Source organism: Notechis scutatus, chromosome 1 (genome assembly GCF_049901735.1).
Source record: "Notechis scutatus isolate UNSWTSFEM ecotype Mainland chromosome 1, rNotScu1.2, whole genome shotgun sequence".
In the NCBI taxonomy this organism is placed as follows: domain Eukaryota; kingdom Metazoa; phylum Chordata; class Lepidosauria; order Squamata; family Elapidae; genus Notechis; species Notechis scutatus.
Genome location: NC_142009.1, coordinates 24,732,803 through 24,856,663, shown reverse-complemented (window position 1 = coordinate 24,856,663; position 123,861 = coordinate 24,732,803). Strand labels below are relative to the sequence as shown.

Sequence of the window (123,861 nt, the reverse complement as noted above, 5' to 3'; positions counted from 1 at the left end):
GCCTGCCTGCCTCTTTAGAGTTGGAGGCAGGCAGGCGTGAATTGAATTAAATAGATAAATTTATATTTCAACTGTGAGATGTATACACATCTATGCAGTTTTCTTGGTACAATATAGGTATTTTGTTTCTTGATATTCAGTTTCAGTCAACAGCCCAGTTGCAGTTCCCTACGCAAGTGCTACACCCTACCAACTCTGTTCAGCTTTCTAGATCAACCATGGCATATTAGTCCCCATTTCAGAGTGTACTGCAGTATTTACTACCAATCTTGGCAAAATGAAGACTTCAATTCCCAGAATTCTCTTCAAGATGCCAAGGTTTAGAAATGCTGGTTTACAGAAATGAACCTGGGAGGAAGTGATTCACTTTTGGTAATGTAGAAAGCTTGAATACTCATAGTTTGTGTCATAAGGAAAAAAGATTTAAGTAGAATTTCCATGTGCTTACAACAAGCAGTAGCTGGTGGGCAACCTGCAAAATTATGCCCATTGTATCAGAAAGAATTAGTAGCAACTGAATGATTTAATAAGAGATGAATTATAGGGAGATTTCACTTTATATCCAAGTGGCTGAAATACTATAACTATTGTCTAGTTATCCATTTCCTTCTACTGCAGAAAATCACCTGGTCACAACTTCTAACTCCTGTATATTATAGCATATTGTGCAAACTCAGAAAAATGGTTAGTTCAATAACCAGTTTATATGTGTTGCATAAGCACAACCAAAATATAGAACTGTTGTGATCTCAGTGCCCACTTTAGGCAAATATGTTATCCTGCAATCAAGAAAGCACTTTTGAGTGATAATACAATTCCATGAATGTTAACTTTTACGTAGAAGACTTGATTTCAAAGTTTCTACTCTATAGCAATTGAATAATATACTAAGATCCAGGTCTTTATATTGGCACCCTTGTCATATAAAGGTCAGGCATAAACATCATCCCTATTATAATTCTTTCATGACAAGACATGCCCCACTGAAAGAGGCAGAAATACCCCTAGATTTCACTTGGCAGATCATACAGTATAAGCAATAGAGGTGAATGCTACTGGCTGGGGTGGAGTGAAGGAAAGGGGAGTAGCCATCTCTCTGCACAGACCACACTATCTGTTGCCAGCATTTGCGATATACACTGCTCAAAAAAATAAAGGGAACACTTAAACAATACAATGTAACTCCAAGCCAATCACACTTCTGTGAAATCAAACTGTCCACTTAGGTATCAACACTGATTGACAATCCATTTCACATGCTGTTGTGCAAATGGAATAGACAACAGGTAGAAAGCATAGGCAGTTAGCAAGACATCCCCAATAAAGGAGTGGTTCTGCAGGTGGTGACCACAGACCACTTCTCAGTTCCTATGCTTTCTGGCTGATGGTTGGGTCACTTTTGAATGCTGGCGGTGCTGTCACTCTAGTGGTAGCATGAGACGGAGTCTACAGCCCACACAAGTGGCTCAGGTAGTGCAGCTCATCCAGGATGGCACATCAATGCGAGCTGTGGCAAGAAGGTTTGCTGTGTCTGTCAGCGTAGTGTCCAGAGCATGTAGGCGCTACCAGGAGACAGGCCACTACATCAGGAGACGTGGAGGAGGGCGTAGGAGGGCAACAACCCAGCATCAGGACCGCTACCTCCGCCTTTGTGCAAGGAGGGACAGGAGGAACACTGCCAGAGCCATGCAAAATGACCTCGTGGGCCACAAATGTGCATGTGGCTGCTCAAACGGTCAGAAACAGACTCCATGAGGGTAGTATGAGGGCCCAGCGTCCGCAGGTGGGGGTTGTGCTTACAGGACGTTTGGCATTTGCCAGAGAACACCAAGACTGGCAAATTCACCACTGGTTCCCTGTGCTCTTCACAGATGAAAGCAGGTTCACACTGAGCACATGTGACAGATGTGACAGGGTCTGGAGACGCCGTGGAGAACGTTCTGCTGCCTGCAACATCCTCCAGCATGACCGGTTTTGCAGTGGGTCAGTAATGGTGTGGGGTGGCATTTCTTTAGTGGGCCCCACAGCCCTCCATGTGCTCGCCAGAGGTAGCCTGACTGCCATTAGGTACCGAGATGAGATCCTCAGACCCCTTGTGAGTCCATATGCTGGTGCAGTTGGCCCTTGGTTCCTCCTAATGCGCAACAATGCCAGACCTCATGTGGCTGGAGTGTGTCAGCAGTTCCTGCAAGACGAAGACATTGATGCTATGGACTGGCCCGCCCATTCCCCAGACCTGAATCCAATTGAGCACATCTGGGACATCATGTCTCACTCCATCCACCAACGCCACATTGCACCAGACTGTCCAGGAGTTGGGGGCTGCTTTAGTCCAGGTGTGGAAGGAGATCCCTCAGGAGACCATCCGCCACCTCATCAGCATGCCCAGGCGTTGTAGGGAGGTCATACAGGCACGTGGAGGCCACACACACTACTGAGCCTCATTTTAACTTGTTTTAAGGACATTACATCAAAGTTGGATCAGCCTGTAGTGTTTTTTTCCACTTTAATTTTGAGTGTAACTCCAAATCTAGACCTCCATGGGTTGCTAAATTTGATTTCCATTGATAATTTTTGTGTGAGTTTGTTGTCAGCACATTCAACTATGTAATGAACAAAGTATTTAATAAGAATATTTCATTCATTCAGATCTAGGATGTCTTATTTTTGTGTTCCCTTTATTTTTTTGAGCAGTGTATTTGTGTTGCAGAAATCACCAGCAAACCTCAGAAAGCATCTGAGATTAGAGCCTAACGCACTGGGACTAGGTCTTCCTTTCTTGCAGTCTTTCAAAGTATTAGTTTCCAAAGAGAGCTAAGAAAATTGGGTGAATATTGGAAACCCTCAGCTGGTCCATCCCATCAAGAAAAGGGTCAAGTCTCAAACAACTTTATAAAAACCACATAGCCACTCCAGAGCCCTGGAGTGGTCTCCATTTTCTGAGGCAAAGTTTTAGAGAAATGTTTCCAAGACAACTTTGTATGCCAAAGGCTTTGTTTGAAAGCATCGGCTTTTGCATATAAAATCTATCTTCAAGCCTATGAAGTCTTCTATTTAAATTCTTGGAGAGCCCCTGCTAATAATACAAAGGTGCTTGTTCATCTGCCAGGGGGGCCATCTAGTCCGGTTTTTAATGCCACCCAGCAACAACCTGACACATACAAGAAACTCTCAAAAGAACTAAAAGGAAGATACCAGTCCTCTTCTCCCGCAGTTAGTGGTTTAAGGGATGGTTCCCTTAATTCACAAGATTACGTATAGATGTAACAGCCTCCCTCTCCTGTACCCCTAATTGCTGTGTTCCATTTTAAAATTATTTTGGGCAGTGACCATATTTTGATGGCCACAATGTTTTTACTGAGTCTGCCACCCTGCATTTGGTTATTTTAATGAATCACTTTTTTAAAACATACTTTAGTTAGAAAATAACTATCATTTCCATAAGTTTATATACCCCTAAAATATCCCTTAATAGCCCCAATTCCCACAATATTTCCTTTAACATATGAGTTTGATTTCCTTTAACCTCCCCCAGCTCCACAATATCCAATTTAGGTAAAGAGGACTGGAATTCAATATTCGGGGCATTTCCATAGATGTATTAGAATCTTATATCAATAGCTTTATTTTTAATTCCTGTTGTAATGATTTTCAAGCCTGGAATTTGACTTTTATATTCAAGCCACACATAGGGTGGGTATTTTCTTTCAACTATCGACCCCAACTTGAAGGCTTCTTTCTGTCCAATTGCTGCCAGCCCAAAACTCACTTATATAAAAAAAAATTGGATTTTTAAAGCCACATGTATAATTTTCATGTTTACACTAAACTGCATGGCCACTTTTGAAGCTACTTCATCTAGAGATCCTTCATGCCTCAAACCAAGTATTTTGCTATAGCTCAGCCCTCTGCAGGGTTTGCCATGTCCACTCTTTCTTTGCTTTGATCTGGCAATTTTAGTAAAGCTTTGCAGACCTGAGCTGATAAAATGAACATAGATAGCCTTCTTTATTTCTACCATGTGTGTGCCTAGGCCTACCTTTGCAGGGGAATTAATAATTTAAGTAATTTAAGCCAGCATTCAAAGACTATAATTCTGTTGCTCAGGATGTAGCAACCGGCATGCAGGAACAGACCAAGTAGACTCCCAACAAAGGAACTGTATTCTGTGGCATGAAGGGGTCTGTCACCTATTCTAGGGCAGTGAATAGACAGCCTGGCCGTAGAGATCAAAGCCATTCAACTCAAGGACAAAGACCAACACCTGCCAAAGGAAGCAAGAAGCCCTTTCAGAGCATGCAGTTTACTGTATGCTTTGTCTGCATTTCTATGTGATCCATCTTTGAATTCATACAACTCTTCATCCAAACTCTGAAGATTGCTTTCCACTTGTGGCACATTTAAAACAATCCTGCATTTATCTTCTGGGCCAAGTCAAGATCAGAAGGAACAGGAATTCAGCTTGATAATCTCTTGAGACTGAGGACCAGAAAATTAAACTTTTAACAGGACAACACTACGTTTTCTAGGAACAATCTTAGTGGCTGCTTGAAAATAATTTGCCATCTGATAAAACTGCCCCGAGAATATTCTGAGTCACATTTGCTTTGTTTTTTCTTTCAAGAGCGGGGCATCAGAATATCATTTTACAGTATGCCATTGTGTATATAGGTAAATGAGAATAATGTTATTTTACCATATTATACCTCTTGCCTGGGAGTCAAAAATATAATGGACACCAGAGGACGGCTTATTTCTAAATATGTACATATAGATGGCCGTGCATCTAAGTCAGGGAAAGAAATCACACAATAAAGATATCTGAGATATCAACCCAGTACAATAAAAAGGGAATGTTAATATGAATTGGCGAAATATTTACATAAGGCATCAAGTGGCAAGAACCCTTGGTTGTGCTGCCCTCTGCTGGACCAACTGGATGAAATATGGACTGATGGCTGGTCTGCTTCTGCAGAAACAAGGCCTCTAAATTCAGAGCCCCCAAAGCAAAAGCAGTCAGAGACTTAAGAGTTATTAGATGTATCTAATCCTGTTTAAGTTGATTCAAAGGGTAGGTGCAGCCAAGTGGAGGCTAAAAGAACCAGAAGGCTCAGCAAAATCCTGGTCAAAATAAATCTTGAAGAATACTTCTCCTTACCCCGATGTTCTACCATTAAGAGTCAAAATGTAGTCAATTCTTCCCCAGGGTCAAGAGTCTGCTTTATCCTCAGCCCAACACTGCACGCTAATAATGTGTTTGAAGCTGGTGCTTGTGGGATCAATGTATCTATTGCTTCATTTCTGGTGGTTCATCCGAGACAAGGAGATGCAGTATCCCGGCTGTCTCTTCTTAGAATGGGGTTTTTGCTACATGGAGTGCTCTAATGTACACACACAGAGTGGCAGTTAAGGTTGTTCTTCTAGTGCAGCAAGTTCTATAGAGCTACTATGGCCCACTATAGGTTTAGGAGAACCTCCCTCATTTAACATATATGCTGGCAATGACATCCCAAAGTAGCTGCTGTCAATTTCAAGATACATGTCCAAATAACTAAAACAAATTAACCTGAATAGTGTTAGCTTCAGCTTTGCCAACTTTAAAAATTCTCCTATCCAGAAATGTGCAACAAGTAAAAAAATGTTCTAGAATAAGACCTTCAACTTTTAAGTCTTCAAGCTAGCAAGTGTATGAGAAGGATCTGAATCTTCAAGCAGGCAGAAAAACAAATTCAGTTTTTGTATTTCCAATTTATTACAAGTACAGCCCTTAGCAGATCCCCCTCCCCCAAACTTTTCATTTTTTAAAAAAAATTTAGTCCAAAAGAGTCCCATTGTGTAGAAGTTGGGAAAATAACAAAATAATAGATGGAGAGAGGAAAGGAGGGGCAGATCACATTGTTCGATGTTGGTAGCAAAAAGGGGTCTTGGGAGACCTGATGATGCTCTTGTGGTAGGAATAATTCAAAAGCGTTAATCCAAAAGATAAGGATATAATGCCAGGCTATGATTATTAGGTATCACATACTCCTCCTCGCTCCAGCAAAGAGAAGCTGGAGAGATAGGATTCATTTCAAAGAATGAAAACTCCCATCTTCTCACAGCCCCACAGCTTCCAATACAAAGCTATAAAAAAAATCGTATGTCTTGAAATGGCAGAAAGCCGAACAGAAATCCTCAGCTGAACAAAATCTTCATGAGGTAGCCCAGGCTTCCAAGGGACCCCCCTTCCACAGATCCCTGTCTCTGGCTGGGCCATTAGTGTGCAAGGTCAGACTCTCTTTCGGCCTGATCTGGAACCCAGCAATGGAAGCCGAAGATGAGACAGGTTAGAGACGATTATGACTATAAAAGGAGAAAAGTCTACAGAGGGCACAATCCTGACGGATTTCCTGGGTCAGCTCCAACTACTTTCTCTAAGAAAAAAACAAGTGAGTTATAGAGGGGAGGAATATAAAGCGAACACATCCTCATATAAACTGTACAATGCACATCAAAGTCAAGGCGACTGTATCTTACATGGTGTTTGTTTTTTTTATACAAGATCACTGCTGGACAGGAGAATCTTTCCTTAACTAGAAAAAAGATTTATAAAGTTAGAACCAGTGTCCTTTCCCCAAAACTCTGGGTTTTATGACACTCTCTTTGTTCTTGCGCACCTGGCGCCAGGAAGTGCTGTGAGGAGGAAGCAACTCTCTCTGCTGCCCACATCGAGAGGCTGGAGTATGATAAGCACCCCAAAAGCTGGCCTGCATAAAGATGCTGGTGAAAGGTGACTGCCTAGGAAAGGTAAGTGCTTGCTCGTTCTAAAAGGGGGCTTCCTCAGTGGGGAGATGGAGAGGGCTTGCAGGGTAGGAGGTTATAAATACACGCGTGGCACTGGCAGCTCATTTCTCCCACTTGCCCTTAGGACAAACGGAGAGGAGGAAGAGGCAGCTCTGGTTCAGAGAAAGTCTGCACCATCCCCAGCTGGAAGTGGTTCCACCCACTCATCCCCACGTCCCTCGCGTCTCCTTAATTTGCACAAACTACTGTGCACAGTTGAGGAATCAGAAATCCAACTTTTCTGTTGACAGCTGGTTGATTAGTTGCTGACAGCAATTAGAACAAGCCCACGGGGAAAGCTGGTGAGAGGAATGGGGTGGGGGAGGACAGTGTGAAGCCAAGCGGCTTCCACCTCTGAACTCCATCAGGGCAGCGGATCCTGCTGAGTGTCCCATCCGGGGCCCTTCATTTCCTCCTCCTGCGCCCCCTTGTGTACTCCAGGGCCTCAGGATCACTGTCCCCATCAGCTTCCCCAAATTCCTGACCAGGCTGGACCAAGGATCGCTTGCGTTTCCGGCGCATGTACGTGTGGCCAGGCAGATGTTTGTGTATCATGTCTATCAAACATTGTTCCGTCTTTTCCAGGCAGGTAAGGACATGGCTGCCATTCTGGTTGTATTGCTCGGCATTGGCAAAGACCTGCTTCATGTCAGAGAGGAAATCCTGCACAGACCGGTAGCTGCCACAGGAGCACTTGCTCTGCATTGTCTGGAAGTCCATGGGGCTGGTGATCACTTCAAAATAATCTTCTGCCTCTTCTGTGGTTACTGGCTCCCTGACAAAACAATGCCAAATGTTAGTTAGGGCATCGTCTACGACAGCCAAGTGCTAGGCTTCTGCTTTTAGTTCCGTCCTTGATTCTGACACTGGCATACTATCCACACATCCCCATCATCTTATGACACTGATAAGGTTTAACACACGATGAACTCCGAAAAGGCTACTATCATCCAGCCAAAATATAATTCCCAACTCTAGAGCAGTGGTAGTCAACCTGGTCCCTACCGCCCACTAGTGGGTCGTTCCAGCTTTCGTGGTGGGCAGTAGGGGTTTTGTCCCCTACTTTATAAATCACCATTACTGAGGAACTGGTGGGCGGTTAGAGAAAATTTTACTACTAACAGAGATACAAAAGTGGGCGGTAGGTATAAAAAGGTTGACTACTCCCTGCTCTAGAGAGTTAAAGAACAGAAGGTAAGCCATACTGTCTACCAAGTTATCTATGTTTGGCTTATGAAAAACTTTTTCTTTATACTACTATATGTGGTGTTAACTATGCGATAAAGTGCTTTCTTTAATCCATTATTCCCACTCAAATTGAATGGATGCAAAGAGGTCCTTCCTGTCTGCCAATACCCACACAAGTGATTATTCTAAACCAAGTATCAAGTCAGGATGCTATAATTCAGAGCAGAGTGTTTTACATTGGTAATTTTAAGATATGTGGATGCTGGTTGGGGTATTTTAGGAATTGAAAGTGTACACATTTTAAAGCTGCCAAGTGTGAAGAACACAGGACTCACTTTCTTGAGTTCGAGGGAGGCCGTTAAGAATGATCTGTGTTTCTTTCAACTGTCCACTAGTACAAAATAGACAGAAGACACAGACCACAAACCGGGGGTGGGGTTGCTCTCTGATGCTCTTTATCCCTGTTTGTGCATACAGGGGCAGGAGTGGGGACCTGCCATTTGTTCCTGAGGCCTCACCTGAAAGGCCAGCTAAACCGGTACTTGACAAGTTTATTTAGGATTTCCTCGCATTTTTGCAGTTCCAGGGCCTGCCGGCGAGACATCTTCTTTGTCTGAAGCACCTGTGTTACAAAGACAGTCAGAAAGGAAAAAAACGAACAGCGCAGATCCAAACCATACAAAAATTGATCTCTTCATGACGTACATCAGAACCCCAACAAAACAAAATGTGTCTGGTGACAAGTACATATTACTGACAATGTGCCCTGGAGCTCCTAGCTGGGGAGAGAGCAATCTGGCTATTGGGAAGGTTGGCAAAGCTTCCTATTAAAAAAGGGGGGGAGGAGGGACGACGGGATGGGACACAGCGGAGAAACAATTTTGTAAGGTCTTTCAAGACTTGCTATCCTACCAGCAATAAGCATGAAACAAACCAGGCAGCTGCTGCAGCTTTGATGGAGCAGCCAAAGAATGCCTCCAACGTAGCTTGAGTTTCAGGTTTGGAGCCCTAATCAGAAAACTAGCAGGATACCTTTGAGGCAAACCAGTGATTCTTTGGGGCAGCAAGCTTCTTCAAAGGGCTTTCAGGAAGTCAAGGAAAGGCACCAGAAAACAAGGCACTGGTGGGTGGGAGCCACAGCTCACTTGTAGCCCATAGCATGCAGCTCAACAGGCAAGCAACCTGAAGAACTGGGATAGTAATGTTCCTGACACCGGGTACCAGTACAGGAAGGACAGGCACAGGAGGCCTTCTCTTAAGTGACACAACTGATGGGACAAAAATTACCTCCTTGGCATCATTGCAGGGGAAATATGTGCAAGAGAGAAGAAGCAAGAGACGGGGTTTATGCTAAACCGTACCTTGGCAAGAACAACTTGCTTTTCTAGATTTCAAATACAAAAGGAGGCAAATATGACCCATACTAGATACCACAAACCACTCTGTACACCATAGTATCTCCTAAGTGGAAGCTGGTAACTCCTCCATTTTTGTGGGGCTAAGTTCTAGTGCCGCAGTTTCAGCCATCCAAGACTTCAGGAGACAGGGATAGGGAAGAGAATAATTCTCAAATGAAGGCCCAAAGCTTTCTTCTTTTAAATGTCAAGTGAAATGTAAGATAGCTGAATTAATTTTTGGCAGGCAGGCTGCACAGGCAACAAATGTCCTTAAGAGTTGCTTTGGAAGTGATGTGGTGTTTTGCATTGCCAGCATACCAATGAGCTTCCATGCCTCATCATTTCCCAGAGACTCACAGCTATTTAAAAGCTTTTAAACACTAATCAAATAAGTAGGGGAGAGAAGTAGGTAGTCTTGAGAGGGAGAAAGAGACGGAAAAGGACACATACACATCAGGTAGATGCTTAACGTCGCACACAGGGAAGAGCTTCTTTGGTAAAGGAAGGCAGGGTGGATACAGAGACACCTGTTTCGCTTTTAACTACTAAAAATGTTATCTAGAGATCCATAGCTCTTACCAGCTCATCAATGTCAGTTTCAGTGACAGGTGCAGCCTGCTGTCGAGATGCTCGAGTGACATGGAGTGTTCGCTTCTTGCCTTGGTGCCTGCCCCGCTTCGGAGGATCTGCTGCTATGCCACCTTGCTTCCCCTTGGCTGCTTTCCTGGGTCTTACTATAAATCACAGAGGGTGTAATGATTTAATACTGGAGGAGTGGCAGAAAGGTAATAGGATGCAATCAGTCATTTGTTCAGGAGATTCCAAGCTATTCCTAAGGCATTACCAGCTATTTCCAGATATTCTTATTACCAGGAATAAGTGTTGCTAATTAATAGGAAACAAATGACCAGTAAAAAAACAACAACAACCATTATAAAAGCCATTTGAGCAATGGTAGGTCATTTTTCTCTCTCATTCTCCCAAGATAGAAACACGTGATCAATTTAAGTTTCTTCAGTCCTGATCCAAAAACAAAATTGAGATCTCTATATCAAGGATTCTTTAAATACACAATTCAATTAAAATTATTACACTGTCTAAAGCAGGGGTATCAAACTCAATTTCATTGAGGACATCAGGATTGTGTTTGACCTCGGAGGGCCAGGGGATGGGTGTGACCATGGCGGGCGGGACTTGTGGTGGGGGCACCAAGTGCTAATGCAGGACTTCCCTGAAACCCTCCCTCACTCTTATTATAATCTTCCTTCCCTCCTTTTCCTTTCTTCTCCCTTCCCCTTTCCTTATTTTTCCTTCTTTGCTCTCTTCCCATCTTCCCTTCTTTTTCTTTCTCTTTCCTCTTTCCCTTCCTCCTTTCCTGTCGCTTCTTGCATGCTCAAATGCAAAAGGGGAAACATTTCTCCTTTTGTTTTGTTTTTAGTTTGTTTTGATAGCCCTCTGCCAACGAAAACGGGTGTGGGAGGCCCCCCCTCCCCCCGATTTCACTGGCAGAGGAACCACAGGCCGGTCCTTTGTTGTTTCCAGGCCAGCCCTGAGGACTGGATCTAAACACCACGTGGGCCAGATCTGGCCCCGGGGCCTTGAGTTGACACCCCTGGTCTGAAGCATCCAACTGTTGGGCTGTCTCTCTACTTCCCTTCCCCTTTTCCATTTCTGCTCATCCTGACTTGACTCAAAAGGGTACACTGTTGACAATGCAAAAGCAGCTCTCTAATTCAGCTGGCTCCTGTGATCAGACCTCAATGCTAGAAGTCAAGAACAGGTTTGCACGATGCCCCAAGGACTCTTCGCTTTCATTTCTCTGCTGATCGTATGTTCACCACAAAAGAGTGATTGGCTGAGCTAAGTATCATTCCAAGCATTCATAAGTGGCCCACACAGTGGGTTAAGGCAGCTGCTAAGCCCCCTCAGCAGCATGCAGCAAGTATTGGATTTCTCCTGCCAGCTGACAAGGAGACAGTTTGAACAATAGAACTTCGTTGCAGCAAATACTCTTGCTGACTATTTTATGTCGAGCAGCGGATGCTGGGGCTTTTTTCTTCCCAGTAATGAAGGAGAATCAACCTTCACAGCAAGTTTTCAATCCACAGCAGAAAAAGACACTCAATAGGGTAAGATTTTCATTCATCACTGTCCAAAACAGCAGTTATTTCTGTTACGGATACCATCTGTTTAAGGGTTGCTTCCCCTTATGTTGAGAGAGCAACATGTGCTAAATATCTGGCAGTCCAACATTCTCTATGAGAATACTTTGGATCAACGCTGTACCAAGGATTAAACGGGACTCTGCCAAAATGAAAGATTTCTCCATCATGACCTTTCCCAATTAAATGCCTCATAAAGCTGTGGCTATGGTGCAGGCTTTATTTTTAGTGACAGTGGCACTCACCTGGGCCTGGCCAGGCCGGCAGGAAGGAGCCTGAACAAACTTCAAAAGCAGATATAAATACTTGGAATAGATGAGCATTCTTTCAAGATTGGAAAAGGCTCCACAAAAATCTAGACAGCCATTATAAACAGAAGCTCACATGCTGACAGTTCTGAATGGGAACCAGGTGCCACCAGAGTAGGAACCGCTCTGAAGGCTGGGCTCACACTGTCCCTCAGACATCAACAGAGTCTGTTTCTTTGGGTCTCTTTCTCCTGGGCTTCATTTTCTAATGAGGAAATAATTATGACCCACCTATGAAACTGTTGCAGGAAACAGTAAGGATTGAACCCCCAGAGTACAAGTCTTCGCAGTGATCAGTATTAAGACTTAAGTGGTTTTCAAACCACGTCAAGATGAATACCCGGGGGTTGGCAACTGACACTTGAAATGTCAGTGAAAGGTTTTCAAAAAGTTGACCAGGTTTGCAACTGGTCAGTTAAATAGGATCATCAGAATCCAAGTGAGGACTGTTTATTGGGGAACTAGATGGATACATGTTATCAGCAAAACCCTTAACTGTAAAAACAACAAGAGGATTTCATTTCTTCTGAAAGGGAACATCTTCTCCAGTGCAAAAGCTTTTTTCACAGGTACTTGGATGTAGTAGACAGTTTTATTTTTTCGTGAGGCACAGCTTTGGCATACTTAGTAAGAGATACATGTTAATATGAAAAGTGATATTCGTTTTGACTTTCAGAGTTCCATGCCAACAAGGAATGACAAAGACCTGACCTGCCCCACCTCTCTCCCTCCCCCCCCCATCTAAGAAAAAATCTGGAATGATTCTGGATCCACAGAATAAGTTCGTTTTGATCAAGGACACTCTGCAACAATCCAATTAAGTTTTCAAAGTTTGGCAATAACGAAATACTGATCATGTGATCCCAGAAATGTGAACCTTGCTTTTTTGCTTTTTAAACTGTTCTAGTTTTAGGTGCCACCATCCAAAAGTTAAGAAGGCTCTACAATTTAATGTCTGGAAAAAGTTGCAACAATTTGTTGTGGTAGATATACTGCAATTACACACTGCCTTAAAGACAAAGTGCCCACTGTTCACTTCTCATTCTCCTCCCTGGAAGCAATACCTATTTTTGGTTACTTTACAAGCAATGTGGAACTATCACAAATCAGAAAACTGACCAAGAAACAGTCAGCAGCACCTTCCTAGCTCAGGACTCTAGTAAGACATTCATTGACTGCAGTTTAGAGAGTGGGAAGCAGGAAAGATCCTTTGTATTAAACTCACAGGATAGGAACCTGTCCAATCCCCCCCAGGGAAGACCTCTTGCCCTTTAATTTCAGTATAACGTACATTTTAATCCAGCAACCTCATAGCCTTCTTCCTCTTCTTCCTCCCCATCATCATCGTCTTCCTCAGATTCAGATTCATCAGTTTCACTCTCCTCTTCAACTGAATCTTCCGCATAGTTTCTAAAGGAAAGATTTGATAGTCAAAATCCTGTTTTCCCCACACAGCCATTCCACAGGACTGTACCATAGTCTCTATCCCAGCAGGCTTCATGTTTGCATTCCATGTTATATCTAGTGAAGACAGGCTGGCATAAGCAGCAGCCAAAACAACAAATGCACTCAACTGACAGAATATATATATATTTTTTGCGATGCCCGTTTATTTTAAAAACAAAAGCTATAATGTCATGTCCAAAATAGCCAGGAATGGCATACAAATCCTGCTACACCCAGTTCAGTGAACCTAATAGAGAGTAAGAGGATAAGGGCAAATACATTCAGATGAACTGCCTTTCTGTTCAAGGCACCTGCAAACCAAAGAAGTCTTACCTGCCCCGAGAGCTCCGCCTGGCCATTGAGGGCTGGCAAGCAGGGCACTGCCATTCTCCTTCTGGGATGTCATAGAGGGCTGGTCTCAGGCAAAACAGGTGGAAAGCTTTGTTGCATTCATCACACAGGATGAGTTTGTCATCCTCACCTGAGAGAACATGGCAAAAATAATTTGGTAATCCAAAGAACAAAGAAGCATGTTGGAGAACAGCCTTTGACAGGATTGCCAACTACAGTAGATGGCTGTAGTTGAATTCTTTGGAAATTTGCCCATCTACTAAGAAAAAAAAAAAGCTGAGATAGTTAAAAGGTATCCTGGGGAACCAAGTGATGGCAGGTAGAAACTCACCAGTTTACTCACTATAGAAGGCATTTTGTATTGCACAATCACACAGAACATGTTTTCAAAACTCCAAGCAGAATCAAAAAAGCTTCCTATCCCAAGGTATAATGTACACTGAGCTCTTTGAGGGACAAAAACATGAGAACCTAAAAAAAATAGAACAGTGGGTACCTATATCTTTCTATGGGAATGGGAATGGGAGGGAAAATCGCTTTATGTATTCACAGGATATCTCCTTTCAAGGTTTTTGACAATATTAAAAGTCTAGCAGTTGATTCAAAGTCTGGAATACCCACCTTTCTTGCGACACACTTTGCATCTGGCATTTTCTGCAGACATGTCCCACTTGATGCAGGCATCCAACATACCAAGCAGCACATGCATACGTGAGAAGGTCTGTGCCTCACGGATTGCCACTTTCCATTTCTCCACAGCTGAAGCAACCTAGGAGTAGAACAAGGACCTTAGGCCCAAAGTCCCAGCAATTGGAAGGCATTTTGTGGTCATTCCCTAGGATTCACAGCAGCTATCTTTTAGGCACTACTAAAAAATTTTCTCCCCCATAGCCTCAGAGGCTCATAATTCTTCACATGGCCAGCTTGAAACCAGCTACATTCTTGACTTTGAAATCTGAACTAAATTCTTGCCCATCAAAGAGAAACAAACAGTAGAACTTTAGCTGTTAACTCTAGGGACAGCTGGGGAGGCGAGGACTTGCTAGGCTGCCCCCTAGTGGAGACCTCAAACATATTGTATGGGACAACATATGTACCAGCACTATAACAACGGGGTAAAACATGGTGAACAAGCAGCACCAGTGGCCACCAGTGTCAAATAAAGAGGCCCAAACACAAGGATCTTCTGAATAACTATGCTCAGGTGCGAATGGCTTTGCAGTTCTATCACAAGCAAAGAACAAATTCAAATAAACTTCCAATTGATGGTTAGTTAAAGGATATGCAGCCCTCTCTACCGATACAAATCTGTTACTGCATTAAATAGAAAAGATAGAATGGGCAAATCTTAAGGCACCTGAATTAATATTCTGCTAGTAAAAGCAACTGAATGTCAGAAGAAATGGCTGAGCTCTGCTGTTAATAGCAGTTCAGAAGCCAAATAAAACCATCTATTTCTGCAGAGTTGCACATTCCCCTCCCACTGAACCCAAGGAAATGCCGAGTAAACTGGACGGCTAAGAACACAAAATTACACACCAGTCTAGAATTCCCTCCTCATTGCTCACTGGGATAGACCTGGATCGAGAAGTAGACAGGATTATAGTCTCCCCTCCCCACCCCAGAATGCTCAGAATGCTTCCTTCTCAGACACATTAGCTTTCCAAAGACCTACTCCTAGAGATTTGGTGCTATCACACTGGGCCAAAGAAAACTTAAAGCTCTTGGCAGCTTTTGCTTCCCCATACTGGAAAAAAGAATCAATGCACTCAGGATGACTCCCCTATAAAGTAAGGGTCAGTGGTATCCCCCTAGGATCTCAGTATCAATCTGAAGGTTTCAGTACCTTAGGCCATAGGTGAGAGAGGAACAAGGAAAGCAAAACTTAGGCGAACAGCCAAAAGGCAAACAAATTCAAAGGTAAGGTAAGGAACCACTTAAAGGTCCAGTGCAAATTCACTAGCCCACAGAGAAGCAATCTATAATGCCCCGTAACCTACTATATGCATCAGACATTAAAGAGGAAAAAAAAAACATTTGCAGCCAAGGAACTACAAATGAAAAGGGGAGTTAAGTTGGTAACATTTTGTTCCTCGGGCCTGGCTGCATTGATTCTTTCTAATCTATAGCATAGCCTCCATTCTCTTGGCAGCAAGACAATGCATTTGGTCATATAAACATCAGTCACAACATTGGCCAAGTAGGGAAGAAGAGAAACAGATGACAACATACAAGCCAGACAACTATACAGTAGCAAACAAGAGCCAAAAAGAAGCAGCTGCTCTCAATGGAGACTTCTAGAAGAATAAAAATAAACAGGAGTCATTTTGAAAGGCAAAAAAAAGTTTGTAAATTTGAAACAAAGATTGTACTTTTCATATGTTGAAGATGATGTCCATTTGTTAAGGAAGTCTCTCCATCAAAAATATAATGAAAATAAATTATCATCTCATGATAGATGGCACCCAGATCTACTCGGAAACACTGATCTTGGACAAGAATGACAGCCTTTCATAAATTATAGGCTTTGAGTCTTTTTGTAGCAGACTCAAAGTACCTGCTCTCCATCTGAATTTTTTTTAAAGTGGGAGGGGAAAATATGCGGCCTCTCTTAAGCCTCACTGTAGAAAGAAAGGCCCTGCCACCAATAACTCAAGCTCAAACAGCCTACATATGCAGCAACAACTTCATGCAATCTGTTCAGGACCCTGTTGCCTTTTCACTCCTGAGATGTTTAGCTTATATCTACAATAATCAAGACCTTGGCTTCTTCTGCTACTCTCTTCTCTTCATCCACTTCCTCAGCCTTGGCAACAGCATCCTCCCCTTGATGTTTTCTCCTCTTCTGTTTGGGAGCCATGAAGCCTTGCAGAAACTTCTTGATGACACTGGCCTGCAGAGCAATCACACACTCCCCAAAATCTTTTAGGCTCTCCAATGAACAGACCTAATTAGAAAAACATTGTTATTATTTACCGTATTTATCGGCGTATAACACGCACAGGCGTATAACACGCATCTTCATTTTAAGAGGGAAATTTCAGGAAAAAAAATTACATTTCTAAATAAAAACTTTGAAGCAAAATAAGGGTAGCTCAGAACTTTTTTTTATTAATATTATTACCACTTATAAGGTAAATCAGTGGTCCCCAACCTTTTTGTACCAGGGACCGGTTTCAAGCAGAAAATTTTTGCAAGGACCGGGGGCGGGGGAGAGAAGAGAAGGAGGCTTCGCTCTCTGCTGCTCCACCATCCAAGGAAGAAACTGCTTCAAAGAAGCGGGGGCTTTTCCTGTCGCCGCAGCTATTCCGAGCGCCCGTTTCACCCCACTCCCACCCGCGGCGCTTCAATCCACAGTGTCCCATTCTGCCTGCCTGCCTGCCTGCCTTAGTTTCTGGTTGTTTGGGAGCAGCTTCGACTGAGAATAATAACTATTCGCCTCTTTTACTCAGCCGAAGCTGTTCCGATTCAACCATTAACGAAGGCAGGCAGGCAGGCAGAACGGAGCACTGCGGGCGGGCGGACGGGGTGGGGAGAAAGCGGGCGCTTCAGGGAAGCTGCGGCGACAGGAAAAGCCCCCCGCTTCTTTGAAGCAGTTTCTTCCTGTGCTGGTGGAGGAGCGAGAGAGCGACTGAGAGAGCTGACCCAGAGAGAAGGACAGGCTTCGGTTGCTTCCTCCCTCCCCTTCTTTCATTTGTGTCCTTGATCCCGATCCCAGCAGCATTCACCGAAGGCTTCTTAACATTATATCGGCGTATAACACGCATACATCATTTGCCCCCTATTTTCAGGGGGAAAAAGTGCGTGTTATACGCCCGATAAATACGGTATTTGTAGCATGTGCAGGAATATCCATTTCTTATCCCTATATTTCTGCTTCCATTCATCAGATGAGAAAATGACCGCATAAGCAAGTAGGGCTACAGTATTCTAGGCAAATCTCTAATAGCAAAACATGTTGAGTAAAAAAATAGCATTTTACAACTTCCAAATGGCACCCAGCACACTTTAGATCATGGGTGCCAAACTCGATCATGTCACGGGATGGATTGCAATGGTTTTTGCCTTTGGGGTGGACGTGCGCGTGATGCATTCAGCTCGCAGGTCGCCAGTTTGACATCCCTGCTTTAGATACTACTCTATTAGTGTTTTATCAATTTTAAACCCAACTTTGCTATTGCAAAGAACATCAACTTTCCACAGAACATGAGTATATTATCTATTTCAAGTGCTATTTCAATCTTCTACTTCCCTGAACGGTCATTCAATGAATAGTTGTAAGGTAAGAACTACCTGTATTTAAAATAAAACATTCCAGAAGAGCTTCAGAGAAAAGTGGCACATTTTAAGGGATGTTCAGAATACAAGATCTGGAGTTAATAAGGCATTCCCCATACTTTAGAACTGGACACTCTGTTCAAATATTTCCCATGTGTGTACTACATCAGTGCTACTACTCACCCTGGCTTCAAATTCTCCCTCACTGATGTATCCCAGACCTCCTTTCTGCAACCGCGTGGCAACTTCAATAAGATCACTGCGCAAGAAGTTTAGCAATTCCTGGCTGCCATCACACGACTTCAGGCCTGGGTTCTGTTTCCGAGCCAGATGAATGGAATGCAGGATATCTTGATACCTGAGAGGAGAAGGTAACTTAGTGGATAACTTCCACCCTCAGGAGCCAAGGTGGAAACAATTAAGAGATATAGATTGTAAGTTGTGCATAATACTATAAGCTGAAAATTTATAGATGATCCAAACTGCAAGCACAGAATAACTAAAGTACTGCTTGGTCCAGAAATCAAATGCTGACTCTTAGGAATTCTAACTGTTTTTGTAGCCCTGCAAAAGGTTATTTTATACTAGTGCTTCAGTTAAATTGTTTATTCAAGCTTGCTAAAAAGTATTAAATGTCTTTTAGAAAGCAGAAGCTAATCCTTTTGTACATTTATGGCTGTTAAAAAAGTTATGGAAAGACTTAATCTATACTTGAAGCATCATTATGAAACTTCTCAAATCTTTTGCTCATAAACAAACATTTGCCCAAATAGTAACAATCAGCTCTCCAGTAAACTATTTCTTCTTCCAAACTGTCATTATATAGGCTGCTGGCATTGAAGTGACAAAGCCATAGAATTTCACAGGTAAGGCAAAAATCATCTATCAAACAATTTAAGAAATTCATTATATTTTCAGTAGCCGTATACAAGTGGCATACAGGTGAAACTCAAAAAATTAGAATATCGTGCAAAAGTTCATTTATTTCAGTAATGCAACTTAAAAGGTAAAATTAATATATGAGATAGACTCATTACATGCAAAGCAAGATAGTTCAAGCCGTGATTTGTCATAATTGTGAGGATGATGGCTTACAGCTCATGAAAACCCCAAATTCACAATTTCAGAAAATTAGAATATTACATGTAACCAATAAAACAAGGATTGTACATAGAACAATATCGGACCTCTGAAAAGTAGAAGCATGCATATGTACTCAGTACTTGGTTTGGGCCCCTTTTGCAACAATTACTGCCTCAATGCAGCATGGCATGGAAGCCATCAGCCTGTGGCACTGCTGAGGTCTTACGGAAGAACAGGATGCTTCAATAGCGGCCTTCAGCTCTTCTGCATGGTTTGGTCTCATGTCTCCCATCTTTCTCTTGGCAATGCCACATAGATTCTCCATGGGGTACAGGTCAGGAGAGTTTGCTGGCCCATCAAGCACAGTAATCCCACGGTCATTGAACCAGGTTTTGGTAGTTTTGGCAGTGTGGGCAAAAGTCCTGCTGGAAACTGAAGTCAGCATCCCCATAAAGCTCGTCTGCGGAAGGAAGCATGAAGTGCTCCAAAATCTCCTGGTAGACAGCTGTGTTGACCCTGGACTTAATGAAGCACAGTGGACCAACACCAGCAGATGACATGGCTCCCCAAATCAACAGACTGTGGAAACTTCACACTGGACTTCAAGCATCTTGCACTGTGTGCATCTCCATTCTTCCTCCAGACTCTGGGTCCTTGGTTTCCAAATGAGATGCAAAAGTTGCTCTCATCAGAAAAGAGGACTTTGGATCACTGAGCAACAGACCAGTTCTGTTTTTCTGTAGCCCAGGTAAGACACTTCTGACGTTTTTGTTCAGGAGCGGCTTGACAAGCCCATGTCCAGGATCCGTTTCTGTGTGTGGTGGCTCTTGATGCACTGACTCCAGCCTCAGTCCACTCCTTATGAAAGTCCCCAACACTTTTGAATGGTCTTTTCCTGACAATCCTCTCCAGGCTGTGGTCATCCCTGCTGCTTGTGCACCTTTTTCTTCCACACTTTTCCCTCCCACATAACTTTCTATTAATGTGCTTTGATACAGCACTTTGGGAACATCCCACTTAGTTTGCAATTACCTTTTGAGGCTTTCCCTCCTTATGGATGGTGTCAATGATGGTTTTCTGCACAACTGTCAGGTCAGCAGTCTTTCTCATGATTGTGATTCCTACTGAACCAGACTGAGAAACCATTTAAAGGCTCAGGAACCCTTTGCAGGTGTTATGGCTTAATTAACTGATTAGAGTGGGACACTTTGAGCCTAGAATATTGAACCTTTTCACAATATTCTAATTTTCTGAGATTGTGGATTGGGGTTTTCATGAGCTGTAAGCCATAATCATCTCAATTATGACACATCACGGCTTGAATTATCTTGCTTTGCATGTAATGAGTCTATCTCATATATTAGGTTCACCTCTTCAGTTGCATTACTGAAATAAATGAACTTTTGCATGATATTTTAATTTTTCGAGTTTCACCTGTATAGTTTTGCAGCAAGTGAAGAGGAAGCCTCACCTGATCTGTAACCGATCTTTCAACTGGCTCTCTCTTATCCCATGGGAATGCAAGCAGGCTAGGAGTTCATCCAACTCTTTCAGACTGTCACAGAGAAACCTGGAGGACAGGATAACTGGTTCAATACTCTCACCGACAGTAACACAAGAAAAGACATCTGGAACTACAAATATTTCAACTATGCCAGATAAATTACTTATCCATCTCACTATTTCAGACTAACTATTTATTTAAGCACTTATGACATTTTCTATATTATCAAAAAAAATCTGCATATTTTAAAGATAAGATGGCTTACACACATGTGAAGTTTTATAATATTAAAGTCTTACAAAATATTACAGTGAATTTAGCTGTGTTGGATTATAGGTAGTCCTTGACTTACAACCATTCATTCAGTGACTGTTCAAAGTTATGACAATGCTAAATGACAACCCATACCCAATGTTATACTTATGCATTGTTATACTCATACCCCCATGGTTATGGGATCAAAATCCTGGCACTTGGCAGCCTGCTTGTACTTATGACCACAGAAGTACTGCAACTCCCCCACTCACCTATCTTTCCCCCATCTATGCCCTTATGACCCCTACTGCCCCATCTAACTTCTTGCTCCCACCCCTGATAAAGCAGACCAGGCCTGGCTACTGGGTCATATGAAGCTGGCTTCCCACAACAAAAAAACCCCAAATAAATGCACAAGACAGCTTAAAGGGGCCAAAGTGCACCAAAATTTCCCTTTGTGCTGTAAAATCCACTTAATGACAACAGAAATTGCCTAGGTTTCAGTCACTAAGTGATGCCATCGTGCAACTTCTCGCTTTATAACTGCAACATTTAGTAAACAAAATTCCAGTCCCAATTATGATAGTAAATTGAGGGCTACACGTACTATTTCAGATATGTAGTTTAGCATTTTAATGACCTTTGGAAGTAAAATTAAGAGTCACATAACTCAGCATTTGGACACCTATTTCACTGTGCAAATTATACTGCTATTTCTGCCCTCTACTGGTAAACAAATACATAGCTCTGGAAAAATGAGGACTTCAAAGAAGAAGCAAAGAACAAAATGTTCTGCAAGCAGGAATGGATCTCTGGCACCTTTCAAAAGAAAAGTGTTGTGGTCTACATTTTGACAAAATTCTGAATCAACAGTTGTTTAAACCAAACTTTCTAAGTAAAGATTTTTAGATTTCAGTTCTATGACTCAGCACACACCAATCAGAATATAGGATAACAGAGTTGGACGGGACCTTGGAGGTTTAGATCCTATACCATTCTGAAAAAACGGGTGTCCAATCTTGTTTTAAAAACCCTCCAGTAATGGAGCACCCACAACATCTGGAGGTGAGCTGTTCCACTGATTAATTGTGCTCACTGACAGGAAATTTCTCTTTAAGTCTAGTTTGAATATTTGTTATGCTTATCTGTTACAAATTCAATGCACAATAAACTGTTTTCAAAATATATCAGTTTTTAAAACAATGAAATGGTAATGGCCAATGAAACTACAGGTAGTTCTTGATTTGCAACCAATCAATTAACAACCATTCGAAATTACAACAGGCCCAGAATGGCTGCTGTACATTCAGTCTGTAAACCATTTCTGTCCACTATAAAATGTTGTGCCACAGACCCCTGGGTCATGTGACTATGACTTTACAACCAGTTGCAGTGCTCTGCGATCACACGACCACAATTTATGCTTTTCTTTTTGCCAGTTTCTGGCAAAAAATATCCATTCAGAAAATACACTATATAGATGGATGTGTGGAGTTCCAGGATGGTTTAGAAGGACAAAACAGTATGGGGAAGTACAGTGAATGGTGTTACTGTTATTCCATTTTCTTGCTTAATTCCTTTGGATTATTAACTTTTACTCTTTTCTATTCTGCATAATGATCCTTACTCCAAAGGGAATAATGTAAGCATGTGTATAGCCATCTAGAACACTCTGGATACTTCTTCAAAATCTAAATACCCGAATTTCAATTATGAATAGATGGTACGAGAAATACATCAAATATTATTTCCCATTTTTTTTTTTTTTTTGTTGATAGGTATGGGGAAAAGTCCATCTCACCAAAGGTTCTGTCCCTGTTTCGGTACTGATGTCTCAACAGGTATTTCTGGAATATGCAGGATCCCTTGTGGGGTGTTCAAAACACTGCCTTCCACCAAGTTTTCCTGTGCGTCTGTAAACATAAGCATAAGTAACAAAACGGTTTTATTTGTGGAGTTTCCACTGCTACTTTAGCATACAAAAAAGCGAAGCCTCATAATACTTCACTAAGCTATTTTGTAACCACCCAGGGAAAGCATAGATCAGTGATGGCTAACCTTTTCGGCACCAAGTGCCCAAAGCATGTGTGCATTCCTCAAATGCAGCATGCACCCCCCCCCCCGTGCATGCACCCCACCCATTTGCGCACAACCCCCATGCCCCCAGTGTGCGCCTTCCCTGCATGCGCATGCGATTCCCACGCATGAGCAGCAGAGACCCAAAGACCAGCTGGCCGATGGGAGGCGCACGCATGTGTGGCAGAGCTGAGCTTGGACTGCTCGCGTGCCCAGAGAAAGGGCTCTGTGTGCCATCTCTGGCACGCATGCCATAGGTTTGCCATCACAGGAATAGATGTTTACATGCACAGCTTTATTAGTGCACTTTTTAACCTTGTATGTCCCTTTAATTGAAATTATAGGAAGGAAGCTACATTTAACACCATCTTTATAAAAATTAAGACATTAAAAATGGCACTACGCACTCCATTATTTTTTTCCAATTTTACTACTTTTGGCCAGTTGAAAAATATATTTTAGCTATCTATAAAGTGTGTAAAATTTAAATGATATGCTTCTTCACTGTGTTTACTAAATGTAAATCAAATTCCAATTGCTGCAATTTCATTCAGAAAATCCACATCATTATACCAATGGCTGAACAGGTAATTCATGGAAAGTAAAAATACTGGAGGTGTGTCCATGCACTTGTGTGGAAAACATGTAAATTAGTATTTTCCTTAAGAAAATGCCTAACTCTAAGCAAAAGGTCAGACAGGAATGGTGCAAAATTGGAAGTCCTATGTATCAGAGACAGTATACCTGCATTTCACAAGATACTGTACTGTGATTTCTACAGAGCAATCTGGCTTGCTTTTTTGGGCAGGAGATAACAGACTGTAACATGATTTACTTCACCATTTTATCTAAAGTCCCTGGATTATAGCATTCTTTTCCATGTAAATCCTACCGTAAAGATAAACTGACTGAACAAAAAGATCTTAATCAAAAGCATTATCTAGAGAAAAAACATTTAGTGATTATTTTAAAGAATATAGCAGTTGTTGTTGAATATTAATGTTAAATATAAATATGCAATATTTGTAACATAAATACAATATGTGTCTATGTAGCTGAATGAAAAGGTTTAATTTCCAATGATACGAACATGGTTCCACCAAATTTGGAATTGACTAATACAAAAAAGAAAAAGAAAAAGAAAAAAGGCAAATCTGGGCCAGTGTCACCAGTTGACTAAAGGGATTTTATATTTGATATTCACAACAACAGTTCAGACATTTATTTCACTTGTTTCACCTATAAGAGATGAGAAGTAATCAAGCTTACCTTGCTGGTAATCTTCCTCCTCCTCTTCCTCCTCTTCCTCCTCCTCCTCACTTGGAGGTGTAAAACTGTAATCTATACCATCATGCACCCATCCCTTCTCTATGAATAAGCCAGGAACTTCATCAGAGAAGAGCCAATACCTAAAATAAAGAGATCACATTAGATGTGAGGGAGCAAAGCAGTTTTCTACATCCAACCCTCAGAAACCGGTCCAATTGCTATACCAGTAAACACTCCTGGCTGCTCAAAGCGGAAATTAAAGTTTAACTATATAACACTCTTAATGAGAAAAAATAGTACTTTAAACTTCCTAGAAAGTCAGTGTGGTGCAGCAGCTAAGATACTGAGCTGGTTCAGGGGGAAGAGGGAAACGGAACAAAAATCAAGCCCAGCTTCAACCATAGAAACTCTGCTCCCACTTCGATTTTTGCTATAGGGCTCTTATTGAAGGAAAAAATGGTGGCACAAGTGCTACTTTGAGCTCTTTGAGGAAAAGTGGGGTATAAGTCTGCTATATTCATGTGTAGCAGTAAGTAATAGACAGATGAAATGCAGCTGAAATGCAGATATAATAAAGAAGAGAGCTTGCAGTAAAGTGACTCAGGATAAAATAAGCAGGAAATGTAAGTAAAAGTAGAAGCATGAGGGAAATGGGGCAACAGGGAAGTGAAGTAATTCGGTAGTTAACAAAATGTTGCCTTGATAGTTGGGAGATGATAAGATTCCCTAAGACTTCCTGAACAGTAAGGAAAGAAACACACACAGTTACAGAGAGTGATACAGTATATGGTGGAGATATCTGAGCAGACAAGCTCTGTGTATTAAGATGTAGCTATCTGTGCACTATAATTGTGATTACACCTGAGTAAATCAGGTCCTTTGTCTACTGTTAATAAAAGTGATATGAGACCGGTAATCGACAGAGGAAGGACTCGTCTAAAACCAGTTCCTGTCGTCTTCAGTTAAGTCCTGATATAGGGAATTTTTCCACAGTCCTCATTATCCACGAAGATATTCCTTCATTCCTACCTGTTGTGATTACGGTCTGTGCCTATCGGTGTCCTGCGCATGACCAGCTTTGCTTTGGCAATACCATCTTGGAAGGCTTTTTCTGCTGCAGCTTTATGCTTGCGAATTCTTTCTTCCTCTGCTTCTTTTTCAAGTTTTACTAGCAGAGCATCAGAAAAAAACCGTATTAATCCTCCACAGCATTTAACTTATTTTTTTCTTAAACCGAATACTTAGTTCTGGCCGTTGCAATGTCCCTGCAGTCACATGATTATCATTTCTGACATTCCGTTGGCTTCCCATAAGCAAAGTCAATGGGAAGCCAGAAGGAAGTTAGAAGTTGGGGTGAAATGAGGTCCTCGCTTAACAATGGTAACTGGGAACTGCCAAAATTGCTGTTGTATGTCAGTACAGTCTTGTGATATTATACTTTATGACGAATTCTGGTTCCAATTGCCACTGCAAGCTAAGGACTACCTGTAGGCAAGGGAAATATAATTTCTCATATTCTGATATTAAAACATGCTATAGAATTTTTCCTAGAAATTAATTTACACATTTATTTGCTAGGTATCCACTGAGATACCAAGCAATACAACTGCTATTGAAAATTTGGCCTAGATGAGTAGCTGTTATATTTATACTGAAGGAAAACAAACAAACAAATGAAAGGCTCTTTCAAATTGCTATTGATTCCCAGTGATTATATAGATGTTCCTGGCAAAAATGCAGACATGCCAGTGCCTTGAATTTTCACAGGCTGGTCTATCTAGGGATTTCCAGGTAGTCTCCCATCTAACTAGCGGTTCCAGTCTGCTCAGGATATGAATTTAGTAACTGCTAAAGAAATTGGCAAAAGATAGCATCAGACTACATAATATTCCATTCCTTCAATATTTTCAGAGAGATGGCATTGAGACTACCCTTCTGAATTGAAATGGATTGATAGCCCCGTAACATTGATATCCAAACTAATTGTTAACTGTATGTTATTCTTGGCCCAGATAGCTTTGGACTCAGATGAATATCTGAATAAATAATTCAGATCTTCCTGTTCCTCTATCAAATTTAGTACAGGTATGCATAAACATAAAAGCAGATGTGTTTATCTGTTAGCAAACATCCTTTCTCTACAGAAGATTGGAGATTAGAATCCTTCGCCTGGCAGTTATAGTTGTTAGTAGCCCAATGGAAACTTTAAATCCTGTCACAACAAAAAAGCTACTCTTTTAATTACCTCGCATTTCCATTTCCTGCTGCTCTTTTTCTTTCTTGGCTTGAATTGCCATTAGCCTCCTGCTTTTGACTGTGCTTATCATATCTTCTGCTTCTATATCCATACATTGCTCTGATTTGACTGTTTTCTCTGGTTCCCCTTTCTTCTTCCCCAAACCATTTTCCTCTTTGCCATTCTCTTTGTTCTTGGCCACCATCTCTTTCCGTTTTTGCTTTTCTGCCCTCTTCTTATCATTCTCCTCTTTCAGCATTGCCAGCCGTTCCTTCCACAATTCAGCTGACATCTGCTGCTTTGCTTCCACGTGATCCTGCACTGAATAGGTCATCAAAATCCGATGGCAAAGAGCTGTGAGGATTTGCAGTTTCTCCTCGGGGGTCAGCTCAAAGAACTCCGTTACCTCCAATTTCTCCAGGAATTCATCCTGTACTTCATTGTCTTCAAAAGCTGCCAAGTCTTTGTTCTCTTCTGCATTCTCCGAAGCTTCGCTTTCCTCCTGTATATCTGACTTGCGCAGACAAAGGCGAACTAATTCAGAAACAGAGTGTAAAGTAAGGGGAATCTCAGACAGTTTCATCCCCAGCTCCAAGTAGTCTTCTGCAATCTCATCTTGCAGCAAAGTCTGGAGAAGAATGACCAAAATTCTGTTCAAGTACAGAAAACCCCCTTTTTCAGCACAAAGAGCATCCATAAGAGAAACGGCAGTGATGGGATACTGAGCATCTGGAAGCAGCAGCCCCGAGTAACAACTCAGAAACTCCACAACCATAGCCACATCCCCAAAGAGGGTATTAGGGAGTCCTTCTGGAGTATCCACCAGCTTAAAAGTAGGCAAGTTGTTGCCTTTGATATCCTGGTCCTCATATCGCTTCTGCTTCTCTAGTCTTTCCATCATTTCCTTTTCCCGACGCTCTTTGGCTTTCTCCTTCAACTTCTCTTTCAGCTTCTCACGTTTCTTCTTCATGTATTCTTTGCGCTGATCCTCTGTCATGGAAGCCCAGTTTTTCCGGTGTTCTAGTAGTTCATAACGCTTTTGCACTATGCCTCGCAGCTCCTCAGGAAGACGAGCACGATCCTCACTGGACAGCAGCCGAGCAGTTTTAGAAATTATGCAGGAAAGGGCACTCTTCTTGTCCTCACGGTCTTTGTTCTCTCTATAATAAGCAATGAGGTGAAGTGCAGCAGGTGGAAGATGTTTCGGAGGTTTATTGGAAGACCTGGGACTTCCAGCTGAACTTCTTGGTGCTCTTGGGACTTTAGAAGTACCTTTTGTCATGTCTAGAAGTGTCATCTGTTTCATTTTCATCTTGGAATCTTTTTTGGGAGATCTAGATTTTCCAGATTTCTGCCCATTCAGCACCTTTTTATTTTTCTGTTTGGGATCCAATGATTTCCCAAGCTTCTTCTTATTGAAAGTGCCAAGTTTTCCAGGCGCCATAATATTCATCATCTCCTCCAGTTCTTCTGTAGACAATTTGGGGGTTTTGAAGTTCTTAAATTTTAGCGGGCAGTCCACAATTGACTTATTTAAATGCACACTGCACCAAAGTGAAGGATTCAGTCCCTGTCCTGTGGAAGAACTATCTGATTTGGGCTTCTTAGGTTTCCTATCAGGTGATGAAGTACTCTTCCTCTTGGTTGAAGGATTGAGAGTCAAATACTGGAATCAAAGTAATGTAAAATGTAAATTATCTGCATTTAAAATGTAACATGGATTTTGCTAGCATTAGGGAAAATCTACCCCAAATGTGCATACGCCAAATACAAAATAAACAGAGAGCTCTTAACTAACTATGCCATTTAACTTCTCTATAAACATTCAATAGCAAAGAAATCTAGCAGTGCTCCAATTGTTTCAGATTTAAGGCCTTGAAATGTTTTATCAAAAGTCCTTTGAAATGTTCGTACATCCTAGTCTCTATTCTTACAAAAAATTAAATATGAATGTTAAATGACATTTTCAGAAATTTCTACAATCTAAAGCTACCCAACAATGCTGCTGTCTTTGATAAAATATTGAGAAGGCCAAATATCAAATCCAGCTTCCCAAGAGCCAAACAGAAATAACAACTGAGGACTAAGCATGTTTATTAGCTGTAAAGTATTTGATGTCAGTTGGGGGGGAAAGCTCCCAAAGATGACTAGAATGAATGGAAGGACCCTTTTTGATCTTCCTGAAGGAGTTGGGCCTCCCACTTATTTTTAACATTAAAAGAGAACAGTCCATTCTGCAGCAAAACATCCAAGCAGTAGCTGCTCAAGACTTGTGGGATGCTACAAAATTCAGACAGAATTTGCTGTTGAATCAGAACATCATTAAGGGGGCATCTCTATAGAAAGAAGAAAATCAAGATTTCTGAATGATGAACGATTTCTCTCTTGCAAGAATATACAAGAACCTCAAACATGGAGCTCATTAGATATAATATACTCAGGCTCCCTAACTTCCTGCCTTAAAACTTTTACTTCAAAATTATGTGGGGAATATACATATTTCAAAATATTACATCAGGTACCAGCAATATTTTTAATTCTTAGAACTCATCAAGACTTCATATTCTTAAAAAGAAAAAAGGGTAACTGTTGCCTACTACATACGTTATTCTGAAACATATCCTAACATTCAACATGAAGTCAAGGATGGAAGGAATTTCTGTGAGCTAAAGGTGATGGATGGCAATAAATGTGAATGGTGCTTGCTGTTCCTTTAGTTTTTTTTTCCTTTCCCCTGCTTTGGTTTGTGGTTCAGAAAACTGGGATATTTAGTAATGGTTTGAAGATTAAAATCAATGTCAGAGAGATGTGAATTTTCAAAATATAAGCTCAACACAATAACTGAAGCTTTGCTTTCCACCTGTATGTTGAATTTAAGCTTTCTTGAACAAAATTAACTTTGTTTTCTCTATGTTTCATTGTTGGATATACAGGTAGTCCTCGACTTACAACCATTCATTTAATGACTGTTCAAAGTTACAACAGTGATGAAAAAAGTGACTTGCAACCAGTCCTACACTTACAACTGTCAGGCATTTGGCAACCAACTTGTACTTACAACAGCTGCAGCATTCTAGAGTCACGTGATCACTATTTGCAACTTTCCCAGGAAGCCTCCAACAAACACAAAGTGAATGAGGGAGGCCAGATTCATTTAATGATCCCAGTAAAAAGGTCATAAATTTATTTAATGATTGCATTGCTTAGCAATGGAAATTCTGCCCCAATTGAGATTGTTGAGGACTGCTGTATCTGTATAGGAGTCATTAGACAATGGACAAGTGCCCAACCCCGCATCCTAACAAATTCTGGCATAACACAGATCTAAGAATAAATATCCATGTGAAAATGACTCCTATTTTTTATCATCACACAACTCAGATAGATCTTGCCTTATTTCTCACTTTATGTGGGTCAAGCAAGAAGTCACTGAACTTGCTGGGAAGGGAATACTTCTTCACCAACTCATCTTCAACTACCCAGGGAGCATTCTCTCCTGTTCCAGCGCGAAGTGCATTATGACGAATGAAATATCGCAGAATCTCTTTGTTTGGTGGCCGTTCTGTTCGAATCAAGCTGTCTGCTGGCACATTGTTGATGATCTTGAAAGATAAAAATAAGTGTTTCAGACAGGGTTTTTAACTGATAGTACAGAAACAATAAATTAGTAGTAGTTTACAGCAGACCTCAATAAGTCACTGAAAATTTATATGCATATAGGTATACTAACTATGTGGATGTGTGTGTGTACGCACTCACACACACACACACACAACGGTATATTTAATTATATTTAAACTATATTTAAATATAGTTTAGGACAGTTATGTTAACTGCTTCTTAAAATGTAAAGACAGGATTGGCTAACCAGCAAACCTAACAATCTACTCACCTTGTCTTCATTCTGCAACTTCACATCATATTTGTGTGGTAAGAATTTTGGAGGAACCCATTTCCTTTCTTCTTTTTTCAGAGACGTGGGAAGCTTTCGAGGAGATCTGCGTGCCCGGTCACCTGCCCAATAAGAAAGCAAAAACATTAGTTCTGTGCTTTAATAGCTTTATATGTGTGCCTGCACTACTGTGTTTCAGAAAACACTTTCACTAATGCTGCTGTAAATGTAAAGATTATTAATATGTTAGATCAGGAGACCCCGATCTCTGGGCTGTGCCCACTAGTGGGCCATGATCAGTTTGCAACCGGGCTGCTGAAATGGCGGGCAAGCACACCCACATCCTCACTTGCATGACCAGAGGGCGAGCACACACGCCCACACTCCATTTACGTGAGTGGCAGGTACGCATGCACGCTGCTCGTGCAAATGGAACTGAGCGCGCTTTCCAGCCGCCCGCACAAAACCATCTCTCCCACAGCCCCTGGTCCACAAAGCCAGAAAGGTTGGAGAACTCTGCATTACATCATTAAACTGTGGTGTGAAAGTGTATCCTGTGTATGCTCTTGAGTGATACTGACACTGAGCTTTGAGATACTGTATGTTTAAAAGTCTTTTCAATGGGACAAACATTTCAAATCTTATTTTACTGACACACAGGCAGCTCAAAAATGTTCAGACAACATGGTGGATAGAAAATTGCCTTTTATGTTCAGAATTCAAACCAAGCACTTTTTCTGTTTCATGCATAATTCTAAACAGATAAAGTTACAGCTTATCATAAACACACATGATCATAAAAAGTACATGCTTAATAGCAAGTAGTAACATATATAATGCTGCTGGATCAGCACACCTTAAATTTATTTATTTATCAGAGTTTTACCCTGCTATTACTTTATAAGTAACTCAAGGCAGCAAACATATATATTTTGACAACAGTGATTCTCTCCAGATCAAGACTGCTTTTAGCAGTCATCTATTGGCCATAGATGTAATTTTGCATTTTACTCCTAAATAAGAAGTAAATCTGGTTCCTTTCACTTCAGTCCATGGCTTACTTACTTAGACTCTCTCTTCTGCCATCATCTTCTTTCAATGCTGGCTCCTTTTGATTTTCCTGTACAACCTGGCTGGTATTCTCTTTGTCACTGGATGGGGAGTCACAGGCTGCATCTGTTTTCTTCTCAGTAGCCTCCTCTTCTGCTACTTTCTCCAATGGATGTATTTTTACCACCTTGACACGTAGTGCTTTCTCTTTTCCAACCTGAAAAAAAAAAAAACAAATTAGAACGAGGCAGAAAATTTCCCACATTTAGTAATAATTTGTGAAATGATTACTGAGAGGTGGGAGTGTCATGTCTGAAGGTAGATTATCTTTAGCAACACCAAGCTTGCTGCTTAAGACACAGCTGCACTTTGGGACTTATAGACCTTAGGTGATGTGATTGGTTATATAAGAGAAACCCTTTGAACGATCTCTAATCCTTAAGTATTTGATTTTCAATGTATTCAGTTTCATCTAAGTTATATTCATAGATTTCATAGAAATCCTGGGTAAGCAATACACAAAACAGTGCACCAGATCGTGTCTCCACACTGAGTCAGTGTTAACCATCTTTACTGGGGGGAAATGAATTTCTAGGAGAGTCCAATGAAAATCAGATATCAATCTGATGGGTTTTCAATAGTCACCAATGCAGCCTGTCTATAATGATACAGGTTTATGAAGTAAAACATCTCTTCTTCATTATGTGTCTCCTAAAATGATTGTGAAGCTGGAAAAAGCTATAAAACCAATGCCTAATCATAACTCTTCCTGAAAAATGATAAAAATAACCACAAATTTTTAAGAGGATTAAACTTTTGTAATCTTAAGGCATCCATTTTAATCCTTAAATGCACTGCCTGTTAAATGTGCCAAAATGTTTGCCTCAGGATTCTAAGAGACTCTAAAGGCCACAAAAGGATGCTTAGAGTTCTAGGGCAAGATTGGTCACAGGTTCATCTAATGTTTATCCCATCAGGAATTCACCATACCCTCCATTTTTTTTTTTTACAAAAAGAAGACCGTCATGTCTAAAATGGAAATCAGCTATCTTAGGGATAGAGCAACTATCACATTTCTGATGTAGCATCATTTCCACAACTGTTTCTGAGAGATGAATTTTACTGGGTCCTTACCTCAAAATCGCACTCTTCATCAACAGCAAATTTTGTCATAATCTCCAGCCAGGAAGTGTCCACTAGTTTTTCTAAAGAGATTGTATTATGGTGAACCATTTCCAGAACAAGTTTTTCATACCAGACAGGAAATTCCTCTTTCAAACTGAAAAGATAAAAAGAAAACGATATAGCATAATTATGACAAAATAGCAACTTAAAGAATCAACTTCAACCAGAGAAATTGCAACATTCAAGAGACAATTCACAGAAACTGCTACTATGACTTGCCTACCAATACGATTGTAACAATAGTCTTACCTTAATCCCCCTTTAGTTTTAAGCAAGCATGACCCTCTGCACTGACTATGTAAGGATAGAACATTGCAGACTGTTGGAAAATTGGGAAGATATTTCTGCACATTGGCAAAATGATAGACAGATGAAAATTGTGTAACAAAATATGTTTACCATCAAGGAGAGCCAATTTGATCTAGTGGTTAAGGTACTAGATTAGAAACCAAGAACATTGTAAATTCTAGTTAGACATGAAATCAATTGAGTCACTTTAGGTCAGTCACTTTCTCTCAGTGCAATCATCTCACAAGATTTATGGGGAAATAGGAGGAAGAAGTATAAGATATCTTCACCACTTTGAATTCCTTCTGTATTGAATTTCTGGTCTGTCTTTACAACTGCAAATATGTGAAATTACAGATAATAAGGCCATCCCGTATTTAATTTTTCTCTACATAATTTTTGAGGAGGGCAACATTCCTACTACATACCAGCAATATGATTTATATTCAACATGTCATCAAAGCACACTAATAATTTTTGCCTGATTCTCAATGGAAAAATGCCTTAAGCAAATATACAACTGTAGTATACTAAAAATGCTCCGGTTAGCATGAATGCAGAAAGTTTTTGGATTTTATACATATAATGGATTATACTCTGTATTTTTATGCAGCACATCTATATTTGTTTTCAATTATGCTATTTAATTAGACCAGAGGTTGTTTTTTTTTGAGAAAGGCCAGTGAGAACTGCAATATACAAAGTGTATGAGGAAAAAAAATATCAGAGAGTCAGGCAATACCTAATCAGAAATATTTTCTTTAGAGTTTAGATATCCTTGCTTATGTGGCTGAAGAAAAGCTTTCTCTTTTCTTGAGACATGACTCATTCCAAGTATTTCCACAGGAAGATCACTATTTGTCAAAATCAAACACCCACCCACCCCAAATTCTTTAGGTTCTGTTTCTAAAAGCAAAAGCATTTGTACTGCTACTTACAGCTCAGCAACTTCCTGTTCCTCTTCCCAGGCCTCTTTGTGTGTCAGCTGACTACTCCCGGTACTTTTGCAGGTCCATATTCGTTGATTATATTTCTCTAGCCGTGCTTCATACTCTCTGAAGGAGCAACAGCTCAGGAAAACAAGGTGCACTTAGTTTTTAAAGTATTAGGATTAAATCAGCATTTTTTGTCACTTACACATAGTGACACATTTGACACATTGTGATAAACAGTTACTAAATCAAGGTTTTATCATTATTAATATTTTAACATCTGAATAATATAACTATAATCCTTGGATTGGATGTCATGCAATTTTCCCCTTAGTACTATTTTTTGTTTCATAATGTAAAAGGGGCTGCACGTATAGTATAGTTCATCTTATTCATATTCAGGTTTATGAAGGCAGGATTTCATTGTCATGAGAAAACAGTCTCAGTAGCATAAATTGTGTATTTTAATATGTATTTACTTACTGATATTTTCTAATACATTTTAAAACTCAGTTTATATAACAATAAATACTACCCCAAATCAGATATCATAGTCAAACAATCTTTTAAATTCCATTTTCAGAAAATGGAACCACATTATCAGTGGCAAACTGCTACTCTTTGTTCAGTAGTAGCATAATGATATGACAGAGGAGAGCAATTTTTGCCTCATCTCCTCCCTGCATTACAGAAAAGTTTAAAGTTGCCTAGCTAAAGTACACTTACCCATTGGCAATATGATTTGGGAACACTAAATAATATATAATTGAGAATGTATTGGTTTAGTCATTGGGCTAAAAACTGGAGGACTATGTCTAGTTCCAACCTTAGGTACAAAGCCAATTGGGTGATCTTGGGCCAGTCACTCTCTTTCAGCCTCAGGAAGCAGGCAATAGCAAACCACTTCCCAAATCTTGCCAAGAGAACTATAGGGGCTAATCCAAGCAATTCCCAGGAATCAACATTGATATGCAGAAGAAAAGGGGAGAAATATGCAGCCAGTTAGCAGGTTGCTTCACATCCAGTTCACACCACAGAATGTTGTCTTTTAATTATTTATTTTCTTCATAGATTTTAATGTATTTGGTCATTTAAATCATAAAGGCATTTAAATAGTTGTTGACCATTGAACAAAACTGAAACCATATTTTAATAGATATTTCCAACTATATTTTAAAATTAAACAGTAGAAGCCATAGCAATTCCAACTTGGCCATCACAAAAAACTATTATCTTAAATTTGAAAATGGAAAATCTTAATACACAATACATAATCTCTTTCTAAAAATTATCTATGGTATACAGGTATCAAATCAACATCACACGCATCACTCTTCTGTCTCATATCCTTCAACCATGTTATGCACCTTCCAAAAATGCCTGGTGATCAGAAATGAGCCAAGGCTGTTCTGACAGATGGGGTAGAGGGAGAAAAGGTTTTGTTAAGAGGAAGAGGCTCTCTTGGGTACAAAACAAAGAAGAAACGCTGAAGGGAAAAACAAAGCATTGCCCTTTAAGGATGCTAAATGTAATTGCTTAGGCCTACACAAAAACTAGCTCCTTGAGGTTTTTAAAAGATAAAATATAAATTTATTTGCAAAGAAATACCAGCAGTCTATCCTGAAAATAAAGCAGTCTCAGATAAATTATGTAAGGAAAGAAACTGGTATCCACTAGACCTAATAAAAGATATTTCAAATGCAGCCCACCTCCCTGATTATGTCACTTGCTTACAGACCATGAACATCTTCAGTCTACCACATACAAAATGAGGTAAATACCAAAAGTACTAACATCCCGAATCACAGAATATTAAACACAATATTAAAATGCTTGCTAATCAATTTTTATTCCAGAAAAGTTGCTATATGGTGTGTAAACTGTCTAACCAGTAAGTCTTAGATATTCAGGGTAAATCTATTTTAAAACAGCCATTGCAAAAAGCCTGTTAGAAATGGGAAAACTATGCAATAAAAGCTGTACTTATTCATCAGACAAATCAAGATTCTGTAAACAAACACTATAAACAAACTTTTTACAAACTTTGTAAACTGCACTATGTAAAGCCCAGCTCTTGGCTTCCTCATTCTCCTTCAGCCAGGTTCTTGAATACATACAGGGTTGAAAAATATGTTGGAACATCAACAAGACAGGTCTTCCTTAGGCATCAGAAAATATGGCAAGATTATACTGACAGCTGAAGTGGCCATATATAACAACTGCTTATGAAACATACTATAGTATCACTTCATTTAATTATAAACAAACTTCCATTTAATCTTTAAATCACATGCTACAGTGAACACGGAATATGAAAGCAGTATTAACCTTCCCTTATCATCCAGAACTCCAAAACTATAGATATGCAAACCTTTGGATATTGGATGCAAGAGGGGCTATTTTATCATCCGGATAAAGTTGCTGTGTAGAGCCATCAAAGACAGGGACATCAATGCCTGCTGTGATGGTAAGTTAATTTATGCATGTAACTCATACAAAATATTAACAAGCACTATAGTCATTCTTGAAGTGTCTTTCAATCAAACAAATTCTAGGTTTTAATTATGGATAGTTTTCTGGTAAGCCCTCAAGTAAGACAAGTTAGAAATACAGGAAGTCCTTGACTTATGACCATAATTGAGCCCAAAATTTCTGTTAAGTTAGACATTTGTTAAGTGAGTTTCGCCCAATTTTATGACCTTTCTTGCCTCATTTAAGTGAATCACTGCAATTGATAAATTAGCAACCTGGTTGTTAAGTGAATCTGGCTTCCCCATTGACTTTGCTTGTCGGAAGGTAGCAAAAAGCGATCATGTGACCAGCAATGGTCATAAATATGAACCAGTTGCCAAGCATCTGAATTCTGATCCCATGATCATGGAGATGCTGCAATAGTCATAAGCGTGAAAAGTGGTCATAAGTCACTTTTTCCAGTGCCATTGTAACTTTGAACGGTCACTAAACAAACTGTTGTAAGTCGAGGGCTACCTGTATACATAGTAAAAGTTTCTGTCCTATTTGAGCCAGTCGATCAATTTAGTGTTAAGCACACTAGAAAGTCATAAGAGGCGCCATGGTACTGAACCTTCGCTGACTTGATCCTTTTACTCCTATGATTCAGAGACAGATCCTGTGCAGTGGAACATTCTACTTTTAGCAGCCATTAAGAGGCATCTACAAAACAGTCTTGCCCTGCTGAGGACCAAGACGCCTCCCTAATTGTTTGCTACCGGGCCAGCCCAATGCCTCAAGCTTTACCAGAAAGTGAAAATCTTCCCTCTGCCTTCGAAGTTAACAGCTTCCCAACAGGCAAGCATCCAGTCCAAACTTACGCAGCTAATGAGAATAACTTAGCACCTTTTCAGACCAAAAAAAAAAAAATTTCCCCTCCCCCTCCTTCTTCCCAATCCGACAGTTACTGACATCCACAGATAACTCCTCTGCCGGCCCCGCTGCACTCTCTGCATAGAGAGCGAAGTCGTCTTGCCCTGCTCCATCTTGCGTCCGAGAAGAAAAAAGATGCCGAGGGGGAGGGGGAGGGGAAAATAACGAGAAAAAGGGAACAAAGAGACCGGGGAGTCAAGAAAACAAACGAAGGCCTTCGGCCGTCCGACGTTTCCGATCCGAACTTCAGTCGGCGGGACAAGAGAAGAAAAGAGAGCAACTCCTGCGCTGCCTCCCAACCCACCCCCCCTCACACGGCGCCGTGACTGAAAAACAAAAGTCCCCCCTCCCTCCCCTCCGCCGCGCGCGCATAGTTCTCGCCACCGTCCAAATCGGATACTCGCTGGAGCGGAAGGCCTCCTGCGTGTGGGCAATGACGAAGCGCTCCCCGGCGGCTCCCCGGCGGCAGCGGCTTCGCCAGAGGAAAAGGCTTGCGGCCCAGCAGCGGCGCCATCACCTAAGACGAGGAAAAAGTCGGTCCACAGGAGCAGCGCTGGAAAAATGGCGGGAGAATCCCCTCCTTGCTTGCTCGCAGGAGCGCGGGAGGGCGAAGCCGGCAAGCCCCTCAGCCTCTTTCGCTCGCCCCCTCCCTTCTTCACGCTCTCTGTGCGCGCGCAAATCAACTCCCCCCCACACACCTCCGATATATGTATGTTTCTTTTTTAACGCTGCCCACTTTTTTTCGGTCCCCGTCTCTTCCCGCGTGCTGTGATTGGTTGATTGTTGAACATCGCACAACTTTATTGGCTAGCGAGGGCGGCGCTCAAACAAGCGATTTTTTTTTTAAAGGTTAGGTTGCGCCGCGCTCGCGGGTAAGAAAATAGAAAGGTCGCGTTATGTAAGCGCAAGAAAGGAGCGCGGCCGTCCCGCCGCCATTTTTGGTCGCCGTTATTATGTCCCGCCTTCCTCGGCCAATAGGGGCTTATCGCTTCGTCCGGGAATTAGCGAGAGGGAGGGGGAGGGGGAAGCCCTCTCCGAAGGCTTTTGTCTGGACGACTGAAACGCTGCCTCGCCTTAAAGGAGCAGCGCCTTTAGATTCCCGAGGAATCATGGGGAATGCATCGGATTACTGTATTGTTTTCCGCACTCTGGAAGGGGTGTATTCTTCGATGCAAACTCAGTTTGGCTTTTTTTTTCATTGGTTGAAGCCCAGATCCCAAATGTTAATTAAAACAAACAGTATTTTTCAGAATCTGAACCCAGAACCTCGTCGTGGTCAGCCATTCAGTCGTGTCCCACCCTCGGTCACTCTGGATCAGCACTCTCCATATTCAGATCCGCCATGGCCATCCCGATATCATCCTTTATTGCGTCCAGCTCCTTCTCCTTTTTCCTCTGATCATTCCCAGCACGAACTGGAGTAGGTCCCTTTTTCCAGGCCAGAGTCGTGCTGGCCAGCGTAATAGGCTTATATCGTTCACCCCCATCACCGCTATGGTGAGGTTCTGTTGGCTTTGGGGTGTTGGAAGTTAAAACCCACCCCTCTCCTAGGAAAATGAAATATTTTTGGATATACTAAAAAGACAGAATATTTCCCCTAAAAAGAAAAGTAGAAACTCAGAGGCAGAAACTCAGCCTCTGACCTTTGCTAACGGACCATTACTCTGGCCTGGGTCAGTCTATTTTACATAACAAAGATCTACTACAGGTAGAGCTATCATAGGAATTGCCCAAAGCCCTTTCATTACATCATCATCCAGCAACCAGTTCTGGAGGTGTGTCCTAATTTGTGGATGTGGCTTGGTGGTCATGTGACTGGCTGGGCATGGCATGTATGTAAATATTATAAATATTTATATAAATATTGATTTTTTCCAATAAAAAAGAGCAACTTTTACCCAAAATCAGGCAAAGCAGGCAGGCAGATTGAGTTAGTCATAGAATCACAGATTCATTCAGAAATCTATCTGCCATTGGCTAGCTCAGTCTGTTACATAAAATTTGCTGGCAAGCAAACTCACAAAATTAACTCACAACACACCATGTATGTAAATAATGAATTTGTTATTTTAAAAAAGAGCAACTTTTACCCAAAATCAGGCAAAGCAGGCAGGCAGATTGAGTTGCTCACAGAATTATTCAATGATCTATCTGCCATGGGCTAACTCAATCTCTCAAATTTGCTTGCTGTGAGTCTGCACAGCCGAAGATCTAAATCCAACCATTTCCTGCTTCCTAGCTAATCTAAATCTCCCGGCACAGCAGAACAGATGATGATCGGAAAAAGGAAAAATAGCAATTTAGCAGGCAAGTTTGCTGGGCAAGGAGTGAGTGGACGGGGAGGGTTCCCGCAGGCCATGTGTGCGGTGCAGCTTTTGTGTTTCTGCACAGCCTGGATTAATGGCTTTGGGGGGGTGTGCTCTGGGGATGAGATTTCTCTGCGGCCCACCAAAACTTTCTCATGGCCCACCAGTGGGCTGCGGCCCACCAGTTGCCAACCACTGGTCTAGAAGGCATCCAAGATCCCTTCTACTTTTGTTACTGGTATTCTTTTATTTTTCCTCCCTACATTTTAGCCTAATGTTATTTGTAAAAATACAAAGTAATGGGTAGCTACATTACAGTACAATAATGAATGTTAATATGGAGCTGTGCCTTTTGCCAACATTTGTGGCATCCACCAGCAAACCTGTCTTATCTTTTATGCCATACTTTTATATTTAAACTCCAAGAATTCCCCAGTCAACCATACTGACTGGGGAATTCTGGGAGTTGAAGTCCATACATCTTAAAAGTTGCCAAGTGTGGGAAGAAATATCCATCTGGTTCAGTTCCAAGCTGGGAGAAAGGCACTGGAACAAAATGGAGGCTGGAGGCTGATTGGAAAGAGTGTCCATTTGAGAGGTGGTATTCAGCAGGTTCCGACCAGTTCTGGAGAACTGGTAGCAGAAATTTTGAGTAGTTCGGAGAAGTGGCAAATACCACCTCTGACTGGAGATTTTACAGTATCCTTCCCCTGCCACGCCCACCAAGCCACGCCTGCAGAACCAGTAGTAAAAAAAATTGAATCCCACCACTGGTCCATTTATTGATGAAACAGAACCACCAAGCACATGGTTCTGGGTAGCTGACCACATGGAATTGATTGAGGGATTTTATACCTTCTTTTGGGCTTTGAACTTGAGCTTCTTGTTCCTGTGCAAGAACATGTATTCATGTATTCTATTGGCTGTTGTCAGACTCCCATGGGGCTGGCTATGCAGGGGTCATAGCTGGCCCTTTAGGTTGTCTGAGAAGTTTGGTTGAAGTTTCTGAGGGTGATGCAATGTCCTTAGGAGATTGTGCAATGTGGTGAGCTCTGTGTTTTAGTAGTCTTCAAAAGAAAGCAATACAGTCCGAACTTAATGAGCAGATAGAGGTGAAATAAAAAACCAAACAAATTACAATGAAATTTCCATAACGGACCAAGATAAGTAATGATCAAATTCAAGGAGATAACAAGGCACAGTCTGTTGGAAAGATGCCAACCAAGATAACTTCAGCCCAAAATAAAACATGCTTTGCTTCTGGCAATGCTGTCTTTTAACCGTCTCTCTTATATATTGCTGCCACCCAGCTGCCACCAACGAAGGGGATCATGGCCGCTTCCTCTCTCCTAAGCCAAGTTGTTTCCTTCTCTGTTCCTCTCTGCGTGTCCTAGAATGCAGAGGGGATGGGCCTGGTTCTTCCTCTGACTGCCCAGCCGGCCTCTGCCCTTCCCCAGCTTCCACCACAACCTCTGGAGCCACACCTCCACTCTCTGTCGGCTGTTCTTTCTCAGAGTCCAACTCTACCAAGGGCATGACAGCAACCATCATAAATGTGAGTCAGTTGTCAAGCATCTAACTGTAAATCACATGGCCTTGGGGATGCTACAACGGTCGTAAATGGCCATAAGTCACTTTTTTTCAATGATGTTGTAACTTTGAATGGTCACTGAATGGACTACTATAAATCGAGGACTACCTATTCCAGGCACTTCATCAAAACAATTATTTTTAACTTTCTTTGGCAAGGAATTAGCAATACCAATGTGCTAACCACTAGATGGCAGCAAAAGGCAGGGGTCTGCTCTGTTGAGGCTGGCTGAATTACCAGAGAAGATTCTCACCTCATCCCACCACCAGGGCTAAAAATCTTGGTTTTTAATTTTTAATTTTGCTATTCAATTTTCAAATTTTAAGTGTTTTTTAGCACTTTTAAACTTTTTATTGTATTGTAAGTCACCCACACACTCTGTTAAGCATTGTTAGGGATTCGAACTACCGACCTTTCTGATCAACAAGCTCAGCATCTTAGCCACTGAACCACTGCATTCCTCAAACACTGGTGTGTATAGATATGGGTTTTTTCTGCTGGTGTGTATAAACACATCTATACACACCAGCAAAAGAACATCCAATTAATGTCATTGAAGAGCCAAAGTTGAAGAAAGGCTTTTGGTGCCTGTGGTTGTATCTTGATTCAAAATGCTGTATTTGCCATTCTGTTGGTCCCTTTAAAACAGAATTGTCCTACCGGTCAATGAATACTTCAGCTTCAACCATAACAATACAAGAGCAAACAATAGATACAAACTCAAGGTTAATCGCACCAAACTTGATTGCAAGAAATACCACTTCAGCAACAGAGTGGTTTGGAATACTCTATCTGCCTCTGTGGTTTCTTCCACAAACCCCAAAAACTTTAACCTTAGACTGTCTACTATTGACCTCACCCCTTTCCTAAGAGGCCTGTAGGGGGCGTGCATAAGCGCACCAAAGTGCCTACCGTCCCTGTCCTATTGTTTCTTTTATTTTTCTTATATGTACTCATTTCTTGTATTCATAAATATGTTTATCCTTATACCTATTATCTTGTAAGCGATTGACAAATCAAATAAATAAATAAATAAATAAATAAATAGAATTCCCCAACCTTTCTGGGTTGACAACTTGGAAGGGGGGAGGGGCAGGCGTCTTTACGTGCGCATGCGGCAACGCTGGCCTGAGTGGGGGTGTATGCACATGTGCCAGCCATTCTTGCGGCCCAGTGGCCAACAGGCCACAACCCAGTAATGGGCCACGGCCCACAGGTTGGGGACCCCTGCTTTAAAATGAAGAAAATACAGTGCTGCAGAGGCTGGAGTTCTATCGTCTTTCGCACCCAAAATAATAATGCATAATACTCCCAGAGCCCACCAATCAGACAAAAGGGGGGGGGGCAGTTTCACAGCAAATCTGCTGAGAAAAACTGAGCCAACAGTTCATTGACCCGATCAGGGTTGTTCCAAGGCTCCTTCACTACACCAGATTGTGTCATGGGACATCTTGTGCTGGGATAAGAGGGCAAACATTACTTCAGCACCAGAATATCTAAAATTCACCAGGCTTCCTCAGGGGTAGACTGGTAATCAGAAGGAAATACACATACATACACAAAAATCAGATTGCTTTAAGTAGTGTTGTGTTTGACTGTGCATAAAATTCAAAGCACAATCAGTTCTTCCAAATTATTTTCAAAGTGTCCACAATCCTACCGTGTTTCTCCAACAATACGCCCCCCCCCAATAGGAAGATCCAGCATGTTTTCTAGGCATAAAATGAAATTAAGCCCCTCCCCCCAAATTTAGGCCTAGTTTGAAACATGCAAAATTGGGGGGGGGGGGAGGCGGGGGGAACTTGCCATTAGGAGTGCCCCGCGGGCAGCTATGCCTCACCATCAGTCGCTCCTAACAGCCAATCATGGTGGAGCACAGAGGGCTCCCTTACCCCTCCCTTACCCGGGTCATCAGGTGGGTGGCGTCGGCATGGATGTCCGGCAGCGTTTCAGCCGCTTCTCAGGCCTCCGTAGCTTCCACGGTTCCCACCAGTGCTGGCGCCTCTCTCGCCAGTGCTGTCTCCAACAACAGCGTCTGAGTCGCTCCCGCTTTTCCCCGTCCCCGTAACAACAGGGGAAAAAACATTTTGAGGTACCTGGGTGTGCCACGCGCTGCGTTTTGGTTTAATCCCGTGTTGGCAGGCGTGAAAGAGCGAGTTAGCGTCTCTGCTGCTGCACACCCTTGGTGCTCCAACCTCGGCTCTGTAACTTGTAAAAGTCCCAGTGCGCAGCCCGTTCCTGCATTCAAGCGCCCAGGCCGAGCTGCAGCTGTCCCTTTCGCCAGCGCCGCCAATAACAGCGGCAGCAGCAGCGGGAACCGTGGAAGCATTTCAGCCGCTTCTCGGGTGGGGGGCCACCTCCGTAACTTCCACGGTTCCCGCTGCTGCTGCCGCTGTTATTGGAGACGGCGCTGGCGAGAGGGACAGCTGCAGCTCGGCCTGGGCGCTTGAATGCAGGAACGGGCTGCGCACCGGGACTTTTGCAAATTTGCAGAGCCCGAGGCTGGAGCACCAAGGGTAGCAGCAGCAGAGACGCCGCCGGCTCTTCTCACGCCCACCCCGCCGGGATGAAACCAAAACGCAGCGCATGGCACTCCCAGGTACCTCAAAATCTTTTTTTTCCTGTTGTTATGGGGACGGGGGAAAAGCGGGAGCGACTCAGACGCTGTTGTTGGAGATGGCGCTGGTGCGTGGGGGGGGGAATTAATTCACCCCTGAAAAGACGTCCTAGCCATTTTTTCGGGGCTCAAAAAAAATAAGGCCCGGCCTTATTTTGTGAGAAACACGGTAATATATGTAATAACAATTTTTAGGAGTCTTTGGGGACTAATAGGATAACCTTCCCAGTTAAAGAGTGATATTTACACACACAGTCTGACATGCTGTTGTTTTATTTTTGCAGGACAGTTTAAAATCCAGATGAATTCAGGATCTGAAGAAAAACAAACAAAAGCATCACGTTTTCAGAAATATAACAAAAGCAGTAGCCAAAACCACACTGATGTACTTCACAATTCAGTCAGACTTCGAAGTGTGTATCATACATGGCAAAAGATTTCCCAGGTTCAAAAATTCAGTTTTCTTGCAAACACTAAGAGAATATATGCAATTGGCATGTTGTAAAAATATTTTTGTTTCCATTTTTCAATAATAACCCCAGTAATGTTATTGCAATATAATAGTCCCATATTATCCCAAAACTTCAAACACCCCTTTCCTAAGAGGTCTGTAGGGCGTGCATAAGCGCACCAACGTGCCTACCGTCCCTGTCCTATTGTTTCTCTATTCTTTTATTTTTCTTATATGTACCCATCTCATGTATTCACAACTATGTATGCACTTATACTTATTATCTTGTAAACAATTGACAAATCAAATAAATAAATAAATAAATAATAAATAAATAAATAAAAAACCAGCCATGGTTCACCTGAAGCCCTTTCATAGGCCAATAGCAGATTTGAAAAAAATAATATTTCTAATGAAGTCATTTGTTATAATTACTTCTCACACTAAGAGGAATTAGGTTATCAGAACAGTGTACTGATACAAACTTTGTTTTAAAAGAGGCAAGCTTCCACCCCGTGTATAGAAAGTGTGAACAGAAACAGAGAGAATTTTACTTTTCTAAATTGTCTATATTTGGTGTAGTTGTTTTTAAGGAACCTGTTTAGAAAGTGGGAGATTGCGAGTTCCAGTCCTGCCTTAGGCACAAAAATCAGCTGGATGACCCTGGGCCAGTCACTCTCTCAGCCCCAGGAAGGAGACAATAGCAACCCACTTCTGAAACCTTGCCAAGAAAACTGCAGGGACTAGTCAACTCAAAGGTACCCTTTTCGCCCAAATATCCAGTTTATATAAAGGAGTCTCAGCTGAAAGTAGGGTACATTACTTTCTGAAATTCTTAGACTGTAGCCTATCTAAATATTATTTTCTAATAAATATTACTAATAAGAGCTTTTAGATATTTGTTCTTTGATTTAACTGTTTTCAATGAAGACTTCAAGGAGAAGTCTGACAATGTACCTGTATTTCTCCCTCATTTAAAACTAAGACAACTGTTTTTTTAAAAATAGACTGTGTTGAACAATAGATACTAATTTTAGATTTATGGAATATGTCAAAATGTTGGTATATTGCACCATTTGAGCACTGATTAAAAATGCAAGCATGGTTTTTGTTTAGAATCCAACTTTATTTTTTCCCCAACACCTCGAATAAGTAGTGGGAAAGGGCCTTGCAGACTCTGCTTTGCAGTGGCTCCAGTCCTTCTATCCAAGATATGTCCAGAAGATGATGTAGGGGAACTATTGTTTTGACATCTAGGATATTAACCTATAATGATCCTCAGAGTTCTACCTTTGCTACCTGTGGTATCTAATATTTAACCTATTTATATTAATATAAAAGAAAAGCACTGGAGGAAATCATTAGAATCTTGTTGATGGGAGATTATCAGATGCTGATGAACCATAGCTCTAACTGCTCCTTGCTATCTAATTCCAAGGAAGCTTTAGTAGATTGTTGTCTAATCTGGATGCAGACAAACAAACAAACAAACAAATCCAAACAAACAAATCCAAACAAACAGGAAGACGACACCAGAAAGGAGCAATCTACACAGGTATATGGTAAATTGAACTGAAGGTGGAAATGTACTCCCAGAAAGACCAAAAGGTTTCATGACAACCATTACTGGATTTACAAGTAGTGTTTTTGTCAAGAAACATTTCCTTGCCAGGAACCTCTCATCTTTTTATTGGCTTTTCTTGATTCTCTTTTTCCTAATTCAATATTAACAACATGCAAAAACATTATTGGCAACAAATCTCGCTATATTCCTTTCTTCTCAAAGTCCCTCCTCTCCTATCAACAACTGGAACCTTGAGGCAATTCACTTTTCTGCATCCTTATTTAATATACATGGTCTTAAGTCTCAGAAACATTTAAAAAAAGAACAACCATTTGGGTTAATATTCTGCATATAGGAGACCCCTTACTAAACTCACAAATGTGGTGAATATATTCTCAACAACTATAATGCATGAAAAGGGTACAGTAATTTACTGTAATGATATATGAGAATGATATTGGGAGATAGAAAGAACCACAGACTAGGCAACTATTTTGCAAAAGTATCTGCATAATATCTGTATCTGAACCCCCCAGAAAAAAGAAGGGATGTGGGAAGCATTTCAAAAGGAGCCTTCTTTAGTTTTCCAGGGAGTAAAATTAGTAAAAGAGGGAAGAAATATTGACTTGCAATATTCTGTTAATGTAATAAATAATAATAATTATAATAAATATAGAACTAGTTTTCATGCTGCTTGTCAGGATTACCATACCCAAAGGGTTAACAAAGACAATCCAAATAAATGATCTGAAGCTACGCTTATAACATGTTTTTCTTGACCACAAGGTCAAAAATTATGCACGCTCACCTCAAAGGAAAGCAAGCAGACCTGCAGGGATCATTTCAGGTGGGATCATGCCTTGTTGGTAGAAGTACCATCCTGCAGCAGATGCCATGCCAACGATGCACAAAGTCCCCAAAATACCTCTGATGACGATGACAGTCCAGGAAGAACCTGCAACGGGTAGGGTACCCTTAGTGACCTCCTCCGGCAAACCTGCACAGGAATTCTCTGGTTAACTGAATTGAGCTGATGGTTTTAACTTGACAACATCTACAGAAATGGGTATAGGAGAGCGAAGTTCCAAGTGGGAGGTGGGGTAGGCTGAATGCCAAAAGATGCAAACTGACATGCTAGGAATGAAGCTGGCTTTGATGGAAACAGTGGTTCCCAGATTAGTGAGAGTCCTTATTTACAGTATTCCTTTATTTTGCCTCCCATTTCCCCAGCAAAGCTGGCTGGGGAGTTCCGGGAATTGAAGTCCACCAGGCTTAAAGTTGCCAAGGTTGGAGACCCCTGGCCTATGCTATGGCCGGGGATCACTGTGGTTGCCTGGGACCATCCCAGACCACATCATCCATACTTTGTGGCTGGCTAACCACTGAAAATTAAGCATGCTTTAAAAATAGCAACAAGGAGAATAACATGAGTTAGGTTGCTGATAGGCAATCTTAATTTAAAAGCGAGAAGACAAAAATGCAAGCTCCTCTGCCTCTTCTAGGGACACCATCATGGTTTTACTATCCTATCTCTTGAAGCACTAGGACAGTGGCCCCCAACCTTTTGGACACCAAGGACCGCTTCAGTGGAGAGAGGTTTTTCCACGGAGTGGAGGGGACATAGTTTTGTGTGCTGCCTGCATCCCATGGATGGGGCTTCCCTAGTTTGCACGGCCTGGTTTCTGGCATGCCGTGGACCGGTGCCGGTTCGGTTGGGGACCGCTGCCTTAGGAAACCAAAAATAAAAGCATGGCTATACCCCACCCACTGAGAAAACAAGGAGCCCATTCTTAGTCTAGTCTAGTCTCCCACCTCTGCTCAGGGCTTCCGAAGCACGACAGGCTGCCTTCATGATGGCCAAGTTACCCCGCGGATAACCTGGAAGGTAGACCTCTGCTTCTACCTCCACTTCTTCCAATTCCAATGGCCCTGCCTGATCCTGACTTCCTTTGGCAACCGGCTGCTTGCCCCGTTTCTGTGGCGAAGCCTTTGGGAAGATGCCCCGCAACAGTCGAAGCAGGTGGAGACGGGCTTCCTCAGCCTCCCCTTTCTTGGGTTCCATAATGATTCCCACCAAGGCGCAGGGGGATTTCTGGACGTACTTCTTCACCTGCTGCAAAACTTTCCGCAGTTCGGTCTCCTTGCCCTTTATGCAGGAGGCACGGCACAGAAAGAAGATGAGCTGGCATTGCTTGCCACCAAAGGGACAGGTGACACAAGGCTCTTTCAAAGCATCAGCAGGGTGGACTGAGTGGCAGGAGGAAGAAAATAGGTCCTTAACAAAAGAGGCCATCATCTTATGAATGTCCCTGCCTTCAATGGTCTCCCCAATGAGGAGAACCTCAGGCCTCCCCCCCACCTTCTGCACCAGGATCTGAAAATCCTGTAAGATCTTTTCCCCGGGGCCTGGGAGGCATATTGGTGCAGGCAGCTGCTCCGAGCCCTGCCTCTCCTTGGTCATGTCCTGTTTTCATGGAGTCTCTGTCCAGCTGCCCTTGACTAACCTCTAAAGACCTCAAGGCAAACCCCCTCCCCCCCCCCACATGATGTCACAATGCCCAAGCTCAGCTTGTAAACCTGGACCAGCCTGTCCCAAAGACCACCGATGGCGAAGTTAATTATTTAGCATGGGATGGAAGACAAATTGTTATGTAGCTAGTTGGACCCCAAAAGGATTCTTTCTGGATAAAGCAACACAGTTAGAACTAGCTATACTATCAAGTCTGAGATGGGCTGCAGCCAAGTCATAGAAGACCCCAAAGCCTTGCAACAAAATTCTACAGTCAGGAACCACTTTGTCAGAGGGGTGAACTTTTAGATATTGCCTAAATTGATCTCCAGAAGAAGTAAAAAAAAATGTAAAAGCAAGTGATCGGAAAAAGCAAGAGGCCCAAACCTTGGATAGTTCTATGTAAAGATGAACACATGAGGAATTAAAAATATATATAAAGACTGTCAGTATAAGAAAGCTGTAAAGCTAGAATGGGAGAGAAATCCATACATCCAATTATTTTTTTTACTCATATCAAGATTTAAATTCTACTTTTGCTCTTTTTAACGAAACAGAATCGAACTTGCTGATGAATTCTGGTGAGAGTCATCTTGCAGTTTCTTTCTGAATTTTGAAGACTCAATCACCAAAATCCAATGCGAATTGCAACACTTGACACGCTGTTTGTCCATCACCATCTAAAACCATCACCACCTAGAAAGAAAATCAGCATGTGGAGGGAGAAGGGATAGTTCATATTAGTTTTCTCTTTAATGGACTTGTTTTCTATAGAAAACTTTCACCCCATATGGGGACATGTATACAAATGTTCACTAGCAATCTACAGTGGTACTTTTCAGTTCTGCGGAAAAATGATTTTGCCCTGGATTCCAAATTAACTACCTGTGTGCTTTATGGCTAGTCCTCGAGTTGTGCAGAAAAGGAGCCTGCCATCATAATCGTATCCTGTGATGGTCGTAAATCACGACCCTCACATGACTGACCTGATTTTATGACCTTTTGCGGCAGTCATTAAATGAACACTAAGGCAGTAAAGCAAAGCACATGGTTTGCTATGGATGACAGCAATGCATTTAAGATTGTATTTGATATTATGCACAGTCAGTAGAATCTGGACATCTCTGATCCATAAAATTGTGGATTTAGAGGGTGTACTATATTGAGGAAAAATCCCACCGAATATAGCAGGGCTTTGAACCAACTAAATAGGTTAGTATGCTACAAGAGACAGGGAAAAGGAAATTGGTTGAATTTGTCAAGAAATGCACGCAAAGCGCCTCGATCAAACTGAGTTCTATAGACCCAACGAAGCCCCTCTTGTTTCTTCTATCCATATTCTCCATGGAGTCCTTTCCCGCCCTTAATGGTGAAAAACAAGGTATAGGATGGCGGCCAGAGGCTGCATCTAGCGCACGCCTTGCGGGTGGTGGAACCTGAGAACGAAGCGGAAGGCCGACCTTCCTTCCAACAAAGCGCCCAGTAGGGAGGCGCGCTCGCGTCGGGGCAGCTCTGGGCACGAAAGGCAGCTCGGTCAGGCGGCTTTTCCCCTCACAGGAAAGCCGCGGGGTCACAGGCCGGGACTCCACGCTGCTCCTTACGCCCAGAAGGGGCCGGCAGACGATTGTGACACCCGCGCAAGACGCAGGAGAGGCGCGCGGGAAGCGCCGCCGCCACGGCGAGCGGCTGGACGGACCCGGGCGGGATGGAGCGCAAAGAGCAGCGGGGTGGGAGCTCGGGTGGCGGGCGGCGGACCGGCGGTGGCAGTGGCGGTGGCGGCGTGGCTGGCGGGAGCGAACCCGGGCCGTGCGAGGACGGGACGGTGGTGCAGCGCACGCAGGTGGTGCTGCTAGCCGGCGAGTCGTGGGGCTCCGACGGGGGCCAAACCGTGCTCAGCTCCTTCGCACACCACGTGCTGCCCCCGACGAGCGCCGCCGTCACCGCTGGCGGCCCGGTCGGCTCTGCTGAACCCTGCACCCCCGTTGCTACGCGGCCGTTCCCCGCGCCCAGTTCCCTGCCGTCCACGCCGTCGGGCCAGCTGATCTTCTTCCTGTGCCGGCCGTCGTCCTTGCGGGAGCGGCCCGATCGGTTGCGGGAAGTGTTGCAGGGCGTGCGGGATCAAAGCCGGAACTCCCCGGCTGCCCTGGTGGGGGTGGTCGTGCAGCCGCGGCCCGACGAAGAAAAGCAGGCTCTCTTGCAACTCGAGAAATTGCTCCGTGAGATCTTCCAGTCCGAAGGTGCCGGATCCATGGAGGTGCACACGGCCGTCTTCGCACCCGGGCGACCCGACGGTGCCCTGGAGCTCAAGCGCGTCAAGGACGGGGCATCGGGTGAGGGGTTGTGCAAAGATGGTTAGGCAAAGAGAAGGTTGTCGGGTTACCTACTACTGAGGAAAGGGCATTATGCATTTGTCTATGGAGATTCTCTGTCATCCAGGTCATGGTTGTCCGAAAGGTGCTTTTTCAAGAGGCAACTGGACTTTCTGGTTTTTCTTTGAAGAAGTTCCGCTTCTCATCCAAGAAGCTTCGCTTCTCATCCAAGAAGCTTCTTCAGCTCTGACTGAATTCCCCTCCAATCCTTCCATTCCCCACCATCCAGTCACAGCTGAAGAAGCTTCTTGGTTGAGAAGCGAAACTTCTTCAAAGAAAAATCAGAAAGCCCAGTTGCCTTTTGAAAAAGCATCTTCGGGCCTTCTGCATAGATCCAGAGGCCTTCTTCATGCCGATCATATTCCATTCACCAGGGACTTTGTAGGATTTACATCAACCCTTGCAGGAAGCTACTGCTACCAGATAATCCAGGTGCCTTCACATAACAATAATAACCAGTTCAATCAAAGGCACCCATTGAGGGTTTCCTCAGTCTTAGTCCCATGTTTTAGTCACTCTGCCACAGGAGGGTGGCTGTGTGTTAGGGAGGAAAGGAAAATAATCAGTGATTATTTTCATTATGCAATGGGGCCAGTATCCTTACCTGGTTCCCTTGTTAAACAAGTTTGGGCTCCTTGTGCTACCCTTTGCAATGTCAGGTCAGTCTATCATTGAAAGAAGATTCACCAATTCACCAGGTTCACTGTTTTCTAGAGCATTTACTAGCCAAGCAAATAGCCGACAGAGCAAACACAACAATGGGATGGAAGACCCCCTTTTTGCATGGGCATGACCACATTATAAAAGGGAAGAGCTTTCATCACGAAGACGTAGCCCACATCTTGATATTTGTGACCTGGTGGTCTTCCTTCCAACATTTCCCCCTAAGCCAGATCTATATTTCCAGAAGTAGATCCTGGCAACTGAGTATTGTGCAGATGCACAGAGATTGGAGCTTTTTGACAAAACGATGCCAAATTCACAGAGAATTTGGAAACACTTTTCTCCTCATCGACCTGTCGTAAAAATTATCCTTCAAAATCACTTACTATATGCAGCAGATTTTCCTAGTCTGGCAAACAGTACTGATCAGAGCAACTCCTGGAATTCCTTCCTGATGTGGAAATCTGGAAATTGTAGTCCAGACACACCCAGTTAATTGGGAAAGGCTGGCAATGTGAATTGAACCATTACTTGGATACAAGTGCTCAATTTATGCTTGTTTAACAACAGTTCAAAGTTACAACAGCCTCAGAAAAAGTGCTTTATAACCTGTTCTTGCAACTATTGCATTATCCCACAGTCACATGATCAGAATTCTGTGGCTGGACAAGCAACTCATATTTAACAAATAATCTTTTAAGCAAGCTTTTAAAAAAACATCCATTGGGGCAGCTCAATTCACCTAATGACTGCCACACAAATGGTTATAAAATTGGGTCCAGTCACATGATGACTCAACTTATGACCACACTAGCTTACAACTGACATTCCTGTCCCAATTGTGGTCATAAGTTGAGCACTGTCAATTTCAACCCAAATCTTGCCCATCTTTATTTTATTATCCAATTTATTGATCACCCATCTTACCAATATATATGAAATAAATGTGTCTTCTTTTCTTCTTTCCTCATCTGGCTCTGTCACCCTCTTCATTCTCTGTTGTTTCCTTTGGAATAAGTTTTACTAGAGAGCAGAGATGTGGCCTCTTGTATATCATTTGATATGATCAAGAATAAATAATTTTTCTCTTCCCTTAAAGCCAATTTAGTGCGGTTGAACAAATCAGTGATGCAATTTTTTGGAGCAATGCTGTGGTTTGGAATCGTGGCATATGGAGGCTATTACTTCTACAACTATTCTACAGCATGAAGCTTGCTTCCCTGCCAGCACATCACCCTCCCTACATGATTAAGGTGGGTATAAGATGCGGGAAAATTGTTTTTGTAAAAGCTGAACTAACTGCCTGACTTCTTTTTCCAACTTGATTAGTGGGAAGGTAAAGATGTTGCAGAAATTAATTCACTTTTTATGCAAAAATATCAAGTTTAAAGGGGGCTTAGCCAAAAATGAGGCCCTCATATTTGAAAGCAGTTTGCTTAGTGGCTGGGCAGTATATTCCATTATAACTTAAAGGTAAATTTTAAATTCATATCCTTTTCCTCCTATCTTTTTCCCTTTTTGCTATTGTATAATTTATGACAAGTTATATATGGAATTATAATGGAATTATAAGTATTTTCTGGTTGGTCATGATGAAATACAGGATTCTATTGCATTCTAAGTCAGAAGTGACAGCCTTATGGCAGCAAGGTGCCATGTTTAAAAAGGTGGTTAAGTCTAATTTATTTGATTGTTATCCCAACTTGCTACTCTGAATAGATATGGTAAGATTAGTAGAAACTCTAAAGATTGGAAGAGCCACTAAGTCCAACTTCCTAAATGCAAGAATCTAAATCAGGGGTGTCAAACCCAAGGCCAGCGGGCCGGATGTCGCCTGTGGGGTGCTTAAATCCGGCCCACGGGGCCGATCTGGAAATATGAAAGGACTGGCCTGTGGTGCCTTTGGTGGCTAAAGCAGACTGTGTGCGCCCTCCACGTCTCATTTTCACCTTCCATGGCCTCCTCCAGTACTCTGCCAGCTGAAAAACGGGCCCAAAACAGGCCCAAAACGGGATAAAAAACAGGCCCCAAACCCCAAACAGGCCCAAAGTGGACTGAAAAACAGGCCAGAACAGCCAAAAAATGGGCTGAAAATCGGGCCTAAAACAGGCTGAAAAACAGGCTGATAATGGCCAAAAAAGGGCCCAAAAATGGCCCATGTCCCCCTGCCGTCCTGTCCCCTTGCCAGCCCGCAGACAAGATCTACAATGCTGATCTGGCCCTAGCAGAAATCCAGTTTGACACCCCTGGTCTAAATTGTCCAGTCTCTGCCTGAATAGTGAAAAAAAAAGATAGCATTACTTCTCTTGATAAATGATTCCATAGTAGAGCTGCTCTTCTTAATAAATAAGATGTTTGTTTAACAGTCAACTACAATGTCCTTTCCTGTAAATTCATGAATCTATATCTTGCATTCTGGGACAACAGAGATGATGGCCTTTAGGGTGGGTGCTGACCCTCTTTCAAGTATTAGAGAAACTCTTTAATAGGCCCTTCAGTTGTCCATGGTGTGGCCCTCCTTAGAATATTTTGCATAGTTCTTGTTACCACTTCTCAAGGATACAGTGGAGCTGGAGAATTTGTAGAAGTAGGCAAGCAAGATGATCAAAGCTTGAACAATTTCTTTACGATGACAACATGGAACAGTTGAAACTGTTTAGCTTAGAGAAAAGTTGTTTGTAAGGAAAGAGTGAGGTTCATTGAGATTAAGCAAAGTAAAGAAAATGTAAACATGAATAAGGTAAGAATGACATCATCTCCCATAATACTAGAACTAGAAGTCACCCAATGAAACTGACCAGTAGAAGATTTGAAGCCAATAGGGAGGAAACATTTCTTCACCTAGGGGATAATCAACCTGTAATTTCAACAGGTGGCATATGCTGTGGTGATACCACTAGTTTGGATGACTTTGGAAGAGGGCTAGACAGGTTCCTAGTGGGCAAGTTGATCAGTGGCCTTAAGGATTGGGTCCTGCCTGCAGGCATGGTGGCACAGGCAGTCTGCTTCTGCATACTAAGTTGACAGAAGCAACAATAGGAGAGGCAGGCTGCCTTGATCTCTTGGTGGGCTTCCCAGATTCTGTAATTGCTGTGGGCACAGTATGGAGAGAAGGGCAGGCGGGCAAGCAGACTTTCAGACGGCAGGATAAATGGGTGGGGTAGCACCATATGGAGAGCTGGGCAGGTGGACCCAAAGCCATCTGGCTCCTGCAGCGAATTTCCTATATTGAGATGTCCTGCAACAACATGGCAGCTGTGAGTTGGCAGAGGGACTTGGTAGTGTCGAGGAGCTAGCAGCGCGGAGTTGTCCCATTCCATGGCACCTGCTCTAGGGAACATTCTCCCGTTGGAGATCAGAGTGGCCCCAACACTGTTAGCTTTTGGTAAGGCCCTAAAAACCTGGTTGTGTTCCCAAGCCAGGGATGCTGAATGTGCTAAGGGCTCCGTTTCCTGGATATATTGCAAACCAGCCAAGTATCTTGCTTTTATGTATGTTGAAATGAATGTTTTTACTATTTCTTTTACTGTTTTAATTGCTTTCTTGCTTTAAAAAGTTTTTTAATTTATAATTGTAATATATTTTATGAATTATAAGCTGCCCAGAGTCATTGACTGAAATGGGAGGCCATAGAGATTGAACAAATAAATTTTTTAAAAAGTTGTAAAATAAATATTTATAAAAATAAATATTTTTATTGTAACAATTGGGCACGTGTCTGTGTCAGTGAGCATACATAGTATTTCTATTTCTATTATGTATATAGAGTTTGCCTGACTACTTTTGGTCCTTCTAATAACACACATTTTTTCTAGGTCTCTTATGCATCTGGATTTACAGCTGTCACCCAAAATAAAATTTAAAAAATCAAAAGTTGTTAACCTTGTCCGTGAAGATATGTAAACTTGACATGATTGAATTACCGTAGCTAAAGATTCATCACAGCTCCCCATCTCCTCCCAAGGGGTCTGACCGTGAACTCCATCCATTTCATCGTAGATGTATGCACACATCCTGTCCCATGCTTTAACAAAAAGCTGCTACTATGTGTAGTTTCAAACCAAAAGTCCTCATACAACAGCAAATTATTCTTGATGGTGAAGAAATCTACTTGGATTGTAACAGTCTCCTAAAATATGAACCTAAGTGGACTGAATGGGCAAATAAGAGTTGTTTCAAATAAGTGTGAATAAAGTGATTGCACCGGGAAAGAGACCCCAGCTTTATTATATATAGCAGGTTACATTGAACATGCTGGCCAAACAGGAAATACATGTTAGTTCATGGCTGATAAATCATTGAAAACATAGGCAAACACTGCAAGTTTTGAAAGGTTGAAATAAAAATTCAGTTTTGAATATGAGTTCATCACAAAGTTGGACACAAGATTCTTCCTATAACTGTAGTGAGGAAGGAGGATGTTGTAGAACTGAAAAGGAATTAAAACAGTGAACCAAGATAAATGGGGCTGGAAATACTTCCGTGGTGAGCTAAGCTTTGTTTTCCAAACTAGGACCCCTCCACATGTCTTGGCTTATGGTGCCTAGAACTCCAGCCCAGATTATAAAAATATGAGAGTCATACCCTAGCACATGGAGAGTATATGTGGTTTGGAGGGTTTCATGAGCTGTTATTATCAATTCAGGAAACCAAAAGCACACCAAAAGCTCAGCCAGGATATAAAATTCTGACTACATGTAAATTACTACCACAAGATGCAGTGATAATTTTTTAATCAGTTTTTGTGATTTCAAAAAAGAACTAGAACTTCATATACGACAGGGGTGTCAAACTCAAGGCCTGTGGGCCAGAAGGACCAGCCTACGGTGCCTCTGCCAGCGAAAACAGCTCGGGAGGGCTGCATGTGGCCCTCCTGAATTCTGTTTTCAGCTGTGATGGCCTCCTGCAGCCCTCTGCCAGTGAAAACGGAGCTCTGTTTTCACTGGCAGAAGGCTGCAGGAAGCTGTCGCACATGGGTGGGATCAAATTTTTTTAACAACCAGCTCTGTGGGCATGGCTAAGTTGGTGGACATGGCTTGGTGTTCATGTTATTGGCTGGGCGTGGCCAACTCAATATCACTCACATCGAGGCATGCATCTCCTTGCCTGGCCTCATGACTGTGGGGATGCTGCAACAGTCGTAAGTGTGAAAAATGGTCTAAGTCACTTTTTAAAGTGCCATTGTAACTTTGAATGGTCACTCCTCACAAGCAAAGTACCAGCAAAGGAGTGGAAAAATAACTCCAGAGATGTCCCTGAGACAGGAAGTCTAGTCCTGCCAAGAATGTAATAAGGGTTAACTGAGAGGCAGTTTCTGTAAGCAACACCAGAATGTTTCCTTCCTGCCTTCCTTACAGGATTAGGCCAGTAATTTCTTCTAACAACCAGTTCTCTGAACTTCTTAGAATGTTGACAACCGGTTCTAGCGAATAGGTGCGAACTGGTAGAATCCCACCCCTGCTGTCGCAGCCAAAAACGGAGCCCAGGAGGGCCATGTTTGGATTGCAGGACATCAAGCTGGCTAAGCCCAAGCCAGCCACACCTACTCCCCCCCTCGAGGTCAAACACAGTCCTGATATGGCCCTCAATGAAATCGAGTTTGACACCCCTGATACAGGATAAGGCTATCGAGGGCTACTAATCATGATCGATATATCCAGAGGCAATATACTCAGTACCATTTTCTGGAGAATATAAGTGGGAGATACCATTATTCTTGACACTTGGATAGCCCCTCTGGGAATGAACTATTTTATTTATTTATTTATTTATTTGATTTGATTTGTCAATTGCTTACAAGATAATAGGTATAAGTATATACATAGTTATGAATACATGAAATGGGTACTTAAAAGAAAAATAAAAGAAACAATAGGACAGGGACAGTAGGCACATTGGTGCGCTTATGCACGCGCCCTACAGACCTCTTAGGAAAGGGGTGAGGTCAATAGTAGACAGTCTAAGGTTAAAGTTTTTGGGGTTTGGGGAAGAAACTACAGAGTCAGGTAGAGTATTCCAGACATTGACCACTCTGTTGCTGAAGTCGTATTTCCTGCAATCAAGTTTGGTGCGGTTAACCTTGAGTTTGTATCTATTGTGTGCTCTTGTGTTGTTATGGTTGAAGCTGAAGTATTCATTGACAGGTAGGACATTGCAATGTATGATTTTATCTACCATACTTAGATCAGACCGAAGACAGCGTAATTCAAGGTTTTCTAGGTCTAGAATTTCAAGGTATTCTACAACGAGTAGAGGAGTGGAGAACTCTTCTTGTGAAATATTTCTGGACTTTCTCAACTGTGCTAATATCAGATACATAATGTGGGTTCCAGACCGATGAGCTGTATTTGAGTATTGGTCTAGCAAATGTTTTGTATGCTCTAGTTAGTAGTGTGATATTACCAGAGAAAAAGCTACATAGGATTAGGTTAACAACTCATAATGCCTTTTTGGCTATGTAGTTACAGTGGGCTCTAGCACTTAGATCAGGCTTGTCCAACCCGCGGCCCATGGGCCGCATGTGGCCCAGGTCGCCTCGTAATGCGGCCCAATGCCCACCCCAACCTTCATGAAAGATCCAGCGAGGAGGAGGAGGAGAGGCAGGCGCGAGGCGGGGCGGGCGAGGCGAGCAACAGAAAAGGCGGGCAGCCGCAGCCCAAAAGTCCCGCCCCGCCACTTCCTGCTGTTGCCGCCGCCACCGCTGCTGCTTCTGCCCCCACCGCCGCTGCCGCCGCTGCTTCTGTCCCCCCCGCCGCCACTGCTGCTTCTGCCCCCCACTGCCACTGCTGCTTCTGCCCCCCCGCCGCTGCCGCCGCTGCTGCTTCTGCCCCCGTTGCCACTGCTGCCGCTGCTGCTTCTGCCCCCGCCGCCGCCACCGCCGCTGCTGCTTCTGCCCCCGCCACCGCTGCTGCATTTGCAGGAGGAGAGGTAGGGGTGAGGCGGGCGAGCTTTCTTTCCCCCTCCCCCCACCCCAAAATTTGGCCGGAAAATTAGTAAAAAATAAATAATTTGCAGGAGGAGAGGTAGGCGCGAGGCGGGCGAGCTTTTTCCCCCTCCTCCCCGCAAAATTTGGCCGGAAAATTATAAAATAAAAAATAAATAATTTTAATAAATAATTAATAATAAATAATTTTATTTTATTTTATTATTTTATTAATTTAATTTAATTTAATTTAATTAATTTCATTTCATTTAATTATTTAATTTAATTTAATTTAATTTAATTTAATTTAATTTAATTTAATTTAATTTAATTTAATTTAATTTAATTTAATTTAATTATTTAATTTAATTATGTGCGGCCCAAACCAAATTTTCATCTTCTAATGTGGCCCAGGGAAGGTGAAAGGTTGGACACCCCTGTATTAGATCATTGTAGTTGTCTGTGGTTCGGCTAGGAAATACTGGGCATGATCCATTGCTGTTTACAAATACTGAGCCGAAGAATGTGTTAAAGATGTTGGCTTTAATGGTGTCGTCGTTGCAGTCTTTACCATTAGGTCCTATCAGGGGTGGGATGGACTTTGAGTCTTTTAGTTCGTTGTTTACAAAATTGTAAAAAGCACGGGTGGAATTGGTGCATAGAAGGTTTTCTTCTTGTTTAATGTGATAATTGGTGCATTCAGTCTTTATCTGGTGGCATAAATTTTTGTATTGGCTTTTGAAATTGGCAATGTGACCAGATTTGTTTTTCTGCCAGAGTGATCTCTTTTTGGATTGAAGTTTCCTTATTGTTATGGGTAATCTGGTTTTTTTTTTGTTTTGGGAATTGTTGTTGGTACATATAGTTTGATGACTCTTTTGACTTCAAGTAAAAATATGTTGTAATGGTCTTCAAAAGTATTGCATCCAGTGAATAGAAATTGCCAATCAAGGGATGAGAGATCGTTGTCTATAAGATCATAGTTGCCTTTTTTGAAGTTATAATTGGGGATTACGTCATTGTGATGATTTTTGTGTGGGCGTATGTTGAGACAAAAGTCAATCATATTGTGGTCACTGCTGGAAAAGGGTTCTTTAGTTTGTATTCCGTAAATTAAATTCAAACTATTGCAGAAGATGAGATCGAGGCAGTTGTTTAGTCTAGTGTTGTTGGTTACTTGTTGTTCCAGTCCCAGATTTGTAACAGCATTGTAGAAGATTGCGTGTATGGGTTCAGTTGTACATTCATTTAGGGTCCAGTCAATATGAGGTAGATTGAAGTCACCAAGAAAGATAAAAGCGTGTGGGCAGGATGCTGCCCATGTTAGGAGTGTGTTTAGCTTGTTTACATGTTCGATGTCATAATCAGGTGCTCTGTAACATAATAAGAATCGAAATGTGATATTTAAGGATAGTTCACAGATGATGGTCTCAGGAAGAGCAAGCTCCTGGGTTTAGAGAATTTAGAAACAAGCTTCTAGAGAAGCTTGTTGAGGTAATTCCCCGTTAGGAGAATGAGCGCATACAGGGGGACGTATAGAGAATAGTGTTTGAATAATACACGTGAGCTTTTTATTTCATTCAGGATCCTTCCTTATGCAGAACATAGGAGAAGCTATTTAAATGCCATGGGTGCTTGAAATCAGGATACAAATAATTACCACTGGCAGAAAGGAATCAAGGCAAGATTGGAGATTTTATTCCGGGTAATTTGTCCCTACATTTGGCATCACAAGTCCGCAAGACAGTCCAAGACAACAAAAGGGCTCGTTACTGACATAGCAATAAACTCAAGAAATACCTGACTCCTCCTGATCTATAAATCTTGTATCATTTAGTAGGTGCACTGTATAATAATTACTGTACGCACACAACAGTTTTGCTTCCATGTTATGCAGTATAAGTAAGGATCACCTGACAGAATGGGATTCCAGCATCAGATTCCTTCCTGTGAGATGTTGAAAGCTCCATAGAGAATGTGAAGGTAGCAACTAGGACCAAATTAGCAGAACCTTTGTTGCTAACAACGTCTAGGAATGTTCTAGAAGGGTTGCTAAGAGGTGGCAGTTGGAAGCTATGTCCTCCAAGGGCAGCAGCTCACCGTGAACCATCAAGATGACGTACCCCATCCCAGGGGTCCTAAAGGCAGCCATGGGACATTACTTAACAGAAAGTGCCCGGACAGCACTTGAAGCCATGGAACCTGAAGAGGATGTAATAGAAGTGAGTGGGCAAGGAAAAATGCAGTTGAACTAACTCTCATTATTGCAGTGGGACGGTGTTTCTCAACCTTGGCAACTTTTATGATATGTGGATGCTTCTTAGGGGTGAGTCTGTGACAGGACCAAAGTCACCCAATTGACTTCATGCCTAAGATGGGACTAGAGCTCATGAACTTCTGATTTTTAGCCTGATGCCTTAACCACTACACCAAATTGGCTCTGTGTATAAACTTATGTAGGGCTTATTCCATTTACTAGCTTGGTTCTCCTTTTGGTAAATAGCTCAGACCAGTATTTTTTAACTTCAGAAACTTATAAGATGTATGAACTTCAATACACAGAATTCCCCAGCCAGCATACAGCCAAGAAAATGAGGAAGTTGAGCCAAATGTCTTAAAATCGCCAAGATTGAGAAACTCTGCACTAAGAAGAAAAATTAAATTTTAACATGAGTTTAATAGGAACATCTTTTGGCTGTTTCTGCTAAAGAGGACTCAAAGAAATCTCCAACACTTTAGGGTTGATGACCCCTTTTGAGTGTGTGTGTGTGTGTGTTTTGTGTGTGTAATGGGTGCTGTCACAAAATGCCTGCCACATCACTGACTTTAAGTAAAAGTGACCATTCACTTAAAGATAAGTCAGCGATGTGACCATATACAACTTCTAGTTTATAGGAATATTAATGAAGCCTGTGTGAGGAAGGAGAGGTGATCTGTTTTTTTACATTTTATTGGTAGATTATAACAATTATGATGAAGTACAATTAAAATATAGCATTGCTAATATGATAAAAATATACAAAGCGGTAAATAAATAAGTGATGTTTGAATAAACTAAAGATAAATAATAAAATATCCAAAGCTGTAGAAATTGAATAAATAAATAAAATGCCAGTATAGAACAAGCTCAATCCTTTAATACAGAGGTGTCAAACTCGCATCATCATGGCGTCGTCATGTGATGTATCACGACTTTTCCCCCCTTCGCTAAACGGGCATGGGTGTGGCCAGCGTGTGACACATCCGGCCAGAGGGCCAGGAGTTTGACACCCCTGCTATAATACATTAAATCTAGTCAGATAGACTATTATTCCATCTTCTGGTTTAATGCAGTCTACTTCTGTACAATGATACTGACCTTGTATACTTTGTTTCTAATATTGAGTGGTGTTGTATTGATGCATATTAGATTTTATGTTTATTTCTTTAATCAAAACAACTGAAAATTTTAAAAAAATAGGTGAACCTTGGTGTCTGGCAGAAGCCAAGCAAGGTCTCTGTAAATTCCCCTGAAATATTTATTCATGTAAAAGACATAAATATAGTGGAATTTACTTGGGACTAGGAATTAAAGATTCCCGCCCCCTCCAGACAAATAGGGCCTGTTCAGAAATGTGTAAAAAAAAATAATCAAAATTTATAAAGTCCCAATAGCCAAGTTAATATACGACAAGGAAAAATTGGATTCTCTCTGAGCTTGTTGGAGAAAAGCTGAATGAAATGAAAAAACAAATGCAGTAAATATACAGTTATGTTCTGAAAATATGCGGAGCCTGGAGGCTGTGGAGGCCTGGATGGGGGACAACAGGCTTCAACTGAACTCTGGTGAGATGGAGTGGCTGTGGGTATGCAGAGCTTCAGGATCCAGAGGCTTATCACCTTTAGTTCTGGAAGGGATGGCACTACCCCAGATAGACTCAGTGTGTAACTTGTGCATTCTCCTAGACTGGGGTGTCAAACTCACATCATCATGGTGTCACATGACATATCGGGACTTTTTTCCCCTTCGCTAAACCGGGCGACAGTGTGGCCAGCGCATGACACATCTGGCCCGTGGGCCGCAAGTTTGACAGTCCTGTCCTAGACTCATGACAGTCATGGATAGGAGACTCTTCACACAACTTTGTGTGGTGCGCCAATTGCACTCTTTTCTGGATTGTGAGGCTCTGTTCTTAGCCCTGGACATCTCATACTTGGATTATTGCAATGCATTCTACTGAAGAGTATATTTGGAAGGTACAATTGATCCAGAATGCATTGGTACAGACAGTTTTGAAGTATGACACATGTAACACTATTGTTACACAAACTACATGTCATATAATTGTTGAATGCTTGTGGGTTTTATTTTGATGTAAGCTGCTCAGAGTCACCTGATGGTGGCAAATAAATTCGATAAACAAACTTACACTAACCCTGGCTTGGAAGGGGAGACCAAACCAAGGCCAAAGCTTGTGTTATATTCTTGGAGATCTTAAAATACTGAAGCAAATTACTGCTGAGTTATGTAAAACAGATAATGAATAACATGATTCCTCTATGCTTTTTTTTATTTTCTAGTTGGGTCCTGGAAAACAGATGCCAGTTGTGGGACCCAACCAAATTCTGGACATGCCACTTTTCACCAAGATCCCATTTCTGCCTGGCTCCAATACCATGTTTTACAGAACACACTTGGGTGAAAAGGTGAAGAGAGACTATCTCAGTTCTGCTTTCCATAAAATATGCACACAAAATACAAAAGCATGAACAAAAATAAATTTTTATGGGGCGTGTCGTGTTGTTGTTAAAAATATATATATGAAAGTATCCTGAGAAAGAAATTCAGAAGTAAATGTGGGAAAGAACCCTTAATTCTTCTGATTCCTGGCCCTTTCCTCTCTCTTGAAGCTACATTTCTTGGTAAAAACTAGTGTGGGAATTCATTCTCTCTCCCTCTCCTTCTCCCTCACTCTCTCTCTTCAAGTTTTCCACAATAGGGCAGGAGGCTGCACAATGTGCCTATGCTGCCCCCATGAGGCAGAGGGTGGAGCTGCCCCACATGCCCCGCACCGTCTTACCTGAGATCCATGCAGCCAGGCCATCCATGCCCTGACACCTGCCTTCCCTCCATGCCTCTGTCTCCTCACTGTGAACCTCATGAACCTTGTGGCAGCCCCAAATCCAATTCAAAATGGATGGGGGTGCTGACAGCGGCAGCTTCGGCAACCCCATCCAACAGGAACCTGCGTGGCTGCTGGCCACTTCTGCTTGCTCGTGGCCACAATGGAGCAGGAAAGCCAAGAGATAGTGGGATAGAGTAAGTGGGTGGCTGCGGGAGGCTCATTTTCATGTCTCTTGGCCTGCCCATGTGGTGCAGCGGGATCACCTGTCTTTTTCCCTGCACCTCTGTCTCTGTCTGCTGCTGCGTGAAGATGAGCCTCCCATGGCTGCCTGCCTGCTTTGGCCCACCAACTCTCAGCTTTCTTGCATCCCATGCAGCGTGTCTGGATCGCATGCCTCTTCCCATGCAGCGTGTCTGGATCGCATGCCTCTTCCCCCACTTCTGTCTCTGTCAACTCACCTGTGCAGCGCAGGCTGTGGCTGCTTCTGGACACTGTCGGCCCACAAACCCTCGCCACCTCCAGTGCTGGCCATGCTCACCTTATTGATGAGGATTTAGTTTTGGGGTAGGGTTTATATTAGGAGCACACTAGAAATCAGGTTAGGTCTTATTTTTGGAGTAGGTCTTATTTTCAGGGAAACAGGATGGCTATGTTATCTATCATCTAGCTAGCTATCATCTGTCTGTCTCTGTCTATCTATCTATCTAATTAACACAGTAGCTTCTATTAAATTAACACAGATTCTTGGGGGCATTATGCTGACTCTGTAAAACTGCTTAGAGAGGGTTAAAAAGCACTGTGAAGTGGTATATAAGTCTAAATGCTATTGCTATCTATCATCTAGCATATTTCTAAACCACGCATCTCCCTCAAAGAGGGTTCTTTTATACATACTTTTTTTCACAGACTCTTTCCTAGTGAAATATTTCCTAATATTTCTTTGTATAAGACCTATGAAGTCATTGATAGATCAGGCATGGTGGGTCCCCCCCCCCGGGATTATGTGTGGTTCCCAATAGATTCTGAGGGATGCCATCTTTCTTTATTCTCATCAATCTTTTGTGTTTCTTTCAGCTCTATCAGCCATCAGCTACTTTTGATCTGAGTGACCCATACTGTAAGATCATGGCCCCCAAATACAAAAGTCTTCATGACCCCCACTTGCGTGCTTACTACAAGCGTAAAGACAATCTGCGAAGACTGAAAAAGTCTGGCCTGATCACTGACAAAAACAAAGTAAGTTTGGGTCCATTCTGTCTTCTATTAAAGTTATTAAAGCAACAAACGGTAACATGGTAGAAGAAAAATTAAAATTACTACTGTGAACTAAACAGTAGTAAATATCACAGTTGAACAGTCTTATTTCAAAGTCTATTTGTGACACCGTATTAAATACAAACTTGGAACTTGGAACTGCTACGGTATCAGTGGGTGCCTTCAATGTCTACATATTTTTGGTGGGGCGGATAGACTTTCCCTGTCAAGACTCAAAGACCTCTTTTATTCTTAGGGGTAAATTTTTAAGATATTCCACATTTTCTTTTATCTTCTAACTCTTTGAAAATTCTCAAGGGAGTCCCAAATTGGTAACTAGCTTGGTAAGCTTCTCAATACAAACTGCAATTTTCTCACTTTTTGTTATTTAGGTTGTGTGTACTCTGAAGGAATTTAATGAATACAGACAGTATTTGACCTCCCGCAAGCTGGAGTTTGAAAAGCATTACCTAAAAGAACAAGTAAGTCCTGGAATCCCTTGAAATTTCCTCCTATGCTAACAAGAATACTGTAAATGTAATTTCTTATTTTAGTATCCACTGAATATGTACTATTCAGAAAATCTAGCTGGTATGTTGCTCAGGAAGCACTGCTTGATAAGGCCCAGAGCCCATCTGATCCCACTTTCTAGATACATTGGGAACCTCATCATCTTTGATTGAATGGCAATACTCCTTTTTGACTTCTGCAGTTGTTATCTAGAAAGTAACATATTAAAGCATGCTGCCCATAATTAAAAACTTAATAAACAGCTACCAGTAGGCTTTGAAGGTCTGAGGAATGTTTGTTTTAAAATCACCCAAATTGGCTGTTTTCATCACTCATGCTAGCAGTGATTTCCACAGTTAAACAGTGCATTAGAATTTAGAATAACTTTATTGTCACTTTGAATGTACACTAATCGGCATACATTAAAATGAAATTTCATTGCATACAGCTTTCAAAGGGTCGCTACCTCCAATATACACTGTATAACCACAATAAAATAAATACATACGAAGTTATGCCTATACCCACATATATTATATGACACAGGAAACAGCATAGATGTAAACATGTACATGGTGAGAAAAACGAATCCTGTGAGTTTACCAGACGGATGGCATAGGGAACAAAGCTGTTACAGAATCTGGTAGTCCTGCTAGAAATACTTTGAAACCTCTTCCAGAGGGGAGCAACAGAAACAGACCATAAAATGGGTGTGTGGGGTCTCTGACAATGCTTTGAGCTCTAAGCACATAGCGCTTATAAGCAGTATCCTAAATAACAGGAAGTGAGCTTCCTATAATCTTCTCAGCTGTCCTTACCACTCTCTGTGTGGACTTTCTATCTAAGGCACAGCTGCCACCAAACCAAACATTGATGCAGTTTGTTAAAATGCTCTCAACTGTGCCTCTGTAAAAAGAAAGATGTGCTCTCCTTATCTGATGTAGGAAATTGTAATGAGTCAAATGTAGAGAGAAGGCATGAAACCATTTAGTCCTTTACCAATTTCTCAAAACACTTCATCATAATGGAAGTGAGTGCAGCTGGACCGTAATCATTAAGGCATGTGATGATAGTCTTTTTGGACACTGGCACAATGATTGCAGTCTTAAAACATGACAGAACCAGGGTCTGATGCAACGAGAGCTTGAAGATGTCCATGAGAACAGTAGCCAGCTGGTCAGCACACTCCTTAAGTACTCGCCAGGGGTATTATCAGGACCAGCACCTTTCCTAATATTGAGTTTCCACAGAACCTTCCAAACAGCAGTTGTATCAAACCTGAGTACTGTACCTGTTTATAAGGGAGATGAACAGCCTTCCATGCTGGAACGTTATTTGTGGCCTCAAGCCATAAAAAAAAAAAAAAAAAACATATTTAGCTTGCTTAGAGAATCTGTGTCACCTCATCCTAACCCTAACCCTAACCCTAACCCTATGGGGACTTTCCAGGGGTGGGATTCTACCAGTTCGGACCGGTTCAGGTGAATCGGATATTAAATTTGCATCTGGTTCCCCAAACCGGTATTTAAACCGACATGCTGGCCCCGCCCACCCCTCCCTTCCCCTCCCCACCCAGGAGTCTCCACACGGCCCATTTTTGATGCAGGTAAGTGCAGGGGCCATGCGGAGGCTCTGGGAGGGGGGGAAAACGGGCCTTTGGGAAGTACCGGAAGTCTGGAAATGGGCCTGTTTCCGGTTTCCGGAGGGTCTCCAGAGCCTGGGGGAGGCTGTTTTTGCCCTCCCAGAGGCCTGAGGGAAGCCTCTGGACCCTTGTGAAGGCGAAAAATGGCTCTCCTGGAAGTTCTGGTAGGCCATGCCTACCATGGCCACCCCCACCTAGCAACTGGGCAGCAGACTGTTTGCTGGGATTTTTGAATCCCACCCCTGGGACTTTCTGATTCTAATCTGAAGGCATAGCACCGTAAAGATTCTTTGGCCCTAAGCCAGGCTACTATGTGGCATTATCACAGTGTCCAGATGGGGGCAGTATATAGCACCAGCTCTTAATTCCATCACAAACTTTTTGTTTCCTACTTGATTTCCAGAAAATGCTGGAGAAACAAGTCACCAAGTTGCAAGAGACTCATGGTCTTCCAGAAGCTGTAGAAACCTCAAAATACCGAGACTGGCTGTTGAAAGAAGAAAGACCTACAATACAGGAACAAGAGAACGTAATGAGAAACAGGTGAAGAATGAAAAAGAGAGGATGGACATACAGTTCTCTTTTCTTTCACTTTGCTGGGTTCCCCGAGCAAACGTTGCCGAAGGTCATTGTGTCAATTTGCTTAATGGTAGAGCCAATCCTGGATAATTGCTTAAGATGAACTCGTGCTGGGAATCAGCATTCTGGCATTGCATCTCTTTCCAGGGGCATTATTATTATTTCTTTTTTGTGCAACACCTGACTTTAGGCAGAGAAACTGTATCATGTGTTTTGGTCTGTGTGGGAAAATCCTCACCCCTTTCCCATTTTCCAATGAGGATTAGTCAAAGGGCTGCTGTTTTGTGATACAGCCCTCAATAGGTTATCCACATTCCAATCTACTCTCTTAGGGTGGATATCTGTGGGGTCCTTGGTGCACCGATGATGTTACCTAGTTTGATAGTGATATGAAAACAACTAAGTTCAAAGAGCACCGACGACCTCACAGTCTTATTTAGCTACAGATTTTCTCTTCTGTTGGAGAGTATCTGTCAGCCCTACCAAGTGAGCCAGACCAAGAATCAGACGCCATGTAGATCTGATATTACTTTTATTAAGAGTGAATATAGTAACAAAATCTGGCAAGTATGAATCTGCTTCCCCTTTTCCTTTTGTTATATATCATGTGAATTAGGGATTGCCTGTCTGAGAGGTTTTCGTAACCCTCCATCCTCATACAGGTTTAAAGAATGTTTATCTATTCATTGCCATAGTAACTGATGCATCCTCCCTCAAGGCCATCCTCTAACTCTACCACAGGGATGTCAAACTCAAGGCCCAGGGGCTTAGATCTGGCCTGCGGGGCCACCCTGGAAACAGCAAAGGACAATCCCGTGATGTCTTTGCCAGTGAAAATGGACCTTGGAGGGCCTGTGCATGACCTAACTGGGTTCCATTTTTGGCCGAAACAGCCTCCTGCAACCCTCTGCCAGTGAAAATGGAGGCCCGGGGAGGCCGTTTGCTCCATTTTTTTCTGGCAGAGGACTGCAGGAGGCCGTTGCAGTCAAAAACGGACCCTCGAAGAGTGATGTTGAGCTGGCCATGCCCCCTGGCCATGCCCCCCCCCGGCCCACGCTGATGCGGCCTTCTATGAAATCGAGTTTGACACCCCTGCTCTACCATATCCCAGGGATACATTCCAAAATCCAAGAGAAGGGAAGGTAGTTTGAATCTCAGATGGGCATTTCTAAACTTTTAATTCTTCATATTTCTTTTCTAAAAATAAAGATATTTAGATCTAATTAACCAAGAACTGGAAAAACTTGAAGAGCTTGCTGAAGAGAACCGCCGCCTCAGTTTGGCTCAAGAGGACAAAAAAAAGCAGGGGGCTGAGAAGAGAAAGCAGCTTCTGCTTCGTAAGAAAATGGAAGAGGTAATATGTCTGGGGCAGAAGGGAATAGGAAAAGCTCATATACCAGCCGTACTGAATGTTGGATGTTTTACGGGATTGCATAAGCATTTGATGTTTATTTTTAAGCCTGCTTTCTTTATGACATCCTTATTGACTTATCCAAATTCCTTTCCAATCATTTTTTATTTTTATTGTATAAAATGCAAAAAAAGAAAAGAAAATAGGAAATTAAGGGAAGGAAAGGGAATGGGAAAAGGGAGTGTAAAATACAAGGGGAAGAGAAAAAGAAAGAAAAGTGGGAATTGACTTATTTATTTATTTATTTATTTGATTTGCCAATTGTTTACAAGATAATAAGTATAAATGTATACATAGTTGTGAATACATGAAATGGTTACATATAAGAAAAAAAAAAAAAGAATAAGAGAAACAATAGGACAGGGACGGTAGGCACGTTGGTGCGCTTATGCACGCCCCCTACAGACCTCTTAGGAAAGGGGTGAGGTCAATAGTAGACAGTCTAAGGTTAAAGTTTTTGGGGTTTGGGAAGAAACTACAGAGTCGGGTAGAGTATTCCAGACATTGACCACTCTATTGCTGAAGTCGTATTTCCTACAATCAAGTTTGGTGCGGTTTACTTTGAGTTTGTATCTATTGTGTGCTCTTGTGTTGTTATGGTTGAAGCTGAAGTATTCATTGACAGGTAGGACATTGCAATGTATGATTTTGTATACCATGCTTAAGTCAGACCGAAGACGGCGTAATTCAAGGTTTTCTAGTTCTAGAATTTCAAGTCTGGTGGCATAAGGTATTCTACAGCGTATATTCTATATACTACTACAGTATATTCTATATACTACTTCCAACTCTTCTGAGCACAGTACAAGATAAACACACTCCAACCTCAACTTTTTGCTTTTACATATTAATTTATAACTAGCCATTTCTATAACACCAAACACTATAACACTTGGTATCCAAATTCCAAGGAAATAATTCACCAATGATATAAAGAGAGAGCCATGTTTTCTTTTGGAGCAAAAATTACCTTGAAGAGATTTGTGGAACCCTAATCAGTGTTTTTAAAAGTACTATGGTATACTCTGATGCACAAAAACATTATCTACAAGAACACCCATGCTTAAATTATCGGAGAAAAGGGAATAGTAAAGCTGTTCAATACCACAGACAATACTGCTACCCTTCAAAAAGATCTTGACTATGTATCTGAATGGTCAAACAAATGGCAACTTCAAATCTCAACAAATAAATGCTCTGTCTTACATATTGGCAAAAAAAATCAGAAAATAAAATACAAGCTGAATAGTCAAGAACTTGTTGATGACCCAAGCTCTGTAAAGGACCTTGGAATACTCACCTCTAATGATCTAAGTGCTAGAGCCCACTGCAACTACATAGCCAAAAAGGCATTAAGAGTTGTTAACCTAATCCTACGTAGCTTTTTCTCTGGTAATATCACATTACTAACCAGAGCATACAAAACATTTGCTAGACCAATACTCGAATACAGTTCATCAGTCTGGAACCCTCATTACGTATCTGATATTAGCACAATTGAGAAAGTCCAGAAATATTTCACAAGGAGAGTTCTCCACTCTTCTACTCGTTGTAGAATACCTTATGCCACCAGACTTGAAATTCTAGAACTAGAAAACCTTGAATTACGCCGTCTTCGGTCTGACTTAAACATGGTATATAAAATCATACATTGCAATGTCCTACCTGTCAATGAATACTTCAGCTTCAACCATAACAACACAAGAGCACACAATAGATACAAACTCAAAGTAAACCGCACCAAACTTGATTGCAGGAAATACGACTTCAGCAACAGAGTGGTCAACGTCTGGAATACTCTACCCGACTCTGTAGTCTCTTCCCCAAACCCCAAAAACTTTAACCTTAGACTGTCTACTATTGACCTCACCCCCTTCCTAAGAGGTCTGTAGGGGCGTGCATAAAGCGCACCAACGTGCCTACCGTCCCTGTCCTATTGTTTCTCTTATTCTTTTATTTTTCTTATATGTACCCATTTCATGTATTCACAACTATGTATACGCTTATACTTATTATCTTGTAAACAATTGGCAAATCAAATAAATAAATAAATAAATAAATAAATAAATAAATAAATAAATAAATAAATAGTGGCTCTTTTAAGACTAGCCGCTTTTGTTTTTAAGTGGCTAGTCTTAAAAGAGCCACTATTCACCTTTTTCCCCAGATGATTTAAGCATGGGTGTTCTTGTAAGTAAATCTTCATTTACTTGTCCCTTGCTCCACTCATTGCCTTGGTGTGGGGCAGTGATGGTGACCCTTTCGGGCTTGGCATGTCAAAAATTTGGAAGAATGTTGGCATGTCACATGAAATGTCATGGTATGTCATTGGTTTGCCATCACTGGTGTTGGGCATTGGGAAGAATAGAGAGAACTGAGGTTTTTCTTCCTTGTGGGCATGGATTTTCCTCTATGAAAAGCCTAGTGACATTGGGGATTAACATTAGGACCACATGATTGGTTGCTTGCCAGATTGTCCATCACTTTCACTCTGGATCTGCTAACAATTTTTATTTAAATAACAAACAAACCATAATTCAGAATGTGGCTAATGATGGCCCCTCCTTGGCTTCAGGGCTTCAGTTAAGAGAGCGCTCAATTTTAGGACAATACATATTCTAAAAAAATAGGCAAAAGGAGTAATATGCAAATTTTAAGCAAAAGGAAAATTATGGAGCTATCTTCAAATCTTGCAATATCACTACTTTAAATAGATCATAGCTACCCTAATTGTAATCCTATGCACATTAGAAATTGCTTGTTATTCATTAAGTCCTAGATTTCTAGCCAAAATATGTAGGATTTATAACCCAATAAATCTGATAGGCATTGGTGGATAAGATTATTACTAAACTGTCTGAAAGCATACCAAAAATCAATAACAATAACTATCTTGAAATAGATAGCAAACCTCAGAGAGAGATAGCAACCAATAAGCTCAATCTTTGGTTTTCAGGAATGGAAAAAAAAAGAAATGTCACTTTTAATAAAAATTGGTGATGATGTTAAACGAGAAGCGAGGATTGAAGAACAGCAACGGAAAACCAAGGAAGATAAACTGAAACGGGTAAGTTGCTACAAGGAACAAGAATGTCATAAAATTGAAGTAGCTATGGGGCCTCCTAATAGTCAAATTCTGCTTAGTCTGGGACAGGGTTGTCAAACTCCTGGCCCATGGGCTGGATGTGTCCCGCGAAGGGGAAAAAAGTCCCGATAGTCATGTGACGCTGCCGTGACAAAGTGAGTTATAGGATTGGCTAGTCTAGTGAAGAGAAGGACCAGGGGAGACATGATAGCAGTCTTCCAATATTTGAGGGGCTGCCACACAGAGGAGGGGGTCAAGCTACTTTCTAAAGCACCTGTAGGCCAGACAAGGAATAATGGATGGAAATTGAACAATAAGAGATTTAACCTGGAAATAAGGAGAAACTTTCTGACAGTGAGAACAATCAACCAATGGAACAGAAGTTGCCCTTGGAAGTTGTGGGAGCACCATCAGTTGAGACCTTCAAGAAGAGATTGGACTCCCAGCTGTCAGAAATGGTGTAGGATCTCCCGCTTGGGCGGGGGGATTGGACTAGATGACCTACAATTCTACTCGTTGTAGAATACCTTATGCCACCAGACTTGAAATTCTAGACCTAGAAAACCTTGAATTACGCCGTCTTCGATCTGATCTAAGTATGGTATATAAAATCTTCGATCTGATCTAAGTATGGTATATAAAATCATACATTGCAATGACTTACCTGTCAATGAATACTTCAGCTTCAACCATAACAACACAAGAGCACACAATAGATACAAACTCAAGGTTAGCCGCACCAAACTTGATTGCAGGAAATACGACTTCAGCAACAGAGTGGTCAATGTCTGGAATACTCTACCTGACTCTGTGGTTTCTTCCCCAAACCCCAAAAACTTTAACCTTAGACTGTCTACTATTGACCTCACCCCTTTCCTAAGAGGTCTGTAGGGCGCGTGCATAAGCGCACCAATGTGCCTACCGTCCCTGTCCTATTATTTCTTTTTATTTTTTAATGTCCCTTCCAACTCTGATTATCTGTTATCTATTATCTGCTTTGCCTGAGTGACATCCCTGGTCTGGGATGTATTGCCCAGTTCTTTTACGGTATTCCAGGATATAAATCGAGATCTTCCTTCTGCAAGCTGAATCAAACTAAAACGAGCCTATTAATCCACAGGGACATAAATGTGGACCTTCAACTGTGCGTTCTGGCTCCTAAAAGCCTTGACACCAGTTTGCAATGTTTAAGTCACAATGTTTGCAGGTGACACAAAGCTAGGAAAGATGGGTCCTCGCTTTTAGAGAAGAGGTTTAAAAAGATCTTGACAGGCATGAAAGATTATGTCCACATGTGAACATCCAATTAAACTAATTTAATACTAATCATGCCTATGCACAAGAATCTTCTCAACTAATGGTAATTCAACAGGGGGTGGGACTTAGTTCGCTCGTGACTGTGTCGGAATTCTAGGCTGATCCTAAACCACCCTAACCCTGAACCATCACTCCCTAGGTTCTGCCACTCCTTCTCCTACAGATCTAGACAAACTTGCTCAGTGAGCTGAAATGAATAGGATGGAATTTAACAGAGAAAAATGTAAAGTTCTGCATCTAGTTAGAAAAAATGTATTACTATAGATTTGGGGGAGGGGGAGGATGGACCTGAGTTGGAAAGGTGAGGTAAAGTAATTGATCCTGCCATACGCACCTCTGGGGAGTTGTACATGAGATAAAGCAACAATTTGTTGGTCCTCCGATTCTTAGCAGAGTTAGATTCCTGGCAAATATCAAGGAAATTTAAACCCCATACTATTCCTATTGTATTTCTTTTTGAAAGCCTGGTCATCAAATACAGAAAAGCCACATTTGTGTCTTCAGCCAGCCTGGGTAATCTGTAATGAATCCCACGATATTGCTTCTTGTTCCTCTCTAATTTTTTTTCTAATCCAAATTCTTTCAAGAGGATTTCCATGCTCTTATTCCTGAATTTTCTCGGTGATGCCAGTCACATCAGATTTGTCTTCTGAATTGGATCTCTGGTTCTCCCAGTTCATTTCCATTATTCTAATTTCCCTTACCTTAGCCATTGGGCCTTTTCTTAGAGCTCTTGGGAGAGATTTTGAATAATATTGGGTCCAGGGGTGGGATTCTACCGGTTCTGTCCGGCTCTGTAGAACCGGTAGCTCTGAAGAGCAGCAGACATAGAACCTGTTCCATATCTGCTGCTGTTCTGGCCCACCTGCCCGCCCGGGCTCTTACCTGACCTTTATTTCCTGCTTTTTCAACCTCAGCTGCTGTGCAAGGCACAGCTTCGGTTGAAAAAGTGCTTTTTCAAACGCTGCTTCCCTGCACGCAGCGCTGCTCAGCTGTCCAGGCAGCAAGCTGATGAAGATTTACACGTGCGTGCAGCGTGCAGGGAAGCACATCGTAAATCACCGAACTGGTAGTTAACCCTGTCGGATCCCACCCCTGATTGGGTCCCCTCTTTTGGTCTACTTAGAAACAAGTCATGCTAGAGAAGAAAATGGCACACCACCTGATGAAACTGCAGGAGCGATTCCAAAGAGAGGGCCTATTGCCCTCTTCCAAAATCTTCCCTGTGAACACCCCTGAAAACCAGAGCTTGTCAGATAAAAAAGGTAAGTGAATTTGAATGGCTGCGTATCCTTTTCCTTTATTTGCTTCCATTGATCCATCAGTAAATTGCCACCAATATTGAAAAGAGTTTCAGCTATGAATTTTGGCACTCTTTTTAAATATAATATCCTAATAACATTTCCATCACCCCCTCTTTCCCATCCATACCTGGGTGATCCTCAGATGAAACCTTTGTTCTTTTTTTTTTTTTTAAGTAGTGGTTTCTCCTTAGGCAGCCAGCAGAGTTTGGTTCACCAACCATTCTCCAGGTTGTGTGGTCAGATAACCCCTGGGCCTAGGAGATGTGAGATCAGGCAGTTCCTATCAGCCATTTTGGGTTGACCTGAATACACATTGTCCCTCTACTACCCAGATACTGTTCTCCTGTAGGTCAGTTCAATTATAGGCTCTCCTCCTTAATCCACTGTCCTTTTAATGTTTGAACTGATCCCTAACTCAAAGATGTGGATCAGTTGATCAGCTGTGATGGTGGTGGGGGTTGTGTGCTGAAGTGAGTGAGTGAGAGAATTGGCTGCCTCTCTAGCCAATGATTATAAATTGTTTTTCAACAATAAGTTAGTACTTTTTGGAAATAATTCCAAATCTGTGTACAAAATAAGTCTATCAACTATTAAGTGGCTCCTTTTCATATGAGTATATATGAGTATAGCACTGTTGTGGAAGAGAGCACTGAATGTGTATTAAGCTCTTTTTGAACATAGGTAGAATGCTCTTCAGGAACAGAATTAACCTACTATCCCTGGGTATCAGCTAGTGGTCAGACACACCTATCCAAAACCCTTGCATACCAGTAGAACCAGAAGTCAAAATCCACCTCTCCACTAACCCTAGCCCATATTAAGGAAAGTGAATAATGGACGGTTTCCCACTTGCTGGTAACATTTGGTGGAAGCCTAGACAACCAAGCCAGGATAATCAACTAAACCCTTGATGTGCCCTCTCTGCTACAAATAAGCATAGCAATATTTGCTGCTATTGTAAGTGTGCCATGGTAGTGATTGCCAGTTGAGATAACGAAGTTGTCTGCTGGTTCAAGAGCTGGTTGTAGACATGTCTGATAAGCAACAGATGGATGCTGCTGATAGAACAATGATGGTCATTCTCACCAGTTATCATCACCAGTAGTGGTGTGAGACAAGTAAATATGGAAATCCTATACTAGAGTCCTCTTCTCTGGTATTGCAAATCCCATCAGGAGTTTTTCTTCTTCTTTGATGCATGTATCTTCTATTTCAAATGTTGATCTTTTTTCCTAAGAATCCCCCTTTAAGCGAAGTATAGAAGACATCAGTGATCTTATGGACCTGGAGAATGGATCAATTAGTCTCCCTGGTAAAGAAACACCATTTTTCAAAGGTACTTTTCAGTTCTGTGATGCAAGAAAAGAGATTGGGTTGGAATAGTCAGTCTGGGGTCTGGGGTCTGGAATAAGAACCACTTTTCAGGAGAATCAGTGAAATGAAAAATGTGGGGGGAAATAATTCAAAGCTAAAGATATAACAGATCTTTTACCAAGGGTGAGCAAAGGATCACTGTAGGTCAGAATTTCAGAAAAAGTACATGTATGGGCACATCTTATATTCAAATGATACGACACATCTTATGTCTAAAACTTATCCATACCGCCAACCACCATGTTTTTCAGAAATTTTGTCTATAATCAAATTTAAGAAAGGAGTTGACTGAAGGAGCCTGGGTAGGATGAATTAACTTTCCTAGTTCATCAACTAACAGTATGGATGGCGGCTTTTAAGCTGGCCAAAGAAGCAGTGGAGGAGGCTGCAAATCCAGTGGCTGCCTTCACCTATCTAAAGTTAGAAAGTTTGTGCCTTAGCTTTTATGAACCCAAATTGCTGAGTTAGTTGGTGGTGCAGTATAGTTCTTTGCCAATCCAGAACTGATTTGGTAATCGGATTAAATGCGAGGTGAACATGGCTATTAATCCATAAACCATGACATACCAACAAAATGATTGTTTTCATTAAAATGTGCAAAGCCAAAGTCACTTTTTTCCCCCCACTTCATATGATATGAAACACAGTCATATACATTTGGCATTCCCATTTGTCCACCCAAATCTATCCGTAGCAATCTATTTTTCTCTACTGGATACTCACTCAGCTTCTATTCAGGTAGGGAGAAAAAGAAACCCCTCTCCACCTCATTCAGCACAGACACCATGCAAGCCCTTGAGGAAGCAAAGGGATCTCTGTTCCTACTCTCATCCTTCACTTGGCCTAGAGCACAAAGGCAGAGAATGTGCTGGGAAAAGATTCTGGTTATAGCAGTAATAATACTAGTTTTCTGGAATATCTAGCAAATCTCTCCTTTGGTTAGAACTTCATTGAAGGTTGCATCAGGGTTGTATTTAACCACGGGGGAGAGAGGGGGCATGGCCAAGGTGGGAGTGGTCAGCTTGACGTCACTCTTGTCGGGGGCACCTGTGGTGGCCAAGTGCTAAGGCAGGACTTCCCTCAGACCCTCCCTCACTCTTATTATAATCTTTCTTCCTTCCTTCCCTCCCTCCCTCCTTCCCTCCCTCCCCCCTCTTTTTCCTTCTCTCTTCCTTCTCCTTTCTTCCTTCTCCTCTTTCCTTCTTTTTCCTTCCTTCCTTGTTCCTTCTTTTTATCTTTTCACTTTCCCTTCCTCCTTTCCTGTCCCTTCTTGCATGCTCAAATGCAAAAGGGGAAACATTTCTCCTTTTGTTTTGTTTTACTTTTAGTTCGTTTTGCTAGCCCTTTGCCAGCAAAAACAGAGCTTGGGGGCCTACACGCACTCCTTCCCCTGTGCTCCGTTTTCGCTGGCAGAGGCACGGCGGGCCGGTCCTTTGCTTGATTCCAGGGCAGCCCTGCGGGCCAGATCCAAGGACCATCATGGGCCAGATCCAGCCTGTAGCTCTTGAGTTTGTCACCCCTGGATTAGAAGCACCAGAGCTAAGGATGGGTTTCATAACTCCCAAATTTGATTGCTCAGTTCTGTCTCTTCCTCCCCACATCCCAGGAGACGTGACTGTACCTGGGAGCCAGGTATCACTTTCTAGAGAAAGAAGTGATACAAAATCTACTCGTATACCCAGCTCTGAACTGATCCCAAGAAAATTTGCCAGTGCTACAGAGGTAAGATGGGTCTGACCGAAAGGAAAAGTCTGCACTGCGAAGCCCCTAAAGGGCTGCTTCTATCTTGCCTTGACTTAGAAGAATATCCAGTGTCAATTGGGCTAATCTTTGCCTATAGAGTCCTCAACTTACAACACTTCATTTAGTGACTGTTCAAAGTTACAATGGCCCTGAAAAAAGTGATTTATGACTTTTTCACACTTAATGACCACTGGAGCATCCCCATGGTTCCGTGATCAAAATTCAGATGCTTGGCAAGCTATTCATATCTGATGGTTGCAGTATCCCAAGGCCACGTGATCATCTTTTGCAAGCTTCTGACAAAGTCAATAGGGAAGCTGGATTCATTTAACAACCTGGGGTCCTAACTTAACAATGGCAGTGGCAAGAAAGGTCGTAAAATGGGGGAAACAAATGTCTCACTTAGCAACAAAAAGTTTAGAATTAGAATTAGAATTCTTTATTGGCCACGTGTGATTAGACACACAAGGGATTTGTCTCCGGCCCATAAGCTCTCACTGTACATACAACAATATGTTTGGGCTCAAATGTGGACATAAATCATGGACTGCCTATATATTTTCTGCTCCCAAAAGTGTCTTGTTACTTGAAGCCCTCCTGTTTTGAAAATAATATTATTTAATGAGCTGAAAGTAGAAATAATAAGCAAAGACCAGTCACAGAAGCTCAGCACCAGCAAAGTTGATCTACAAAAGAACCAATGCAATGGTTAAGGTGCTGGTCTAGAAATCAGGAGACTGTGACTTCCAGTCCTGCCTTAGGCACAAAAACTGGATGGGAGACTTTGGACCAGTCATTCTCTCAGCCCAACTCTCCTCACAGAGTTGCTGTGGGGAAACTAGGAGGAGGAAGGATGTTAGGTATGTTTACCGCCTTGAATAACTTATAAAGGAATATAGATAGTCCTCGACGTACGACCATAATTGACCCCAAAATTTCTATTGATAAACAAGGCAGTTGTAAAGTGAGTTTTGCCTCATTTTAAAATCTTTATTGCCACCGTTGTCAAGCGAATCAACTGCAGTTGTTCAATGAATCATGCAGTCATTAAACGAATCTGTTAAACAATTTCCCCCATTGACTTTGCTTATTGGAAGCCAGCTGAGAAGGTTACAAATGGTGATCACGTGACCCCAGGACAGTGCAACTGTCATAAATCCATCCTAATTGCTGAGCGACCAAATTTTGATCACATGATCATGGGTATGCTGCAATGGTCATAAGTGTGAAAAATGACCATTGTCAACTCGTAAATCATTCCTATGCCTGTTTCCGAGTTGACATAAGAAGGAGGATCAAGTGAGGTACTAATACCACTCTATAAAGCCTTAGTAAGACCACACCTGGAATACTGCATCCATCCAATTTTGGTCACCACATTATAAAAAAGACGTTGAGACTCTAGAAACAGTACAGAGAAAAGCAACCAGGATGATTAGGGGACTGGAGGCTAAAACATACAACGAACGGTTGCAGGAACTGGGCTTGGCTAGTCTAGTAAAGAGAAGGACCAGGGGAGACATGATAGCAGTCTTCCAGTATTTGAGAGGCTGCCACAGGGAGGAAGGGGTCAAGCTATTTTCTAAAGCGCCTGTAGGCCAGACAAGGAATAATGGATGGAAACTGAACAAGGAGAGATTCAACCTGGAAATAAGGAGAAACTTTCTGACAGTGAGAACAATCAACCAATGGAACAGAAGTTGCCTTCAGAAGTTGTGGGAGCTTCATCACTGGAAGCTTGCAAGAAGAGATTGGACTGCCATCTGTCAGAAATGGTGTAGGGTCTCCCACTTGAGCAGGGGTGGGGTTGGACTAGATGACCTATAAGGTCTCTTCCAACTCTGATTATCTGTTATCTGAGGAGGGGAAAGGCCTGAGGGAGCAGTGTGGCAGATGAAGACCAGAAGCACATTCCACGCTTATTTTGTGGAGATTGTAGCCTAGGCTACTGGAACTTCTGCTCATGAAAATCCTTCGTTGGAGAGTGTGATTGATGACACCCAGCCCGTGAATGTGTTTCATTGGAGAATCTGATTTATGACACACCTAGGGGATTTGTGGGAAATAGGGTCCTAGGTGATAGTAAATTATGTGTCTCAGCATTGGCTTCATACGACATGTTGCTCCTAATAAATCTTTTGGATTCTTTTGAAGCTTGGCTCGTGGCTCATGATTTAATTAGGGCAATCGTTGGAACCCTGACAACCATATGTCACTTTTCCAGTGCCATTGTAACTACTAACAATCACTAATTGTGCCATCACAATTCATGTTGCTAGACTGGAATGAAATGTGATAGACTAGCTACCCAGAAGGACTCAAGATGATTCAATGAAAACTAGCAGTGGGATGTGATTTGGGGTATGATTTGCAAAAGCTGGGAGTGTGTAGCGGAAATATGTATTCTCATATACAGTAATAGTGGGTGGCTCATACTAATGATGGGGCAAGATGAAAATTTGGATCAGAGAACATTGTAATACAGACATATTTTGCCTACATACTGGCTTAAAAGTTGCCAAGGCTGAGAAATATTGCTGTAATACATAAGAGTGGAGTCATAGTAAATTCAATATTTCTTTCTAAGCTTTTAAGCTTAGATAAGATTGGGGCTGTTAAAAGTCTACTCTGAAGTTGAAATATTCAATTAAATGCTCTCATACCTACTTTTTAAATATATATGTATATTTAATTTTATAGCAAGAAACCCTTGTCGAGGAAGACCTGCACAAAAAGGGAAGCCTTGACCTGGAGCCAGGTAATCAGTGAGCAGTCTCCTTCCCCAAGGCTTAAAATAAATAAGGTGGCACCGATTGCGGAGTTTTCTGCGTCTTTTGTTGCAATAATAGCATACTGTTAAGCGGGGGAGGCTTCAGTTCTTCATAGATGCTAAAATTTGTGCATGGATTAGTTGATTGAGGCCGAACTTCATGAGGTAAGTTAGATAACAATCTGAAACTTGTGGCACCTTGAAAACTAAAAACTATTATGGCATAAATTGTTGTCCACTTCATTGCCTGAATAAGACACATATATGCTAAAAGAAGGATATCTGTGGTTTCTCTGCTTAGAATGAAGAAATAAAATGTAGAAGATAGAAACCCTACAGACATAATTCCCTGGATTGATAAGGGCCTAAGGGCTGCAATTCTCTTTGTGTGTTAAAATGTGGAAATCTGTTGCCTCCCCAAGAGGTTAGCAACTGTCAACAGCCTAATTATTGTCTTTGCTTTAATCAATACATTTCCGTTATTCTTTTATTCCTTTAATTCATTCTTTAACATAACCTTGAGTCTTCAGCAATATTAGGTACGGTATGTATTCATTATTAGGAATGGTCCATGGGAATTAATACGGGGACATATAGTTGGCTCAAAATCCTGCATGCCTGTGCTGCTGACCAGTTCCTTAGCATCTACTAGTCTTCTGGCCTGAGCTAATTTTATTTCTTTTTATTTACAAAAAATGATTGGAAAGCCAGCATACTGCAAAGCAAAATATCACTTGTATTTGCAACAACGCCTCTGAGCCAGACATAGAGCCCAGAGAGGGTTTGCTACCCAACTAATTCTGGAGGCCCTGACCAGAAAGCAATTATTATACAATTATTTCTAAAATATACCAATGATTTTATTGCAGTGTTTATATACCACCTCAGTGCTGTACATAATGTCATCACACACAACGGTATCCCAGAGGGCAGCCTACATTTTTATCACAGGCAACATATAATTGCTTTTTATAACCTCCAGAATCCCCTCCAACCACATCTCTGAATTTCAGTGGCTTGATCACAATTGCCAAAATTCTGCAGTCCGATACCTGCATTGTGACTCAGGAAGCACATAAAACATGTAGCTATTGAGCCTTAAGGAGTACTTAATGCAGGGGAACTCTGTTCTTACCATTCTGAATGACATATTTTCCCACTGTAATTCTCACTTGTCCCCAAAACCAACTGGGTTGGGGTCTAGCCACACCTCACCACCAAATAAACAGTATTCATAATACTGTAGCTGAGGCCATCCCATGTCCCACAGAACACAATTTTCAGCTTGAATGACACTGGTAATAATCTTGCTGTTTATTTTATTTATTTATTTATTTATTTATTTATTTGATTTGCCAATTGTTTACAAGATAATAAGTATAAGTGTATACATAGTTGTGAATACATGAAATGGGTACATATAAGAAAAATAAAAGAAGAATAAGAGAAACAATAGGACAGGGATGGTAGGCACGTTGGTGCGCTTATGCACGCCCCCTACAGACCTCTTAGGAAAGGGGTGAGGTCAATAGTAGACAGTCTAAGGTTAAAGTTTTTGGGGTTTGGGGAAGAAACTACAGAGTCGGGTAGAGTATTCCAGACATTGACCACTCTATTGCTGAAGTCGTATTTCCTGCAATCAAGTTTGGTGCGGTTAACTTTGAGTTTGTATCTATTGTGTGCTCTTGTGTTGTTATGGTTGAAGCTGAAGTATTCATTGGCAGGTAGGACATTGCAATGTATGATTTTATATACCATGCTTAAATCAGACCGAAGACGGCGTAATTCAAGGTTTTCTAGTTCTAGAATTTCAAGTCTGGTGGCATAAGGTATTCTACAACGAGTAGAGGAGTGGAGAACTCTTCTTGTGAAATATTTCTGGACTTTCTCAATTGTGCTAATATCAGATACGTAATGTGGGTTCCAGACTGATGAACTGTATTCGAGTATTGGTCTAGCAAATTCTGTTGACTCGCTCTTGAATGCAAGTGTGTAGTAGACAATCTTTTCATGACTCTAAAGGCTTATTTTGGGTCATTTTGCCTTTACATTATTATAGTTGTTCCATTCATCCCATTTTAATTCAGCCTTTAGCAAGAAAAAGGACTGGTATTTCATTCCCACATCAGGGAATTTTTTGTTTTACAAATCTGAAGGTCCTCGTATTTGCCTCAAGTTTACCACCTGCTGTCCCTTCAGGAGGTTCAGAACACTTTGAAAACCACAACTTCATTCTCTGACATAGGCCACTATTTGGAAAAAGAGTAGAAATGAGAAGTTGGATTTTCTATATCCAGCATTTAGCTCAGGGATACACAACTAACTTGGGCAAATCTGACGTTTGCCTCATGTGACAGGATTGGTGCTTCCCAAAGTAAGTTGGGCCAGAACAGAGAAATGACCATGGCCAATAAAATGGATGTAGGCAGAACAATAACTACATGTTATTTAAGTAATATTAAAAATAATGTAATATAGACATTATTATGCTCTAGACATTTAATAATTTTTCTCATCACTTATAAATTAAAACACGGTGGCAACTTTTGCAAGATTTCAGAGGGCTACATTCAAAACTTTTGAAGGTCGCATTCTATCCTCAAGTGTGTATATCTTTTAGATCATCATTCAGTCACAACTGTTTATTCTGTTCCATCTATTTAAACCTATTGGGTATTTGGCAGTGAGATTCAGTCTGTTTTGGAAAAGTCTGAATGAGTTTGCAGTACAGTAGTCTTTTATCCAGGACAGCCTCATCCTTTAAAACCTTGATTTTCTGTTGTCCAGGGTAACATTTGGCTTAACAGGATGTAATTTCAGCATCTTCCCTCACCTTGTTACTAGTGAAATACTTTACTAACAGTCCTATTCCAGATCCTTCCCAATCTGTCTTTTGCCTTTTGTTTTCATTCTATTGAGATGATCCTGACAGTTTTAAAAGCTTTATCCTCTCCCAGCAAATACTGAAAGGTTATATCTTCATGACACTTTGGTTGATCTTTTTTATATTCTCTTCTGATTTTTCAAATATTAAGTCATGAATAAATTTCTTAACCTGCTTTGTTTTCTCCCAGGTGGTTCCATTTATTTATCTCAGAAGCTTCTTAGGGAATTTGTATCAAAACTTTCCTTCCTTCCTTCCTTCCTTCCTTCCTTCCTTCCTTCCTTCCTTCCTTCCTTCCTTCCCTCCCTCCCTCCCTCCCTCCCTCCCTCCCTCCCTCCCTCCCTCTTTCTTTCTTTCTTTCTTTCTTTCTTTCTTTCTTTCTTTCTTTCTTTCTTTCTTTCTTTCTTTCTTTCTTTCTTTCTTTCTTTCTTTCTTTCTTTCTTTCTTTCTTTCTTTCTTTCTTTTCCCATATTCTCCCTTTTAATTGTTTTACTATTACCTTGTTTCCCAAAAAATACAAGTGGGTCTTAGCATTTTTGCTCCAAAGGACCCATTAGGGCTTATTTTCCAATTAGGTCTTAGTTTGGGGCAAATACAGTACTAAATGTGTCCATCTGCCTGATGATCTTAGCTGGGGCTTATTTTTTTTTGGGGGGGGGGTAGGGCTTATATTACGAGCATACTGAAAATCATGCTAGGGCTTATTTTTCAGTTGGGTCTTATTTTGGGGGAAACATGGTAGCTGTGTTCACACTATATGCTTAATTTGGTACCTGACCTAAACCTTTGTCTAGGCAACACATTGTACAACACATTGTACCATAGGCTAACTAAATGGCCTGAAATCATTTATCATGCTAAAGCCACAATAAGCAGTTTGACATGTTGCAGTGAATGCAGTTGCTAAATTGGTAACTGATTTAATTAATTAATTTGAAATGCCCAATAATTCTGGGCAGTAAAGGATGTTCATGAATTCAGCTGTGAGAGAGCAAAACATCAATGTGAATGGAGAGTGAAGGAACAAAAAAAGGAGAGAAATATTGGGGATAGAAGTAAAACCTGGGGGACTCTTATGTCCCTCCACACTCTCCATTCCTCTAACCCGGCTCTTTTCTGTCTTGGTTTTCTTAGCCTGCTCTCCCCCCCCCCCATTTCCTCTTTATGCCAATATTGCTCACCCAAAATAAGTGAAAAGGAAAAGTCAGGATGGCCATTTGCCCTGAACCTGCTAATTAAAAAAACAACAACACCTTATATGTTGATATAACATTTTATTTTTCTACATTCTCATTTTTAATTTTTACCATGACTAAAATCCTTGAAAGCTGGAAATAGTCAGGTAGGATTGCATTAACTTATGTATGTGCACACACACAGATGTGCATGTGTACACACACATATACCCCTCTTGCTTACTAAGCAAAAACTATCTTTTTACACTGTTTTATTGTCCATAAAAGTCTATGAAACTACAATTATACCCATCCACTTGATTTCTGAAAAGGCCTCAGGATCCAAAGATTCACATGGGATCATCTAGAGTAGGGGGGGCAAACTGGTGGCCTGTGGGCCGGATGCGTCAAGCACAGGCCACACCCACCCCAGCTCCGCGAATCAGAAAAATATCACAAAACATCATGTGACAGGAACATGACACCACGAGTTTGACTCCTGTGATTTAGAGCAGTATTTCTCAACCTTAACAACTCTTAAGATGTGTCAATTTCAACTTCCAGAACTACCCAACATGCTGACTGGGAAATTTTCAGAATTGAAGTTCACACACCTTTAAATGCATCCAATGTCTGCAATGGGGGGGGGGGGCATGTAGGATTTGGAAACCTGCTGTTGGTTGGGGAAGGTTAGATGCAAAAACAAAAAAGCACATAAAACAAGAACCTTTATTGATGATTTTAGACAAATGTTAGTAGAGGAAAGAGAACAAGAAGAAAAAACAATGGAGGGTTCAATTGAGTCCCATAAGTTTGAATTAGGAATAGAATAGAATAGAATGGAATGGAATGGAATGGAATAGAATAGAATAGAATAGAATAGAATAGAATAGAATAGAATAGAATAGAATAGAATAGAATAGAATTCTTTATTGGCCAAGTGTAATTGGACACACAAAGAATTTGTCTTGGTGCATATGCTCTCAGTGTATATAAAAGAAAAGAATCATGTTCTGGTGTGCAGTGCTCTATAGCGTCATTTTGAGGGTAGGAGTTGAAACAGTTTATTTCCAGGATGTGAGGGGTCTGTAAATATTTTCACAGCCCTCTTTTCGACTCATGCAGTATACAGGTCCTCGATGGAAGGCAGGTTGGTAGCAATTGTTTTTTCTGCAGTCCTAATTACTCTCTGAAGTCTGTGTCTGTCCTGTTGGGTTGCAGAACCAAACCAGACAGTTATAGAGGTGCAGATGACAGACTCAGTCATTCCTCTGTAGAACTGTATCAGCAGCTCCTTGGGCAGTTTGAGCTTTCTGAGTTGGCACAGAAGGAACATTCTTTGTTGTGCTTTTTTGATGTTGTTTTTGATATTATGTGTCCATTTTAGGTCTTGTGATATGATAGAACCGTGATGGCGAACCTATGGTACGTGTGCCACAGGTGGCACGCAGAGCCATTTGTATGGGCACATAAGCGCCAGCCAAACTTACCTGCACTGCAGATGCGCGTGCCTCCCAGCTGATTTTTTGGCCCGTTTGAGGTCTTTTTGCCCTCCTGGGGGCTCGAGGGAAGCCTCTGCAGCCTTTGGAGGCTGAAAAACGGGCCTTACAGAAATACCGGAAGTGCCGAAACTGGAAGTGCCGAAACGGGCCCGTTTTTCTGCCTCCAAAGGCTGCAGAGGCTTTCCTTGAGCACCCGGGAGGGTGAAAATGGCCTCTAATGGGCCAAAAATCAGCTGGGAGGCACACACATGCACAGTGCAGGTAAGGGGGGGTTGTGCGCCCATGCGCAGGGTGTGGCAGGGCCATTGCCTTGGCACACCACAACACAAAGGTTCACAATCACTGTGATAGAACCTAGAAATTTGAAGGTCTCTACTGTTGATACTGTGTTGCCTAGTATTGCAAGAGGTGGTAGTATAGGAGGGTTTCTCCTAAAGTCTTACACCATTTCTATATGTATATGGCAATGCTACCGCGTTTTCCTGAAAATAAGACCCAACCAGAAAATAAGCCCTAGCATAATTTTTTCCAGGATGTTTGTAATATAACCCCTAACCCAAAATAAGTCCCAATTAAGATAATCAGCCAGGCAGGCACATTTAATACTATTTGCTTCAAAATAACCCAAATGTGACTTTTGGAACAAAAATTAATATAGGACCCAGTCTTATTTTAGAAGAAACATGGGTAACTGTGCCTTCTAGTTTGTACAGTAAGCAAGATTTGTATTTTTTCCCCTTTACATTTCAGATTAGGCCCATGCATGGCCTCTGATTGGTGGAGCTGGAACAAAACTAAATTTGGATTAATTTTATTTAAATTGAAAGGCTTAATTAACACAAAGTACAATTAGTATGATGACTTTCCCATTTGTACTTGGTCATTTTCCTTTCTTTCATATTTAAAATTTGAATTTGATAACACCTTTTAGACGTATTTGATGGCATGTTCAAGATTTTCAGGGCCTTAGTTTGTGCATTTCAGTTTTAAAAATTTTATCCTCATTCATTGAGCAGTGCCAGCCACGAGCAGTGAAACTGGCAGAGCAATAAGTAGGTTTCTTCTTCTTTTCATAGATATCATTTCTTAGATATCACTTCTTGTCCTTTGCTGTAGGCAAACTTGTTCCTCAACCTGGCAGCAGCAAAGTTTCCTTCTCTTCAGCCAAGGATGCTGTGTCAACAATCAGCAGTGTGGTTAGTAACAATCCATCAGCCAATCCTGGGTCTGGCATGTCAAGAATGAGCAAAGATAAATTTCCAACCTCTGCTTCAGCCGCGTGTGCCAGCAATGATGGTGGAGCATCAGTCTGTGGATCAGGTGGTTGCGGGAGCAAAACTGCCTGTTCTGGATCAGGTGGTTGCGGGAGCAAAACTGCCTGTTCTGGATCAGCTGGTTGCGGGAGCAAAACTTCCTGTTGTGGATCAGCTGGTTGTGGAAGCAAGATTTCCTGTTCTGGATCAGCCAGTTGTGGAAGCAAGACTTCCTGTTGCGGATCAGCCGGTTATGGAAGCAAGACTTCCTGCTGTGGATCAACTGGATGTGGAAGCAAAACTTGCAGATCAACCAGATGTGGAAGCAAGACCTCCTGTGTACTGGCCAGATGTGGGAGCAAAATTTCCTGCTGTGGATCCACCGGTTGTGGAAGCAAGACTTCCTGTTGCGGGTCAACTGGATGTGGAAGCAAGACTTCCTGTTGTGGTTCCGGTTGTGGGCCAGGAGGATATTCCAGTAACAGTGGCAAGACCGGTTGCTGTGGATCAGCTGGTTGTGGGAGCAGCAGTGGAAAAGCAGGCGGTGGTTATGATTCAAGTGGCAGCAGCAAACACGGAACAAGCAATAGCAACAACAAGCACATTTTCTCATGCTCAGGTGGTAAGTCTTACCTCATGGTGCAGTTTCAGGTCCTAGGACTGAAATGAGACAAACAGTCATGAAAAATGGCAGGAGGATAAAGGAATTCTATGGAGAAAATGTTCATTGGGTCGGGTGGGGGTGCTGTCATTTTATATCTATAGCTAATGGAGGATAGAAAAGCTGAATACAAGTAGTCCTTGAGTTGCAGCTCTAATAGAAATTGCAAGTCATTAATGGTCATAAAATGGGTCTGTCACGTGAGAAATCTGATTTGACAATATTTTTTTTTGCAGTAATTAAGCAAATGCAGCGGTCATCAGTGGGTTCCCATTGTTCGCTGTGAGTGTGGTTTTGTAAAAGCTGGAAATAAAAGCTAGTTTTTGACAAAACTGTTGTCAAACAGGGTCATGTGACAGCGGGATACTGCAACAGGCCCCAAATGCGACTATGTTGCCGAGTGCTCAAAGTGCAGCCACACGATTGTGGGAGGGTGGCAACCATGGGAATTTCAGATCCGGATCATTATTCACTTTTTCAGGTAGATCATAACTTCAAACAGTCATTAAGGGACCATTCGTAAGTCAAGGACTACCTATGAGACGTTTGATCAAAGTTTGGCCTATCTCTAAAATTGTTTCCATTTCTAGCCCTTGGTTCTGGAAACGCATCATTTTCTTCATTTTTTTTAAACAGCAAATTCCAATCCCATCATATAAAAATGGTTGCATTCCTGTGCTTTCAGTGTTTCCTTTCAGTGTTTTGTAATGTGTAGAGAGGTATGATGACCCAAATGGGCATGGCACAAAGGCAACACAGTCACATAAGTAAGAAAAGTCCCTTTAATACTGCCAACTTTGCCCCCAATGTCCAGGTTACCTTCGGCTGGAGAAAAAATTCTCCAAAGAACAGTCTTTAAGTAGAGGAAATTCGTTCCGAAAACAAAGTACATACAAACTGTAAATAAAAATCCACACAAACCATGCTGCAGCAATTAACTTGACAGGGCAGGATAAGGAATTGCAGACTTGAAAGGCCAACAAAACACACATAGTTGGGAAGACGCCAGGAACCCAGATAAGCCTTGACAATAACAGATAACTCACGATTTGCTTCCAACAACTTTGCTGTGCGTCGCTTCCCTTTTTATACACTGTTTTCCCAGCTGAAGCTAATCAAGGGAATCAGGGCCCTTTCCTCCCCATAAGCCCTGCAACTCATGTTGCTCCCTTCTCTGTTCCTCCTTGCATGCCCTAGGATGAAAAAGGCGTGGGCCTGGATCTTCCTCTGAATTCCCTCTGCCTTGCTCTACCTCTCCCCTGCTCTGCCCAGCCAGACTTTGCCCTTCCCCAGCCTCCTTCACAGCCAACGGAGCCACAATCCCACTCCCTGTCAGCTGCTTGGCCTCCCCCTCAGAATCAGACTCCGTCAGGGGCATGACAAGATATTTCTTCTTCTTATGAAACACTAATGAGCTCTGATAATGGACACAAATCTAAATTTGCAAACCTTGTTCTTATTGTGCTGCTGGTATCGCTAATGCTGCGGTGTCCTCATTGGTTTAACAGGCCCAAAGCGCTTAGCCTGTGCCATCCTATGATTTGTTGCATTGGAGTAATATACTTTAGTGGTAATGAAATTTGAGTTCTGGGCATTTGCTAATGCAAGTTATTGCTCCTGTTTTTCATGCTAGGAGCAAATCCATCTCACCGAACTCCATCGAAGCCGTCAGGCAAAGCGTCCATGTATTCAGCAGCCCCTCATCATGCTCATCATAACGAAGGCTCTTGTAAAGTGAAGCAAAAGAAGAAAGCAACTTTAATGGTACAACACTGCTTGAAAAAGCTGAGGGGGCTATGCTTGAGCTGAGGGAGGGCCTGAGATAGCAAGGAGTAGTTTAAACTCTGGGCTGACTGACCACCGCATGCGAAACATTGATAACATTTTTTTAAAACAATCTTTTTTTAATTTTGCTAGAATGAAGGAAGTCAACCACGTGAAAGGCACTCCGAGAAGAAGAGACGACTTAATAAGGGGAAAACAGGTAAGGGCCAAACTGTTTCCCCAAACTGGGTGTAACTAGTTCACAGTTTTTCAGGCCTGCTGCAGCAGTGGTGGGATTCAATTTTTTTTTACTGCTGGTTCTGTGAGCATGGTTTGGTAGGGTTGGCTTGGCTTGGTGGGCTTGGTGGGCATGGCAGGGGAAAGATACTGCAAAACCCCCATTCCCTCCCCCTCCCACTAAACTGCTTTCCAGCTCCGTTCTCCTGTGCAGGGCAACAAAACAAGACCCAGCCAATCAGCTGGGACTCAATGGGAGGCAGAGAATAGATGGGGGTGGGGCCAGTCAGAGGTGGGATTTGCCAGTTCTACAAACTACTCCGCTACTGGTTCTCCAGAACTGGTCAGAACCTCTGGGCTGCAGCAACTGGACATTTAATATCAGGCTTTCCACATCCAAATAATCTCCTTTTTTTACAAAAGAAAAGCACTCACTCCTACGAGCCTTTCTCTGAAAGGATTCTTCTGTGATAACAAATGCAAATGTATGCTCTGAATATCTTTCCTGTGTCACGAAGGGCATTACAGGTACTCCTTGACGTACTGCCACAGTCGAGTCCAAAACTTCCATTGCTAAGTGAGACAGTTTTTAAACGAATTTTGCTCCATTTTATACGATCTTTCTTGCCTCGGTTGTTAAGGGAATCACTGCCGTTATTAAGTTAGCAACAGGGTTGTTCAGCGAATCTGGCTTCCCCACAGACTTTGCTTATCAGAAAGTCGCAAAAGGGGATCACATACATGACCTCAGGACATTACAACCGTCATAAGTAAGAGTCAGTTGCCAAATATCTGAATTTTGATCATGTGACCATGGGTCCTACAGTTGCACAGGTCGTAAGTATGAAAAATAATCATATGTGACTTTTTTCAGCGCTGTTGTAACTTAGAACAGGCACTAAATGAATTGTTGTAACTCGAGGCCTACCTGTACTAGATATAGTATAAATTAGTCACCAGTCAATCTTCTATCTTGCTTTTGGTGGGCTTTTAGTGTCCCTTTTGGTGGGCTTATAGCGGGACGTTCCATTTCCATCAGCAATGTTGCCAAAGTAGCTGCATGTTATATTTTGACAATCTGTGAGGCCATTGGAGGGATTGCCTGATGGCCAACTCCTGATTTTTCAGCATAGTAGCAAATGATAAAACTGGATCAAAGAGTCAAAATGGAGGATTGTGAGGCCAGGAGATAGGCCAATATGGTGGGTAGATGAGTTTTGCTTTCCCTACTTTTGGGGGAAGAAGTACTGACTTTTGTGGGGAACTAAAATGAAAGGCTGAGACAGTTTCTAGCCAGCAGGTTAGCATTGATTGATACAGGGATCTCCAACCTTAGCAACTTTAAGACTTGTGGACTTCAACTTCCAGAATTCCTCAGCCAATTTTGCTGGCTGAGGAATTCTGGGAGTTGAAGTCCACAAATCTTAAAGTTGCCAAGGTTGGAGACCCCTGGATTAAAATATCACTTATTAGCCATGTTGTTGATAAGCTATCAAAAGCACCTCAGACTTGTACAGAAGTGCCTGTGGCATCCTGATAGGTAAAATAGTGAAAATGATTCAGTCTTAATTTCCATTCAGAAATGAAAACATTTGAAATGAAAACATTTTGTTGACAGAATGGCTGACCACCTAGAGATATATTTCATCAAATAGTAATAATCCCATTTGGGACAGTGAGCAGAAGAGAACAAGGCATCCTTGAGGTCTTTCCAGTGTTTCAGTTCCAACAGTTATGTCTGACTTAGTGGATTTCCCTTATCTGACATTCAGCTGCGTTAGAGTTTTGTGGATTAAAGTGAGAGGAACGTTGGTATGTCAAGGCTCCCTTCATTAATTAGATTGCTATACAACATGTTAATGCTGGTATTCCCCTTCTTTCAGAGCACATGACTACAAAATTTCAGGACAATGAGGAATGTGAGTCATCTTGTTCAGCTTATCTTCAGCGCTTGCTTTCTACTTCGTAAGTCTCAGACATCCTAAAACATCCACTTCTAACACTTGTATTGCTGAACCACAATCTCCAGAATTCGCAATAAGTTTCCTTTGTCATTCTGATGAGAAAAATGTTGCCAGGCTGTTCACTGGAGGGTACTATATACCTGTGTGTATGTGTACCTGTATATCTGTATCTCTGTATCTCTGTCTCTGTCTCTCTGTGTGTATGGGTATAATAGTTTGCTCCACAATCTTTCATTGACCCTCTCCATCACTTTCTGCTTTCAGAGACCAATCAGCACTTCGAGAGAGCCTCAAAGGAAAAGTAGGTCACTCTATTAACCATTCTTACATTTGAGGTGACTGTGTACTTGTAAGGGCCGTGGTGGCACAGTGGTTAGAATGCAACATTGCAGGCCAATTCTGCCGATTGCCAGTAGCTCGATGCTCACCATTTCAAGGTTGACTTAGCCTTCCATCCTACTGAGATCGGTAAAAAGAGGGTGTCAAACTTGTGGCGTCACGTTGTCATTACGTGCCGTATCGCAACTTTCCCCCCTTCGTTAAACCGGGGGTGGGCATGGCCAGCGCATGATGCATCCAGCCCACGAACCACAAGTTTGACACTCCTGGCTTCGAGAGCACTGTAAAGCACTCTGAAGTGATAAATAAGTCTACGTGCTATTGCTATCCAAAACCATCTGATTCATAGAGAACCTAAATGTTAATAAAATTGTAATTAGACATTGGAGCTCTGTTTGCCAGTTTATCCCCCATAAAATTTCTGCACATGAGGAAACATGGAGGTATAATGAGATTGCATTTACACAACATATTTAACTGAGTTACTCAAGTTTGGCTTTGCACAGTGTGTTAACTAAATTGTCTGATTTCTAACATTATGTAAGTAGGGCTGTGTGCTAGTCCAGATTTGGAGACAAAAAGAAAATTAAGAGGCTTTCCTCTTTAAATCCCGATCATCAGCACACAAGCAGGTTTTCTCAACCCTTTTTAACCTTTATTCCTGAATGGAGCTCTGGGAGCAAATGAAAATTATCTCTTTTGTTGAACCAGGTGAGCTGGTTTCCAAGCATCCAAAATGCAATCACATGTCCATGGGGCAGATGCAGCCATCATAACTTCAAAATTGGGTTGTAATTTTCAGGGCTCCCTCATACCTTGGAACCAGTCATAAGTCAAGGACTACTGTATGTCCTTGATATAGATCAAGATCGAACATGCATACAGAACTATTGGTTCAGCAGAAATGCATTCAGGAGATGGTATAGATTTTCGTCCTTCCCCGAAAGTCCTTATTTGGAGTGATGCGCAGCAGGTTTTTTGCCTGTTATATAACACGCCTTCGTTTCTTATTAGGTCTCTTCTTCGGAACTGAATAACATCATCCAGAATATCATGACGTGGGTAGTGTCAGCAGTCACAAGTATCCTCTATCCAGCTCTCACCAAATTTGAAGAGAGGGTCAGGACACGGGTGTACACAATCTCTGAGGAGTCTGTAGTATCTTCAGGGAACTCCAGCAGCTGTACCAGTTGCAATGAAGACCTTTGTGAAAGTTATGGAGGCCTCCCATCCTTTGCCAGTAGGAAAGTCAGCTTTACTAACACAAGTATGAAACCTACCACCAGCTCTCCGAGTGAATTCTGTTCTACTAGTGGGAAACCAGTGTCAACCTCTCTGCTCTCCTCGAAGTCTTCCTTCACCTCTTTTACCAAGAGCACCCACCTGTCTCTAGATAGTGAAATCCTTAAGGGGAAATTTAAGAGAGGGAAAACAGCCGTTTTTTTCTCTCCCTCGAAAGACAGCGGTCTTCTGTCTACCACACCAAGCATGAAGAGTTCCAAATCAGACAGCCACCTCTCCCAAATGCAGAAAAGTTCTACAGATGATCCGGACAACGTTAGTACTGCATACCCCAGCAAGCAAAAACATACAATGCCAAAAGGGCTCTATTGTAAAACTGAAACGACCATGACCACTGATTCAGAAGAATTGCCACCTGCTGGAAGGGACCAGAAGCCACCAAATTGCTCTACTCGCCAAAGGGAGACCATCGATGTGAAGGACCTTAAGATTATTTTCAGTGAGCTGAAGTTGCCTCTTGCCAAAGTTACTGCAGTGATTCTGGATGACATCTTCAAAAAAATATTAGGTGACCTGGGATGTACAGCTTGTACTGTCTCTATTTCAATGGAAGTCCTTCTTGAATCCATATCCGACAGCTTGCTAGGCAGCCATTCTGCCGAGCCCCCAGTTGCTGGTTCAGTTTCAAGGGTGGCCAGTTTTGTCGCCAGTGATATTGTTGAAAATGTGCTCAGTAAACTCCACTGCACTGCTCAGAAGAAATATTATGAAACCATTTCCAGAGATGACTTCTCCATAGAATGGAAAGCAATGTGCCTTGCAGCCTCTGAGAAATTTACTGACTCGGATCCAACCTTTTGGAGGGCTCAAATGCCTCTGCCCTTTGAGTCCATGCTGGGCCTTGCTGAGGAGATTGTTCAGATTATTATCGACAAACTGAAGGTCTTTGCTTTGTCAAGCCAAACGAAAGTGTCCCAGTTTGAACTCTTTTCTAAAATCAAAGCAATTGGCATACCGCTAGAACAACTTTATGCAGCAGTCCCGCCACACACAGCAGAATCCGAAGCCGCAAATGCCATTGTGAAAGACACCGTTCGCAAGATAGTTTCCAAGACAGTTACCTCTTCAGAGACAAACATCCTTCAATATGTGGAAGAGATGATTGGCAACATCCTATGCTACATCCAGCGGCAGGTGAGCCAAGAAGGAATGATTCCATCCAGAGAGAGCTCAGTTATCATCCAGATCATTAACGATGTTTTCAACAATCTAAGTACTGAGAAACTGAAGATTCTCTCTCCGTCAGCAAAACCCAGCTCTTGCCCCAACATACAAAGACAGCCTTCCAGCCACAAAGCTTCTGAAACCATGACAACACTCTTTACAGATGAGAAAAACACAAGAAAACCATTTCCTCCTGTTAATGTTCCTGGCATGGTCATTTACTCTGAAGCTGAACAGGAAGAAAAAGATAAGCGACTTCAGGATGGGAAATTAAATACCAGCAAGGTCCAAAAGCTTGCCTACAATGGTTTTGGTCTTGAACCACGACAAAGAAGCCGGTCTCACTCCAAATCTACTTTGCAGGATGATGGGGAATTTCTGGACAATGATACGACGATTCAGTCAAAATATCTAGAGAAGACAGAAAGTACTTTGGACACTCTTGTGCAAAATGCCATTTTTTGTTCTATGAAAAGTCCGGAAACTGCTACACTTCTCGCTGACTCAGGGTCGAAGGCAAGACAAGGGACAACAGATCCTGAATGCACTTTAGAGCAGGCCTTGAAACAAATGGAAGACAACTTTAAAGGGGAAGAACAATTGCCAATCGTTGAAATGGTGCAAAATCTCTTAAAGGAAACGTTCCAGCATGTTTGGGCAGAGCAAACAGTCTGCCCCCCCAGTGCTCGTCCTTCATCTCTTAGCCAAGTGAACATGAGCCGGCAGCAGGCAGAGGAGCAACCTACCTGCAAGGGACAAAATGAAATCATTGGTCAGATTCTAATCTCTGACACAGAAGTACAGGCTTTTACAAACGATCTGGTAAAAACTGTGTTCCAAATCCTTTCCCGCATTGCTCAATCTGACATGCAGGACATCAGGAACGGGCAATCTAGCCTCGTTTTCACTGATATTCTTCCTCTGAGTGTGCCCACAGAAGCTAGCAAAAGTATACCAACAGTGCATTTCAGAGACCCCGAGAAGTCCTTTGAGTCAGAATTTCCACAAGAAGAAGTGCAGAGTAGCAGAAAAGCCATGTGTGAACCAATGCACATTAGACAGCCTGAACATCCATCTAAGTCAGATCTGGTTAATGATTTAGTGCAAATTTTTATAGCGAAACTGGAATCCTTTGTCATATCCAAAGTGGAATCTCAGTTATGCTTAGATGTGCAAAACTTAAAAATGTCAATTAGTTCAGACTTTTCCTCGGCCTTACAAGAAGAATTCAAAAGAATTCTAGCCAACCAACATGGTAATTTTCCCAATTGTTTAGAGGATATTTTTAACTCCTACAATAATTCTATTTTAGCTGCAAAAGAAAAACCAGAACAGGCAGTATCGTTGTCTTTCTCAGATTTAAAATCATATGCCAGTGATGTGGCTAGGTTGATTTTGAAAAATGTAAAGCACGAGCTGGATAAGGAAGTAGATAAAATTTCAAGTCCTCCTGTTATATTCTCTGAAAGCATAGCTGCTACCCAAATTGTCAGCATGGTTTTGACTATTTTTGTCCCCCAAGAACATCTTTCTGAAGCAAAGACCTCTTTACCACGGAACGAAAGTGTATTGGAAAAAGTTTTCAAGAAAAACCCTACTTATAAAAGAGATCTTCAGACCCAAATCCAAAACACAGTGGAAACTCTTTTAAATGAAATCTTTCAGACGATAATGTTAGATATGGACAATTCTGGAACAGGAGAATTACAGTTTCCCAAGGCTGCAAATTGCAGCACAAAAAAATCATTGTCCACCCCAGCTGGGGTGAAATCTGATGCTTCGCTGGTTTCCAATGACTTGGTGGATATTGTGTTTGAAGATCTGAGTTCTGGTCTTGCAGCTGCTCTGAATATGAAGGGGGCACTTTCATCTCAACTCCAGTCCCTTCTCTACGATTTTGTGCAGAAGACCGTAGAACCTCTGGCACAGTTGAAAGAACGTGGATCCAAGGCTGGACACAAGAGTCGTTTTCCAGATCTCAAAAGAAGTAAGCATCAACTCCCTGGTGTATCAAAAGCTGAAAAAACATGTGGCAGAAAACTGGCGGAATTTAGCTCTAAGCAACTTCCAGAAATAAAAGACTTTTCTCCTGAAGGCATAGCAAAATATTTAGTTGATAATGTCTTCCTCAGACTGGAAATGTTTGTTGAAAGTAAACTAGAATCTGAACTGGGAATGGCTGCTAAGCAAGTAAAGCCATCTCGTCTTGAAAGTGGATATTCAATATCAAGTACACAAAAAAACACAGAATTCAAAACAGGCAACCACTGTGATACAGCAAAATTAGCAGTTCAGGACTCTCAATATAATTTAAGGCTCTGTGCTGAAAAACTGACTTGCACCATTGTTAAAGTAATTCAGAAGGACCTGGAACGGGAGATGCTTTCTTGTCAAAATCTCCTCCCCCATGAAGAAAATGCTTCTGCCAATGAAATTATGAATGACCTCCTCAAGATCATAACTGTTCAGATAGCCTTGACTGAAAATGAGATTCAAAAAAGAGTTCTGAAAAGGATTTTTAAGAAACAACAACCTGGACAGCATGGAGGTTTTCCACTGTTGGCAAGTGTGGAAGATGTTCTTAACCAAGTTACCCAACGAATAATGGGAGATCTGGGACTTTTGTCCTCTTTTAATAATGATTCTGTATTTTTTAATTCTGAACCCAAGTCTTCGCACTATAACGGAATGATGGACACTGCATCTCAGGCAAATGCTTGTAATGTAGCTGGTGAAATTGTGGATGGGATACTTAATAAGATGTATTCAGCAGTTGTGGACACACTGTTTAGCTCTAGTGAAGTAAAGTTAGAAACAGATAATTCAGTCATCAATAAAGGTTCGTCAGACATCCAAAAGATTACTCTGGCAGTATCTCAACTCCAACCTTCTCCACAGTCCTTGAGTGAAGAACTCGTTCAAAGCGTTTTGAATAAAATTGCCTGTTTTGCTGCATCTCATTTGGAAGAGGTCCTTCCCTCTGTGCAACAGAGATGGAAAGGGCAGTCATCTTTTCAATGTGACATGCAAGCTGGCAGCAACACAATAAGTAGGCCAAGAGCAATGTCAGATGATTCGGAAAGCTCGTTCCTGAGAGGGACTTTGTCAAAATCTGACTTGACAGTATATGCCAAAGACGTAGTAAGCAAAGTTTTGGGAAATATTATTGATGAATTCAAAACAGAAAATTATCACAGAACTATATTTCAAGTCAATACCTTGTCGTCAGAGCAGATCTCCAAAGCAAGCGAGCTCATTAATTCTGTTGTGCATGATCTACACACGGATGATGTGCAGATTTCTCATATGCATAAACCGGCTTCTCTGAACCGGTCCCAAAATGATGGACTTCCTTATACCCAGATGCTCTTCCAGTTTGAAATGACAACTAAAGACATCCAGGGAAAGCCTAAAGGCCTCTTTTATGAAGATTATGCATGTTACCTCAATCATATCCTTCCGAAGGAAGGCATATTAAGAGAAATTTTTGAACAGCAGCTATTTACAGATGCAAACATAAATGAAACCCTAAAAATGCAGCAGGTGGCCGAGAATATTGTAAGTGAGGTTTACATGAGAACTCGTGATCTAGAACCTTCTGTTTGCATTTTGAAGAAGATTCCAGGTGAGCTCAACGAGCGACTATTCTGTTGCAGTTTTAAAAAGGTTGATGGCCCTAGGCTTTTTCACAGCGATTCTCAGGCAGAGATTGGCTGTGTTGCCAGAGATATTGTAGCAAGCGTGTTTGAAAATGTTCACAGATGTTTATTATGCAGTGTTCCTACTTCTCAAGATAAATATAGTTTTTTGGGACGAAAAAACCAGGCAGGACCCAAAGGATGTGCAAAAAATCCAAAGCAACGATTCACTCAACCTGAATTTCCTTTTTATAATGTTTCACTGAAAAGTGCTATGGACACAATCGACAAAATAGCCAAAGAAACAGTTGAATGTATTGTCATCACACTGGAGACTTTTGTGGTTCAACATTTTAAACGGGACTTTAAATGTAATTTTTTGGAAATAGTGAAATTTCCATTAGAAAGCCTTTGTTTTGCACAACTGACACGATCGTTAGATTCTCTTTCAGATCATATAGGAAACATAGCAGAAACAACGGTAGAAGCATTACGAAACAAACTGCAGGGAGACCCTGGGAAAGGAACATTGCCTACTTTAGGATCTACCCATAACTTTCTAGACTTCAGCAAGTTGGGTGGTGCTGTCACCAGGGAGTGCATTGAAACTGCTTTCCAGCAGGTGCAAATGCTCCACTCTGAATTGAGTGTGTATGCCAACAATGCTGTCAGCAGCATTCTTGAAATTATTAAGCGCACTTTGGACAGAGAACTACTCCATAAGGAGGCCAATCTATTTAGCAGCTCTTCTGAAAGCTTGGTGGCAAGCGAGACTATAAGTGTCATGTTGGATCGTTGCAACGAAAGCCTTACTGAGATCACCTCTGAATTAATGGTGGAGAACCTCCAGCTAGAAATGTCAGGCCGAGCATTTGCCAAGGACAGGGCTCTTGCCCAGAATCATTTTAAAACACCAGGGGTGAAAACAACTTCTAAAACTTACAGAAAGGTAGATACGAGGGATAGTTTCCCACCAATCAATGTTCCCGGCATGGTAATCTACTCAGAGGAGGAGAATGAAGTACAAGAAGAAGCCCCAGCTAAATTTCCTCCTGTCTTTAAGTATTCGGAGTGGGATGCTCATGCTGCATCAGGGAGAGAGAAAGGTAGATCAAGACATCCCAGACGACGAAGACAGGCTAAAGGTCAAGTCAAACTAGATTGCCTTGAGGAAGATTGGCTTCCCCGACAAAGCTCTATTCCTGAGGGAAGCATTTTGGAAAAGCTATTTAAGAAAACAGCAGACTGTGAAGCTACTCCTAAGCAAGCTGGAATGGGACATCAGAAGAAGGCCAACCCCCTTCCTCACAATGAATCCTTTGCAGGGAAATACCCTTTCGCAGGTCCAGAAAGCACCTGCTATTCTGCCTACTGTCCTCTGAAACTTGGCCATACAGCTGAAACCATTGTCAACACTCTCCTATGTGAGTTTGGAGTGGAAGATGAGCCTATGGTGCAAAGTAGCTACAGTGAGAAATCCAGACATCTTTCTCCATTGAAGGAAAAGTCTCACCTGAGATCTTCAGGCTCCTCCAAATTTGTAGAACCAAAGCACAAGAAGCAAAGCTTACTCAATCGCTGGGAAATCAGGTTGAGTGATTCCAGTGACAAGACACTGACAGAAGAAAGCTGCCTCATGCTGGACAGTGGCAGCCTTCTCTCAAAATGGGAGAGTAAGCAGCATATCTTCAAATGCAAGAGTCCAGAGAAATATAAAGAACTAGAACTTCTGGCCTGTGCTCATGTTCCAGATCCCTGTGAGACTCTTCTGCTAGCCAACCACATTGTTTTGAGTGTCATCAAAGAACTGATTACCTTCCAAACTAGAGGTTAGTCTGAGAGCTTTGTAGCAGATAATGTTCAATAAGCTGTATAGCTCACATTTCCTTAGATCAGAAACATTTCTGTCTCTAAAAGATTTTAACTAAATTGCTTGAAAATCCTCTTCCTTGCCCCCCTATGAAAAAAGAACCAGTTCACACATATCAACAATTCATTGTTATATGTTAGACATTGATCTGTCTTTCCAGTGTTCTATAATAATTCCTTTGTGTGTATCCAGTATATGAATTTATGTTTCTGTGAGAAGTAGTATTTGCCATAAATTTATTTTGATAAATCCATTCATTTAGCTCAAAATGTACCAGTGGCAGGAAAACTATGCAACCTAATGTTTCATCTCTCAAATTACATCTTCAACTATTGTACCCCAGATGTGAAATAGTAACCTGTTCATGTTTACTTCCGTAGATGCTTTGGATGAAGTGTCCTGCAGGACTTCTTTGCCAGCATGGAAACAGGAACAAATCCAGTCTGAATCAAAGTGGCTTCAGGAGCAAATATGGAGGAATACATATCTGCCTTCTGGTAGAAAGCAGTCTTCATGCCATGATGTGTTTTGGGAACCTTTGACTCAAGCAGTTCTTTCCAATGTGCTGTACAGCATTTCAAGTCCCAGTGCACGCCACAACATGCCAGAAAGAAATGAGTTTTTTGAAAAGTCCCTTTCAATGTTTTGCTCTGTGGACGCTTGCTGTCCTGAACATGGGCTGAGAGGCTCTAAAAACCCTCCTATGAACATTGAAGAGTTAGCATTCCACATTTCTGAGGTTATCATCAATAGCTTGTGTGAACGAAACATTTTGCAAGAGAGCTTCAACAGAAAAAGTTTTCAGGCTAGGAGATCAAGAAGAATTTTTGTCCCACCTCTATGTTTGGTTGACTTTGATAATGTTTATCAACCTCTTGTGAAAGAGGTTAATAATGTATTGTCATTGGAAATTGAAATGAGAAGCAAATATGCAAACCAAGAAAGAATTGGAGATAGTTTTTCTCAACAGCATTTGATCTCTTCACCTCGCTTAAGCAGAGCTTCCAGGGGTGATTGTAGAGGCTCCAGTGATGTCAAAAGGACGTCCTGTCTCTCAACAATGGATCAAATAGCTCTTAAAAACAAGAGGCTAAACAATGTTGCTTCTAATTTGGACAGTTTCATCCGTAGCCTGAAAACCAGTGAGTCAAAAAATATTGTCAACAAAGTTTTGCACATCATTTTAGATTCATTATGGCCTGATCAGTCACAGAATGATTTTGGCAGGTCCTACCCAGATGCCCGCTCTCAAAATATCATGCCTTATCAAAATATGAATAGATCAACTAAAAAACAGCTACTTTATTCCTCGATGTGTCCACATGCTTGCAAACTTAGTAATGACCTATTTAACAGCAACTTGGGTCTGTCTCCCAAGTCTGTTGTCCTCTTGGATGTTGTGAGTGAAAAGCTGATCCGGGCACTTTTGGACAAATGCCTCTTGACAGATAATTTTACAGGCTCTTTTGCTTTTGATGAGTTTCCAGAAAATGAACAGCTTCGTGATGCGAGGAAATGTGCTGATGATGAAGTCTTGCCCTATTCATATAAAGAGTTTAAAGTCCATGAGTCTGATTCCAGCACCTCCCTTTTCACATATGACGTTAGATACATAGAGGAGCCATGGGTGGAGGCTCAGTCAGGAGTGTCTTCCTGTGAATCAGCCCTGGATGTTTTAGCTCACACTCTGGTAAAACCTGTAATGACAGAGCTTTCCTTCAGCATTGAGCATCCCAGACAAATGAGAACTTCTTCAAAAAAGATGGTTGAATTCACAAAGCCAGGCCCTAGAAAAGGACACGGTCAAGCATTAAATAAAAAGCATGCCCGCTATGGTAAAAATGAAATGTGTTCCTCATCACGAAGTAGAAAATCAGAATCTAGGGCAACGAGTCCAGGAAGGCGTCAAATGAGAAAAAGAGAAAGACACCGGTCCGTTTTGGATGCAGCAATGCAGCGTAGACCAGTTGTACCCATCTGCACATTACCTGCAAAGAAACCTTGGTTTGCAAGCTGCAAAAAGAAGTACTATAGAAAAGAAGTGGTGACAGTGACAGAACATGGAGATCATCAACTCCAGCCAGTTTTTTCTGCTATTTATTCTTCACTGTTTCTGGAGGACATTGTTTCTCAGCTCTTGATCAAGATCTTTTCTTCACTGCAGAACAAATATGATCGAGATTCTTGTATCGACCTTCATGAGATGAACATATTGTTTGTGCATGCACTGATGGAAGAATTTAAGAAAGCTGGTGTGGGAGTCTTGCAGAGAGCTGAGGAGAAATCATACTTCTCACTTGTGGATAGTCGAGCTGTCAGCAGAATAGCTGACTCCATTTTAAGAGAGTTTGGATTCCAGTTAGCTGCAGACGGAGACACGGGAAAGGACATAGAGAATCTGGCTGAGAGGGCAGCTGAAATTATCCTGACGGAAATTTTGGATTACCAGTTGCCACCAGCAGTGTTTAGAAGACTACCTCAGAGTGCTTTCAGAAATGTTAAACCTGGACCCATCATCCAAAACATTGAGCGCTGTGTCTGCTTTCCTAAAGTAAAAATGAGTAAGCCACCTCCTCCAGCATACGTTACTATATTGTCTGAGAAATATTTAGAAAGGGTAGTAAGTCGACTCCTAACTCAGCTTTTCCCACCCTCAGAGGATACTCCCTGCAGCCAAGACAAAAGAGATATGTCAGACGTTGACTTTAATGAACTCTGTTCCTATATAATCAAACATGTAATGAAGTCCATTTCAAAACACAAAATCTGGGTAGCAAAAAAGGATGATCGGTGCCGATTACATTCAGAGAAAGAGATTGAGAACATGGTTGATTCAGTCTACAGAAATATGTTAAAAAAGTCTGGCTCACAACTCTCTATACAAAAGGATGTGGAATGCAGGAATACTGCTTTTATCGATTGCATGACCAGCTTCATAATTCGGGAAATCACTAACCATCATCTTCAGACTTTTCTTTCAAAAGATGAAGACTTTTTGGAAAATCCTGAGCCTGAAGCCTTGTCTGAGAATATAGTCAGGACAGTTTTGGATAGCATCAGTGAATCTTCAGTGTCTTCTACTGAGGTTTTCCCAGCTAAGTTTTTAGAAGAAATTGTTTCCAGAGTTTTATCTAAAATATTTTCTACTTCTTTAGATGAAAAGAAAATGTCTAAAGGACAGCCTGAAGTTGAGCTTGGTAAAGTGGTTAAAAGGATAGCCAGTTCAATCAACTTGCAGTTTGGCAGAGCTTCAGTTAGCGGGGTGCAGAAAGGAGAAGAACAGACTCTTGGAGCTCCGTTGTCCGCTGTCATGGATGATGTGGTAGATTCTGTATACAACAACATAACGAGAGAAAAACAGATGATTGTAGGAGGTGATGTCAGCCGCATAAGAAAGAATGCCATTTATGACAACGTTAAAAGATTGATTGAAAAAGGCATCTCCGATTATCTTTTGCACCCTTTGTTTTCTGGAGATTTGTCTAGAGTTTCTGGTTTACCTGCGCTAGAAGTTAGTGATGCTGCTAGAGTCAAGGAATTCCACGAGGATGAGAGTTGGCCACCATTTAGCACCTTGTTATCATCAGGGTTCCTAAAAGATCTCATCACTGGTCTACTTGCAAGGATTTTCCCTTCCACGCCAGCTGGAGATGCTTCATCCACTTGGAATAAAACAGCCATGTCAGAACCTGACTTAAGCAAGCTCTCCACTCAATTGCTCAATGATGTTCGGTTGAAACTTTTAAAACATGAAATCAGAGTTATAAAGGATACCCACCCTGAACAGTATCAATATTCCGAGGAGGATATTCAGAACCTGACAGATTCTTTGTGCAGCAAGATCATACAGAAATCTGGCTCCCTTGAAGCTGTCCAGAGAGATGTGAAGAATAAGAGCAACGCCCTCATTGATCAGCTAGCTGGCTTTCTTGTTGGAGATCTCCTCCAACAGCACGTTGAAGCTTTTGTATCCAGTGAGGAGACTTCTGGTTGGGATAGAGCTGCTGCAGGAGACTCTATGGAAGGTTTAGAAGTTTATAGAACTGCAATCAAGCCCTTGGACCTCAGGGAAGCAATTGAGAGAAAAAGTAAAAGTTCGCCTACTTCTTTGCTGGGAAATGTTATTTCTGAATTGCTTTCAAAAATCTCTGATACATTATCAGACATCCCTCTTAGTGCCTCTGGGGAAGATATGGGAGATGTGGCTATGAGGTTGGCAAAAACGGTTACAAAAGAGCTTGCAAAAGCTCACATCAACATTCAGGAGGGTCCAGACGAGCCTCTTGGATCCGCTCCGCCAGATGCAAATGTAGCAGACCAGAATCCATTTTATAAGGGTTCTTCTATAGAAAGCTTTCTGTCTAAAGAAGATACAGAAGAGGGAGGGGATGCTTCACCTTGTCAAACAACCACTATAAAAATTGAAGAAGCTGTAGACCACCTGCTTCATTCAGCATGCCCATCAAATGTATTAGAAGCAAAGTGCCTCGTCCAGGAAAATCTGATGGAAGAACAATGTGGTCCTCGGGAGCAGCCTTCAGTTTCACCCTATATCACTGTGCTCTCTTATCCAGTATTAGAAGCCATCATCAATAGGTTATTTGCCTATATTTTCCCATTGGCTTCTAATACTACTGCAACTTCCGATAAAGGAGAAGGTCTATATGGATCTGAATTGCAAGGCAGACTCTGCCAAATTAAGATGGACGTCATGGCAATAATTTTGAAACAGGCCATCTGGACCAGCACTTACGGCAGTGAAAATGAAACTGGTATTTCAGAAAAAGCAATAAAGAACATGGTGGATTCCGTGTATTGTGATGTTCTACATGAGGTTCTGCTGCAGCAGCCTTTCTCAGAAGACAGAGAAAGCTTAAATAATTTGTATGTCACGCAGATAGCTTGTTTCATTATTAATGAAATGTTTAAGTATCATCTTCAGTCCTTAACAGCAGAATATGCACCATCTTACTTAAATGATACTAGGAACATTCCAGACTCTGGAATAACTGTATTTCCTTGCATGGTCTTAGAAAATATGCTTAACCAGCTCTTGGAGAAATTATTCCCCAATCCAGAGAACATTGCTGATTGTGCTGGCAAATACGATGACTTTTCTGAAACCGATTTCACTGAGATGGCTGCAAACTTGAAAGGCTGTGTTGTTACAGAGATTTCAGCACACGAAGTCAAGCTGGAAAATGTCTCGGAGCGAATCCCAGACATGGATCAAGAGACTGAAGAAGACATTGCTAATTCAGTGTATAATCAGATGTTGCAAAAGTGTTGCTCTCAGGGTGAACTTCAAAATACTCTCATGGCTCAGGGGAATGGCAGTGTGCATGAAATTGCCAGATTAGTCATAAGAGAAATTTTAAACTTCCACTTCCACCCATTTTTAAGTAGCAATGATTCTTCTGAGTGCTCCAAGTGGCAAAAGGAAAGGCAACAAGTTTCCAGTCGCACCTATTCTGCCCAGTTTTTAGAGGACGTGGTTGTTGCTTTCTTTTGCAAATTCTTGTCATCCCCTAATATTTTGGCATATTCTAAGGACACTAATTTATCAGAGAATGAGATGAGAAATCTAGTGATTGAACTTGTAAATGGTTTGGTAATTGAATTTAAAATGTCAGAAGTTAAGGTCATGCAGAGCACAGAGGAGAATATCTGCCTTCCACAGATAGGTGCTGAAAAAGTGATTCAAATAAGTAATTCTATTTATGAAAAATTACTGCAACAATTTGGGTCAGAGTTTGAGATTTTTAAAACTTTTCAAACAAACAGCTGCCTGTTAGCAGAAAAATTGGCTTCCGTCATATTAAGAGATATTTCTGTTTTCCATTTGATGCCTTTGTTTACTGGTGACACTTCTCCATATTTGTTTTCATTTGTGGAAGCTGAAACCATTGTTGACAGAGTGGAAACTCTCCTCCCAGAACCGCCATCCTCTGGTTCTGTATTTGGAGATATATTTGTTAAGATATTACATCGAATATTTCCTTCTTGGCTCCCTGATAGTAGATCAGCTTCCCCTCATCTAACAGTGAATGAAGAAGGGAAGAGAAATTCCACTATAGGCCATTTGAAGGAAGAACCAAGTTCTGACGCCAGCAAAACTATTGAAGACATAGTACAAAACATTTGTAAAACAGTCTATGTAAACTCTGGATCTCCGAACAGAAAACAGGAAAGCACAGCTGAAGGGCCAATGGAAACAGGGTTCCTCAGTAAAACAAAACAAGGTTATCATACAAGACCCCAGTTGATGCAGTTTGATAATGGAGGTGATACTTATTCAGCATCCTTCTTGAAGGACATCTTTAGTGGGTTAATTAGCAAATTGCTCACATCTACAGCCAGTGTGTGTATGGTGGGGAAACAAGAGACTGAACCTTCACTTAAATATTTAATTGAATCTATATTAAAGGAGTTTGCAAAGTCCCCAGTAAAAGTGCTACAAATACCTGAAGGTGGGCAAACTTTCCCAGATGTGGAAAAAGCAGAGATTGCTAAAATTATCCACGCTTCTTTATGTAGCATTTTGCAAGATCAGAGATCTGGAGTCCCAATCTGCATGGACAAGGAAAATGGTCAGACGCTTGCAGAAAAATTGGCTAGTGCAATAAAGAAAGAAATTTTAGGCTACCAGATTCAGGAAGTACAATCAAGGACATTCCAAGATCCAGCCTCTAAACCTTTTGAATTTGGAGAAATGGCTAATAAAGTGTTCACAGAGGTGAAGAAAATCAGTACTCCATCCCAGATAGATACACCATGTCCATTTCTAGTCTCTCAGAGATTTATCTATGATGTCCTTGCTTTCCTCTTATCTAAAATCCTCCCTCTTCCTACAACATTCTCTACCGATACAGAAGAGCGATGTGCAGAGTTCGATTTCATTCACATGAAACTTCTGAGCAAAGTGATGGCTGAAATCTCAAAAAACAAAAATGCAGAGGTTAAGTATCTTGACCGTGTGCAGCCCAACCGTGTTGTCAGTCAAACTGTAGCCAACTCAATCTATAACAATCTTTTGCCAGAATTTGGAAGTACTTCCGACGTTCAAAAGTGCATCAGAACTGGCTGTACAATTCTTCTGGAGAGGATTGTGGACATTGTGATCAAAGAGATTTCTGGGAATCAAATGCAGATGTACTTTACGGAAGAGTTAAATCGACAGCAAGAAGCCATTGAAGCTGAGAAGGCTCTTGAGGATCAATATGGAGCTAGTTCAGAGCCGTCAGAGGGCCAGACACAGTTGCGATCCCACCTGAAAGGTTTATCCTCTCTAATCTTAGAGGAGATAGCTGTTAAACTTCTCACAAAAATATTCAGTTCTCTTCCTCTGGATGAAGTGGATACAAGCAATGTTGCATCGATGAAGGAAGTGGCAAGAAAGATTATTAATTCATTGCAGAATCTCCTCTCCAATGGTGAACTTAAAGTGTGGCAGCATGACGACTCAGAAGACTTAGCTTCGGAAGATAGCCGAACCGTTGGAGAAGTGGTTGACTCTGTTTACACAGATATCCTAAAACACTCCAACTCTGAAACTTCTCTGTTTGAAGACTTAACTAATAGCAATGAAGACTTTGCTAACAGAGTTGCCTGCTTCATGGTGAGTGAGATTTCTAAGCATGACTTTCAGCCGGTCATTGACTCAGAGAAAGAGATACCCAGCGCCAGTTTGATAAAGCTGGAATCTGAAAAAATTCTTAAAAAAATTATTTCTGACATAGAAGCAGGCAAAAAATTGAATAAATCCTCAGATATTCAAACTCCTGTGGTGTCTGTTGTTTTCCTGGAAGAAATTGTAAGCCGCTTCCTGATAAGAATCCTACTGGCACAATATGATTTGGGAATTCATAAGAAAAAAAGCTTATCTAAAACAGATGTAAATGGAATTGCTGCCCAGCTAAAAACATCTGTGGAAAAAGAGATATCAAAGAACAAGATCAATCTTGTCGCTTCAGATCATAAGCCAGTACTGGATCTACAGTATGAAAAGGCAGTTAACCAAGTTGTCCATTCTGTCATGAGCAATGTCCTGGAGAAATCAGGGTCTCAGAAAGAACTATATACGGACATGACAACCAAGCAGGTGATATTCCCAGAGCAAGTAGCCAGTATCATTATCAATGAGATCTCCAACAACCGCCCAGAAAAGCCTTTGGGTGATAATTCAGAAAACGAAACCTACAGTGCCATGGAATTGGACCGCATTGTAGACAAAGTCCTTGCTAAAGTTAACTCCCATATGGAACTGGAGGAAGATACGTCTCTAATAGAGCTCCCTGGCCTGTCAGAATGTCGACATCAATCCACACCGGCTAACGAATCGCAGGCAGATGACATGTCAGTGAAGATCGTCCCTTATATTGGTAAAAAGCCCCTGAAAATTGACCCAGACATAGTTGGAGACCACTTAGCGGTGCTGTCCATAAAAACAGAACCTCTGGAGAAACTGAAAAAGACATGCTTATCAAAGATGGGTTTGAGTTTAGCAGAATTAAGAAGAGCCTCTGCATCGGGCAAAAGTCTCTCCCATAGCCTGGGGGCTGCAAGTGTTCCAGAAGCCAATAAAAAAAAGGAAAGGCGCCCATCTTTGGATATGACTGGGCGCCTTGCAGTGAAACCAAAAGAGGTAGGTGAGGCTGCTTGCATGAACTGAAGTGGTTCCTGTTGAAGGGTTTTTTTTATCTTTGTCTGTTACCTCAGTATGTTACCTCAGCCCAGGTAGATACTATTGGGTTCCAAATATTCCCCGATGACTGTGGATAGGCCCATATAATTTCCTTTGTAATACAGGTAGTTACTTACGACCAGGGCTCAGTAACTGTTCAAAATCGTGACTGAACAATGAATGGATCAGCTTGCCTCCAGAAGTTGTGGAGGCTCCATCACTGGAGGTTTTTAAGGAGAAATTGGATTGGGCAGCTATTTGTCCTGAATGATACAGGGTTCCTGCTTGATTAGAAGACCTCCAAAGCTTCTTCCAACTCTTTTATTCTATATTCTGATACGTGTGGATTTCAACTCCCTGGGAGCTAAAGATTGTACATCTTCAAGTTGCCAAGCTTGAAAAACGCTGTGTTAGAATCACAAACACATCATTGTGAGAGGGTTATGGTTTTTTTTTGTTGCTGTTCCCTATGCAAGTCTTTTTAATTTTCTAGTTGTATTTTCTTTCCTTCTAGGGTGAGCTAAGCATGCCCTGGTGATAGCTGTAGAATTGGTGGCATGTGTCTGGACAGTTTCTCTAATAGATGCATTCCTGACATAATAAAGGATTGGTTTCGCATCACTTAGTCAAACCAGTGATGACTAATTTTACCATTATCTGGCAGCCGTGGTGGCGCAGTGGTTAGAATGCAGTGCTGCAGGCTACTTCTGCTGACTGTTGGCTGCCTGCAATTTGGCAGTTCGATTCTCACCAGGCTCAAGGTTGACTCAGCCTTCCATCCTTCTGAGGTCGGTAAAATGAGGATGCAGATTATTGGGGGCAATATGCTGACTCTGTAAACTGCTTAGAGAGGACTGTAAAGTTCTGTGCAGAGGTATATAAATCTAAATGCTATTGCTATTACTATTACATGTTGCGGTGAGACATGTGGTAATAGGTTTCTTTCATTCAATGTGATGTGTGAATCCAATCATGGATTCCAAATTGTGGATCTTTTATTGGAATCAACTTATCATCACATTTAGCCAAAAATAAACAAGTCATGTTATGTTACATGTGAATCAGTGAATGGAATAAATTTATAACAGTGCATGTTTGCATGATTTTAATGGTTGTTTTCAATTATATTATTAAAGGTGAATTAAAATACCATACATGTGGTCCTCAACCTATGTCCAGAGTGGAGCCTGCCCATTATTGGCCGTGGGGGCACAATGGTTAGAATGCAGTATTGTAGACTAACTCTGCTCACTGCCAGCAGTTCGATGCTTACTAGCTCCCGGTTGACTCAGCCTTCCATCCTTCCAAAGTCGGTAAAATGAGGACCCAGATTGTTGGGAGCAATAAGCTGACTCTGTAAACTGCTTAGAGTGGGCTATAAAGCAGTGTGAAGCAGTATATAAATCTAAGTGCTATAAATCTATTTCTATTTATTATTTTTTTATGCCACCCATCTTCCCTATAAGGTGATCCTGGGTGGCTTACAGATTATAAAAATAATCAAATAGAAAAATAATTCAAATATTAAAACTATACTGATTCAAATATTAAAACCATAAAAAATGGTCCTAAGTCGGGACAGTTGTAAAATGGGTCACCTTGTGACCATACCCATTTTTACAATCTGTTTTGAGGTGGCCATTGAGCAAACATGTGTGTTCTACCAATTGTACCATCTGTTGCAAAATTAGACATCACTGTATTGACAGTAGAGACCTTCATGTTTCTGGGTTCTGTAATCTCCCAGGAATTGAAATGGACACCTAACATTAGAACCACAACAAAGAATGTTTTTTCCTATGTCAACTCAGAAAGCTCAGAGTGCCCAAGGAGCTGCTGATACAATTCTACAGAGAAATTATTGAGTCTAGCAACCAAACAGGGCAGATACAGACTTCAGTTAGAACTGCAGAAAAAAACAATTGCAACCAGCCTGCCTTCCATACTGCATGAGCCAGAAAGAAGGCTGAGAAAATATCTACAGATATTTCCTTCATATCCTGGACATAAATCGTTTCAACTCCTCCCCTCAGGAAACCGCTATCGGGTATTGCATGCCAAAATAACTAGAGACAGAGACAGCCCCCCCGCTATCATTCTGCTAAACACCTCATTCCCACAGCATTGTCTTATGTCTAAGGATATTTACTCTTGTAGTAGGGCTCCATTATTCTCACCCTTCTCATTTTTCCTATTAATTTCTCCTATTGGTATCATATGATTTATCACTTTGTCGTTTGTATCTTATGATTTAAGATTTATCACTTCGTTGCTTGCATGTACACTGAGAGCTTATGCACTGGAGACAAATTCCTTGTGTATCCAATCACACTTGGAATAGAGCTGGATAGAGCTGGAAGGAACCTTGGAGGTCTTTTAGTCCAGCCCCCTGTTGAAGCAGGAGAACCTATACCATTTCAAATAAGTGACTTGCCCAATAAAGAATATTTTAATTCTGTTTGAATATTCTAATTTAATGGATTCACTGTCCTAAATACTAACTGATTTTAAAATGAAACAAGTATACCCATGTGATATAGAATAGGATCGGATAGGATAGAATTAGAATAGAATAGAATAGAATAGAATAGAATAGAATAGAATAGAATAGAATAGAATAGAATAGAATAGAATAGAATAACAGAGTAGGAAGGAACCTTAGAGGTTCTAGTCCAACCCCTGCCTAGGCAGGAAACCCTACACCACTTCAGACAAATGGTTATCCAACATCTTTTTAAAAACTTCCAGTGTTGGAGCATTCACAATTTCTGGAGGCAAATTATTCCACTAGTTAATTGATCTGTCAGGAAATGTCTCCTTAGTTCTAGGTTGCTTTTCTCCTTGATTAGTTTCCGCTTGTCCTGCTTCTTGTCCTGCCCTCAGATGCTTTGGAGAATAGCTTGACTCCCTCTTCTTTGTGGCAACCCCTGAGCTGTTGGAATACACCCCTTGTTTCATTAAACTAGACATAACCCAATTCCAGCAACTGTTCTTTATATATATTTAGCCTCCAGTCCCCTAATCATCTTTGTTGCTCTTCTCTGCACTCTTTCTAGAGTCTCAACATCTGTTTTACATTGTGGCGACCAAAACTGGATGCAGTATTCTAAGTGTGGCCTTACCAAGGCATTATAAAGTGGTATTAACACTTCAGGTGATCTTGATTCTATCCCTCTGTCTATGCAGCCTAGAACTGTGTTGCCTTTTTTGGCAGCTGCTGATTGGATTCCCTTTTGGATTTTAGCCTGTTTGCAGAAACTCTTTCCAAAGCCTGATGAAGCCAGACATCACAAGAGTGGAACTGTTGAAGGATGTGGAGAGCAAGCAAGACCTCATCATTCGCCTGGTAGCCCATGACATTGAAACACGGGTCCCCACTCCACGCCAGGTTCAGGAAGAACCGATGAGTGAGAGTGACGAGGAGGAACAAGTACTGAAGGAGCACACATCTTTTTATTTTGCCATTCCACCTTTTCATCCACCACATCAAAGTACAGTGATTTCAGTAAGCGAATAGTTCAGTGAAAGGAGGCCTCACAGGATAATTTCTGTGGGAAACTCTACATGTAGATAATTCACAACTGGGGCTTTAACAAGGCACTGAGAGAATGCGTGCTATACAGGTAGTCTAAGTGTCTAAGTGAGACATTTCTGAGTTTCACCCCATTTTGCCCCATTTTGTGATCTTTCTCACCACAGTTTTTAAGTGATTCATTGCAGTCGTTAAGTTAGATACCTGGTTGTTAAGTGAATTGGGCTTCCCCATTGAATTTGCTTGTCAGAAGATCGCAAAAAGGGATCACATGACTCCCCAGGACAATGTAACCATCATAAATAGCATCTGACTTCTCTCCTGAAGCATCTGACTTCTCTCCTGACCTCTAAAAATTGCCTGAAATCTCAAATCTCAGGCAAGATTACCAATATTTTGAAATTGTTACACAGGTATTCCTTACTTATCGACCACAGTTGGGCCCGGAATTTTGGTTGTCAGTTGTTGCCGTTGTTAAGCAGGTCAATATGTGTGACCTGATTCAGTTTCAAAACGGTTTTTATGACCCTTGTAAACTGTCATAAAATACTTAAATTGGCATGATTGCAAATTGTGGTAGTATGACCAGGGAATGCTATAACTGGTGGTACATGCGAAGGGGATGCCAAAGGGCTCAAAATGCAACTGTTTGGGGTGTGCAGCAGTCATAACTTTGAAAACGGGTTGTAAATAACAGGTTTTGAGCCTGTTGTAACTCTGAACAGCTATTAAGCGAATACTTGTTAAATGAGGATTACCTGTATATTGCTGTGAATATCACATGCCCGACCTAGAAAGACCTTATTGAGGAATCAGAATTTTTAATATAGCAGTTACAAGAAAACTCTGAGACCCTTAAAGAACATAGCGCATTTACTGGGTCATGAGCTCCTACAGACCTTTTGGTACAATAATATACTATTCTCAGTCCGAAGGAATATTTTACAGTAGATATAAAGTGTGCAGCCATCCAGCCATATACACATAGGGTTAGGGAGGAATTTCTTTTTAAAAATTAAAAATAAAAATTCACCGTTCCCCGTTTTCCATGGAAGTGATAATTTGTGGTCAAAGTGGGCCCAGTGGTTTTGAGACCCCCTCTCTTCTCCCTCTAATGCAGACCACTCTACGTGACTCCCTAGAAGCAAAGCCATCCATGTGGCAAAAGAAAGGTTCCTCCGGTGAATCCTTGTCAGCTGGATCCAGCACCGAAGGAGGTTGGCCCCCCAGAATTCAGAAAGATGAGTCTCCTCTTCCATCCCCGTCTATGACAAACCGTTTACATGAGGTAAGGTGAAAGAAGGCCTTCCCTTCTTTATTTAGGACTCAGATTCTCTCTCCATTTTTTGAAGAAAAACTGGTTATGTTTCATCTTTTGCTTGCTTAGTTGGAAGCAAAAAAAAAAAAAAAGAGAGATTAGTTGGAAACTAATCAAGAGAGAAGCAACCTAGAATTAAGAATTTCCGGACAGCTAGAACAATTAACCAGTGGAACAATTTGCCTCCAGAAGTTGTGAATTCTCTCCAACACTGGAGGTTTTGAAGAGGAGATTGGACAACCATTTGTCTGAAATAGTGTCGGGTCGTGATGACGTAGGTTCGCCGTCACAGAAGTGGCATGCAGAGCCATCTCTGCCAGCACGCGAGCTGTCGCCCCAGCTCAGTTCTATTGTGCATGCGTGCACACCTCCTCCAGCCATTTGATTTTGTGGTAAATGCCTTGCATGCGTGGGGGGGGGGGGCGCATGCGGGAGGTGCGTGCGCATGCACAGGGGGCAGGGGGGAGCGGGGGGTCTCACGTGCATGTACAAGGGGGCGGGGGAGTGCAGGGGGGAGCGTGTGCATTGCATTATGGGTGCAGGCACTTTCGGCACACGATGACCAAATTTTTGGCCATCACTGGTGTAGGGTTTCCTGCTTGAGCAGAGAGGTCTCTTCCAACTCTGTTTATTCTGTTGTTCTGTTCTATATTTCGATATGTCCCATTCAATTTCCCTTCTTTTTAAAGCACCATTCCATGGGCATCCCCTTCCCAGGCCACCCTGACGTTGATATGGTGGCAGGCTTCATAGGCATTGTGATCTTAAAAATGACCCTAATGGGAATGTGAGCCCCTAATAAGGGTCACCTTTATAGGCACAGTCATAAGGGCAGAGGGAAGCTAAGAGGGGTTTGCCACAGAGACGAGGGCCAGGGTGGTTATGCAACGATGAGAGAAGCTGGTTCGGAGAAAAACAACACCACCAAAATGAAAACTGGAAGGAGACAAAAAAGAGGAGCTCAAAGTGGTTGCTTGGAGATAGGCTATGAGGGTGAACATTTGTCCATATCGTCTCCATGAGTCAAGCCAAACCATGGCACAGAACTAATAAACTAAACCATTGAAAGTAGTTTTGGGAGAAATGGCGTCTTACGTTTGAAGGTTTTTTAAAAAAAGATGTTTCTGCTTACCAAAAGGTTGGAGTTTTGGGAACCCTGAGGTCCTAACTGCATTGTTCTTTTTCTCCCCCATAGGCTGTTGCCTCTTCCGCTGGTTCTCCTCTTACTGAAACAGGCCAGAGCACCCCTCTTAAGTCCTTGCAGCCTAGTGTGCAATTTGCAGAGGCAACCAAGAGGTAAGTGTCTGGGGGGTGGTTAGGCCTACAACGTGATTCAGATTAACAGAGTTGGAAGGGACCTTGGAGGTCATCTAATACAATCCCCTGCCCAAGCAGGAGGCTCTACACCATTTCTGACAGATGGCAGTCCAGTCTCTTCCTGAAAGCTTCCAGTGATGAAGCTTCCAATGGCAAGCTGTTCCATTGGTTGATTGCTCTCACTGTTTCAGAAAATTTCTCCTTATTTCCAGGTTGAATCTCTTCTTGTTCAGTTTCCATCCATTATTCCTTGTCTGGCCTTCAGGTGCTTTAGAAAATAGCTTGACCCCTTCCTCTCTGTGGCAGCCCCTCAAATATTGGAAGACTGCCTGTCTCCCATGGTCCTTCTCTTCACCAGACTAGCCATGCCCAGTTCCTGTAATTGATCTTCATGTTTTAGTCTCCAGTCCCCTAATCATCCTGGTTACTCTTCTCTGTACTGTCTCAACATCTTTTTACAGCGTGGTGACCAAAACTGGATGTAGTACTCTAGGTGTGGCCTTACTAAGGCTTTACAGAGTGGTATTAGTACCTCACTTGATCTTGATTGTATCCCTCTATTAATGCAACTTATGATTGGCGTTGGCTTTTTCGGCTCCTGCCACAAACTGCTGGCTCATATTTAACTGGTTGTCCACTAAGACTCCAAGATCCCTTTCACAGTTACTGCTATTAAGCCTGGCTTCACCCTGTCTATATGTGTCCTTTCGGTTTTTCTTGTCTACTTTCCTAACACAGTCTTTAAGGGAAGTCCTTTAGAGCAGTGATCCCCAACCTTTTTTATGCCGCGGCCCGGTACCGGCATCAGCTGGGCGCCGCGGCCCGGTACCGGCATCAGCTGGGCGCCGCCATCTTTTTGATGAAAAAGTGCTTCCGGTGACCTCACCGGAAGCACTTTTTCATCAAAAAGATGGCGCACGCTTCGTGAGCTTTTCCGGGTAGAAATGGCTTTCTACCCGGAAAAGCTCACCGAAGCAGCGCCGCTATCTTGTTTTGATGAAAAGTGCTTCCGGTGAGCTTTCTACCCGGAAAAGCTCACCGGAAGCGCTTTTTCATCAAAAAAGATGGCGGCGCCCAGCAAACCAGCGGCCCGGTAGGACTTGTTCCGCGGACCGGTACCGGTCCGTGGACCGGTGGTTGGGGACCCCTGCTTTAGAGGAAGTCCTGAGTTCTAGGCTTGATAAGTCAGGCAGTGACAGGGAGACAGGTTTCTTTGAGTGGCAGCCACCATACTGAAATGTTCACAGGCATGCATGTACACGTGCAATGTTCACGCATATGCGAGAGGCCTTGATTTAGAAGGAGTGCCTCCAGGCAATTGAAAATATAGCCTGGCTAGAAAGAGAAATAGTGACATTATTTCATATTATTTTGCTTGTTTTCCAGTGATGAAAAAGATACATCAATTGAAAAAGGTAACTATCATGACTGATTTGAAATGCTTAATTGCTATCTGAATACTGTGTGCTATTTTTTGTCATCTTTAAATTGGGGTGGGCAATGTGTTGTCTCAAAGTTGCATAATTTTTGTGGTGTTATAGACTCTTCCAGCTGTGCTTGTGCATCAAATTTTAGCAATACAATTGCTCAAACTTGATGGCATATTTTCCCCATGTTCTGAGATGAGAGGTGCTCGGAAATTGTCATATAAATATTAAGAGAAACATAAAACAATTGGAGATTTCCACTCCCAACATCCTCAGATATTTCATAGCCCTGCTCTTATTTCTATTATCATCCACTCATCCAGTCACCTCCAAAATGCTAAGCATGTCTATCCCAGCCGCCAAAAATTTGCTCATCTTTGCTTCATTTGCAAAGTTCATAGGAACACTTCCATACTAAATAATAAGTGTTCAGGCAAGGGAGGACTACAGGATCCATGCTCTGTGAGCGGAGGGACATGGAGGCATCCTAAAACACCTCCTAAAACAATAGGGCAGACTATTACTACTTAAAAAACGTGGACTTAAATACTAACAGGGGCCTCCTTGCAATTTTCTTCCAGCTGTTGTTGGCATGCATCTTTCCCGGGATACAGAAGAGACAGCTACCATTGAGGTAAAGTGTTCTTAATGTTTGTAAAAATATCCTTGCCTGTAGGGAAAGGGAGCCTTTTTTGCCTTTCTCTTAGGGAAAAAAAATATCCTGATTTTAGAACTTCGTAAAAATGAAGCTTAATAAAAGCATTAGAAGGGACATATGCTTCTAGCTCTGTCTCTGGTACTGAGTAAAAACCAGGAGTTCAAGACCACTTTTTCTGACTAAAACTTTGATTAAAAGTCATAGCTTTTATAAGGAGCACGGTGACTCGTGGTTAGGATGACGGTTTGGAGGTTAGCAAGCCCATGTTCAAGACCCGAGTGCTGCTGTAGGGCAGTGTCAGACTTTTCCCAACTAAGCCCCCAGGAAAGAAAAACCCTTTGACTCCATTTGATTGAAGGGATAGATTCTTTAAGGATTACTGGTTGTGGCAAAAGCAGGGCTAGAACTAAAATTCTTGCACAAAGCTTTACAAAATTTCCCCTTCTCTCTGGCCCTCCTCCCTTGCCTGGTGTGTTGTCGTCCAATGGCATGCTACACAGGTGTTTTGGGAACTGCTTGGATGTCTGGTGCCGTCTGGTGCAGTTCACATTCTTTCCCAGGCTCTGTGGCCTTGAAGACCAGCTGTCACACCTCTGGCTTCCATCAAGCTTGTCACCTGTACCGTTCCCCCACCCTCCACTCATCTCTAGTTTCCACATGCCAATTGCTTGCTTCCCCTTCTCCCCCTTCCCATCCATTTATGACAGCGTGCCAGCAAAGCGCAAAGCTGAAGACGGCAGATCTGACGGGTGGGGTGAACTCTTGCCCTTCACTCCAGCTCCAGCTGGGTACATGAAAGAAACCCCCAACTGGGTGTCCCTCAGGCAACAGTAATGTCACCAGCTAATTTTTTCAACCGGAAGCGCCTCAGAAGGGCCTTGAGTGCGATGTGATAAGCTTTCATGAGCTACCCACTTACGACTTTTAAGAGAAGAAAAAGTCCTATCTGACTAAATATGGCTGTTCTAGAAAGGTTGTGAGTGGAAAATCCTGGGCATTCAAGAGCCAGTTTGGGCCTAGTGGTTAAGGCACCAGGCTAGAAACCAGACTTGAGTTTTAGTCCCTACCTTACATATGAAAGCCACCTGGGACCCGTCACTCACTCTCTCAGCCCAACCTTCCTCACAGGGTTGTTGTTCTGGGGAAAGTAGGAGGAAAAGAGTATTGTGTGTGTTCACCACCTTGAGTTATTTATAAAAAATAATAAAGGTGGGATATAGATTGGATTATAGAGAGGCAGGGGGGAGAAGAGAGAGAGAGATGATAGAGATAAATAGATAGATGATAGGAGCTGGGGATAAAAAAGATGCCACATGCTTCTTGGTGCAGTAGGTTTTTCATTAATGAGTCTTATCAGTTTGTGGGCTCCATTACATCAGAGAATGTGGGGGTTTTTTCCAATGCTCACCTCGTATCCTCTACTTGTTTTTACTAAAGCCAAAGCATCCTAGGGATTTGGATGTCTGGTATCTGTTTTGTTAGCTGTTCAGCATCTACTGCTTCTTGGTGATTTGCTTGCTTGGTTGCAGAAGATCTGCTTGTTATGCACAGCTTGCCTTAGTCACATGGATTATGTGGCCAGAAGTTTTCTTTGTCAGCTGCCTGGTCACTGTGCCTGATGATGATTTGGGCTGAGAGGGAATGACCAGGACAAGGTCACCCCATTGGCTTCTGTGTCTAAGGAAAGACCACCAGAACCTGGGTGCCCCTATGCCAGCACTTAAATAATCATTCTACACTGGCTCTTGATTGGCTATTCTCTCAAATACTATCTCTCATTAATCCTGCCAGTATGGCGAAGACTGATAAAATATCTTTCCTTGTAGTCACCAAACATACTGACTCATGAGCTGGATTCATATAATCTGCTTAATAGATCTAGTGGAGACTTTTTGCCTGTGGACTCAGTATTATGCAACCCCAGCCTGTGTTGAGGTTAATAGTTAAATGCATGGGGGATGAGTCATTTAACTAATATTTAAATTAAATAAACTTTTGTGAATGCCACAACTCTCCTACCACAACTCTCCTACCACAACTCTCAAAGCCAGAGAAGGTAAATAACCCTTCTCTTTTGTTCTAAAGGTTGGTATGTAGTAAATTTTTATTAAGTTTTGAGTAAAGCCCTCAAAATGGGCCAATTCATCAATGTGTTTTACATATAAGTGTAGCCATGGTTGTTGAATTAAGTTCTGTGAGTTTGTGACTGATAAACTACCTACACCACTAGGATTCTTGGAACAACCTAGGCGGCAACTAGCCATCCATATTTTAATCAGTTGGTGAACCTGGATTCTATAGAATTACTGCCCATTTGAGCAGACAGTATTTGATTTAGGACTATCTGATGTGGACTGCAAAAATCCAAATGACCAATATAAATGGCAGTAGTACATTTATTTTTTGGCTGCCATCTAACGGTAATTCAAGGAATGCGGTGGCTCAGTGGCTAAGACGCTGAACTTGTGAATCAGGAAGGTTGGCAGTTTGGCAGTTCGAATCCCTAGCACTGTGTAACAGAGTGAGCTCCCGTTACTTGTCCCAGCTTCTGCCAAAGCATGTAAAATGCAAGTAGAAAAAGCATGTTCAAAAGCATGTAAAATGCAAGTAGAAAAATAGGGACCACTTTGGTGGGAAGGTAGCAGCGTTCCGTGCGCCTTTGGCATTTAGTCATGCCGGCCACATGACCACGGAGACATCTTCGGACAGTGCTGGATCTTCGGCTTTGTAACGGAGATGAGCACCGCCCCCTAGAGGCGGAAACAACTAGCACGTATGTGCAAGGAAAACCTTTACTTTTAATGGTAATTCAAAGTTATGCAGCCCAATTCTGATACATTTATCGGTAGTTCCTGGACCAAGAATCTGAATAAATTTAAAATAGACATGACGTGTTATTTTCTCATGATATTTTTCTGCTTCTGCAGATTACCTCTGTCTATCGGGACAAAAGTATCAAAGCCCCAGACTCTGCTTCACACAGTCAGACAGGTATGTGGTGTGCTTCCAGTAACCTTAGCTTTTCTAACTCTAGTCAAAATCAGAGAGGAGTAGAGAGTCTCTGAGCTGGGAACTACCAGGTGTCCTCCTTACTTTAGTATGTTTTATGGTATATTTCAAGATTGATTAAAAAACATTAGATTCTGGATTTCAAATAGCTGGCAAGAGAAAGGCTACTCAGTATTGGAAAGGATCATTTTATGCTTCTGAGATGCACTTTGTGTCACTGCTAATTCAGCTGAATTACACTTACTCCTCATTTCGCAGCTACCTTGTTTAGCAATCATTCTCAAATACAACAGTAATTTTTGAAAAAAACTAACTAATGCACTCATTTAGACCAAAATTCCCAGTAAACTGGTTGGGAAATTCTGGGAGTTGAAGTCCACACCTTTTAAAATTGTTAGAGTTGAGAGATACTGCAACAGCCTTCCCTACTCTGGTACCTCCCAGATGAGTTGGATCTACAGCCAAGGAGATACAATCCCAACCCATATGGGTAGCATTGGGCTGGAGGAAGTTGAGCCTTGGAGAATTCTTGATTTTTAAGAAAAGCTGCTTTAAGTAAATAGTTCCATAAACAGGAAGACTCTCTGACTGATTTTTGACACTGCACAACTTCTGCTCATTATTGATGGTCTTATAATGCTTTGCTAACAAGCATTTATAAAACACATTGTTTCCCCCTCTGCTGCAACCATATTTTCTTGCCTCTTGCCTTTTAATTTTTTCAACTTAACTTTTTCTGCTTTGCATATTCCCAGAACAAATGGTGAGATGAGTAGATGTGTATGCATGCATGCATGCCATTTTTAGTACCTTATGGCAGCTTGGAGCATCTGTAATTATGGGAGATTTTAAAAAATAACAAAAATGAAAGTGAGATTTCAGGGGCTACTGAAGAGCTTGGTAGCCTGCTGAAATGAGATTATCACAGGACAAAGAGACTGGTCAGAGAATTGCTCTTCTGCTTTGCCAAGTGTCAGGACAGTGAACAAGTGCCCAGGCAACTAGTTCTTTTTAATAATAAGCACACCAGTAAATAGAAGGATTTTCAGCTTTATTATTAGCTCAAGCAAACAGATTTAAAAGCATAACAAAAAGCATATGTACCAAGCAAGATAATACCCAAATTTCTTTCAAGCTATCAGGAGCTCCTTAATAATGGCCACCCTAACTCTAACCCATGGGCAGCCAGTTTACATAATACCTAATGCTAAATTCTGTGCAGAGGCTCTCCAAAAACAACACAATCCCAAGGTTTTTTTAATCAAAAACCCGTCATTATGACTTCAGAGCAATAGCAATAGTACTTAGACTTATATACCGCTTCATTGTGCTTTACAGCACTCTCTAAGCAATTTACAGCATATTGCCCCCAACAATCTGGGTCCTCATTTTACCAACCTCAGAAGAATAGAAGGCTGAGTCAACCTTGAGCTGGTTAGGATTGAACTTCTGGCAGTGGGCAGAGTCAGCCTGCAATACTGCATTCTGACCACTGCGCCACCACAACTCATGGCCTTGCAATGGCCAGGAAGACTGGAGGACCTGACCTTGACTATCTGACACATGATGGGTTGAGAACTGAGAGTCTGAGTAAAAACCAAGCAGGTTTGCTTGAAATGAATTCTAAACCCCTTGACTTTTCTTAATCTGAAGGAACACTAATCTCCTTGGCATAACAATGGTTTTTCACGTTGCCGCTACACTTTCCTAGTCTTATATGCCCCAGTGATATATTAAGGCATGCAAACCCATGACAAGAGCTCTGTTTCATTTCACAGAAGACAACGATGGAAAACCCACTGCAACTACTAGCCCTGAGGGAAGTGTACCACTCCGCCAACGATCTTCTGTGTTTGAGAAAGTCTCCACTGCTCTTTCAAAAGTTTTCTCTCGAACGTCAGCCAGTAACCTGACCCAATCTGAAACAGTTCAAGAGAAACCCCCAGGGGATTAGGACCCCTAATAAAAAAATTTCTTTATATAGTTGAAAGAATAAATATTTTCATCAGAAACAGGGACCTTTGCTCTATGCTTATAAAGTAAGAGGTCCTTCAGGCAGTCCTCTTATTGTATTTGTAGAATAACCTACCTAAGCAAAATCTGGTGTCTATTCTGGATCCTGTCACCAACTATGTAGTCCACTATTTGCACATCTTCCAATATTTTTCCATACCACAGAAAGTCTTCAATCCAATATTCATTATCATTGGAAATTTCATGTCCCTTTCTTCCTGAAGGGCAGTACATCAATATGCCCAAGAAGTTTATTAATGCAAAGATGCATTTGTATTATCCTTCTTTCTTAAATAACAAGGGTGCACACAAGAGTTTTTATTTAAATTGTGCAACAAACCAGATCAATTCCTGCTCTTCACTCTCGAAGTGGCTGAGCTGATCAAAATAAAGCAGTGCAGTGGCTGTGGTGGTTTCATTGAATGAGAGTGACAGTAGTATTTTAGTATTTATTTGATTTTTCAATCACTTACAAGATACAGGTATAAGAATAAATATAGTTTGGAATACATGAGATAGATACTTATAAGAAAAATAACAAACAATAGGACAGGGACAGTAGGCACGATTGGTGCGCTGATGCATGCCATCTACAGGCCTCTTAGAAAGGGGGTGAGATCAATAGTAGACAGTCTAAGGTTAAAGTTTTTGTGGTTTGGGGAAGAAACCACAGAGTCAGGTAGAGTATTCCAAACATTGACCACTCTGTTGCTGAAGTCGTATTTTCTGCAGTCAAGTTTGGTACGGTTAACCTTGAGTTTGTATCTACTGTGTGCTCTTGTGTTGTTATGGTTGAAGCTGAAGTATTCATTGACAGGTAGGACATTGCAATGTATGATTTTATATACTATACATAGATCGGACCGAAGGCAGCGTAGTTCTAGGTTTTCTAGGTCTAGAGTTTCAAGTCTGGTGGCATAAGGTATTCTGCAATGAGTAGAGGAGTGGAGAACTCTTCTTGTGAAATATTTCTGGACTTTTTCAATTGTGTTAATATCAGATATATGATATGGGTTCCAGACTGATGAGCTGTATTCAAGTATAGGTCTAGAAAATGTTTTGTATGCTCTAGTTAGTAGTGTGATATTACCAGAGAAGAAGCTACGCAGGATTAGATTAACAACTCTTAATACCTTTTTGGCTATGTAGTTACAGTGGGCTCTAGCACTTAGATCATTTTAGATGACTACTCCAAGGTCCTTGATAAAGTATGGATCCTCAACAAGGTCTTGACTATTTAGCTTGTATTTTATTTTCTGATTTTTTCTGCCAATATGTAAGACAGAGCATTTATTTGTTGAGATTTGAAGTTGCCATTTGATTGACCATTCTGATACATAGTCAAGGTCTTTTTGGAGGGTAGTAGTATTGTCTGTGGTGTTGAATAGCTTTACATCATCAGCGAAGAGAACACAGTTGCTCTTAATATGATCACAGAAGTCATTTATGTAGAGTATGAAGAGAGTTGGTCCTAAAACACTGCCTTGGGGGACACCACTGCTGACAGGTACAGAATTTGATAGGACGCTCCTAATTTTGTCCATTTGTTGTCTGTTTAACAGGAATGCTTCTATCCAGTTATGTAGATGTCCAGATATACCATAAGATTTTAGTTTTAGGAGTAGTTTGTCATGTACTACTGAATCAAAGGCTTTACAGAAGTCTATGTAGATTGTGTCTATTGCTTTGCCCTGATCGAGTTGTGCAGTCCATATGTTTTTGCAGTGTAAGAGTTGCAGATTACAGGATAGTTTTTTTCTGAAACCAAATTGTTTATTAGAGAGTAGGTTGTTTGTCTCTAAGTGGAGGATAATGGATTGGTTAATAATTGATTCCATGACTTTACAGGTAATGCAGCATAAGGAGATTGGTCTGTAATTCTCAACTAGGCTGGACTCTCTCTTTTTGAAGATGGGGATGACCGTGGCTTGTGACCATAGTTTTGGCAAGGAGCTGGTC

At 41.8% G+C, this 123,861-nt stretch overlaps 4 protein-coding genes across 4 annotated transcripts; 2 read left to right on the top strand and 2 right to left on the bottom strand.

The window, feature by feature from the left end:
* Window positions 1-5,728: 5,728 nt before the first annotated feature.
* Window positions 5,729-37,752, bottom strand: BAZ1B (bromodomain adjacent to zinc finger domain 1B). Its single transcript, XM_026671654.2, is given in 20 exon segments — window positions 5,729-7,597; window positions 8,529-8,632; window positions 9,987-10,141; window positions 13,169-13,287; window positions 13,657-13,804; window positions 14,296-14,443; window positions 16,436-16,621; window positions 18,136-18,310; window positions 20,507-20,605; window positions 22,596-22,707; window positions 24,140-24,279; window positions 25,169-25,307; window positions 26,385-28,041; window positions 29,780-29,977; window positions 30,268-30,389; window positions 31,333-31,534; window positions 32,452-32,596; window positions 33,729-33,845; window positions 37,507-37,560; window positions 37,562-37,752. Coding segments are annotated over 20 exon segments (4,449 nt in total). The 5' UTR covers window positions 37,621-37,752; the 3' UTR covers window positions 5,729-7,227.
* A 6,137-nt stretch (window positions 37,753-43,889) lies between these two features.
* Window positions 43,890-48,335, bottom strand: LOC113414530 (uncharacterized protein C2orf72 homolog). The gene is made up of 3 exons (XM_026671463.2): window positions 47,448-48,335; window positions 46,444-46,632; window positions 43,890-43,934 (listed from the first exon to the last, which is right to left on the bottom strand). The coding sequence occupies exons 1-2, from the start codon at window positions 48,094-48,096 to the stop codon at window positions 46,445-46,447; spliced, it is 837 nt and encodes a 278-aa protein (XP_026527248.1). The 5' UTR covers window positions 48,097-48,335; the 3' UTR covers window positions 43,890-43,934; window position 46,444.
* A 1,332-nt stretch (window positions 48,336-49,667) lies between these two features.
* LOC148132708 (uncharacterized) lies at window positions 49,668-52,425 on the top strand. Its single transcript, XM_087959011.1, has 2 exons — window positions 49,668-50,474; window positions 52,276-52,425. The coding sequence occupies exons 1-2, from the start codon at window positions 49,850-49,852 to the stop codon at window positions 52,383-52,385; spliced, it is 735 nt and encodes a 244-aa protein (XP_087815137.1). The 5' UTR covers window positions 49,668-49,849; the 3' UTR covers window positions 52,386-52,425.
* Window positions 52,426-60,212: 7,787 nt separating this feature from the next.
* Window positions 60,213-122,551, top strand: FSIP2 (fibrous sheath interacting protein 2). The gene is made up of 24 exons (XM_087954701.1): window positions 60,213-60,320; window positions 62,659-62,784; window positions 64,278-64,439; window positions 64,850-64,939; window positions 67,013-67,152; window positions 68,398-68,542; window positions 71,556-71,666; window positions 74,128-74,266; window positions 75,543-75,617; window positions 86,870-87,628; window positions 91,552-91,633; window positions 91,897-91,933; window positions 92,986-96,400; window positions 96,455-96,649; window positions 96,698-99,904; window positions 100,326-108,589; window positions 111,873-112,133; window positions 112,488-112,539; window positions 113,216-113,448; window positions 114,674-114,774; window positions 116,182-116,210; window positions 116,804-116,856; window positions 119,808-119,871; window positions 121,668-122,551. The coding sequence occupies exons 1-24, from the start codon at window positions 60,213-60,215 to the stop codon at window positions 121,841-121,843; spliced, it is 18,024 nt and encodes a 6,007-aa protein (XP_087810827.1). The 3' UTR covers window positions 121,844-122,551.
* The last annotated feature ends 1,310 nt before the right edge of the window (window positions 122,552-123,861 follow it).

Excerpts from the sequence above, each read along its gene's own strand:
- FSIP2 (XM_087954701.1), top strand. The coding sequence starts at position 60,213 with ATGACGTACCCCATCCCAGGGGTCCTAAAGGCAGCCATGGGACATTAC. Across the intron at positions 67,153-68,397 it reads GAGAACGTAATGAGAAACAG|ATATTTAGATCTAATTAACC; the intron begins GTGAAGAATGAA and ends CTAAAAATAAAG. Across the intron at positions 119,872-121,667 it reads TGCTTCACACAGTCAGACAG|AAGACAACGATGGAAAACCC; the intron begins GTATGTGGTGTG and ends TTCATTTCACAG.
- LOC113414530 (XM_026671463.2), bottom strand. The coding sequence starts at position 48,096 with ATGACCAAGGAGAGGCAGGGCTCGGAGCAGCTGCCTGCACCAATATGC. Across the intron at positions 46,633-47,447 it reads TTCGGAAGCCCTGAGCAGAG|GTTTGCCGGAGGAGGTCACT; the intron begins GTGGGAGACTAG and ends ATTCCTGTGCAG.
- LOC148132708 (XM_087959011.1), top strand. The coding sequence starts at position 49,850 with ATGGAGCGCAAAGAGCAGCGGGGTGGGAGCTCGGGTGGCGGGCGGCGG. Across the intron at positions 50,475-52,275 it reads CGTCAAGGACGGGGCATCGG|CCAATTTAGTGCGGTTGAAC; the intron begins GTGAGGGGTTGT and ends CTTCCCTTAAAG.